This window comes from Anopheles funestus, unplaced genomic scaffold (genome assembly GCF_943734845.2).
Source record: "Anopheles funestus unplaced genomic scaffold, idAnoFuneDA-416_04 scaffold_10_ctg1, whole genome shotgun sequence".
Lineage (NCBI taxonomy): Eukaryota > Metazoa > Arthropoda > Insecta > Diptera > Culicidae > Anopheles > Anopheles funestus.
The window spans coordinates 197,282-334,171 of NW_026045351.1; the positions used below are offsets into that span (position 1 = coordinate 197,282).

The following is a 136,890-nucleotide window of genomic DNA, read 5'->3' on the forward strand; positions in this document are numbered from 1 at the left end:
GCCAAGACACCTTAGCCAAGACACATTAGCCAAGACACCTTAGCCAAGACACATTAGCCAAGACACATCAGCCAAGACACCTTAGCCAAGACACATTAGCCAAGACACCTTAGCCAAGACACATTAGCCAAGACACCTTAACCAAGACACCTTAGCCAAGACACCTTAGCCAAGACACCTTAGCCAAGACACATTAGCGAAGACACCTTAGCCAAGACACTTTAGCCGAGACACATTAGCCAAGACACCTTAGCCAAGACACCTTAGCCAAGACACCTTAGCCAAGACACCTTAGCCGAGACACATTAGCCAAGACACCTTAGCCAAGACACCTTAGCCAAGACACCTTAGCCAAGACACCTTAGCCAAGACACCTTAGCCAAGACACCTTAGCCAAGACACCTTAGCCAAGACACTTTAGCCAAGACACATTAGCCAAGACACCTTAGCCGAGACACCTTAGCCAAGACACTTTCGCCAAGACACATTAGCCAAGACACTTTAGCCAAGACACATTAGCCAAGACACCTTAGCCAAGACACCTTAGCCAAGACACCTTAGCCAAGACACATTAGCCAAGACACCTTAGCCGAGACACATTAGCCAAGACACCTTAGCCAAGACACTTTAGCCAAGACACCTTAGCCAAGACACCTTAGCCAAGACACATTAGCCAAGACACATTAGCCAAGACACATTAGCCAAGACACCTTAGCCAAGACACCTTAGCCAAGACACCTTAGCCAAGACACCTTAGCCAAGACACCTTAGCCAAGACACCTTAGCCGAGACACCTTAGCCAAGACACATTAGCCAAGACACCTTAGCCAAGACACCTTAGCCAAGACACTTTAGCCGAGACACATTAGCCAAGACACCTTAGCCAAGACACCTTAGCCAAGACACCTTAGCCAAGACACATTAGCCAAGACACCTTAGCCGAGACACATTAGCCAAGACACCTTAGCCAAGGCACTTTAGCCAAGACACCTTAGCCAAGACACCTTAGCCAAGACACATTAGCCAAGACACCTTAGCCAAGACACATTAGCCAAGACACCTTAGCCAAGACACCTTAGCCAAGACACATTAGCCAAGACACCTTAGCCGAGACACATTAGCCAAGACACCTTAGCCAAGACACTTTAGCCAAGACACCTTAGCCAAGACACCTTAGCCAAGACACTTTAGCCGAGACACATTAGCCAAGACACCTTAGCCAAGACACCTTAGCCAAGACACCTTAGCCAAGACACATTAGCCAAGACACCTTAGCCGAGACACATTAGCCAAGACACCTTAGCCAAGACACTTTAGCCAAGACACCTTAGCCAAGACACCTTAGCCAAGACACATTAGCCAAGACACCTTAGCCAAGACACATTAGCCAAGACACATCAGCCAAGACACCTTAGCCAAGACACTTTAGCCAAGACACCTTAGCCAAGACACATTAGCCAAGACACCTTAACCAAGACACCTTAGCCAAGACACCTTACCCAAGACACCTTAGCCAAGACACATTAGCCAAGACACCTTAGCCGAGACACCTTAGCCAAGACACATTAGCCAAGACACCTTAGCCAAGACACCTTAGCCAAGACAATTTAGCCAAGACACCTTAGCCGAGACACCTTAGCCAAGACACATTAGCCAAGACACCTTAGCCAAGACACCTTAGCCAAGACAATTTAGCCGAGACACATTAGCCAAGACACCTTAGCCAAGACACCTTAGCCAAGACACCTTAGCCAAGACACATTAGCCTAGACACCTTAGCCGAGACACATTAGCCAAGACACATTAGCCAAGACACCTTAGCCGAGACACATTAGCCAAGACACCTTAGCCAAGACACTTTAGCCAAGACACCTTAGCCAAGACACTTTAGCCAAGACACATTAGCCAAGACACCTTAGCCAAGACACCTTAGCCAAGACACATTAGCCAAGACACATTAGCCAAGACACATTAGCCAAGACACCTTAGCCAAGACACCTTAGCCAAGACACCTTAGCCAAGACACCTTAGCCAAGACACCTTAGCCGAGACACCTTAGCCAAGACACTTTAGCCGAGACACATTAGCCAAGACACCTTAGCCAAGACACCTTAGCCAAGACACCTTAGCCAAGACACATTAGCCAAGACACCTTAGCCGAGACACATTAGCCAAGACACCTTAGCCAAGACACTTTAGCCAAGACACCTTAGCCAAGACACCTTAGCCAAGACACATTAGCCAAGACACCTTAGCCAAGACACATTAGCCAAGACACATCAGCCAAGACACCTTAGCCAAGACACATTAGCCAAGACACCTTAGCCAAGACACATTAGCCAAGACACCTTAACCAAGACACCTTAGCCAAGACACCTTAGCCAAGACACCTTAGCCAAGACACATTAGCCAAGACACCTTAGCCAAGACACTTTAGCCGAGACACATTAGCCAAGACACCTTAGCCAAGACACCTTAGCCAAAACACCTTAGCCAAGACACCTTAGCCGAGACACATTAGCCAAGACACCTTAGCCAAGACACCTTAGCCAAGACACCTTAGCCAAGACACCTTAGCCAAGACACCTTAGCCAAGACACCTTAGCCAAGACACCTTAGCCAAGACACTTTAGCCAAGACACATTAGCCAAGACACCTTAGCCGAGACACATTAGCCAAGACACCTTAGCCAAGACACTTTAGCCAAGACACCTTAGCCAAGACACTTTAGCCAAGACACATTAGCCAAGACACCTTAGCCAAGACACCTTAGCCAAGACACATTAGCCAAGACACATTAGCCAAGACACATTAGCCAAGACACCTTAGCCAAGACACCTTAGCCAAGACACCTTAGCCAAGACACCTTAGCCAAGACACCTTAGCCAAGACACCTTAGCCGAGACACCTTAGCCAAGACACATTAGCCAAGACACCTTAGCCAAGACACCTTAGCCAAGACACTTTAGCCGAGACACATTAGCCAAGACACCTTAGCCAAGACACCTTAGCCAAGACACCTTAGCCAAGACACCTTAGCCAAGACACCTTAGCCGAGACACATTAGCCAAGACACCTTAGCCAAGACACTTTAGCCAAGACACCTTAGCCAAGACACCTTAGCCAAGACACATTAGCCAAGACACCTTAGCCAAGACACATTAGCCAAGACACCTTAGCCAAGACACCTTAGCCAAGACACATTAGCCAAGACACCTTAGCCGAGACACATTAGCCAAGACACCTTAGCCAAGACACTTTAGCCAAGACACCTTAGCCAAGACACCTTAGCCAAGACACTTTAGCCGAGACACATTAGCCAAGACACCTTAGCCAAGACACCTTAGCCAAGACACCTTAGCCAAGACACATTAGCCAAGACACCTTAGCCGAGACACATTAGCCAAGACACCTTAGCCAAGACACTTTAGCCAAGACACCTTAGCCAAGACACCTTAGCCAAGACACATTAGCCAATACACCTTAGCCAAGACACATTAGCCAAGACACATCAGCCAAGACACCTTAGCCAAGACACATTAGCCAAGACACCTTAGCCAAGACACATTAGCCAAGACACCTTAACCAAGACACCTTAGCCAAGACACCTTAGCCAAGACACCTTAGCCAAGACACATTAGCCAAGACACCTTAGCCAAGACACTTTAGCCGAGACACATTAGCCAAGACACCTTAGCCAAGACACCTTAGCCAAGACACCTTAGCCAAGACACCTTAGCCGAGACACATTAGCCAAGACACCTTAGCCAAGACACCTTAGCCAAGACACCTTAGCCAAGACACCTTAGCCAAGACACATTAGCCAAGACACCTTAGCCAAGACACCTTAGCCAAGACACCTTAGCCAAGACACCTTAGCCAAGACACTTTAGCCGAGACACATTAGCCAAGACACCTTAGCCAAGACACATTAGCCAAGACACCTTAGCCAAGACACCTTAGCCAAGACACCTTAGCCGAGACACATTAGCCAAGACACCTTAGCCAAGACACCTTAGCCAAGACACCTTAGCCAAGAAACCTAAGCCAAGACACCTTAGCTAAGACACCTTAGCCAAGACACCTTAGCCAAGACACCTTAGCCAAGACAACTTAGCTTAGACACCTTAGCCAAGACACCTTAGCCAAGACACCTTAGCCAAGACACCTTAGCCAAGACACCTTAGCTAAGACACCTTAGCCAAGACACCTTAGCCAAGACACCTTAGCCAAGACACATTAGCCAAGACACCTTAGCCAAGACACCTTAGCCAAGACACATTAGCCAAGACACATTAGCCAAGACACCTTAGCCAAGACACCTTAGCCAAGACACATTAGCCAACACACCTTAGCCAAGACACCTTAGCCAAGACACCTTAGCCAAGACACCTTAGCCAAGACACCTTAGCCAAGACACATTAGCCAAGACACCTTAGCCAAGACACCTTAGCCAAGACACCTTAGCCAAGACACATTAGCCAAGACACCTTAGCCAAGACACCTTAGCCAAGACACCTTAGCCAAGACACCTTAGCCAAGACACCTTAGCCAAGACACCTTAGCCAAGACACCTTAGCCAAGACACCTTAGCCAAGACACCTTAGCCAAGACACCTTAGCCAAGACACCTTAGCCAAGACACCTTAGCCAAGACACCTTAGCCAAGACACCTTAGCCAAGACACCTTAGCCAAGACACCTTAGCCGAGACACATTAGCCAAGACACCTTAGCCAAGACACCTTAGCCAAGACACCTTAGCCAAGAAACCTAAGCCAAGACACCTTAGCTAAGACACCTTAGCCAAGACACCTTAGCCAAGACACCTTAGCCAAGACACCTTAGCCAAGACACATTAGCCAAGACACCTTAGCCAAGACACCTTAGCCAAGACACCTTAGCCAAGACACCTTAGCCAAGACACCTTAGCCAAGACACCTTAGCCAAGACACCTTAGCCAAGACACATTAGCCAAGACACCTTAGCCAAGACACCTTAGCCAAGACACCTTAGCCAAGACACCTTAGCCAAGACACCTTAGCCAAGACACCTTAGCCAAGACACCTTAGCCAAGACACCTTAGCCAAGACACCTTAGCCAAGACACCTTAGCCAAGACACATTAGCCAAGACACCTTAGCCAAGACACCTTAGCCAAGACACCTTAGCCAAGACACCTTAGCCAAGACACCTTAGCCAAGACACCTTAGCCAAGACACCTTAGCCAAGACACCTTAGCCAAGACACCTTAGCCAAGACACCTTAGCTAAGACACCTTAGCCAAGACACCTTAGCCAAGACACCTTAGCCAAGACACATTAGCCAAGACACCTTAGCCAAGACACCTTAGCCAAGACACATTAGCCAAGACACATTAGCCAAGACACCTTAGCCAAGACACCTTAGCCAAGACACATTAGCCAACACACCTTAGCCAAGACACCTTAGCCAAGACACCTTAGCCAAGACACCTTAGCCAAGACACCTTAGCCAAGACACATTAGCCAAGACACCTTAGCCAAGACACCTTAGCCAAGACACCTTAGCCAAGACACATTAGCCAAGACACCTTAGCCAAGACACCTTAGCCAAGACACCTTAGCCAAGACACCTTAGCCAAGACACCTTAGCCAAGACACCTTAGCCAAGACACCTTAGCCAAGACACCTTAGCCAAGACACCTTAGCCAAGACACCTTAGCCAAGACACCTTAGCCAAGACACCTTAGCCAAGACACCTTAGCCAAGACACCTTGGCCAAGACACCTTAGCCAAGACACCTTAGCCGAGACACATTAGCCAAGACACCTTAGCCAAGACACCTTAGCCAAGACACCTTAGCCAAGAAACCTAAGCCAAGACACCTTAGCTAAGACACCTTAGCCAAGACACCTTAGCCAAGACACCTTAGCCAAGACACCTTAGCCAAGACACATTAGCCAAGACACCTTAGCCAAGACACCTTAGCCAAGACACCTTAGCCAAGACACCTTAGCCAAGACACCTTAGCCAAGACACCTTAGCCAAGACACCTTAGCCAAGACACATTAGCCAAGACACCTTAGCCAAGACACCTTAGCCAAGACACATTAGCCAAGACACATTAGCCAAGACACCTTAGCCAAGACACCTTAGCCAAGACACATTAGCCAACACACCTTAGCCAAGACACCTTAGCCAAGACACCTTAGCCAAGACACCTTAGCCAAGACACCTTAGCCAAGACACCTTAGCCAAGACACATTAGCCAAGACACCTTAGCCAAGACACCTTAGCCAAGACACATTAGCCAAGACACCTTAGCCAAGACACCTTAGCCAAGACACCTTAGCCAAGACACCTTAGCCAAGACACCTTAGCCAAGACACCTTAGCCAAGACACCTTAGCCAAGACACCTTAGCCAAGACACCTTAGCCAAGACACATTAGCCAAGACACCTTAGCCAAGACACCTTAGCCAAGACACCTTAGCCAAGACACATTAGCCAAGACACCTTAGCCAAGACACCTTAGCCAAGACACCTTAACCAAGACACCTTAGCCAAGACACCTTAGCCAAGACACCTTAGCCAAGACACATTAGCCAAGACACATTAGCCAAGACACATCAGCCAAGACACCTTAGCCAAGACACATTAGCCAAGACACCTTAGCCAAGACACATTAGCCAAGACACCTTAGCCGAGACACATTAGCCAAGACACCTTAGCCAAGACACTTTAGCCAAGACACCTTAGCCAAGACACCTTAGCCAAGACACTTTAGCCGAGACACATTAGCCAAGACACCTTAGCCAAGACACCTTAGCCAAGACACCTTAGCCAAGACACATTAGCCAAGACACCTTAGCCGAGACACATTAGCCAAGACACCTTAGCCAAGACACTTTAGCCAAGACACCTTAGCCAAGACACCTTAGCCAAGACACATTAGCCAAGACACCTTAGCCAAGACACATTAGCCAAGACACATCAGCCAAGACACCTTAGCCAAGACACATTAGCCAAGACACCTTAGCCAAGACACATTAGCCAAGACACCTTAACCAAGACACCTTAGCCAAGACACCTTAGCCAAGACACCTTAGCCAAGACACATTAGCCAAGACACCTTAGCCAAGACACTTTAGCCGAGACACATTAGCCAAGACACCTTAGCCAAGACACCTTAGCCAAGACACCTTAGCCAAGACACCTTAGCCGAGACACATTAGCCAAGACACCTTAGCCAAGACACCTTAGCCAAGACACCTTAGCCAAGACACCTTAGCCAAGACACATTAGCCAAGACACCTTAGCCAAGACACCTTAGCCAAGACACCTTAGCCAAGACACCTTAGCCAAGACACTTTAGCCGAGACACATTAGCCAAGACACCTTAGCCAAGACACATTAGCCAAGACACCTTAGCCAAGACACCTTAGCCAAGACACCTTAGCCGAGACACATTAGCCAAGACACCTTAGCCAAGACACCTTAGCCAAGACACCTTAGCCAAGAAACCTAAGCCAAGACACCTTAGCTAAGACACCTTAGCCAAGACACCTTAGCCAAGACACCTTAGCCAAGACAACTTAGCTTAGACACCTTAGCCAAGACACCTTAGCCAAGACACCTTAGCCAAGACACCTTAGCCAAGACACCTTAGCTAAGACACCTTAGCCAAGACACCTTAGCCAAGACACCTTAGCCAAGACACATTAGCCAAGACACCTTAGCCAAGACACCTTAGCCAAGACACATTAGCCAAGACACATTAGCCAAGACACCTTAGCCAAGACACCTTAGCCAAGACACATTAGCCAACACACCTTAGCCAAGACACCTTAGCCAAGACACCTTAGCCAAGACACCTTAGCCAAGACACCTTAGCCAAGACACCTTAGCCAAGACACATTAGCCAAGACACCTTAGCCAAGACACCTTAGCCAAGACACCTTAGCCAAGACACATTAGCCAAGACACCTTAGCCAAGACACCTTAGCCAAGACACCTTAGCCAAGACACCTTAGCCAAGACACCTTAGCCAAGACACCTTAGCCAAGACACCTTAGCCAAGACACCTTAGCCAAGACACCTTAGCCAAGACACCTTAGCCAAGACACCTTAGCCAAGACACCTTAGCCAAGACACCTTAGCCAAGACACCTTAGCCAAGACACCTTAGCCGAGACACATTAGCCAAGACACCTTAGCCAAGACACCTTAGCCAAGACACCTTAGCCAAGAAACCTAAGCCAAGACACCTTAGCTAAGACACCTTAGCCAAGACACCTTAGCCAAGACACCTTAGCCAAGACACTTTAGCCAAGACACATTAGCCAAGACACATTAGCCAAGACACCTTAGCCAAGACACCTTAGCCAAGACACATTAGCCAAGACACCTTAGCCAAGACACCTTAGCCAAGACACCTTAGCCAAGACACCTTAGCCAAGACACCTTAGCCAAGACACCTTAGCCAAGACACCTTAGCCAAGACACATTAGCCAAGACACCTTAGCCAAGACACCTTAGCCAAGACACATTAGCCAAGACACATTAGCCAAGACACCTTAGCCAAGACACCTTAGCCAAGACACATTAGCCAACACACCTTAGCCAAGACACCTTAGCCAAGACACCTTAGCCAAGACACCTTAGCCAAGACACCTTAGCCAAGACACCTTAGCCAAGACACATTAGCCAAGACACCTTAGCCAAGACACCTTAGCCAAGACACATTAGCCAAGACACCTTAGCCAAGACACCTTAGCCAAGACACCTTAGCCAAGACACCTTAGCCAAGACACCTTAGCCAAGACACCTTAGCCAAGACACCTTAGCCAAGACACCTTAGCCAAGACACCTTAGCCAAGACACCTTAGCCAAGACACATTAGCCAAGACACCTTAGCCAAGACACCTTAGCCAAGACACCTTAGCCAAGACACATTAGCCAAGACACCTTAGCCAAGACACCTTAGCCAAGACACCTTAGCCAAGACACCTTAGCCAAGACACATTAGCCAAGACACCTTAGCCAAGACACCTTAGCCAAGACACCTTAGCCAAGACACCTTAGCCAAGACACCTTAGCCAAGACACATTAGCCAAGACACATTAGCCAAGACACCTTAGCCAAGACACCTTAGCCAAGACACATTAGCCAAGACACCTTAGCCAAGACACCTTAGCCAAGACACCTTAGCCAAGACACCTTAGCCAAGACACCTTAGCCAAGACACCTTAGCCAAGACACCTTAGCCAAGACACCTTAGCCAAGACACTTTAGCCGAGACACATTAGCCAAGACACCTTAGCCAAGACACCTTAGCCAAGACACCTTAGCCAAGACACCTTAGCCAAGACACATTAGCCAAGACACCTTAGCCAAGACACCTTAGCCAAGACACCTTAGCCAAGACACCTTAGCCAAGACACCTTAGCCAAGACACATTAGCCAAGACACCTTAGCCAAGACACCTTAGCCAAGACACCTTAGCCAAGACACCTTAGCCAAGACACATTAGCCAAGACACATTAGCCAAGACACATTAGCCAAGACACCTTAGCCAAGACACCTTAGCCAAGACACATTAGCCAAGACACCTTAGCCAAGACACCTTAGCCAAGACACCTTAGCCAAGACACATTAGCCAAGACACCTTAGCCAAGACACCTTAGCCAAGACACCTTAGCCAAGACACCTTAGCCAAGACACATTAGCCAAGACACCTTAGCCAAGACACCTTAGCCAAGACACCTTAGCCAAGACACATTAGCCAAGACACCTTAGCCAAGACACCTTAGCCAAGACACATTAGCCAAGACACCTTAGCCAAGACACATTAGCCAAGACACATTAGCCAAGACACATTAGCCAAGACACCTTAGCCAAGACACCTTAGCCAAGACACCTTAGCCAAGACACCTTAGCCAAGACACATTAGCCAAGACACCTTAGCCAAAACACCTTAGCCAAGACACCTTAGCCAAGACACATTAGCCAAGACACCTTAGCCAAGACACCTTAGCCAAGACACCTTAGCCAAGACACATTAGCCAAGACACATTACCCAAGACACCTTAGCCAAGACACCTTAGCCAAGACACCTTAGCCAAGACACATTAGCCAAGACACATTAGCCAAGACACATTAGCCAAGACACATTAGCCAAGACACCTTAGCCAAGACACATTAGCCAAGACACCTTAGCCAAGACACATTAGCCAGAACACATTAGCCAAGACACATTAGCCAAGACACCTTAGCCAAGACACCTTAGCCAAGACACATTAGCCAAGACACCTTAGCCAAGACACATTAGCCAAGACACATTAGCCAAGACACCTTAGCCAAGACACCTTAGCCAAGACACATTAGCCAAGACACCTTAGTCAAGACACCTTAGCCAAGACACCTTAGCCAAGACACCTTAGCCAAGACACCTTAGCCAAGACACCTTAGCCAAGACACCTTAGCCAAGACACCTTAGCCAAGACACCTTAGCCAAGACACCTTAGCCAAGACACCTTAGCCAAGACACATTAGCCAAGACACCTTAGCCAAGACACCTTAGCCAAGACACCTTAGCCAAGACACATTAGCCAAGACACCTTAGCCAAGACACCTTAGCCAAGACACCTTAGCCAAGACACCTTAGCCAAGACACATTAGCCAAGACACCTTGGCCAAGACACATTAGCCAAGACACCTTAGCCAAGACACCTTAGCCAAGACACCTTAGCCAAGACACCTTAGCCAAGACACATTAGCCAAGACACATTAGCCAAGACACCTTAGCCAAGACACCTTAGCCAAGACACCTTAGCCAAGACACCTTAGCCAAGACACCTTAGCAAAGACACATTAGCCAAGACACCTTAGCCAAGACACCTTAGCCAAGACACCTTAGCCAAGACACCTTAGCCAAGACACATTAGCCAAGACACCTTAGCCAAGACACATTAGCCAAGACACATTAGCCAAGACATCTTATCCAAGACACTTTAGCCAAGACACCTTAGAAAAGACACCTTAGCCAAGACACCTTAGCCAAGACACCTTAGCCAAGACACATTAGCCAAGACACATTAGCCAAGACACCTTAGCCAAGACACCTTAGCCAAGACACATTAGCCAATACACATTAGCCAAGACACCTTAGCCAAGACACATTAGCCAAGACACATTAACCAAGACACCTTAGCCAAGACACATTAGCCAAGACACCTTAGAAAAGACACCTTAGCCAAGACACCTTAGCCAAGACACCTTAGCCAAGACACCTTAGCCAAGACACATTAGCCAAGACACCTTAGCCAAGACACATTAGCCAAGACACATTAGCCAAGACACCTTAGCCAAGACACCTTAGCCAAGACACCTTAGCCAAGACACCTTAGCCAAGACATATTAGCCAAGACACATTAGCCAAGACACCTTAGCCAAGACACCTTAGCCAAGACACCTTAGCCAAGACACATTAGCCAAGACACCTTAGCCAAGACACCTTAGCCAAGACACATTAGCCAAGACACATTAGCCAAGACACCTTAGCCAAGACACGTTAGCCAAGACACCTTAGCCAAGACACCTTAGCCAAGACACCTTAGCCAAGACACATTAGCCAAGACACCTTAGCCAAGACACCTTAGCCAAGACACCTTAGCCAAGACACCTTAGCCAAGACACCTTAGCCAAGACACATTAGCCAAGACACCTTAGCCAAAACACATTAGCCAAGACACCTTAGCTAAGACACATTAGCCAAGACACATTAGCCGAGACACCTTAGCCAAGACACCTTAGCCAAGACACCTTAGCCAAGACACATTAGCCAAGACACCTTAGCCAAGACACTTTAGCCGAGACACATTAGCCCAAGACACTTTAGCCAAGACACCTTAGCCGAGACACATTAGCCAAGACACCTTAGCCAAGACACCTTAGCAAAGACACATTAGCCAAGACACCTTAGCCAAGACACATTAGCCAAGACACCTTAGCCAAGACACCTTAGCCAAGACACCTTAGCTAAGACACCTTAGCCAAGACACATTAGCCGAGACACCTTAGCCAAGACACCTTAGCCAAGACACCTTAGCCAAGACACATTAGCCAAGACACCTTAGCCAAGACACTTTAGCCGAGACACATTAGCCAAGACACTTTAGCCAAGACACCTTAGCCGAGACACCTTAGCCAAGACACTTTAGCCGAGACACATTAGCCAAGACACTTTAGCCAAGACACCTTAGCCGAGACACATTAGCCAAGACACCTTAGCCAAGACACCTTAGCAAAGACACCTTAGCCAAGACACCTTAGCCAAGACACCTTAGCCAAGACACATTAGCCAAGACACCTTAGCCAAGACACCTTAGCCAAGACACCTTAGCCAAGACACCTTAGCCAAGACACCTTAGCCAAGACACCTTAGCCAAGACACCTTAGCCAAGACACCTTAGCCAAGACACATTGGCCAAGACACATTAGCCAAGACACTTTAGCCAAGACACATTAGCCAAGACACCTTAGCCAGGACACCTTAGCCGAGACACATTAGCCAAGACACCTAAGCCAAGACACTTTAGCCAAGACACATTAGCCAAGACACCTTAGCCAAGACACCTTAGCCAAGACACATTAGCCAAGACACCTTAGCCAAGACACCTTAGCCGAGACACATTAGCCAAGACACCTTAGCCAAGACACATTAGCCAAGACACCTTAGCCAAGACACCTTAGCCAAGACACCTTAGCCAAAACACCGTAGCCAAGACACCTTAGCCAAGAAACTTTAGCCGAGACACCTTAGCCAAGACACCTTAGCCAAGACACTTTAGCCAAGACACATTAGCCAAGACACCTTAGCCAAGACACATTAGCCGAGACACATTAGCCAAGACACATTAGCCAAGACACCTTAGCCAAGACACCTTAGCCGAGACACATTAGCCAAGACACCTTAGCCAAGACACTTTAGCCAAGACACATTAGCCAAGACACCTTAGCCAAGACACTTTAGCCAAGACACATTAGCCAAGACACCTTAGCCAAGACACCTTAGCCGAGACACATTAGCCAAGACACCTTAGCCAAGACACTTTAGCCAAGACACCTTAGCCAAGACACCTTAGCCAAGACACATTAGCCAAGACACCTTAGCCAAGACACATTAGCCAAGACACATTAGCCAAGACATCTTATCCAAGACACTTTAGCCAAGACACCTTAGAAAAGACACCTTAGCCAAGACACCTTAGCCAAGACACCTTAGCCAAGACACATTAGCCAAGACACCTTAGCCAAGACACATTAGCCAAGACACCTTAGCCAAGACACCTTAGCCAAGACACCTTAGCTAAGACACCTTAGCCAAGACACATTAGCCGAGACACCTTAGCCAAGACACCTTAGCCAAGACACCTTAGCCAAGACACATTAGCCAAGACACCTTAGCAAAGACACATTAGCCGAGACACATTAGCCAAGACACCTTAGCCAAGACACATTAGCCAAGACACCTTAGCCAAGACACTTTAGCCGAGACACATTAGCCAAGACACTTTAGCCAAGACACCTTAGCCGAGACACATTAGCCAAGACACCTTAGCCAAGACACCTTAGCAAAGACACCTTAGCCAAGACACCTTAGCCAAGACACCTTAGCCAAGACACATTAGCCAAGACACCTTAGCCAAGACACCTTAGCCAAGACACCTTAGCCAAGACACCTTAGCCAAGACACCTTAGCCAAGACACCTTAGCCAAGACACATTAGCCAAGACACCTTAGCCAAGACACATTAGCCAAGACACATTAGCCAAGACACCTTAGCCAAGACACCTTAGCCAAGACACCTTAGCCAAGACACCTTAGCCAAGACATATTAGCCAAGACACATTAGCCAAGACACCTTAGCCAAGACACCTTAGCCAAGACACCTTAGCCAAGACACCTTAGCCAAGACACATTAGCCAAGACACCTTAGCCAAGACACCTTAGCCAAGACACATTAGCCAAGACACATTAGCCAAGACACCTTAGCCAAGACACGTTAGCCAAGACACCTTAGCCAAGACACCTTAGCCAAGACACCTTAGCCAAGACACATTAGCCAAGACACCTTAGCCAAGACACCTTAGCCAAGACACCTTAGCCAAGACACCTTAGCCAAGACACCTTAGCCAAGACACATTAGCCAAGACACCTTAGCCAAAACACATTAGCCAAGACACCTTAGCTAAGACACCTTAGCCAAGACACATTAGCCGAGACACCTTAGCCAAGACACCTTAGCCAAGACACCTTAGCCAAGACACATTAGCCAAGACACCTTAGCCAAGACACTTTAGCCGAGACACATTAGCCAAGACACTTTAGCCAAGACACCTTAGCCGAGACACATTAGCCAAGACACCTTAGCCAAGACACCTTAGCAAAGACACATTAGCCAAGACACCTTAGCCAAGACACATTAGCCAAGACACCTTAGCCAAGACACCTTAGCCAAGACACCTTAGCTAAGACACCTTAGCCAAGACACATTAGCCGAGACACCTTAGCCAAGACACCTTAGCCAAGACACCTTAGCCAAGACACATTAGCCAAGACACCTTAGCCAAGACACTTTAGCCAAGACACATTAGCCAAGACACCTTAGCCAAGACACCTTAGCCGAGACACATTAGCCAAGACACCTTAGCCAAGACACCTTAGCCAAGACACCTTAGCCAAGACACATTAGCCAAGACACCTTAGCCAAGACACCTTAGCCAAGACACATTAGCCAAGACACCTTAGCCAAGACACCTTAGCCAAGACACTTTAGCCAAGACACATTAGCCGAGACACCTTAGCAAAGACACCTTAGCCGAGACACATTAGCCAAGACACCTTAGCCGAGACACATTAGCCAAGACACCTAAGCCAAGACACATTAGCCAAGACACATTAGCCAAGACACTTTAGCCAAGACACCTTAGCCGAGACACCTTAGCCAAGACACCTTAGCCAAGACACATTAGCCAAGACACCTTAGCCAAAACACATTAGCCAAGACACCTTAGCTAAGACACCTTAGCCAAGACACATTAGCCGAGACACCTTAGCCAAGACACCTTAGCCAAGACACCTTAGCCAAGACACATTAGCCAAGACACCTTAGCCAAGACACTTTAGCCGAGACACATTAGCCAAGACACTTTAGCCAAGACACCTTAGCCGAGACACATTAGCCAAGACACCTTAGCCAAGACACCTTAGCAAAGACACATTAGCCAAGACACCTTAGCCAAGACACCTTAGCCAAGACACCTTAGCCAAGACACATTAGCCAAGACACCTTAGCCAAGACACCTTAGCAAAGACACATTAGCCAAGACACCTTAGCCAAGACACATTAGCCAAGACACCTTAGCCAAGACACCTTAGCCAAGACACCTTAGCCAAGACACATTAGCCAAGACACCTTAGCCAAGACACCTTAGCCAAGACACCTTAGCCAAGACACCTTAGCCAAGACACATTAGCCAAGACACCTTAGCCAAAACACATTAGCCAAGACACCTTAGCTAAGACACCTTAGCCAAGACACATTAGCCGAGACACCTTAGCCAAGACACCTTAGCCAAGACACCTTAGCCAAGACACATTAGCCAAGACACCTTAGCCAAGACACTTTAGCCGAGACACATTAGCCAAGACACTTTAGCCAAGACACCTTAGCCGAGACACATTAGCCAAGACACCTTAGCCAAGACACCTTAGCAAAGACACATTAGCCAAGACACCTTAGCCAAGACACATTAGCCAAGACACCTTAGCCAAGACACCTTAGCCAAGACACCTTAGCTAAGACACCTTAGCCAAGACACATTAGCCGAGACACCTTAGCCAAGACACCTTAGCCAAGACACCTTAGCCGAGACACATTAGCCAAGACACCTTAGCTAAGACACTTTAGCCAAGACACATTAGCCAAGACACCTTAGCCAAGACACCTTAGCCGAGACACATTAGCTTAGACACCTTAGCCAAGACACATTAGCCAAGACACCTTAGCCAAGACACCTTAGCCAAGACACCTTAGCCAAGACACCTTAGCCAAGACACCTTAGCCAAGACACCTTAGCCAAGACACATTGGCCAAGACACATTAGCCAAGACACTTTAGCCAAGACACATTAGCCAAGACACCTTAGCCAGGACACCTTAGCCGAGACACATTAGCCAAGACACCTAAGCCAAGACACTTTAGCCAAGACACATTAGCCAAGACACCTTAGCCAAGACACCTTAGCCAAGACACATTAGCCAAGACACCTTAGCCAAGACACCTTAGCCGAGACACATTAGCCAAGACACCTTAGCCAAGACACATTAGCCAAGACACCTTAGCCAAGACACCTTAGCCAAGACACCTAAGCCAAGACACATTAGCCGAGACACATTAGCCAAGACACTTTAGCCAAGACACATTAACCAAGACACCTTAGCCAAGACACATTAGCCAAGACACCTTAGCCAAGACACCTTAGCCGAGACACATTAGCCAAGACACCTTAGCCAAGACACCTTAGCCAAGACACCTTAGCCAAGACACCTTAGCCAAGACACCTTAGCCAAGACACCTTAGCCAAAACACCGTAGCCAAGACACCTTAGCCAAGAAACTTTAGCCGAGACACCTTAGCCAAGACACCTTAGCCAAGACACTTTAGCCAAGACACATTAGCCAAGACACCTTAGCCAAGACACATTAGCCGAGACACATTAGCCAAGACACATTAGCCAAGACACCTTAGCCAAGACACCTTAGCCGAGACACATTAGCCAAGACACCTTAGCCAAGACACTTTAGCCAAGACACATTAGCCAAGACACCTTAGCCAAGACACTTTAGCCAAGACACATTAGCCAAGACACCTTAGCCAAGACACCTTAGCCGAGACACATTAGCCAAGACACCTTAGCCAAGACACATTAGCCAAGACACCTTAGCCAAGACACCTTAGCCAAGACACCTTAGCCAAGACACCTTAGCCAAGACACCTTAGCCAAGACACCTTAGCCAAGACACCTTAGCCAAGACACCTTAGCCAAAACACCGTAGCCAAGACACCTTAGCCAAGAAACTTTAGCCGAGACACCTTAGCCAAGACACCTTAGCCAAGACACTTTAGCCAAGACACATTAGCCAAGACACCTTAGCCAAGACACATTAGCCGAGACACATTAGCCAAGACACATTAGCCAAGACACCTTAGCCAAGACACCTTAGCCGAGACACATTAGCCAAGACACCTTAGCCAAGACACTTTAGCCAAGACACATTAGCCAAGACACCTTAGCCAAGACACTTTAGCCAAGACACATTAGCCAAGACACCTTAGCCAAGACACCTTAGCCAATACACCTTAGCCAAGACACCTTAGCCAAGACACCTTAGCCAAGACACCTTAGCCAAGACACCTTAGCCAAGACACCTTAGCCAAGACACCTTAGCCAAGACACATTAGCCAAGACACATTAGCCAAGACACATTAGCCAAGACACCTTAGCCAAGACACCTTAGCCAAGACATATTAGCCAAGACACATTAGCCAAGACACCTTAGCCAAGACACCTTAGCCAAGACACCTTAGCCAAGACACATTAGCCAAGACACCTTAGCCAAGACACCTTAGCCAAGACACCTTAGCCAAGACACCTTAGCCAAGACACCTTAGCCAAGACACTTTAGCCAAGACACATTAGCCAAGACACCTTAGCCAAGACACATTAGCCGAGACACATTAGCCAAGACACATTAGCCAAGACACCTTAGCCAAGACACCTTAGCCGAGACACATTAGCCAAGACACCTTAGCCAAGACACCTTAGCCAAGACACATTAGCCAAGACACCTTAGCCAAGACACCTTAGCCAAGACACCTTAGCCAAGACACCTTAGCCAAGACACCTTAGCCAAGACACATTAGCCAAGACACCTTAGCCAAAACACATTAGCCAAGACACCTTAGCCAAGACACCTTAGCCAAGACATATTAGCCAAGACACATTACCCAAGACACCTTAGCCAAGACACCTTAGCCAAGACACATTAGCCAAGACACATTAGCCAAGACACCTTAGCCAAGACACATTACCCAAGACACCTTAGCCAAGACACCTTAGCCAAGACACATTAGCCAAGACACATTAACCAAGACACCTTAGCCAAGACACATTAGCCAAGACACCTTAGCCAAGACACCTTAGCCAAGACACCTTAGCCAAGACACTTTAGCCAAGACACCTTAGCCAAGACACCTTAGCCAAGACACATTAGCCAAGACACCTTAGCCAAGACACATTAGCCAAGACACATTAGCCAAGACATCTTATCCAAGACACTTTAGCCAAGACACCTTAGAAAAGACACCTTAGCCAAGACACCTTAGCCAAGACACCTTAGCCAAGACACATTAGCCAAGACACATTAGCCAAGACACCTTAGCCAAGACACCTTAGCCAAGACACATTAGCCAATACACATTAGCCAAGACACCTTAGCCAAGACACATTAGCCAAGACACATTAACCAAGACACCTTAGCCAAGACACATTAGCCAAGACACCTTAGAAAAGACACCTTAGCCAAGACACCTTAGCCAAGACACCTTAGCCAAGACACCTTAGCCAAGACACATTAGCCAAGACACCTTAGCCAAGACACATTAGCCAAGACACATTAGCCAAGACACCTTAGCCAAGACACCTTAGCCAAGACACCTTAGCCAAGACACCTTAGCCAAGACATATTAGCCAAGACACATTAGCCAAGACACCTTAGCCAAGACACCTTAGCCAAGACACATTAGCCAAGACACCTTAGCCAAGACACCTTAGCAAAGACACATTAGCCGAGACACATTAGCCAAGACACATTAGCCGAGACACATTAGCCAAGACACCTTAGCCGAGACACATTAGCCAAGACACCTAAGCCAAGACACATTAGCCAAGACACATTAGCCAAGACACTTTAGCCAAGACACCTTAGCCGAGACACCTTAGCCAAGACACCTTAGCCAAGACACATTAGCCAAGACACCTTAGCCAAAACACATTAGCCAAGACACCTTAGCTAAGACACCTTAGCCAAGACACATTAGCCGAGACACCTTAGCCAAGACACCTTAGCCAAGACACCTTAGCCAAGACACATTAGCCAAGACACCTTAGCCAAGACACTTTAGCCGAGACACATTAGCCAAGACACTTTAGCCAAGACACCTTAGCCGAGACACATTAGCCAAGACACCTTAGCCAAGACACCTTAGCAAAGACACATTAGCCAAGACACCTTAGCCAAGACACCTTAGCCAAGACACCTTAGCCAAGACACCTTAGCAAAGACACATTAGCCAAGACACCTTAGCCAAGACACATTAGCCAAGACACCTTAGCCAAGACACCTTAGCCAAGACACCTTAGCCAAGACACATTAGCCAAGACACCTTAGCCAAGACACCTTAGCCAAGACACCTTAGCCAAGACACCTTAGCCAAGACACCTTAGCCAAGACACATTAGCCAAGACACCTTAGCCAAAACACATTAGCCAAGACACCTTAGCTAAGACACCTTAGCCAAGACACATTAGCCGAGACACCTTAGCCAAGACACCTTAGCCAAGACACCTTAGCCAAGACACATTAGCCAAGACACCTTAGCCAAGACACTTTAGCCAAGACACATTAGCCAAGACACCTTAGCCAAGACACATTAGCCAAGACACATTAACCAAGACACCTTAGCCAAGACACATTAGCCAAGACACCTTAGCCAAGACACCTTAGCCAAGACACCTTAGCCAAGACACCTTAGCCAAGACACCTTAGCCAAGACACATTAGCCAAGACACCTTAGCCAAGACACATTAGCCAAGACACATTAACCAAGACACCTTAGCCAAGACACATTAGCCAAGACACCTTAGCCAAGACACCTTAGCCAAGACACCTTAGCCAAGACACTTTAGCCAAGACACCTTAGCCAAGACACCTTAGCCAAGACACATTAGCCAAGACACCTTAGCCAAGACACATTAGCCAAGACACATTAGCCAAGACATCTTATCCAAGACACTTTAGCCAAGACACCTTAGAAAAGACACCTTAGCCAAGACACCTTAGCCAAGACACCTTAGCCAAGACACATTAGCCAAGACACATTAGCCAAGACACCTTAGCCAAGACACCTTAGCCAAGACACATTAGCCAATACACATTAGCCAAGACACCTTAGCCAAGACACATTAGCCAAGACACATTAACCAAGACACCTTAGCCAAGACACATTAGCCAAGACACCTTAGAAAAGACACCTTAGCCAAGACACCTTAGCCAAGACACCTTAGCCAAGACACCTTAGCCAAGACACATTAGCCAAGACACCTTAGCCAAGACACATTAGCCAAGACACATTAGCCAAGACACCTTAGCCAAGACACCTTAGCCAAGACACCTTAGCCAAGACACCTTAGCCAAGACATATTAGCCAAGACACATTAGCCAAGACACCTTAGCCAAGACACCTTAGCCAAGACACCTTAGCCAAGACACCTTAGCCAAGACACATTAGCCAAGACACCTTAGCCAAGACACCTTAGCCAAGACACATTAGCCAAGACACATTAGCCAAGACACCTTAGCCAAGACACGTTAGCCAAGACACCTTAGCCAAGACACCTTAGCCAAGACACCTTAGCCAAGACACATTAGCCAAGACACCTTAGCCAAGACACCTTAGCCAAGACACCTTAGCCAAGACACCTTAGCCAAGACACCTTAGCCAAGACACATTAGCCAAGACACCTTAGCCAAAACACATTAGCCAAGACACCTTAGCTAAGACACCTTAGCCAAGACACATTAGCCGAGACACCTTAGCCAAGACACCTTAGCCAAGACACCTTAGCCAAGACACATTAGCCAAGACACCTTAGCCAAGACACTTTAGCCGAGACACATTAGCCAAGACACTTTAGCCAAGACACCTTAGCCGAGACACATTAGCCAAGACACCTTAGCCAAGACACCTTAGCAAAGACACATTAGCCAAGACACCTTAGCCAAGACACATTAGCCAAGACACCTTAGCCAAGACACCTTAGCCAAGACACCTTAGCTAAGACACCTTAGCCAAGACACATTAGCCGAGACACCTTAGCCAAGACACCTTAGCCAAGACACCTTAGCCGAGACACATTAGCCAAGACACCTTAGCTAAGACACTTTAGCCAAGACACATTAGCCAAGACACCTTAGCCAAGACACCTTAGCCGAGACACATTAGCTTAGACACCTTAGCCAAGACACATTAGCCAAGACACCTTAGCCAAGACACCTTAGCCAAGACACATTAGCCAAGACACCTTAGCCAAGACACATTAGCCAAGACACCTTAGCCAAGACACATTAGCCGAGACACATTAGCCAAGACACATTAGCCAAGACACCTTAGCCAAGACACCTTAGCCGAGACACATTAGCCAAGACACCTTAGCCAAGACACTTTAGCCAAGACACATTAGCCAAGACACCTTAGCCAAGACACCTTAGCCAAGACACATTAGCTAAGACACCTTAGCCAAGACACATTAGCCAAGACACCTAAGCCAAGACACATTAGCCAAGACACATTAGCCAAGACACTTTAGCCAAGACACCTTAGCCGAGACACCTTAGCCAAGACACCTTAGCCAAGACACATTAGCCAAGACACCTTAGCCAAAACACATTAGCCAAGACACCTTAGCTAAGACACCTTAGCCAAGACACATTAGCCGAGACACCTTAGCCAAGACACCTTAGCCAAGACACCTTAGCCAAGACACATTAGCCAAGACACCTTAGCCAAGACACTTTAGCCGAGACACATTAGCCAAGACACCTTAGCCAAGACACATTAGCCAAGACACCTTAGCCAAGACACCTTAGCCAAGACACATTAGCCAAGACACATTAGCCAAGACACCTTAGCCAAGACACCTTAGCCAAGACACATTAGCCAATACACATTAGCCAAGACACCTTAGCCAAGACACATTAGCCAAGACACATTAACCAAGACACCTTAGCCAAGACACATTAGCCAAGACACCTTAGAAAAGACACCTTAGCCAAGACACCTTAGCCAAGACACCTTAGCCAAGACACCTTAGCCAAGACACATTAGCCAAGACACCTTAGCCAAGACACATTAGCCAAGACACATTAGCCAAGACACCTTAGCCAAGACACCTTAGCCAAGACACCTTAGCCAAGACACCTTAGCCAAGACATATTAGCCAAGACACATTAGCCAAGACACCTTAGCCAAGACACCTTAGCCAAGACACCTTAGCCAAGACACCTTAGCCAAGACACATTAGCCAAGACACCTTAGCCAAGACACCTTAGCCAAGACACATTAGCCAAGACACATTAGCCAAGACACCTTAGCCAAGACACGTTAGCCAAGACACCTTAGCCAAGACACCTTAGCCAAGACACCTTAGCCAAGACACATTAGCCAAGACACCTTAGCCAAGACACCTTAGCCAAGACACCTTAGCCAAGACACCTTAGCCAAGACACCTTAGCCAAGACACATTAGCCAAGACACCTTAGCCAAAACACATTAGCCAAGACACCTTAGCTAAGACACCTTAGCCAAGACACATTAGCCGAGACACCTTAGCCAAGACACCTTAGCCAAGACACCTTAGCCAAGACACATTAGCCAAGACACCTTAGCCAAGACACTTTAGCCGAGACACATTAGCCAAGACACTTTAGCCAAGACACCTTAGCCGAGACACATTAGCCAAGACACCTTAGCCAAGACACCTTAGCAAAGACACATTAGCCAAGACACCTTAGCCAAGACACATTAGCCAAGACACCTTAGCCAAGACACCTTAGCCAAGACACCTTAGCTAAGACACCTTAGCCAAGACACATTAGCCGAGACACCTTAGCCAAGACACCTTAGCCAAGACACCTTAGCCGAGACACATTAGCCAAGACACCTTAGCTAAGACACTTTAGCCAAGACACATTAGCCAAGACACCTTAGCCAAGACACCTTAGCCGAGACACATTAGCTTAGACACCTTAGCCAAGACACATTAGCCAAGACACCTTAGCCAAGACACCTTAGCCAAGACACATTAGCCAAGACACCTTAGCCAAGACACATTAGCCAAGACACCTTAGCCAAGACACATTAGCCGAGACACATTAGCCAAGACACATTAGCCAAGACACCTTAGCCAAGACACCTTAGCCGAGACACATTAGCCAAGACACCTTAGCCAAGACACTTTAGCCAAGACACATTAGCCAAGACACCTTAGCCAAGACACCTTAGCCAAGACACATTAGCTAAGACACCTTAGCCAAGACACATTAGCCAAGACACCTAAGCCAAGACACATTAGCCAAGACACATTAGCCAAGACACTTTAGCCAAGACACCTTAGCCGAGACACCTTAGCCAAGACACCTTAGCCAAGACACATTAGCCAAGACACCTTAGCCAAAACACATTAGCCAAGACACCTTAGCTAAGACACCTTAGCCAAGACACATTAGCCGAGACACCTTAGCCAAGACACCTTAGCCAAGACACCTTAGCCAAGACACATTAGCCAAGACACCTTAGCCAAGACACTTTAGCCGAGACACATTAGCCAAGACACCTTAGCCAAGACACATTAGCCAAGACACCTTAGCCAAGACACCTTAGCCAAGACACCTTAGCCAAGACACATTAGCCAAGACACATTAGCCAAGACACATTAGCCAAGACACCTTAGCCAAGACACTTTAGCCGAGACACATTAGCCAAGACACCTTAGCCAAGACACTTTAGCCAAGACACATTAGCCAAGACACCTTAGCCAAGACACCTTAGCCGAGACACATTAGCCAAGACACCTTAGCCGAGACACATTAGCCAAGACACCTAAGCCAAGACACATTAGCCAAGACACATTAGCCAAGACACTTTAGCCAAGACACCTTAGCCGAGACACCTTAGCCAAGACACCTTAGCCAAGACACATTAGCCAAGACACCTTAGCCAAAACACATTAGCCAAGACACCTTAGCTAAGACACCTTAGCCAAGACACATTAGCCGAGACACCTTAGCCAAGACACCTTAGCCAAGACACCTTAGCCAAGACACATTAGCCAAGACACCTTAGCCAAGACACTTTAGCCGAGACACATTAGCCAAGACACTTTAGCCAAGACACCTTAGCCGAGACACATTAGCCAAGACACCTTAGCCAAGACACCTTAGCAAAGACACATTAGCCAAGACACCTTAGCCAAGACACCTTAGCCAAGACACCTTAGCCAAGACACATTAGCCAAGACACCTTAGCCAAGACACCTTAGCAAAGACACATTAGCCAAGACACCTTAGCCAAGACACATTAGCCAAGACACCTTAGCCAAGACACCTTAGCCAAGACACCTTAGCCAAGACACATTAGCCAAGACACCTTAGCCAAGACACCTTAGCCAAGACACCTTAGCCAAGACACCTTAGCCAAGACACCTTAGCCAAGACACATTAGCCAAGACACCTTAGCCAAAACACATTAGCCAAGACACCTTAGCTAAGACACCTTAGCCAAGACACATTAGCCGAGACACCTTAGCCAAGACACCTTAGCCAAGACACCTTAGCCAAGACACATTAGCCAAGACACCTTAGCCAAGACACTTTAGCCGAGACACATTAGCCAAGACACTTTAGCCAAGACACCTTAGCCGAGACACATTAGCCAAGACACCTTAGCCAAGACACCTTAGCAAAGACACATTAGCCAAGACACCTTAGCCAAGACACATTAGCCAAGACACCTTAGCCAAGACACCTTAGCCAAGACACCTTAGCTAAGACACCTTAGCCAAGACACATTAGCCGAGACACCTTAGCCAAGACACCTTAGCCAAGACACCTTAGCCGAGACACATTAGCCAAGACACCTTAGCTAAGACACCTTAGCCAAGACACATTAGCCAAGACACCTTAGCCAAGACACCTTAGCCGAGACACATTAGCTTAGACACCTTAGCCAAGACACATTAGCCAAGACACCTTAGCCAAGACACCTTAGCCAAGACACCTTAGCCAAGACACCTTAGCCAAGACACCTTAGCCAAGACACCTTAGCCAAGACACATTGGCCAAGACACATTAGCCAAGACACTTTAGCCAAGACACATTAGCCAAGACACCTTAGCCAGGACACCTTAGCCGAGACACATTAGCCAAGACACCTAAGCCAAGACACTTTAGCCAAGACACATTAGCCAAGACACCTTAGCCAAGACACCTTAGCCAAGACACATTAGCCAAGACACCTTAGCCAAGACACCTTAGCCGAGACACATTAGCCAAGACACCTTAGCCAAGACACATTAGCCAAGACACCTTAGCCAAGACACCTTAGCCAAGACACCTAAGCCAAGACACATTAGCCGAGACACATTAGCCAAGACACTTTAGCCAAGACACATTAACCAAGACACCTTAGCCAAGACACATTAGCCAAGACACCTTAGCCAAGACACCTTAGCCGAGACACATTAGCCAAGACACCTTAGCCAAGACACCTTAGCCAAGACACCTTAGCCAAGACACCTTAGCCAAGACACCTTAGCCAAGACACCTTAGCCAAGACACCTTAGCCAAAACACCGTAGCCAAGACACCTTAGAAAAGAAACTTTAGCCGAGACACCTTAGCCAAGACACCTTAGCCAAGACACTTTAGCCAAGACACATTAGCCAAGACACCTTAGCCAAGACACATTAGCCGAGACACATTAGCCAAGACACATTAGCCAAGACACCTTAGCCAAGACACCTTAGCCGAGACACATTAGCCAAGACACCTTAGCCAAGACACTTTAGCCAAGACACATTAGCCAAGACACCTTAGCCAAGACACTTTAGCCAAGACACATTAGCCAAGACACCTTAGCCAAGACACCTTAGCCGAGACACATTAGCCAAGACACCTTAGCCAAGACACATTAGCCAAGACACCTTAGCCAAGACACCTTAGCCAAGACACCTTAGCCAAGACACCTTAGCCAAGACACCTTAGCCAAGACACCTTAGCCAAGACACCTTAGCCAAGACACCTTAGCCAAAACACCGTAGCCAAGACACCTTAGCCAAGAAACTTTAGCCGAGACACCTTAGCCAAGACACCTTAGCCAAGACACTTTAGCCAAGACACATTAGCCAAGACACCTTAGCCAAGACACATTAGCCGAGACACATTAGCCAAGACACATTAGCCAAGACACCTTAGCCAAGACACCTTAGCCGAGACACATTAGCCAAGACACCTTAGCCAAGACACTTTAGCCAAGACACATTAGCCAAGACACCTTAGCCAAGACACTTTAGCCAAGACACATTAGCCAAGACACCTTAGCCAAGACACCTTAGCCGAGACACATTAGCCAAGACACCTTAGCCAAGACACATTAGCCAAGACACCTTAGCCAAGACACCTTAGCCAAGACACCTTAGCCAAGACACCTTAGCCAAGACACCTTAGCCAAGACACCTTAGCCAAGACACATTAGCCAAGACACCTTAGCCGAGACACATAAGCCAAGACACTTAAGCCAAGACACCTTAGCCAAGACACATTAGCCAAGACACCTTAGCCAAGACACCTTAGCCAAGACACCTTAGCCAAGACACCTTAGCCAAGACACCTTAGCCAAGACACCTTAGCCAAGACACCTTAGCCAAGACACCTTAGCCAAAACACCGTAGCCAAGACACCTTAGCCAAGAAACTTTAGCCGAGACACCTTAGCCAAGACACCTTAGCCAAGACACTTTAGCCAAGACACATTAGCCAAGACACCTTAGCCAAGACACCTTAGCCAAGACACCTTATCCAAGACACCTTAGCCAAGACACATTAGCCAGGACACCTTAGCCAAGACACATTAGCCAAGACACATTAGCCAAGACACCTTAGCCAAGACACCTTAGCCAAGACACCTTAGCCAAGACACCTTAGCCAAGACACATTAGCCAAGACACATTAGCCAAGACACCTTAGCCAAGACACATTAGCCAAGACACATTAGCCAAGACACCTTAGCCAAGACACCTTAGCCAAGACACCTTAGCCAAGACACCTTAGCCAAGACACCTTAGCCAAGACACCTTAGCCAAGACACATTAGCCAAGACACCTTAGCCGAGACACATAAGCCAAGACACTTAAGCCAAGACACCTTAGCCAAGACACATTAGCCAAGACACCTTAGCCAAGACACCTTAGCCAAGACACCTTAGCCAAGACACCTTAGCCAAGACACCTTAGCCAAGACACCTTAGCCAAGACACATTAGCCAAGACACATTAACCAAGACACCTTAGCCAAGACACATTAGCCAAGACACCTTAGCCAAGACACCTTAGCCAAGACACCTTAGCCAAGACACATTAGCCAAGACACCTTAGCCAAGACACATTAGCCAAGACACCTTAGCCAAGACACATTAGCCAAGACACCTTAGCCAAGACACCTTAGCCAAGACACCTTAGCCAAGACACCTTAGCCAAGACACATTAGCCAAGACACATTAGCCAAGACACCTTAGCCAAGACACCTTAGCCAAGACACCTTAGCCAAGACACCTTAGCCAAGACACCTTAGCCAAGACACCTTAGCCAAGACACATTAGCCAAGACACATTACCCAAGACACCTTAGCCAAGACACCTTAGCCAAGACACATTAGCCAAGACACATTAGCCAAGACACCTTAGCCAAGACACATTACCCAAGACACCTTAGCCAAGACACCTTAGCCAAGACACATTAGCCAAGACACATTAACCAAGACACCTTAGCCAAGACACATTAGCCAAGACACCTTAGCCAAGACACCTTAGCCAAGACACCTTAGCCAAGACACTTTAGCCAAGACACCTTAGCCAAGACACCTTAGCCAAGACACATTAGCCAAGACACCTTAGCCAAGACACATTAGCCAAGACACATTAGCCAAGACATCTTATCCAAGACACTTTAGCCAAGACACCTTAGAAAAGACACCTTAGCCAAGACACCTTAGCCAAGACACCTTAGCCAAGACACATTAGCCAAGACACATTAGCCAAGACACCTTAGCCAAGACACCTTAGCCAAGACACATTAGCCAATACACATTAGCCAAGACACCTTAGCCAAGACACATTAGCCAAGACACATTAACCAAGACACCTTAGCCAAGACACATTAGCCAAGACACCTTAGAAAAGACACCTTAGCCAAGACACCTTAGCCAAGACACCTTAGCCAAGACACCTTAGCCAAGACACATTAGCCAAGACACCTTAGCCAAGACACATTAGCCAAGACACATTAGCCAAGACACCTTAGCCAAGACACCTTATCCAAGACACCTTAGCCAAGACACCTTAGCCAAGACATATTAGCCAAGACACATTAGCCAAGACACCTTAGCCAAGACACCTTAGCCGAGACACATAAGCCAAGACACTTAAGCCAAGACACCTTAGCCAAGACACATTAGCCAAGACACCTTAGCCAAGACACCTTAGCCAAGACACCTTAGCCAAGACACCTTAGCCAAGACACCTTAGCCAAGACACCTTAGCCAAGACACATTAGCCAAGACACATTAACCAAGACACCTTAGCCAAGACACTTTAGCCAAGACACCTTAGCCGAGACACATTAGCCAAGACACCTTAGCCAAGACACATTAGCCAAGACACCTTAGCCAAGACACCTTAGCCAAGACACCTTAGCCAAGACACCTTAGCCAAGACACCTTAGCCAAGACACCTTAGCCAAGACACATTAGCCAAGACACCTTAGCCGAGACACATAAGCCAAGACACTTAAGCCAAGACACCTTAGCCAAGACACATTAGCCAAGACACCTTAGCCAAGACACCTTAGCCAAGACACCTTAGCCAAGACACCTTAGCCAAGACACCTTAGCCAAGACACCTTAGCCAAGACACATTAGCCAAGACACATTAACCAAGACACCTTAGCCAAGACACATTAGCCAAGACACCTTAGCCAAGACACCTTAGCCAAGACACCTTAGCCAAGACACATTAGCCAAGACACCTTAGCCAAGACACATTAGCCAAGACACCTTAGCCAAGACACATTAGCCAAGACACCTTAGCCAAGACACCTTAGCCAAGACACCTTAGCCAAGACACCTTAGCCAAGACACCTTAGCCAAGACACCTTAGCCAAGACACCTTAGCCAAGACACATTAGCCAAGACACCTTAGCCGAGACACATAAGCCAAGACACTTAAGCCAAGACACCTTAGCCAAGACACATTAGCCAAGACACCTTAGCCAAGACACCTTAGCCAAGACACCTTAGCCAAGACACCTTAGCCAAGACACCTTAGCCAAGACACCTTAGCCAAGACACATTAGCCAAGACACATTAACCAAGACACCTTAGCCAAGACACATTAGCCAAGACACCTTAGCCAAGACACCTTAGCCAAGACACCTTAGCCAAGACACATTAGCCAAGACACCTTAGCCAAGACACATTAGCCAAGACACCTTAGCCAAGACACATTAGCCAAGACACCTTAGCCAAGACACCTTAGCCAAGACACCTTAGCCAAGACACATTAGCCAAGACACATTAGCCAAGACACCTTAGCCAAGACACCTTAGCCAAGACACCTTAGCCAAGACACCTTAGCCAAGACACCTTAGCCAAGACACCTTAGCCAAGACATATTAGCCAAGACACATTACCCAAGACACCTTAGCCAAGACACCTTAGCCAAGACACATTAGCCAAGACACATTAGCCAAGACACCTTAGCCAAGACACATTACCCAAGACACCTTAGCCAAGACACCTTAGCCAAGACACATTAGCCAAGACACATTAACCAAGACACCTTAGCCAAGACACATTAGCCAAGACACCTTAGCCAAGACACCTTAGCCAAGACACCTTAGCCAAGACATTTTAGCCAAGACACCTTAGCCAAGACACCTTAGCCAAGACACATTAGCCAAGACACCTTAGCCAAGACACATTAGCCAAGACACATTAGCCAAGACATCTTATCCAAGACACTTTAGCCAAGACACCTTAGAAAAGACACCTTAGCCAAGACACCTTAGCCAAGACACCTTAGCCAAGACACATTAGCCAAGACACATTAGCCAAGACACCTTAGCCAAGACACCTTAGCCAAGACACATTAGCCAATACACATTAGCCAAGACACCTTAGCCAAGACACATTAGCCAAGACACATTAACCAAGACACCTTAGCCAAGACACATTAGCCAAGACACCTTAGAAAAGACACCTTAGCCAAGACACCTTAGCCAAGACACCTTAGCCAAGACACCTTAGCCAAGACACATTAGCCAATACACCTTAGCCAAGACACATTAGCCAAGACACATTAGCCAAGACACCTTAGCCAAGACACCTTAGCCAAGACACCTTAGCCAAGACATATTAGCCAAGACACATTAGCCAAGACACCTAAGCCAAGACACCTTAGCCAAGACACCTTAGCCAAGACACCTTAGCCAAGACACATTAGCCAAGACACCTTAGCCAAGACACCTTAGCCAAGACACATTAGCCAAGACACATTAGCCAAGACACCTTAGCCAAGACACCTTAGCCAAGACACGTTAGCCAAGACACCTTAGCCAAGACACCTTAGCCAAGACACATTAGCCAAGACACCTTAGCCAAGACACCTTAGCCAAGACACATTAGCCAAGACACCTTAGCCAAGACACCTTAGCAAAGACACATTAGCCAAGACACCTTAGCCAAGACACCTTAGCCAAGACACCTTAGCCAAGACACATTAGCCAAGACACCTTAGCCAAGACACCTTAGCCAAGACACCTTAGCCAAGACACCTTAGCCAAGACACATTAGCCAAGACACCTTATCCAAGACACCTTAGCCAAGACACATTAGCCAAGACACCTTAGCCAAGACACCTTAGCCAAGACACCTTAGCCAAGACACCTTAGCCAAGACACATTAGCCAAGACACCTTAGCCAAGACACCTTAGCCAAGACACATTAGCCAAGACACCTTAGCCAAGACACCTTAGCCGAGACACATTAGCCAAGACACCTTAGCCAAGACACCTTAGCCAAGACACCTTAGCCAAGACACCTTAGCCAAGACACATTAGCCAAGAAACATTAGCCAAGACACATTAGCCGAGACACATTAGCCAAGACACCTTAGCCAAGACACCTTAGCCAAGACACATTAGCCAAGACACCTTAGCCAAGACACATTAGCCAAGACACATTAGCCGAAACACATTAGCCGAGACACATTAGCCAAGACACATTAGCCAAGACACATTAGCCAAGACACCTTAGCCAAGACACCTTAGCCAAGACACATTAGCCGAGACACATTAGCCAAGACACCTTAGCCAAGAAACCTTAGCCAAGACACATTAGCCGAGACACATTAGCCAAGACACCTTAGCCAAGACACCTTAGCCAAGACACATTAGCCAAGACACCTTAGCCAAGACACTTTAGCCGAGGCACATTAGCCAAGACACTTTAGCCAAGACACCTTAGCCGAGACACATTAGCCAAGACACCTTAGCCAAGACACATTAGCAAAGACACATTAGCCAAGACACCTTAGCCAAGACACATTAGCCAAGACACCTTAGCCAAGACACCTTAGCCAAGACACCTTAGCCAAGACACCTTAGCCAAGACACATTAGCCAAGACACCTTAGCCAAGACACCTTAGCCAAGACACTTTAGCCGAGACACATTAGCCAAGACACTTTAGCCAAGACACCTTAGCCGAGACATATTAGCCAAGACACCTTAGCCAAGACACCTTAGCCAAGACACCTTAGCCGAGACACATTAGCCAAGACACCTTAGCCAAGACACCTTAGCCGAGACACCTTAGCCAAGACACCTTAGCCAAGACACATTAGCCAAGACACCTTAGCCAAGACACTTTAGCCGAGACACATTAGCCAAGACACTTTAGCCAAGACACCTTAGCCGAGACACATTAGCCAAGACACCTTAGCCAAGACACCTTAGCAAAGACACATTAGCCAAGACACCTTAGCCAAGACACATTAGCCAAGACACCTTAGCCAAGAAACTTTAGCCGAGACACCTTAGCCAAGACACCTTAGCCAAGACACTTTAGCCAAGACACATTAGCCAAGACACCTTAGCCAAGACACATTAGCCGAGACACATTAGCCAAGACACATTAGCCAAGACACCTTAGCCAAGACACCTTAGCCGAGACACATTAGCCAAGACACCTTAGCCAAGACACTTTAGCCAAGACACATTAGCCAAGACACCTTAGCCAAGACACCTTAGCCAAGACACATTAGCTAAGACACCTTAGCCAAGACACATTAGCCAAGACACCTAAGCCAAGACACATTAGCCAAGACACATTAGCCAAGACACTTTAGCCAAGACACCTTAGCCGAGACACCTTAGCCAAGACACCTTAGCCAAGACACATTAGCCAAGACACCTTAGCCAAAACACATTAGCCAAGACACCTTAGCTAAGACACCTTAGCCAAGACACATTAGCCGAGACACCTTAGCCAAGACACCTTAGCCAAGACACCTTAGCCAAGACACATTAGCCAAGACACCTTAGCCAAGACACTTTAGCCGAGACACATTAGCCAAGACACCTTAGCCAAGACACATTAGCCAAGACACCTTAGCCAAGACACCTTAGCCGAGACACCTTAGCCAAGACACCTTAGCCAAGACACCTTAGCCAAGACACATTAGCCAAGACACATTAGCCAAGACACATTAGCCAAGACACCTTAGCCAAGACACTTTAGCCGAGACACATTAGCCAAGACACCTTAGCCAAGACACTTTAGCCAAGACACATTAGCCAAGACACCTTAGCCAAGACACCTTAGCCGAGACACATTAGCCAAGACACCTTAGCCGAGACACATTAGCCAAGACACCTAAGCCAAGACACATTAGCCAAGACACATTAGCCAAGACACCTTAGCCAAGACACCTTAGCCGAGACACCTTAGCCAAGACACCTTAGCCAAGACACATTAGCCAAGACACCTTAGCCAAAACACATTAGCCAAGACACCTTAGCTAAGACACCTTAGCCAAGACACATTAGCCGAGACACCTTAGCCAAGACACCTTAGCCAAGACACCTTAGCCAAGACACATTAGCCAAGACACCTTAGCCAAGACACTTTAGCCGAGACACATTAGCCAAGACACTTTAGCCAAGACACCTTAGCCGAGACACATTAGCCAAGACACCTTAGCCAAGACACCTTAGCAAAGACACATTAGCCAAGACACCTTAGCCAAGACACCTTAGCCAAGACACCTTAGCCAAGACACATTAGCCAAGACACCTTAGCCAAGACACCTTAGCAAAGACACATTAGCCAAGACACCTTAGCCAAGACACATTAGCCAAGACACCTTAGCCAAGACACCTTAGCCAAGACACCTTAGCCAAGACACATTAGCCAAGACACCTTAGCCAAGACACCTTAGCCAAGACACCTTAGCCAAGACACCTTAGCCAAGACACATTAGCCAAGACACCTTAGCCAAGAAACTTTAGCCGAGACACCTTAGCCAATACACCTTAGCCAAGACACTTTAGCCAAGACACATTAGCCAAGACACCTTAGCCAAGACACATTAGCCGAGACACATTAGCCAAGACACATTAGCAAAGACACCTTAGCCAAGACACCTTAGCCGAGACACATTAGCCAAGACACCTTAGCCAAGACACTTTAGCCAAGACACATTAGCCAAGACACCTTAGCCAAGACACCTTAGCCAAGACACATTAGCTAAGACACCTTAGCCAAGACACATTAGCCAAGACACCTAAGCCAAGACACATTAGCCAAGACACATTAGCCAAGACACTTTAGCCAAGACACCTTAGCCGAGACACCTTAGCCAAGACACCTTAGCCAAGACACATTAGCCAAGACACCTTAGCCAAAACACATTAGCCAAGACACCTTAGCTAAGACACCTTAGCCAAGACACATTAGCCGAGACACCTTAGCCAAGACACCTTAGCCAAGACACCTTAGCCAAGACACATTAGCCAAGACACCTTAGCCAAGACACTTTAGCCGAGACACATTAGCCAAGACACCTTAGCCAAGACACATTAGCCAAGACACCTTAGCCAAGACACCTTAGCCGAGACACCTTAGCCAAGACACCTTAGCCAAGACACCTTAGCCAAGACACATTAGCCAAGACACATTAGCCAAGACACATTAGCCAAGACACCTTAGCCAAGACACTTTAGCCGAGACACATTAGCCAAGACACTTTAGCCAAGACACATTAGCCAAGACACCTTAGCCAAGACACCTTAGCCGAGACACATTAGCCAAGACACCTTAGCCGAGACACATTAGCCAAGACACCTAAGCCAAGACACATTAGCCAAGACACATTAGCCAAGACACTTTAGCCAAGACACCTTAGCCGAGACACCTTAGCCAAGACACCTTAGCCAAGACACATTAGCCAAGACACCTTAGCCAAAACACATTAGCCAAGACACCTTAGCTAAGACACCTTAGCCAAGACACATTAGCCGAGACACCTTAGCCAAGACACCTTAGCCAAGACACCTTAGCCAAGACACATTAGCCAAGACACCTTAGCCAAGACACTTTAGCCGAGACACATTAGCCAAGACACTTTAGCCAAGACACCTTAGCCGAGACACATTAGCCAAGACACCTTAGCCAAGACACCTTAGCAAAGACACATTAGCCAAGACACCTTAGCCAAGACACCTTAGCCAAGACACCTTAGCCAAGACACATTAGCCAAGACACCTTAGCCAAGACACCTTAGCAAAGACACATTAGCCAAGACACCTTAGCCAAGACACATTAGCCAAGACACCTTAGCCAAGACACCTTAGCCAAGACACCTTAGCCAAGACACATTAGCCAAGACACCTTAGCCAAGACACCTTAGCCAAGACACCTTAGCCAAGACACCTTAGCCAAGACACCTTAGCCAAGACACATTAGCCAAGACACCTTAGCCAAAACACATTAGCCAAGACACCTTAGCCAAGACACCTTAGCCAAGACACATTAGCCAAGACACCTTAGCCAAGACACATTAGCCAAGACACATTAGCCGAAACACATTAGCCGAGACACATTAGCCAAGACACATTAGCCAAGACACATTAGCCAAGACACCTTAGCCAAGACACCTTAGCCAAGACACATTAGCCGAGACACATTAGCCAAGACACCTTAGCCAAGAAACCTTAGCCAAGACACATTAGCCGAGACACATTAGCCAAGACACCTTAGCCAAGACACCTTAGCCAAGACACATTAGCCAAGACACCTTAGCCAAGACACTTTAGCCGAGGCACATTAGCCAAGACACTTTAGCCAAGACACCTTAGCCGAGACACATTAGCCAAGACACCTTAGCCAAGACACATTAGCAAAGACACATTAGCCAAGACACCTTAGCCAAGACACATTAGCCAAGACACCTTAGCCAAGACACCTTAGCCAAGACACCTTAGCCAAGACACCTTAGCCAAGACACATTAGCCAAGACACCTTAGCCAAGACACCTTAGCCAAGACACTTTAGCCGAGACACATTAGCCAAGACACTTTAGCCAAGACACCTTAGCCGAGACATATTAGCCAAGACACCTTAGCCAAGACACCTTAGCCAAGACACCTTAGCCGAGACACATTAGCCAAGACACCTTAGCCAAGACACCTTAGCCGAGACACATTAGCCAAGACACCTTAGCCAAGACACATTAGCCAAGACACCTTAGCCAAGACACTTTAGCCGAGACACATTAGCCAAGACACCTTAGCCAAGACACCTTAGCAAAGACACATTAGCCAAGACACCTTAGCCAAGACACATTAGCCAAGACACCTTAGCCAAGAAACTTTAGCCGAGACACCTTAGCCAAGACACCTTAGCCAAGACACTTTAGCCAAGACACATTAGCCAAGACACCTTAGCCAAGACACATTAGCCGAGACACATTAGCCAAGACACATTAGCCAAGACACCTTAGCCAAGACACCTTAGCCGAGACACATTAGCCAAGACACCTTAGCCAAGACACTTTAGCCAAGACACATTAGCCAAGACACCTTAGCCAAGACACCTTAGCCAAGACACATTAGCTAAGACACCTTAGCCAAGACACATTAGCCAAGACACCTAAGCCAAGACACATTAGCCAAGACACATTAGCCAAGACACTTTAGCCAAGACACCTTAGCCGAGACACCTTAGCCAAGACACCTTAGCCAAGACACATTAGCCAAGACACCTTAGCCAAAACACATTAGCCAAGACACCTTAGCTAAGACACCTTAGCCAAGACACATTAGCCGAGACACCTTAGCCAAGACACCTTAGCCAAGACACCTTAGCCAAGACACATTAGCCAAGACACCTTAGCCAAGACACTTTAGCCGAGACACATTAGCCAAGACACCTTAGCCAAGACACATTAGCCAAGACACCTTAGCCAAGACACCTTAGCCGAGACACCTTAGCCAAGACATCTTAGCCAAGACACCTTAGCCAAGACACATTAGCCAAGACACATTAGCCAAGACACATTAGCCAAGACACCTTAGCCAAGACACTTTAGCCGAGACACATTAGCCAAGACACCTTAGCCAAGACACTTTAGCCAAGACACATTAGCCAAGACACCTTAGCCAAGACACCTTAGCCGAGACACATTAGCCAAGACACCTTAGCCGAGACACATTAGCCAAGACACCTAAGCCAAGACACATTAGCCAAGACACATTAGCCAAGACACTTTAGCCAAGACACCTTAGCCGAGACACCTTAGCCAAGACACCTTAGCCAAGACACATTAGCCAAGACACCTTAGCCAAAACACATTAGCCAAGACACCTTAGCTAAGACACATTAGCCAAGACACATTAGCCGAGACACCTTAGCCAAGACACCTTAGCCAAGACACCTTAGCCAAGACACATTAGCCAAGACACCTTAGCCAAGACACTTTAGCCGAGACACATTAGCCAAGACACTTTAGCCAAGACACCTTAGCCGAGACACATTAGCCAAGACACCTTAGCCAAGACACCTTAGCAAAGACACATTAGCCAAGACACCTTAGCCAAGACACCTTAGCCAAGACACCTTAGCCAAGACACATTAGCCAAGACACCTTAGCCAAGACACCTTAGCAAAGACACATTAGCCAAGACACCTTAGCCAAGACACATTAGCCAAGACACCTTAGCCAAGACACCTTAGCCAAGACACCTTAGCCAAGACACATTAGCCAAGACACCTTAGCCAAGACACCTTACCCAAGACACCTTAGCCAAGACACCTTAGCCAAGACACCTTAGCCAAGACACATTAGCCAAGACACCTTAGCCAAAACACATTAGCCAAGACACCTTAGCTAAGACACCTTAGCCAAGACACATTAACCGAGACACCTTAGCCAAGACACCTTAGCCAAGACACCTTAGCCAAGACACATTAGCCAAGACACCTTAGCCAAGACACTTTAGCCGAGACACATTAGCCAAGACACTTTAGCCAAGACACCTTAGCCGAGACACATTAGCCAAGACACCTTAGCCAAGACACCTTAGCAAAGACACATTAGCCAAGACACCTTAGCCAAGACACATTAGCCAAGACACCTTAGCCAAGACACCTTAGCCAAGACACCTTAGCTAAGACACCTTAGCCAAGACACATTAGCCGAGACACCTTAGCCAAGACACCTTAGCCAAGACACCTTAGCCGAGACACATTAGCCAAGACACCTTAGCTAAGACACTTTAGCCAAGACACATTAGCCAAGACACCTTAGCCAAGACACCTTAGCCGAGACACATTAGCTTAGACACCTTAGCCAAGACACATTAGCCAAGACACCTTAGCCAAGACACCTTAGCCAAGACACCTTAGCCAAGACACCTTAGCCAAGACACCTTAGCCAAGACACCTTAGCCAAGACACATTGGCCAAGACACATTAGCCAAGACACTTTAGCCAAGACACATTAGCCAAGACACCTTAGCCGAGACACCTTAGCCGAGACACATTAGCCAAGACACCTAAGCCAAGACACTTTAGCCAAGACACATTAGCCAAGACACCTTAGCCAAGACACCTTAGCCAAGACACATTAGCCAAGACACCTTAGCCAAGACACCTTAGCCGAGACACATTAGCCAAGACACCTTAGCCAAGACACATTAGCCAAGACACCTTAGCCAAGACACCTTAGCCAAGACACCTAAGCCAAGACACATTAGCCGAGACACATTAGCCAAGACACTTTAGCCAAGACACATTAACCAAGACACCTTAGCCAAGACACATTAGCCAAGACACCTTAGCCAAGACACCTTAGCCGAGACACATTAGCCAAGACACCTTAGCCAAGACACCTTAGCCAAGACACCTTAGCCAAGACACCTTAGCCAAGACACCTTAGCCAAGACACCTTAGCCAAAACACCGTAGCCAAGACACCTTAGCCAAGAAACTTTAGCCGAGACACCTTAGCCAAGACACCTTAGCCAAGACACTTTAGCCAAGACACATTAGCCAAGACACCTTAGCCAAGACACATTAGCCGAGACACATTAGCCAAGACACATTAGCCAAGACACCTTAGCCAAGACACCTTAGCCGAGACACATTAGCCAAGACACCTTAGCCAAGACACTTTAGCCAAGACACATTAGCCAAGACACCTTAGCCAAGACACTTTAGCCAAGACACATTAGCCAAGACACCTTAGCCAAGACACCTTAGCCGAGACACATTAGCCAAGACACCTTAGCCAAGACACATTAGCCAAGACACCTTAGCCAAGACACCTTAGCCAAGACACCTTAGCCAAGACACCTTAGCCAAGACACCTTAGCCAAGACACCTTAGCCAAGACACCTTAGCCAAAACACCGTAGCCAAGACACCTTAGCCAAGAAACTTTAGCCGAGACACCTTAGCCAAGACACCTTAGCCAAGACACTTTAGCCAAGACACATTAGCCAAGACACCTTAGCCAAGACACATTAGCCGAGACACATTAGCCAAGACACATTAGCCAAGACACCTTAGCCAAGACACCTTAGCCGAGACACATTAGCCAAGACACCTTAGCCAAGACACTTTAGCCAAGACACATTAGCCAAGACACCTTAGCCAAGACACTTTAGCCAAGACACATTAGCCAAGACACCTTAGCCAAGACACCTTAGCCGAGACACATTAGCCAAGACACCTTAGCCAAGACACATTAGCCAAGACACCTTAGCCAAGACACCTTAGCCAAGACACCTTAGCCAAGACACCTTAGCCAAGACACCTTAGCCAAGACACCTTAGCCAAGACACATTAGCCAAGACACCTTAGCCGAGACACATAAGCCAAGACACTTAAGCCAAGACACCTTAGCCAAGACACATTAGCCAAGACACCTTAGCCAAGACACCTTAGCCAAGACACCTTAGCCAAGACACCTTAGCCAAGACACCTTAGCCAAGACACCTTAGCCAAGACACATTAGCCAAGACACATTAACCAAGACACCTTAGCCAAGACACATTAGCCAAGACACCTTAGCCAAGACACCTTAGCCAAGACACCTTAGCCAAGACACATTAGCCAAGACACCTTAGCCAAGACACATTAGCCAAGACACCTTAGCCAAGACACATTAGCCAAGACACCTTAGCCAAGACACCTTAGCCAAGACACCTTAGCCAAGACACCTTAGCCAAGACACATTAGCCAAGACACATTAGCCAAGACACATTAGCCAAGACACCTTAGCCAAGACACTTTAGTCAAGACACATTAGCCAAGACACCTTAGCCAAGACACCTTAGCCGAGACACATTAGCCAAGACACCTTAGCCAAGACACATTAGCCAAGACACCTTAGCCAAGACACCTTAGCCAAGACACCTTAGCCAAGACACCTTAGCCAAGACACCTTAGCCAAGACACCTTAGCCAAGACACCTTAGCCAAGACACCTTAGCCAAAACACCGTAGCCAAGACACCTTAGCCAAGAAACTTTAGCCAAGACACCTTAGCCAAGACACCTTAGCCAAGACACTTTAGCCAAGACACATTAGCCAAGACACCTTAGCCAAGACACATTAGCCGAGACACATTAGCCAAGACACATTAGCCAAGACACCTTAGCCAAGACACCTTAGCCGAGACACATTAGCCAAGACACCTTAGCCAAGACACTTTAGCCAAGACACATTAGCCAAGACACCTTAGCCAAGACACTTTAGCCAAGACACATTAGCCAAGACACCTTAGCCAAGACACCTTAGCCGAGACACATTAGCCAAGACACCTTAGCCAAGACACATTAGCCAAGACACCTTAGCCAAGACACCTTAGCCAAGACACCTTAGCCAAGACACCTTAGCCAAGACACCTTAGCCAAGACACCTTAGCCAAGACACATTAGCCAAGACACCTTAGCCGAGACACATAAGCCAAGACACTTAAGCCAAGACACCTTAGCCGAGACACATTAGCCAAGACACCTTAGCCAAGACACCTTAGCCAAGACACCTTAGCCAAGACACCGTAGCCAAGACACCTTAGCCAAGACACTTTAGCCGAGACACATTAGCCAAGACACCTTAGCCAAGACACTTTAGCCAAGACACATTAGCCAAGACACCTTAGCCAGGACACCTTAGCCGAGACACACTAGCCAAGACACCTAAGCCAAGACACTTTAGCCAAGACACATTAGCCAAGACACCTTAGCCGAGACACATTAGCCAAGACACTTTAGCCAAGACACCTTAGCCAAGACACCTTAGCCAAGACACATTAGCCAAGACACCTTAGCCAAGACATTTTAGCCGAGACACATTAGCCAAGACACCTTAGCCAAGACACATTAGCCAAGACACCTTAGCCAAGTTACCTTAGCCAGGACACCTTAGCCAAGACACATTAGCCAAGACACCTTAGCCAAGACACCTTAGCCAAGACACATTAGCCGAGACACATAAGCCAAGACACATTAGCCAAGACACCTTAGCCAAGACACCTTAGCCAAGACACCTTAGCCGAGACACATTAGCCAAGACACCTTAGCCAAGACACTTTAGCCAAGACACATTAGCCAAGACACCTTAGCCAAGACACCTTAGCCGAGACACATTAGCCAAGACACCTTAGCCAAGACACCTTAGCCAAGACACCTTAGCCAAGACACCTTAGCCAAGACACCTTAGCCAAGACACATTAGCCAAGACACATTAGCCAAGACACATTAGCCGAGACACATTAGCCAAGACACCTTAGCCAAGACACCTTAGCCGAGACACATTAGCCAAGACACCTTAGCCAAGACACATTAGCCAAGACACCTTAGCCAAGACACCTTAGCCAAGACACCTTAGCCAAGACACATTAGCCAAGACACCTTAGCCGAGACACATTAGCCAAGACACATTAGCCAAGACACCTTAGCCAAGACACCTTAGCCGAGACACATTAGCCAAGACACCTTAGCCAAGACACTTTAGCCAAGACACATTAGCCAAGACACCTTAGCCAAGACACCTTAGCCGAGACACATTAGCCAAGACACCTAAGCCAAGACACCTAAGCCAAGACACCTTAGCCAAGACACATTAGCCAAGACACCTTAGCCAAGACACATTAGCCGAGACACATTAGCCAAGACACATTAGCCAAGACACCTTAGCCAAGACACCTTAGCCGGGACACATTAGCCAAGACACCTTAGCCAAGACACTTTAGCCAAGACACATTAGCCAAGACACCTTAGCCAAGACACTTTAGCCAAGACACATTAGCCAAGACACCTTAACCAAGACACCTTAGCCGAGACACATTAGCCAAGACACCTTAGCCAAGACACATTAGCCAAGACACCTTAGCCAAGACACCTTAGCCAAGACACCTTAGCCAAGACACCTTAGCCAAGACACCTTAGCCAAGACACATTAGCCAAGACACCTTAGCCGAGACACATTAGCCAAGACACTTTAGCCAAGACACCTTAGCCGAGACACATTAGCCAAGACACCTTAGCCAAGACACCTTAGGCAAGACACCTTAGCCAAGACACCTTAGCCGAGACACCTTAGCCAAGACACTTTAGCCGAGACACATTAGCCAAGACACCTTAGCCAAGACACTTTAGCCAAGACACATTAGCCAAGACACCTTAGCCAGGACACCTTAGCCGAGACACATTAGCCAAGACACCTAAGCCAAGACACTTTAGCCAAGACACATTAGCCAAGACACCTTAGCCAAGACACCTTAGCCAAGACACATTAGCCAAGACACCTTAGCCAAGACACCTTAGCCGAGACACATTAGCCAAGACACCTTAGCCAAGACACATTAGCCAAGACACCTTAGCCAAGACACCTTAGCCAAGACACCTTAGCCAAGACACATTAGCCAAGACACCTTAGCCGAGACACATTAGCCAAGACACTTTAGCCAAGACACATTAGCCAAGACACCTTAGCCAAGACACATTAGCCAAGACACCTTAGCCAAGACACCTTAGCCGAGACACATTAGCCAAGACACCTTAGCCAAGACACATTAGCCAAGACACCTTAGCTAAGACACTTTAGCCAAGACACATTAGCCAAGACACCTTAGCCAAGACACCTTAGCCAAGACACCTTAGCCAAGACACCTTAGCCAAGACACCTTAGCCAAGACACATTAGCCAAGACACCTTAGCCAAAACACATTAGCCAAGACACCTTAGCTAAGACACCTTAGCCAAGACACATTAGCCGAGACACCTTAGCCAAGACACCTTAGCCAAGACACCTTAGCCGAGACACATTAGCCAAGACACCTTAGCCAAGACACTTTAGCCAAGATACATTACCCAAGACACCTTAGCCAAGACACCTTAGCCGAGACACATTAGCCAAGACACCTTAGCCAAGACACATAAGCCAAGACACCTTAGCCAAGACACCTTAGCCAAGACACCTTAGCCAAGACACCTTAGCCAAGACACATTAGCCAAGACACCTTAGCCGAGACACATTAGCCAAGACACATTAGCCAAGACACCTTAGCCGAGACACATTAGCCAAGACACCTTAGCCAAGACACCTTAGCCAAGACACCTTAGCCAAGACACCTTAGCCAAGACACCTTAGCCAAGACACTTTAGCCGAGACACATTAGCCAAGACACCTTAGCCAAGACACTTTAGCCAAGACACATTAGCCAAGACACCTTAGCCAGGACACCTTAGCCGAGACACATTAGCCAAGACACCTAAGCCAAGACACTTTAGCCAAGACACATTAGCCAAGACACCTTAGCCAAGACACCTTAGCCAAGACACATTAGCCAAGACACTTTAGCCAAGACACATTAGCCAAGACACCTTAGCCAAGACACCTTAGCCAAGACACATTAGCCAAGACACATTAGCCAAGACACATTAGCCGAGACACATTAGCCAAGACACCTTAGCCAAGACACCTTAGCCAAGACACATTAGCCGAGACACATTAGCCAAGACACCTTAGCCAAGACACCTTAGCCAAGACACCTTAGCCAAGACACATTAGCCAAGACACCTTAGCCAAGACACCTTAGCCAAGACACCTTAGCCAAGACACATTAGCCAAGACACCTTAGCCAAGACACCTTAGCCGAGACACCTTAGCCAAGACACCTTAGCCAAGACACCTTAGCCAAGACACATTAGCCAAGACACATTAGCCAAGACACATTAGCCAAGACACATTAGCCAAGACACTTTAGCCAAGACACATTAGCCAAGACACCTTAGCCAAGACACCTTAGCCAAGACACATTAGCCAAGACACCTTAGCCAAGACACATTAGCCAAGACACCTTAGCCAAGACACCTTAGCCAAGACACCTTAGCCAAGACACCTTAGCCAAGACACCTTAGCCAAGACACCTTAGCCAAGACACCTTAGCCAAGACACATTAGCCAAGACACCTTAGCCAAGACACTTTAGCCAAGACACATTAGCCAAGACACCTTAGCCAGGACACCTTAGCCGAGACACATTAGCCAAGACACCTAAGCCGAGACACTTTAGCCAAGACACATTAGCCAAGACACCTTAGCCAAGGCACCTTAGCCAAGACACATTAGCCAAGACACCTTAGCCAAGACACCTTAGCCGAGACACATTAGCCAAGACACCTTAGCCAAGACACATTAGCCAAGACACCTTAGCCAAGACACATTAGCCAAGACACCTTAGCCAAGACACATTAGCCAAGACACCTTAGCCAAGACACCTTAGCCAAGACACCTTAGCCAAGACACCTTAGCCAAGACACATTAGCCAAGACACATTAGCCAAGACACATTAGCCAAGACACCTTAGCCAAGACACTTTAGTCAAGACACATTAGCCAAGACACCTTAGCCAAGACACCTTAGCCGAGACACATTAGCCAAGACACCTTAGCCAAGACACATTAGCCAAGACACCTTAGCCAAGACACCTTAGCCAAGACACCTTAGCCAAGACACCTTAGCCAAGACACCTTAGCCAAGACACCTTAGCCAAGACACCTTAGCCAAGACACCTTAGCCAAAACACCGTAGCCAAGACACCTTAGCCAAGAAACTTTAGCCGAGACACCTTAGCCAAGACACCTTAGCCAAGACACTTTAGCCAAGACACATTAGCCAAGACACCTTAGCCAAGACACATTAGCCGAGACACATTAGCCAAGACACATTAGCCAAGACACCTTAGCCAAGACACCTTAGCCGAGACACATTAGCCAAGACACCTTAGCCAAGACACTTTAGCCAAGACACATTAGCCAAGACACCTTAGCCAAGACACTTTAGCCAAGACACATTAGCCAAGACACCTTAGCCAAGACACCTTAGCCGAGACACATTAGCCAAGACACCTTAGCCAAGACACATTAGCCAAGACACCTTAGCCAAGACACCTTAGCCAAGACACCTTAGCCAAGACACCTTAGCCAAGACACCTTAGCCAAGACACCTTAGCCAAGACACATTAGCCAAGACACCTTAGCCAAGACACTTTAGCCAAGACACATTAGCCAAGACACCTTAGCCAAGACACCTTAGCCGAGACACATTAGCCAAGACACCTTAGCCAAGACACATTAGCCAAGACACCTTAGCCAAGACACCTTAGCCAAGACACCTTAGCCAAGACACCTTAGCCAAGACACCTTAGCCAAGACACCTTAGCCAAGACACATTAGCCAAGACACCTTAGCCGAGACACATAAGCCAAGACACTTAAGCCAAGACACCTTAGCCAAGACACATTAGCCAAGACACCTTAGCCAAGACACCTTAGCCAAGACACCTTAGCCAAGACACCTTAGCCAAGACACCTTAGCCAAGACACCTTAGCCAAGACACATTAGCCAAGACACATTAACCAAGACACCTTAGCCAAGACACATTAGCCAAGACACCTTAGCCAAGACACCTTAGCCAAGACACCTTAGCCAAGACACATTAGCCAAGACACCTTAGCCAAGACACATTAGCCAAGACACCTTAGCCAAGACACATTAGCCAAGACACCTTAGCCAAGACACCTTAGCCAAGACACCTTAGCCAAGACACCTTAGCCAAGACACATTAGCCAAGACACATTAGCCAAGACACATTAGCCAAGACACCTTAGCCAAGACACTTTAGTCAAGACACATTAGCCAAGACACCTTAGCCAAGACACCTTAGCCGAGACACATTAGCCAAGACACCTTAGCCAAGACACATTAGCCAAGACACCTTAGCCAAGACACCTTAGCCAAGACACCTTAGCCAAGACACCTTAGCCAAGACACCTTAGCCAAGACACCTTAGCCAAGACACCTTAGCCAAGACACCTTAGCCAAAACACCGTAGCCAAGACACCTTAGCCAAGAAACTTTAGCCGAGACACCTTAGCCAAGACACCTTAGCCAAGACACTTTAGCCAAGACACATTAGCCAAGACACCTTAGCCAAGACACATTAGCCGAGACACATTAGCCAAGACACATTAGCCAAGACACCTTAGCCAAGACACCTTAGCCGAGACACATTAGCCAAGACACCTTAGCCAAGACACTTTAGCCAAGACACATTAGCCAAGACACCTTAGCCAAGACACTTTAGCCAAGACACATTAGCCAAGACACCTTAGCCAAGACACCTTAGCCGAGACACATTAGCCAAGACACCTTAGCCAAGACACATTAGCCAAGACACCTTAGCCAAGACACCTTAGCCAAGACACCTTAGCCAAGACACCTTAGCCAAGACACCTTAGCCAAGACACCTTAGCCAAGACACATTAGCCAAGACACCTTAGCCGAGACACATAAGCCAAGACACTTAAGCCAAGACACCTTAGCCGAGACACATTAGCCAAGACACCTTAGCCAAGACACCTTAGCCAAGACACCTTAGCCAAGACACCGTAGCCAAGACACCTTAGCCAAGACACTTTAGCCGAGACACATTAGCCAAGACACCTTAGCCAAGACACTTTAGCCAAGACACATTAGCCAAGACACCTTAGCCAGGACACCTTAGCCGAGACACACTAGCCAAGACACCTAAGCCAAGACACTTTAGCCAAGACACATTAGCCAAGACACCTTAGCCGAGACACATTAGCCAAGACACTTTAGCCAAGACACCTTAGCCAAGACACCTTAGCCAAGACACATTAGCCAAGACACCTTAGCCAAGACATTTTAGCCGAGACACATTAGCCAAGACACCTTAGCCAAGACACATTAGCCAAGACACCTTAGCCAAGTTACCTTAGCCAGGACACCTTAGCCAAGACACATTAGCCAAGACACCTTAGCCAAGACACCTTAGCCAAGACACATTAGCCGAGACACATAAGCCAAGACACATTAGCCAAGACACCTTAGCCAAGACACCTTAGCCAAGACACCTTAGCCGAGACACATTAGCCAAGACACCTTAGCCAAGACACTTTAGCCAAGACACATTAGCCAAGACACCTTAGCCAAGACACCTTAGCCGAGACACATTAGCCAAGACACCTTAGCCAAGACACCTTAGCCAAGACACCTTAGCCAAGACACCTTAGCCAAGACACCTTAGCCAAGACACATTAGCCAAGACACATTAGCCAAGACACATTAGCCAAGACACATTAGCCAAGACACCTTAGCCGAGACACATTAGCCAAGACACTTTAGCCAAGACACCTTAGCCAAGACACCTTAGCCAAGACACATTAGCCAAGACACCTTAGCCAAGACACCTTAGCCAAGACACCTTAGCCAAGACACATTAGCCAAGACACCTTAGCCAGGACACCTTAGCCGAGACACACTAGCCAAGACACCTAAGCCAAGACACTTTAGCCAAGACACATTAGCCAAGACACCTTAGCCGAGACACATTAGCCAAGACACTTTAGCCAAGACACCTTAGCCAAGACACCTTAGCCAAGACACATTAGCCAAGACACCTTAGCCAAGACACCTTAGCCAAGACACCTTAGCCGAGACACATTAGCCAAGACACCTTAGCCAAGACACTTTAGCCAAGACACATTAGCCAAGACACCTTAGCCAAGACACTTTAGCCAAGACACATTAGCCAAGACACCTTAGCCAAGACACCTTAGCCGAGACACATTAGCCAAGACACCTTAGCCAAGACACATTAGCCAAGACACCTTAGCCAAGACACCTTAGCCAAGACACCTTAGCCAAGACACCTTAGCCAAGACACCTTAGCCAAGACACCTTAGCCAAGACACATTAGCCAAGACACCTTAGCCGAGACACATAAGCCAAGACACTTAAGCCAAGACACCTTAGCCAAGACACATTAGCCAAGACACCTTAGCCAAGACACCTTAGCCAAGACACCTTAGCCAAGACACCTTAGCCAAGACACCTTAGCCAAGACACCTTAGCCAAGACACATTAGCCAAGACACATTAACCAAGACACCTTAGCCAAGACACATTAGCCAAGACACCTTAGCCAAGACACCTTAGCCAAGACACCTTAGCCAAGACACATTAGCCAAGACACCTTAGCCAAGACACATTAGCCAAGACACCTTAGCCAAGACACATTAGCCAAGACACCTTAGCCAAGACACCTTAGCCAAGACACCTTAGCCAAGACACCTTAGCCAAGACACATTAGCCAAGACACATTAGCCAAGACACATTAGCCAAGACACCTTAGCCAAGACACTTTAGTCAAGACACATTAGCCAAGACACCTTAGCCAAGACACCTTAGCCGAGACACATTAGCCAAGACACCTTAGCCAAGACACATTAGCCAAGACACCTTAGCCAAGACACCTTAGCCAAGACACCTTAGCCAAGACACCTTAGCCAAGACACCTTAGCCAAGACACCTTAGCCAAGACACCTTAGCCAAGACACCTTAGCCAAAACACCGTAGCCAAGACACCTTAGCCAAGAAACTTTAGCCGAGACACCTTAGCCAAGACACCTTAGCCAAGACACTTTAGCCAAGACACATTAGCCAAGACACCTTAGCCAAGACACATTAGCCGAGACACATTAGCCAAGACACATTAGCCAAGACACCTTAGCCAAGACACCTTAGCCGAGACACATTAGCCAAGACACCTTAGCCAAGACACTTTAGCCAAGACACATTAGCCAAGACACCTTAGCCAAGACACTTTAGCCAAGACACATTAGCCAAGACACCTTAGCCAAGACACCTTAGCCGAGACACATTAGCCAAGACACCTTAGCCAAGACACATTAGCCAAGACACCTTAGCCAAGACACCTTAGCCAAGACACCTTAGCCAAGACACCTTAGCCAAGACACCTTAGCCAAGACACCTTAGCCAAGACACATTAGCCAAGACACCTTAGCCGAGACACATAAGCCAAGACACTTAAGCCAAGACACCTTAGCCGAGACACATTAGCCAAGACACCTTAGCCAAGACACCTTAGCCAAGACACCTTAGCCAAGACACCGTAGCCAAGACACCTTAGCCAAGACACTTTAGCCGAGACACATTAGCCAAGACACCTTAGCCAAGACACTTTAGCCAAGACACATTAGCCAAGACACCTTAGCCAGGACACCTTAGCCGAGACACACTAGCCAAGACACCTAAGCCAAGACACTTTAGCCAAGACACATTAGCCAAGACACCTTAGCCGAGACACATTAGCCAAGACACTTTAGCCAAGACACCTTAGCCAAGACACCTTAGCCAAGACACATTAGCCAAGACACCTTAGCCAAGACATTTTAGCCGAGACACATTAGCCAAGACACCTTAGCCAAGACACATTAGCCAAGACACCTTAGCCAAGTTACCTTAGCCAAGACACCTTAGCCAAGACACATTAGCCAAGACACCTTAGCCAAGACACCTTAGCCAAGACACATTAGCCGAGACACATAAGCCAAGACACATTAGCCAAGACACCTTAGCCAAGACACCTTAGCCAAGACACCTTAGCCGAGACACATTAGCCAAGACACCTTAGCCAAGACACTTTAGCCAAGACACATTAGCCAAGACACCTTAGCCAAGACACCTTAGCCGAGACACATTAGCCAAGACACCTTAGCCAAGACACCTTAGCCAAGACACCTTAGCCAAGACACCTTAGCCAAGACACCTTAGCCAAGACACATTAGCCAAGACACATTAGCCAAGACACATTAGCCGAGACACATTAGCCAAGACACCTTAGCCAAGACACCTTAGCCGAGACACATTAGCCAAGACACCTTAGCCAAGACACATTAGCCAAGACACCTTAGCCAAGACACCTTAGCCAAGACACCTTAGCCAAGACACATTAGCCAAGACACCTTAGCCGAGACACATTAGCCAAGACACATTAGCCAAGACACCTTAGCCAAGACACCTTAGCCGAGACACATTAGCCAAGACACCTTAGCCAAGACACTTTAGCCAAGACACATTAGCCAAGACACCTTAGCCAAGACACCTTAGCCGAGACACATTAGCCAAGACACCTAAGCCAAGACACCTAAGCCAAGACACCTTAGCCAAGACACATTAGCCAAGACACCTTAGCCAAGACACATTAGCCGAGACACATTAGCCAAGACACATTAGCCAAGACACCTTAGCCAAGACACCTTAGCCGGGACACATTAGCCAAGACACCTTAGCCAAGACACTTTAGCCAAGACACATTAGCCAAGACACCTTAGCCAAGACACTTTAGCCAAGACACATTAGCCAAGACACCTTAACCAAGACACCTTAGCCGAGACACATTAGCCAAGACACCTTAGCCAAGACACATTAGCCAAGACACCTTAGCCAAGACACCTTAGCCAAGACACCTTAGCCAAGACACCTTAGCCAAGACACCTTAGCCAAGACACATTAGCCAAGACACCTTAGCCGAGACACATTAGCCAAGACACTTTAGCCAAGACACCTTAGCCGAGACACATTAGCCAAGACACCTTAGCCAAGACACCTTAGGCAAGACACCTTAGCCAAGACACCTTAGCCGAGACACCTTAGCCAAGACACTTTAGCCGAGACACATTAGCCAAGACACCTTAGCCAAGACACTTTAGCCAAGACACATTAGCCAAGACACCTTAGCCAGGACACCTTAGCCGAGACACATTAGCCAAGACACCTAAGCCAAGACACTTTAGCCAAGACACATTAGCCAAGACACCTTAGCCAAGACACCTTAGCCAAGACACATTAGCCAAGACACCTTAGCCAAGACACCTTAGCCGAGACACATTAGCCAAGACACCTTAGCCAAGACACATTAGCCAAGACACCTTAGCCAAGACACCTTAGCCAAGACACCTTAGCCAAGACACATTAGCCAAGACACCTTAGCCGAGACACATTAGCCAAGACACTTTAGCCAAGACACATTAGCCAAGACACCTTAGCCAAGACACATTAGCCAAGACACCTTAGCCAAGACACCTTAGCCGAGACACATTAGCCAAGACACCTTAGCCAAGACACATTAGCCAAGACACCTTAGCTAAGACACTTTAGCCAAGACACATTAGCCAAGACACCTTAGCCAAGACACCTTAGCCAAGACACCTTAGCCAAGACACCTTAGCCAAGACACCTTAGCCAAGACACATTAGCCAAGACACCTTAGCCAAAACACATTAGCCAAGACACCTTAGCTAAGACACCTTAGCCAAGACACATTAGCCGAGACACCTTAGCCAAGACACCTTAGCCAAGACACCTTAGCCGAGACACATTAGCCAAGACACCTTAGCCAAGACACTTTAGCCAAGATACATTACCCAAGACACCTTAGCCAAGACACCTTAGCCAAGACACATTAGCCAAGACACCTTAGCCAAGACACATAAGCCAAGACACCTTAGCCAAGACACCTTAGCCAAGACACCTTAGCCAAGACACCTTAGCCAAGACACATTAGCCAAGACACCTTAGCCGAGACACATTAGCCAAGACACATTAGCCAAGACACCTTAGCCGAGACACATTAGCCAAGACACCTTAGCCAAGACACCTTAGCCAAGACACCTTAGCCAAGACACCTTAGCCAAGACACCTTAGCCAAGACACTTTAGCCGAGACACATTAGCCAAGACACCTTAGCCAAGACACTTTAGCCAAGACACATTAGCCAAGACACCTTAGCCAGGACACCTTAGCCGAGACACATTAGCCAAGACACCTAAGCCAAGACACTTTAGCCAAGACACATTAGCCAAGACACCTTAGCCAAGACACCTTAGCCAAGACACATTAGCCAAGACACTTTAGCCAAGACACATTAGCCAAGACACCTTAGCCAAGACACCTTAGCCAAGACACATTAGCCAAGACACATTAGCCAAGACACATTAGCCGAGACACATTAGCCAAGACACCTTAGCCAAGACACCTTAGCCAAGACACATTAGCCGAGACACATTAGCCAAGACACCTTAGCCAAGACACCTTAGCCAAGACACCTTAGCCAAGACACATTAGCCAAGACACCTTAGCCAAGACACCTTAGCCAAGACACCTTAGCCAAGACACATTAGCCAAGACACCTTAGCCAAGACACCTTAGCCGAGACACCTTAGCCAAGACACCTTAGCCAAGACACCTTAGCCAAGACACATTAGCCAAGACACATTAGCCAAGACACATTAGCCAAGACACATTAGCCAAGACACTTTAGCCAAGACACATTAGCCAAGACACCTTAGCCAAGACACCTTAGCCAAGACACATTAGCCAAGACACCTTAGCCAAGACACATTAGCCAAGACACCTTAGCCAAGACACCTTAGCCAAGACACCTTAGCCAAGACACCTTAGCCAAGACACCTTAGCCAAGACACCTTAGCCAAGACACCTTAGCCAAGACACATTAGCCAAGACACCTTAGCCAAGACACTTTAGCCAAGACACATTAGCCAAGACACCTTAGCCAGGACACCTTAGCCGAGACACATTAGCCAAGACACCTAAGCCGAGACACTTTAGCCAAGACACATTAGCCAAGACACCTTAGCCAAGGCACCTTAGCCAAGACACATTAGCCAAGACACCTTAGCCAAGACACCTTAGCCGAGACACATTAGCCAAGACACCTTAGCCAAGACACATTAGCCAAGACACCTTAGCCAAGACACCTTAGCCAAGACACCTTAGCCAAGACACATTAGCCAAGACACCTTAGCCGAGACACATTAGCCAAGACACTTTAGCCAAGACACATTAGCCAAGACACCTTAGCCAAGACACATTAGCCAAGACACCTTAGCCAAGACACCTTAGCCGAGACACATTAGCCAAGACACCTTAGCCAAGACACATTAGCCAAGACACCTTAGCCAAGACACCTTAGCCAAGACACATTAGCCAAGACACCTTAGCCAAGACACCTTAGCCAAGACACATTAGCCGAGACACATTAGCCAAGACACATTAGCCAAGACACCTTAGCCAAGACACCTTAGCCGAGACACATTAGCCAAGACACCTTAGCCAAGACACTTTAGCCAAGACACATTAGCCAAGACACCTTAGCCAAGACACTTTAGCCAAGACACATTAGCCAAGACACCTTAGCCAAGACACCTTAGTCGAGACACATTAGCCAAGACACCTTAGCCAAGACACATTAGCCAAGACACCTTAGCCAAGACACCTTAGCTAAGACACCTTAGCCAAGACACCTTAGCCAAGACACCTTAGCCAAGACACCTTAGCCAAGACACATTAGCCAAGACACCTTAGCCAAGACACCTTAGACGAGACACATTAGCCAAGACACCTTAGCCAAGAAACTTTAGCCAAGACACCTTGACCGAGACACATTAGCCAAGACACCTTAGCCAAGACACCTTAGCCAAGACACCTTAGCCAAGACACCTTAGCCAAGACACTTTAGCCGAGACACATTAGCCAAGACACCTTAGCCAAGACACTTTAGCCAAGACACATTAGCCAAGACACCTTAGCCAGGACACCTTAGCCGAGACACATTAGCCAAGACACCTAAGCCAAGACACTTTAGCCAAGACACATTAGCCAAGACACCTTAGCCAAGACACCTTAGCCAAGACACATTAGCCAAGACACCTTAGCCAAGACACCTTAGACGAGACACATTAGCCAAGACACCTTAGCCAAGACACATTAGCCAAGACACCTTAGCCAAGACACCTTAGCCAAGACACCTTAGCCAAGACACATTAGCCAAGACACCTTAGCCGAGACACATTAGCCAAGTCACTTTAGCCAAGACACATTAGCCAAGACACCTTAGCCAAGACACATTAGCCAAGACACCTTAGCCAAGACACCTTAGCCAAGACACTTTAGCCGAGACACATTAGCCAAGACACCTTAGCCAAGACACCTTAGCCAAGACACCTTAGCCAAGACACCTTAGCCGAGACACCTTAGCCAAGACACATTAGCCAAGACACATTCGCCAAGACACCTTAGCCAAGACACATTAGCCAAGACACATTAGCCAAGACACCTTAGCCAAGACACCTTAGCCGAGACACATTAGCCAAGACACCTTAGCCAAGACACTTTAGCCAAGACACATTAGCCAAGACACCTTAGCCAAGACACATTAGCCGAGACACATTAGCCAAGACACCTTAGCCAAGACACATTAGCCAAGACACCTTAGCCAAGACACCTTAGCCAAGACACCTTAGCCAAGACACATTAGCCAAGACACCTTAGCCGAGACACATTAGCCAAGACACATTAGCCAAGACACTTTAGCCAAGACACCTTAGCCGAGACACATTAGCCAAGACACCTTAGCCAAGACACTTTAGCCAAGACACATTAGCCAAGACACCTTAGCCAAGACACATTAGCCGAGACACATTAGCCGAGACACATTAGCCAAGACACCTTAGCCAAGACACATTAGCCAAGACACCTTAGCCAAGACACCTTAGCCAAGACACCTTAGCCAAGACACATTAGCCAAGACACCTTAGCCAAGACACATTAGCCAAGACACCTTAGCCAAGACACCTTAGCCAAGACACCTTAGCCAAGACACATTAGCCAAGACACCTTAGCCGAGACACATTAGCCAAGACACATTAGCCAAGACACCTTAGCCAAGACACCTTAGCCGAGACACATTAGCCAAGACACCTTAGCCAAGACACTTTAGCCAAGACACATTAGCCAAGACACCTTAGCCAAGACACCTTAGCCGAGACACATTAGCCAAGACACCTAAGCCAAGACACCTAAGCCAAGACACCTTAGCCAAGACACATTAGCCAAGACACCTTAGCCAAGACACATTAGCCAAGACACCTTAGCCAAGACACCTAAGCCAAGACACCTTAGCCAAGACACCTTAGCCAAGACACATTAGCCAAGACACCTTAGCCGAGACACATTAGCCAAGACACATTAGCCAAGACACCTTAGCCAAGACACCTTAGCCGAGACACATTAGCCAAGACACCTTAGCCAAGACACTTTAGCCAAGACACATTAGCCAAGACACCTTAGCCAAGACACCTTAGCCGAGACACATTAGCCAAGACACATTAGCCAAGACACCTTAGCCAAGACACCTTAGCCAAGACACCTTAGCCAAGACACATTAGCCAAGACACCTTAGCCGAGACACATTAGCCAAGACACATTAGCCAAGACATCTTAGCCAAGACACCTTAGCCGAGACACATTAGCCAAGACACCTTAGCCAAGACACTTAAGCCAAGACACATTAGCCAAGACACCTTAGCCAAGACACCTTAGCCGAGACACATTAGCCAAGACACCTAAGCCAAGACACCTAAGCCAAGACACCTTAGCCAAGACACATTAGCCAAGACACCTTAGCCAAGACACATTAGCCAAGACACCTAAGCCAAGACACTTTAGCCAAGACACATTAGCCAAGACACATTAGCCAAGACACCTTAGCCAAGACACATTAGCCAAGACACCTTAGCCAAGACACATTAGCCGAGACACATTAGCCGAGACACATTAGCCAAGACACCTTAGCCAAGACACATTAGCCAAGACACCTTAGCCAAGACACCTTAGCCAAGACACCTTAGCCAAGACACATTAGCCAAGACACCTTAGCCGAGACACATTAGCCAAGACACATTAGCCAAGACACCTTAGCCAAGACACCTTAGCCGAGACACATTAGCCAAGACACCTTAGCCAAGACACTTTAGCCAAGACACATTAGCCAAGACACCTTAGCCAAGACACATTAGCCGAGACACATTAGCCGAGACACATTAGCCAAGACACCTTAGCCAAGACACATTAGCCAAGACACCTTAGCCAAGACACCTTAGCCAAGACACCTTAGCCAAGACACATTAGCCAAGACACCTTAGCCAAGACACATTAGCCAAGACACCTTAGCCAAGACACCTTAGCCAAGACACCTTAGCCAAGACACATTAGCCAAGACACCTTAGCCGAGACACATTAGCCAAGACACATTAGCCAAGACACCTTAGCCAAGACACCTTAGCCGAGACACATTAGCCAAGACACCTTAGCCAAGACACTTTAGCCAAGACACATTAGCCAAGACACCTTAGCCAAGACACATTAGCCGAGACACATAAGCCAAGACACCTAAGCCAAGACACCTAAGCCAAGACACCTTAGCCAAGACACATTAGCCAAGACACCTTAGCCAAGACACATTAGCCAAGACACCTTAGCCAAGACACCTAAGCCAAGACAACTTAGCCAAGACACCTTAGCCAAGACACATTAGCCAAGACACCTTAGCCAAACCACATTAGCCAAGACACCTTAGCTAAGACACCTTAGCCAAGACACATTAGCCGAGACACCTTAGCCAAGACACCTTAGCCGAGACACATTAGCCAAGACACCTTAGCCAAGACACCTTAGCCAAGACACCTTAGCCAAGACACATTAGCCAAGACACCTTAGCCAAGACACATTAGCCAAGACACCTTAGCCAAGACACCTAAGCCAAGACACCTTAGCCAAGACACCTTAGCCAAGACACATTAGCCAGGACACCTTAGCCAAACCACATTAGCCAAGACACCTTAGCTAAGACACCTTAGCCAAGACACATTAGCCGAGACACCTTAGCCAAGACACATTAGCCGAGACACATTAGCCAAGACACCTTAGCCGAGACACATTAGCCGAGACACATTAGCCAAGACACCTTAGCCAAGACACATTAGCCGAGACACATTAGCCGAGACACATTAGCCAAGACACCTTAGCCAAGACACATTAGCCAAGACACCTTAGCCAAGACACCTTAGCCAAGACACCTTAGCCAAGACACATTAGCCAAGACACCTTAGCCGAGACACATTAGCCAAGACACATTAGCCAAGACACTTTAGCCAAGACACATTAGCCAAGACACATTAGCCAAGACACCTTAGCCAAGACACATTAGCCAAGACACCTTAGCCAAGACACCTTAGCCAAGACACCTTAGCCAAGACACCTTAGCCAAGACACATTAGCCAAGACACCTTAGCCAAGACACCTTAGCCGAGACACATTAGCCAAGACACATTAGCCAAGACACCTTAGCCAAGACACCTTAGCCAAGACACCTTAGCCAAGACACAATAGCCAAGACACCTTAGCCGAGACACATTAGCCAAGACACCTTAGCCAAGACACCTTAGCCAAGACACCTCAGCCAAGACACCTTAGCCAAGACACCTTAGTCAAGACACCTTAGCCAAGACACCTTAGCCAAGACACCTTAGCCAAGACACATTAGCCAAGACACATTAGCCGAGACACATTAGCCGAGACACCTTAGCCAAGACACATTAGCCAAGACACCTTAGCCAAGACACCTTAGCCAAGACACCTTAGCCAAGACACCTTAGCCAAGACACATTAGCCAAGAAACCTTAGCCAAAACACATTAGCCAAGACACCTTAGCTAAGACACATTAGCCAAGACACATTAGCCGAGACACCTTAGCCAAGACACCTTAGCCAAGACACCTTAGCCAAGACACCTTAGCCAAGACACCTTAGCCAAGACACCTTAGCCAAGACACTTTAGCCGAGACACATTAGCCAATACACCTTAGCCAAGACACATTAGCCGAGACACATTAGCCAAGACACCTTAGCCAAGACACCTTAGCCGAGACACCTTAGCCGAGACACATTAGCCGAGACACATTAGCCAAGACACCTTAGCCAAGACACATTAGCCGAGACACCTTAGCCGAGACACATTAGCCAAGACACCTTAGCCGAGACACCTTAGCCAAGACACCTTAGCCAAGACACCTTAGCCAAGACACATTAGCCGAGACACATTAGCCGAGACACATTAGCCAAGACACCTTAGCCAAGACACATTAGCCAAGACACCTTAGCCAAGACACCTTAGCCAAGACACCTTAGCCAAGACACATTAGCCAAGACACTTTAGCCAAGACACATTAGCCAAGACACATTAGCCAAGACACCTTAGCCAAGACACATTAGCCGAGACACCTTAGCCAAGACACATTAGCCGAGACACATTAGCCGAGACACATTAGCCGAGACACCTTAGCCAAGACACATTAGCCAAGACACCTTAGCCAAGACACCTTAGCCAAGACACCTTAGCCAAGACACCTTAGCCAAGACACATTAGCCAAGAAACCTTAGCCAAAACACATTAGCCAAGACACCTTAGCTAAGACACATTAGCCAAGACACATTAGCCGAGACACCTTAGCCAAGACACCTTAGCCAAGACACCTTAGCCAAGACACATTAGCCAAGACACCTTAGCCAAGACACCTTAGCCAAGACACCTTAGCCAAGACACATTAGCCAAGACACCTTAGTCAAGACACCTTAGCCAAGACACCTTAGCCAAGACACCTTAGTCAAGACACCTTAGCCGAGACACCTTAGCCGAGACACATTAGCCGAGACACATTAGCCAAGACACCTTAGCCAAGACACATTAGCCGAGACACCTTAGCCGAGACACATTAGCCAAGACACCTTAGCCGAGACACCTTAGCCAAGACACCTTAGCCAAGACACCTTAGCCAAGACACATTAGCCGAGACACATTAGCCGAGACACATTAGCCAAGACACCTTAGCCAAGACACATTAGCCAAGACACCTTAGCCAAGACACCTTAGCCAAGACACCTTAGCCAAGACACATTAGCCGAGACACATTAGCCAAGACACCTTAGCCAAGACACATTAGCCGAGACACCTTAGCCAAGACACATTAGCCGAGACACATTAGCCAAGACACCTTAGCCGAGACACATTAGCCGAGACACCTTAGCCAAGACACATTAGCCAAGACACCTTAGCCGAGACACATTAGCCAAGACACATTAGCCAAGACACCTTAGCCAAGACACCTTAGCCGAGACACATTAGCCAAGACACCTTAGCCAAGACACTTTAGCCAAGACACATTAGCCAAGACACCTTAGCCAAGACACATTAGCCGAGACACATTAGCCGAGACACATTAGCCAAGACACCTTAGCCAAGACACATTAGCCAAGACACCTTAGCCAAGACACCTTAGCCAAGACACCTTAGCCAAGACACATTAGCCAAGACACCTTAGCCAAGACACATTAGCCAAGACACCTTAGCCAAGACACCTTAGCCAAGACACCTTAGCCAAGACACATTAGCCAAGACACCTTAGCCGAGACACATTAGCCAAGACACATTAGCCAAGACACCTTAGCCAAGACACCTTAGCCGAGACACATTAGCCAAGACACCTTAGCCAAGACACATTAGCCGAGACACCTTAGCCGAGACACATTAGCCAAGACACCTTAGCCGAGACACCTTAGCCAAGACACCTTAGCCAAGACACCTTAGCCAAGACACATTAGCCGAGACACATTAGCCGAGACACATTAGCCAAGACACCTTAGCCAAGACACATTAGCCAAGACACCTTAGCCAAGACACCTTAGCCAAGACACTTTAGCCAAGACACATTAGCCAAGACACATTAGCCAAGACACCTTAGCCAAGACACATTAGCCGAGACACCTTAGCCAAGACACATTAGCCGAGACACATTAGCCAAGACACCTTAGCCGAGACACATTAGCCGAGACACCTTAGCCAAGACACATTAGCCAAGACACCTTAGCCGAGACACATTAGCCAAGACACATTAGCCAAGACACCTTAGCCAAGACACCTTAGCCGAGACACATTAGCCAAGACACCTTAGCCAAGACACTTTAGCCAAGACACATTAGCCAAGACACCTTAGCCAAGACACATTAGCCGAGACACATTAGCCGAGACACATTAGCCAAGACACCTTAGCCAAGACACATTAGCCAAGACACCTTAGCCAAGACACCTTAGCCAAGACACCTTAGCCAAGACACATTAGCCAAGACACCTTAGCCAAGACACATTAGCCAAGACACCTTAGCCAAGACACCTTAGCCAAGACACCTTAGCCAAGACACATTAGCCAAGACACCTTAGCCGAGACACATTAGCCAAGACACATTAGCCAAGACACCTTAGCCAAGACACCTTAGCCGAGACACATTAGCCAAGACACCTTAGCCAAGACACTTTAGCCAAGACACATTAGCCAAGACACCTTAGCCAAGACACCTTAGCCGAGACACATTAGCCAAGACACCTAAGCCAAGACACCTAAGCCAAGACACCTTAGCCAAGACACATTAGCCAAGACACCTTAGCCAAGACACATTAGCCAAGACACCTTAGCCAAGACACCTAAGCCAAGACAACTTAGCCAAGACACCTTAGCCAAGACACATTAGCCAAGACACCTTAGCCAAACCACGTTAGCCAAGACACCTTAGCTAAGACACCTTAGCCAAGACACATTAGCCGAGACACCTTAGCCAAGACACCTTAGCCGAGACACATTAGCCAAGACACCTTAGCCAAGACACCTTAGCCAAGACACCTTAGCCAAGACACATTAGCCAAGACACCTTAGCCAAGACACATTAGCCAAGACACCTTAGCCAAGACACCTAAGCCAAGACACCTTAGCCAAGACACCTTAGCCAAGACACATTAGCCAAGACACCTTAGCCAAACCACATTAGCCAAGACACCTTAGCTAAGACACCTTAGCCAAGACACATTAGCCGAGACACCTTAGCCAAGACACATTAGCCGAGACACATTAGCCAAGACACCTTAGCCGAGACACATTAGCCGAGACACATTAGCCAAGACACCTTAGCCAAGACACATTAGCCGAGACACATTAGCCGAGACACATTAGCCAAGACACCTTAGCCAAGACACATTAGCCAAGACACCTTAGCCAAGACACCTTAGCCAAGACACCTTAGCCAAGACACATTAGCCAAGACACCTTAGCCGAGACACATTAGCCAAGACACATTAGCCAAGACACCTTAGCCAAGACACCTTAGCCGAGACACATTAGCCAAGACACCTTAGCCAAGACACTTTAGCCAAGACACATTAGCCAAGACACCTTAGCCAAGACACCTTAGCCGAGACACATTAGCCAAGACACCTAAGCCAAGACACCTAAGCCAAGACACCTTAGCCAAGACACATTAGCCAAGACACCTTAGCCAAGACACATTAGCCAAGACACCTTAGCCAAGACACCTAAGCCAAGACACCTTAGCCAAGACACCTTAGCCAAGACACATTAGCCAAGACACCTTAGCCAAACCACATTAGCCAAGACACCTTAGCTAAGACACCTTAGCCAAGACACATTAGCCGAGACACCTTAGCCAAGACACCTTAGCCAAGACACTTTAGCCAAGACACCTTAGCCGAGACACATTAGCCAAGACACCTTAGCCAAGACACATTAGCCAAGACACCTTAGCCAAGACACATTAGCCAAGACACCTTAGCCAAGACACCTTAGCCAAGACACCTTAGCCAAGACACCTTAGCCAAGACACATTAGCCAAGAAACCTTAGCCAAAACACATTAGCCAAGACACCTTAGCTAAGACACATTAGCCAAGACACATTAGCCGAGACACCTTAGCCAAGACACCTTAGCCAAGACACCTTAGCCAAGACACCTTAGCCAAGACACCTTAGCCAAGACACCTTAGCCAAGACACTTTAGCCGAGACACATTAGCCAAGACACCTTAGCCAAGACACATTAGCCGAGACACATTAGCCAAGACACCTTAGCCAAGACACCTTAGCCAAGACACTTTAGCCAAGACACCTTAGCCAAGACACCTAAGCCAAGACACCTTAGCCAAGACACATTAGCCAAGACACCTTAGCCATGACACCTTAGCCAAGACACCTTAGCCGAGACACATTAGCCAAGACACCTTAGCCAAGACACTTTAGCCAAGACACATTAGCCAAGACACCTTAGCCAAGACACATTAGCCGAGACACATTAGCCAAGACACCTTAGCCAAGACACCTTAGCCAAGACACTTTAGCCAAGACACATTAGCCAAGACACCTTAGCCAAGACACATTAGCCAAGACACATTAGCCAAGACACCTTAGCCAAGACACCTAAGCCAAGACACCTTAGCCAAGACACATTAGCCAAGACACATTAGCCAAGACACCTTAGCCAAGACACCTTAGCCGAGACACATTAGCCAAGACACCTTAGCCAAGACACTTTAGCCAAGACACATTAGCCAAGACACCTTAGCCAAGACACTTTAGCCAAGACACATTAGCCAAGACACCTTAGCCAAGACACCTTAGCCAAGACACATTAGCCAAGACACATTAGCCAAGACGCATTAGCCAAGACACCTTAGCCAAGACACCTTAGCCAAGACACCTTAGCCAAGACACCTTAGCCAAGACACCTTAGCCAAGACACATTAGCCAAGACACATTAGCCAAGACACGTTAGCCAAGACACCTTAGCCAAGACACCTTAGCCAAGACACCTTAGCCAAGACACAATAGCCAAGACACATTAGCCAAGACACCTTAGCCAAGACACTTTAGCCAAGACACATTAGCCAAGACACCTTAGCCAAGACACATTAGCCGAGACACATTAGCCAAGACACCTTAGCCAAGACACCTTAGCCAAGACACTTTAGCCAAGACACATTAGCCAAGACACCTTAGCCAAGACACATTAGCCAAGACACATTAGCCAAGACACCTTAGCCAAGACACCTAAGCCAAGACACCTTAGCCAAGACACATTAGCCTAGACACATTAGCCAAGACACCTTAGCCAAGACACCTTAGCCGAGACACATTAGCCAAGACACCTTAGCCAAGACACTTTAGCCAAGACACATTAGCCAAGACACCTTAGCCAAGACACTTTAGCCAAGACACATTAGCCAAGACACCTGAGCCAAGACACATTAGCCAAGACACATTAGCCAAGACGCATTAGCCAAGACACCTTAGCCAAGACACCTTAGCCAAGACACCTTAGCCAAGACACATTAGCCAAGACACCTTAGCCAAGACACATTAGCCAAGACACATTAGCCAAGACACGTTAGCCAAGACACCTTAGCCAAGACACCTTAGCCAAGACACCTTAGCCAAGACACAATAGCCAAGACACCTTAGTCAAGACACCTTAGCCAAGACACCTTAGCCAAGACACATTAGCCAAGACACATTAGCCAAGACACCTTAGCCAAGACACCTTAGCCAAGACACCTTAGCCAAGACACATTAGCCGAGACGCATTAGCCAAGACACCTTAGCTAAGACACCTTAGCCAAGACACCTTAGCCAAGACACCTTAGCCAAGACACATTAGCCAAGACACATTAGCCGAGACACATTAGCCAAGACACCTTAGCCAAGACACTTTAGCCAAGACACCTTAGCCAAGACACCTTAGCCAAGACACCTTAGCCAAGACACATTAGCCGAGACATTCTGGCCAAGACACATTAGCCAAGACACCTTAGCCAAGACACCTTAGCCAAGACACCTTAGCCAAGACACATTAGCCAAGACACCTTAGCCGAGACACCTTAGCCAAGACACATTAGCCAAGACACCTTAGCCAAGACACCTTAGTCAAGACACCTTAGCCAAGACACCTTAGCCAAGACACATTAGCCGAGACATTCTGGCCAAGACACATTAGCCAAGACACCTTAGCCAAGACACCTTAGCCAAGACACCTTAGCCAAGACACATTAGCCAAGACACCTTAGCCGAGACACCTTGACCAAGACACATTAGCCAAGACACCTTAGCCAAGACACCTTAGCCAAGACACCTTAGCCAAGACACCTTAGCCAAGACACCTTAGCCAAGACACTTTAGCCGAGACACATTAGCCAAGACACCTTAGCCAAGACACTTTAGCCAAGACACATTAGCCAAGACACCTTAGCCAAGACACCTTAGCCGAGACACATTAGCCAAGACACCTTAGCCAAGACACATTAGCCAAGACACCTTAGCCAAGACACATTAGCCAAGACACCTTAGCCGAGACACATTAGCCAAGACACTTTAGCCAAGACACCTTAGCCGAGACACATTAGCCAAGACACTTTAGCCAAGACACATTAGCCAAGACACCTTAGCCAAGACACATTAGCCAAGACACCTTAGCCAAGACACCTTAGCCAAGACACATTAGCCAAGACACCTTAGCCAAGACACCTTAGCCGAGACACATTAGCCAAGACACCTTAGCCAAGACACATTAGCCAAGACACCTTAGCCAAGACACCTTAGCCAAGACACCTTAGCCAAGACACATTAGCCAAGACACCTTAGCCGAGACACATTAGCCAAGACACTTTAGCCAAGACACCTTAGCCGAGACACATTAGCCAAGACACTTTAGCCAAGACACATTAGCCAAGACACCTTAGCCAAGACACATTAGCCAAGACACCTTAGCCAAGACACATTAGCCGAGACACATTAGCCAAGACACCTTAGCCAAGACACTTTAGCCAAGACACCTTAGCCAAGACACCTTAGCCAAGACACCTTAGCCAAGACACCTTAGCCAAGACACATTAGCCGAGACACATTAGCCAAGACACATTAGCCGAGACACATTAGCCAAGACACATTAGCCGAGACACCGTAGCCAAGACACCTTAGCCGAGACACATTAGCCAAGACACCTTAGCCAAGACACTTTAGCCAAGACACCTTAGCCGAGACACATTAGCCAAGACACCTTAGCCAAGACACCTTAGCTAAGACACCTTAGCCAAGACACCTTAGCCAAGACACTTTAGCCGAGACACATTAGCCAAGACACTTTAGCCAAGACACCTTAGCCACGACACCTTAGCCAAGACACTTTAGCCAAGACACATTAGCCAAGACACCTTAGCCAAGACACCTTAGCCGAGACACATTAGCCAAGACACCTTAGCCAAGACACTTTAGCCAAGACACATTAGCCAAGACACCTTAGCCAAGACACCTTAGCCGAGACACATTAGCCAAGACACCTTAGCCAAGACACCTTTGCCAAGACACCTTAGCCAAGACACATTAGCCAAGACACCTTAGCCAAGACACATTAGCCAAGACACATTAGCCAAGACACCTTAGCCAAGACACCTTAGCCAAGACACCTTAGCCAAGACACCTTAGCCAAGACACATTAGCCAAGACACCTTAGCCAAGACACCTTAGCCAAGACACTTTAGCCGAGACACCTTAGCCAAGACACTTTAGCCAAGACACCTTAGCCGAGACACATTAGCCAAGACACCTTAGCCGAGACACATTAGCCAAGACACCTTAGCCAAGACTTATTAGCCGAGACACATTAGCCAAGACACATTAGCCAAGACACATTAGCCAAGACACCTTAGCCAACACACATTAGCCGAGACACATTAGCCAAGACACCTTAGCCAAGACACATTAGCCGAGACACATTAGCCAAGACACCTTAGCCAAGACACCTTAGCCAAGACACTTTAGCCGAGACACCTTAGCCAAGACACTTTAGCCAAGACACCTTAGCCGAGACACATTAGCCAAGACACCTTAGCCGAGACACATTAGCCAAGACACCTTAGCCAAGACACATTAGCCGAGACACATTAGCCAAGACACATTAGCCAAGACACATTAGCCAAGACTCCTTAGCCAAGACACATTAGCCGAGACACATTAGCCAAGACACCTTAGCCAAGACACATTAGCCGAGACACATTAGCCAAGACACCTTAGCCAAGACACATTAGCCAAGACACCTTAGCCAAGACACCTTAGCCAAGACACATTAGCCGAGACACATTAGCCAAGAAACCTTAGCCAAGACACATTAGCCGAGACACATTAGCCAAGACACCTTAGCCAAGACACCTTAGCCAAGACACCTTAGCCAAGACACCTTAGCCAAGACACCTTAGCCAAGACACTTTAGCCGAGACACATTAGCCAAGACACTTTAGCCAAGACACATTAGCCAAGACACCTTAGCCAAGACACCTTAGCCAAGACACATTAGCCAAGACACCTTTGTCAAGACACCTTAGCCAAGACACATTAGCCGAGACACATTTGCCAGGACACCTTAGCCAAGACACCTTAGCCAAGACACCTTAGCCAAGACACATTAGCCAAGACACCTTAGCCAAGACACATTAGCCAAGACACCTTAGCCAAGACACCTTAGCCGAGACACATTAGCCAAGACACCTAAGCCAAGACACTTTAGCCAAGACACATTAGCCAAGACACCTTAGCCAAGACACCTTAGCCAAGACACCTTAGCCAAGACACCTTAGCCTAGACACATTAGCCAAGACACCTTAGCCAAGACACCTTAGCCAAAACACATTAGCCAAGACACCTTAGCTAAGACACCTTAGCCAAGACACATTAGCCGAGACACCTTAGCCAAGACACCTTAGCCAAGACACCTTAGCCGAGACACATTAGCCAAGACACCTTAGCCAAGACACCTTAGCCAAGACACCTTAGCCAAGACACATTAGCCGAGACACATTAGCCAAGACACCTTAGCCAAGACACCTTAGCCAAGACACCTTAGCCAAGACACCTTAGCCAAGACACATTAGCCAAGACACCTTAGCCAAGACACCTTAGCCAAGACACCTTAGCCGAGACACATTAGCCAAGACACCTTAGCCAAGACACATTAGCCAAGACACCTTAGCCAAGACACCTTAGCCAAGACACCTTAGCCGAGACACATTAGCCAAGACACCTTAGCCAAGACACATTAGCCAAGATACCTTAGCCAAGACACCTTAGCCAAGACACATTAGCCAAGACACATTAGCCAAGACACCTTAGCCAAGACACCTTAGCCAAGACACCTTAGCCAAGACACCTTAGCCAAGACACCTTAGCCAAGACACCTTAGCAAAGACACCTTAGCCAAGACACATTAGCCAAGACACCTTAGCCAAGACACATTAGCCAAGACACATTAGCCAAGACACCTTAGCCGAGACACCTTAGCCAAGACACCTTAGCCAAGACACATTAGCCAAGACACATTAGCCAAGACACCTTAGCCAAGACACTTTAGCCGAGACACATTAGCCAAGACACCTTAGCCAAGACACCTTAGCCAAGACACATTAGCCAAGACACATTAGCCAAGACACCTTAGCCAAGACACCTTAGCCAAGACACCTTAGCCAAGACACCTTAGCCAAGACACCTTAGCCAAGACACCTTAGCCAAGACACATTAGCCAAGACACCTTAGCCAAGACACATTAGCCAAGACACATTAGCCAAGACACCTTAGCCGAGACACCTTAGCCAAGACACCTTAGCCAAGACACATTAGCCAAGACACATTAGCCAAGACACCTTAGCCAAGACACCTTAGCCAAGACACCTTAGCCAAGACACATTAGCCAAGACACCTTAGCCAAGACACATTAGCCAAGACACATTAGCCAAGACACCTTAGCCGAGACACCTTAGCCAAGACACCTTAGCCAAGACACCTTAGCCAAGACACATTAGCCAAGACACTTTAGCCAAGACACCTTAGTCAAGACACCTTAGCCAAGACACATTAGCCAATACACCTTAGCCAAGACACCTTAGCCGAGACACTTTAGCCAAGACACATTAGCCGAGACACATTAGCCAAGACACATTAGCCAAGACACCTTAGCCAAGACACCTTAGCCGAGACACATTAGCCAAGACACATTAGCCAAGACACATTAGCCAAGACACATTAGCCAAGACACCTTAGCCAAGACACCTTAGCCGCGACACATTAGCCAAGACACCTTAGCCAAGACACCTTAGCCAAGACACCTTAGCCAAGACACATTAGCCAAGACACATTAGCCAAGACACCTTAGCCAAGACACCTTAGCCAAGACACTTTAGCCAAGACACATTAGCCGAGACACATTAGCCAAGACACCTTAGCCAAGACACCTTAGCCAAGACACTTTAGCCAAGACACATTAGCCGAGACACATTAGCCAATACACCTTAGCGAAGACACATTAGCCAAGACACCTTAGCCAAGACACATTAGCCAAGACACCTTAGCTAAAACACATTAGCCAAGACACCTTAGCTAAGACACCTTAGCCAAGACACATTAGCCGAGACACCTTAGCCAAGACACCTTAGCCAAGACACCTTAGCCGAGACACATTAGCCAAGACACCTTAGCCAAGACACTTTAGCCAAGACACATTAGCCAAGACACCTTAGCCAAGACACCTTAGCCGAGACACATTAGCCAAGACACCTTAGCCAAGACACATTAGCCAAGACACCTTAGCCAAGACACCTTAGCCAAGACACCTTAGCCAAGACACCTTAGCCAAGACACCTTAGCCAAGACACCTTAGCCAAGACACCTTAGCCAAGACACCTTAGCCGAGACACATTAGCCAAGACACCTTAGCCAAGACACCTTAGCCAAGACACTTTAGCCAAGACACCTTAGCCAAGACACCTTAGCCGAGACACCTTAGCCAAAACACCTTAGCCGAGACACATTAGCCAAGAAACCTTAGCCAAGACACATTAGCCAAGACACTTTAGCCAAAACACCTTAGCCAAGACACATTAGCCAAGACACATTAGCCAAGACACCTTAGCCAAGACACCTTAGCCAAGACACCTTAGCCAAGACACATTAGCCAAGACACCTTAGCCAAGACACATTAGCCAAGACACATTAGCCAAGACACCTTAGCCGAGACACCTTAGCCAAGACACCTTAGCAAAGACACCTTAGCCAAGACACATTAGCCAAGACACTTTAGCCAAGACACCTTAGCCGAGACACATTAGCCAAGACACCTTAGCCGAGACACATTAGCCAAGACACCTTAGCCAAGACACCTTAGCCAAGACACCTTAGCCGAGACACCTTAGCCAAGACACTTAAGCCAAGACACCTTAGCCAAGACACCTTAGCCAAGACACCTTAGCCAAGACACCTTAGCCAAGACACCTTAGCCAAGACACCTTAGCCGAGACACATTAGCCAAGACACCTAAGCCAAGACACTTTAGCCAAGACACATTAGCCAAGACACCTTAGCCAAGACACCTTAGCCAAGACACCTTAGCCAAGACACATTAGCCAAGACACCTTAGCCAAGACACCTTAGCCAAGACACCTTAGCCAAGACACCTTAGCCAAGACACATTAGCCAAGACACCTTAGCCAAGACACATTAGCCAAGACACATTAGCCAAGACACCTTAGCCAAGACACCTTAGCCAAGACACCTTAGCCAAGACACCTTAGCCAAGACACCTTAGCCAAGACACTTTAGCCAAGACACATTAGCCAAGACACATTAGCCAAGACACATTAGCCAAGACACATTAGCCAAGACACCTTAGCCAAGACACCTTAGCCAAGACACCTTAGCCAAGACACATTAGCCAAGACACCTTAGCCAAGACACATTAGCCAAGACACCTTAGCCAAGACACCTTAGCCAAGACACCTTAGCCAAGACACCTTAGCCAAGACACCTTAGCCAAGACACCTTAGCCAAGACACCTTAGCCAAGACACCTTAGCCGAGACACATTAGCCAAGACACCTTAGCCAAGACACCTTAGCCAAGACACCTTAGCCGAGACACCTTAGCCAAGACACCTTAGCCAAGACACCTTAGCCAAGACACTTTAGCCAAGACACATTAGAAAAGACACATTAGCCGAGACACCTTAGCCAAGACACCTTAGCCAAGACACCTTAGCCGAGACACATTAGCCAAGACACCTTAGCCGAGACACATTAGCCAAGACACCTTAGCCAAGACACCTTAGCCAAGACACCTTAGCCGAGACACCTTAGCCAAGACACCTTAGCCAAGACACCTTAGCCAAGACACTTTAGCCAAGACACATTAGAAAAGACACATTAGCCGAGACACCTTAGCCAAGACACCTTAGCCAAGACACCTTAGCCAAGACACCTTAGCCAAGACACCTTAGCCAAGACACATTAGCCAAGACACCTTAGCCAAGACACCTTAGCCAAGACACCTTAGCCGAGACACCTTAGCCAAGACACCTTAGCCAAGACACCTTAGCCAAGACACATTAGCCAAGACACTTTAGCCAAGACACCTTAGCCGAGACACATTAGCCAAGACACCTTAGCCGAGACACATTAGCCAAGACACCTTAGCCAAGACACCTTAGCCAAGACACCTTAGCCAAGACACCTTAGCCAAGACACTTTAGCCGAGACACCTTAGCCAAGACACCTTAGCCAAGACACCTTAGCCAAGACACCTTAGCCGAGACACATTAGCCAAGACACCTAAGCCAAGACACTTTAGCCAAGATACATTAGCCAAGACACCTTAGCCAAGACACCTTAGCCAAGACACATTAGCCAAGACACATTAGCCAAGACACATTAGCCAAGACACCTTAGCCAAGACACCTTAGCCAAGACACCTTAGCCAAGACACATTAGCCAAGACACCTTAGCCAAGACACATTAGCCAAGACACATTAGCCAAGACACCTTAGCCAAGACACCTTAGCCAAGACACCTTAGCCAAGACACCTTAGCCAAGACACATTAGCCAAGACACCTTAGCCAAGACACATTAGCCAAGACACCTTAGCCAAGACACATTAGCCAAGACACATTAGCCAAGACACCTTAGCCGAGACACATTAGCCAAGACACCTTAGCCAAGACACATTAGCCAAGACACATTAGCCAAGACACCTTAGCCAAGACACCTTAGCCAAGACACCTTAGCCAAGACACCTTATCCAAGACACCTTAGCCAAGACACATTAGCCAAGACACATTAGCCAAGACACCTTAGCCGAGACACCTTAGCCAAGACACCTTAGCCAAGACACCTTAGCCAAGACACATTAGCCAAGACACTTAAGCCAAGACACCTTAGTCAAGACACCTTAGCCAAGACACATTAGCCAAGACACCTTAGCCAAGACACCTTAGCCGAGACACATTAGCCAAGACACATTAGCCGAGACACATTAGCCAAGACACATTAGCCAAGACACCTTAGTTAAGACACCTTAGCCAAGACACATTAGCCAAGACACATTAGCCAAGACACCTTAGCCAAGACACCTTAGCCGAGACACATTAGCCAAGACACCTTAGCCAAGACACCTTAGCCAAGACACTTTAGCCAAGACACCTTAGCCAAGACACCTTAGCCAAGACACCTTAGCCGAGACACCTTAGCCAAAACACCTTAGCCGAGACACATTAGCCTAGACACCTTAGCCAAGACACATTAGCCAAGACACATTAGCCAAGACACCTTAGCCAAGACACCTTAGCCGCGACACCTTAGCCAAGACACCTTAGCCAAGACACCTTAGTTAAGACACCTTAGCCAAGACACATTAGCCAAGACACATTAGCCAAGACACCTTAGCCAAGACACCTTAGCCAAGACACTTTAGCCAAGACACATTAGCCGAGACACATTAGCCAAGACACCTTAGCCAAGACACCTTAGCCAAGACACTTTAGCCAAGACACATTAGCCGAGACACATTAGCCAATACACCTTAGCGAAGACACATTAGCCAAGACACCTTAGCCAAGACACATTAGCCAAGACACCTTAGCTAAAACACATTAGCCAAGACACCTTAGCTAAGACACCTTAGCCAAGACACATTAGCCGAGACACCTTAGCCAAGACACCTTAGCCAAGACACCTTAGCCGAGACACATTAGCCAAGACACCTTAGCCAAGACACTTTAGCCAAGACACATTAGCCAAGACACCTTAGCCAAGACACCTTAGCCGAGACACATTAGCCAAGACACCTTAGCCAAGACACATTAGCCAAGACACCTTAGCCAAGACACCTTAGCCAAGACACCTTAGCCAAGACACCTTAGCCAAGACACCTTAGCCAAGACACCTTAGCCAAGACACCTTAGCCAAGACACCTTAGCCAAGACACCTTAGCCGAGACACATTAGCCAAGACACCTTAGCCAAGACACCTTAGCCAAGACACTTTAGCCAAGACACCTTAGCCAAGACACCTTAGCCAAGACACCTTAGCCGAGACACCTTAGCCAAAACACCTTAGCCGAGACACATTAGCCTAGACACCTTAGCCAAGACACATTAGCCAAGACACTTTAGCCAAAACACCTTAGCCAAGACACATTAGCCAAGACACATTAGCCAAGATACCTTAGCCAAGACACCTTAGCCAAGACACCTTAGCCAAGACACATTAGCCAAGACACCTTAGCCAAGACACATTAGCCAAGACACATTAGCCAAGACACCTAAGCCGAGACACCTTAGCCAAGACACCTTAGCCAAGACACATTAGCCAAGACACTTTAGCCATGACACCTTAGCCGAGACACATTAGCCAAGACACCTTAGCCGAGACACATTAGCCAAGACACCTTAGCCAAGACACCTTAGCCAAGACACCTTAGCCAAGACACATTAGCCGAGACACCTTAGCCAAGACACATTAGCCAAGACACATTAGCCAAGACACATTAGCCAAGACACCTTAGCCAAGACACCTTAGCCAAGACACCTTAGCCAAGACACCTTAGCCAAGACACCTTAGCCGAGACACCTTAGCCAAGACACATTAGCCAAGACACATTAGCCAAGACACATTAGCCAAGACACCTTAGCCAAGACACCTTAGCCAAGACACATTAGCCAAGACACATTAGCCAAGACACCTTAGCCGAGACACATTAGCCAAGACACCTTAGCCAAGACACCTTAGCCGAGACACATTAGCCAAGACACATTAGCCAAGACACATTAGCCAAGACACCTTAGCCAAGACACATTAGCCAAGACACCTTAGCCAAGACATCTTAGCCAAGACACCTTAGAAACGACACATTAGCCAAGACACATTAGCCAAGACACATTAGCCAAGACACATTAGCCAAGACACATTAGCCAAGACACATTAGCTAAGACACCTTAGCCAAGACACCTTAGCCAAGACACCTTAGCCAAGACATCTTAGCCAAGACACCTTAGAAACGACACATTAGCCTAGACACATTAGCCAAGACACATTAGCCAAGACACATTAGCCAAGACACATTAGCCAAGACACCTTAGCCAAGACACCTTAGCCAAGACACATTAGCCAAGACACCTTAGCCAAGACACCTTAGCCAAGACACATTAGCCAAGACACCTTAGCCAAGACACCTTAGCCGAGACACATTAGCCAAGACACATTAGCCAAGACACATTAGCCAAGACACCTTAGCCAAGACACATTAGCCAAGACACATTAGCCAAGACACCTTAGCCAAGACACCTTAGCCAAGACACATTAGCCAAGACACATTAGCCAAGACACATTAGCCAAGACACATTAGCCAAGACACATTAGCCAAGACACCTTAGCCAAGACACATTAGCCAAGACACATTAGCCAAGACACATTAGCCAAGACACATTAGCCAAGACACATTAGCCAAGACACCTTAGCCAAGACACATTAGCCAAGACACATTAGCCAAGACACATTAGCCAAGACACATTAGCCAAGACACATTAGCCAAGACACATTAGCTAAGACACCTTAGCCAAGACACCTTAGCAAAGACACCTTAGCCAAGACATCTTAGCCAAGACACCTTAGCCACGACACATTAGCCAAGACACATTAGCCAAGACACCTTAGGCAAGACACCTTAGAAAAGACACATTAGCCAAGACACATTAGCCAAGACACCTTAGCCAAGACACATTAGTCAAGACACATTAGCCAAGACACATAAGCCAAGACACCTTAGCCAAGACACCTTAGCCAAGACACATTAGCCAAGACACCTTAGCCAAGACACATTAGCCAAGACACATTAGCCAAGACACCTTAACCAAGACACCTTAGCCGAGACACATTAGCCAAGACACCTTAGCCAAGACACCTTAGCCAAGACACATTAGCCAAGACACATTAGCCAAGACACATTAGCCAAGACACATTAGCCAAGACACATTAGCCAAGACACATTAGCCAAGACACCTTAGCCAAGACACATTAGCCAAGACACATTAGCCAAGACACATTAGCCAAGACACATTAGCCAAGACACATTAGCCAAGACACATTAGCCAAGACACATTAGCTAAGACACCTTAGCCAAGACACCTTAGCCAAGACACCTTAGCCAAGACATCTTAGCCAAGACACCTTAGAAACGACACATTAGCCTAGACACATTAGCCAAGACACATTAGCCAAGACACATTAGCCAAGACACCTTAGCCAAGACACCTTAGCCGAGACACATTAGCCAAGACACCTTAGCCAAGACACCTTAGCCAAGACACATTAGCCAAGACACATTAGCCAAGACACATTAGCCAAGACACATTAGCCAAGACACATTAGCCAAGACACCTTAGCCAAGACACATTAGTCAAGACACATTAGCCAAGACACATAAGCCAAGACACCTTAGCCAAGACACATTAGCCAAGACACCTTAGCCAAGACACATTAGCCAAGACACATTAGCCAAGACACCTTAGCCAAGACACATTAGCCAAGACACCTTAGCCAAGACACATTAGCCAAGACACATTAGCCAAGACACCTTAACCAAGACACCTTAGCCGAGACACATTAGCCAAGACACCTTAGCCAAGACACCTTAGCCAAGACACATTAGCCAAGACACATTAGCCAAGACACATTAGCCAAGACACATTAGCCAAGACACATTAGCCAAGACACATTAGCCAAGACACCTTAGCCAAGACACATTAGCCAAGACACATTAGCCAAGACACATTAGCCAAGACACATTAGCCAAGACACATTAGCAAAGACACATTAGCCAAGACACATTAGCTAAGACACCTTAGCCAAGACACCTTAGCCAAGACACCTTAGCCAAGACATCTTAGCCAAGACACCTTAGAAACGACACATTAGCCTAGACACATTAGCCAAGACACATTAGCCAAGACACATTAGCCAAGACACATTAGCCAAGACACCTTAGCCAAGACACCTTAGCCAAGACACATTAGCCAAGACACATTAGCCAAGACACCTTAGCCAAGACACCTTAGCCGAGACACATTAGCCAAGACACCTTAGCCAAGACACCTTAGCCAAGACACATTAACCAAGACACATCAGCCAAGACACATTAGCCAAGACACATTAGCCAAGACACATTAGCCAAGACACATTAGCCAAGACACATTAGCTAAGACACCTTAGCCAAGACACCTTAGCCAAGACACCTTAGCCAAGACATCTTAGCCAAGACACCTTAGCCACGACACATTAGCCAAGACACCTTAGCCAAGACACATTAGCCAAGACACATTAGCCAAGACACCTTAGCCAAGACACCTTAGCCAAGACACATTAGCCAAGACACATTAGCCAAGACACCTTAGCCAAGACACCTTAGCCGAGACACCTTTGCCAAGACACCTTAGCCAAGACACCTTAGCCAAGACACATTAGCCAAGACACATTAGCCAAGACACATTAGCCAAGACACATTAGCCAAGACACATTAGCCAAGACACCTTAGCCAAGACACATTAGCCAAGACACATTAGCCAAGACACATTAGCCAAGACACATTAGCTAAGACACCTTAGCCAAGACACCTTAGCCAAGACATCTTAGCCAAGACACCTTAGCCACGACACATTAGCCAAGACACATTAGCCAAGACACATTAGCCAAGACACATTAGCCAAGACACATTAGCCAAGACACCTTAGCCAAGACACCTTAGCCAAGACACATTAGCCAAGACACATTAGCCAAGACACCTTAGCCGAGACACATTAGCCAAGACACCTTAGCCAAGACACCTTAGCCAAGACACCTTAGCCAAGACACATTAGCCAAGACACATTAGCCAAGACACATTAGCCAAGACACATTAGCCAAGACACCTTAGCCAAGACACATTAGCCAAGACACATTAGCCAAGACACATTAGCCAAGACACATTAGCCAAGACACATTAGCCAAGACACATTAGCTAAGACACCTTAGCCAAGACACCTTAGCCAAGACACCTTAGCCAAGACATCTTAGCCAAGACACCTTAGCCACGACACATTAGCCAAGACACCTTAGCCTAGACACATTAGCCAAGACACATTAGCCAAGACACATTAGCCAAGACACATTAGCCAAGACACCTTAGCCAAGACACCTTAGCCAAGACACATTAGCCAAGACACATTAGCCAAGACACATTAGCCGAGACACCTTAGCCGAGACACATTAGCCAAGACACCTTAGCCAAGACACCTTAGCCAAGACACATTAGCCAAGACACATTAGCCAAGACACATTAGCCAAGACACATTAGCCAAGACACATTAGCCAAGACACATTAGCCAAGACACATTAGCTAAGACACCTTAGCCAAGACACCTTAGCCAAGACACCTTAGCCAAGACATCTTAGCCAAGACACCTTAGCCATGACACATTAGCCAAGACACCTTAGCCAAGACACATTAGCCAAGACACATTAGCCAAGACACCTTAGCCAAGACACCTTAGCCAAGACACATTAGCCAAGACACATTAGCCAAGACACCTTAGCCAAGACACCTTAGCCAAGACACCTTAGCCAAGACACCTTAGCCAAGACACCTTAGCCAAGACACATTAGCCAAGACACATTAGCCAAGACACATTAGCCAAGACACATTAGCCAAGACACCTTAGCCAAGACACCTTAGCCAAGACACCTTAGCCATGACACCTTAGCCAAGACACCTTAGCCAAGACACCTTAGCCAAGACACCTTAGCCAAGACACCTTAGCCAAGACACATTAGCCAAGACACATTAGCCAAGACACCTTAGCCAAGACACATTAGCCAAGACACCTTAGCCAAGACACATTAGCCAAGACACCTTAGCCAAGACACCTTAGCCAAGACACATTAGCCAAGACACATTAGCCAAGACACATTAGCCAAGACACATTAGCCAAGACACATTAGCTAAGACACCTTAGCCAAGACACCTTAGCCAAGACACCTTAGCCAAGACATCTTAGCCAAGACACCTTAGCCACGACACATTAGCCAAGACACCTTAGCCAAGACACCTTAGCCAAGACACATTAGCCAAGACACATTAGCCAAGACACATTAGCCAAGACACCTTAGCCAAGACACCTTAGCCAAGACACATTAGCCAAGACACATTAGCCAAGACACCTTAGCCAAGACACCTTAGCCGAGACACATTAGCCAAGACACCTTAGCCAAGACACCTTAGCCAAGACACATTAGCCAAGACACATTAGCCAAGACACATTAGCCAAGACACATTAGCCAAGACACATTAGCCAAGACACCTTAGCCAAGACACCTTAGCCAAGACACCTTAGCCATGACACCTTAGCCAAGACACCTTAGCCAAGACACCTTAGCCAAGACACCTTATCCAAGACACCTTAGCCAAGACACATTAGCCAAGACACATTAGCCACGACACCTTAGCCAAGACACCTTAGCCAAGACACATTAGCCAAGACACCTTAGCCAAGACACATTAGCCAAGACACCTTAGCCAAGACACCTTAGCCGAGACACATTAGCCAAGACACATTAGCCAAGACACATTAGCCAAGACACATTAGCCAAGACACATTAGCCAAGACACCTTAGCCAAGACACCTTAGCCAAGACACATTAGCCAAGACACATTAGCCGAGACATTTTAGCCAAGACACCTTAGCCAAGACACATTAGCCAAGACACCTTAGCCAAGACACATTAGCCAAGACACATTAGCCAAGACACATTAGCCAAGACACATTAGCCAAGACACATTAGCCAAGACACATTAGCCAAGACACATTAGCTAAGACACCTTAGCCAAGACACCTTAGCCAAGACACCTTAGCCAAGACATCTTAGCCAAGACACCTTAGCCACGACACATTAGCCAAGACACCTTAGCCAAGACACATTAGCCAAGACACATTAGCCAAGACACATTAGCCAAGACACATTAGCCAAGACACCTTAGCCAAGACACCTTAGCCAAGACACATTAGCCAAGACACATTAGCCAAGACACCTTAGCCAAGACACATTAGCCGAGACACATTAGCCAAGACACATTAGCCAAGACACCTTAGCCACGACACCTTAGCCATGACACATTAGCCAAGACACCTTAGCCAAGACACATTAGCCAAGACACCTTAGCCAAGACACATTAGCCAAGACACATTAGCCAAGACACATTAGCCAAGACACCTTAGCCAAGACACCTTAGCCAAGACACAATAGCCAAGACACATTAGCCAAGACACATTAGCCAAGACACCTTAGCCAAGACACATTAGCCAAGACACCTTAGCCAAGACACATTAGCCAAGACACATTAGCCAAGACACCTTAGCCAAGACACCTTAGCCAAGACACAATAGCCAAGCCACATTAGCCAAGACACATTAGCCAAGACACCTTAGCCAAGACACATTAGCCAAGACACCTTAGCCAAGACACATTAGCCAAGACACATTAGTCAAGACACATTAGCCAAGACACATTAGCCAAGACAAATTAGCCAAGACACTTTAGCCAAGACACATTAGCCAAGACACCTTAGCCAAGACACCTTAGCCAAGACACCTTAGCCAAGACACAATAGCCAAGACACCTTAGGCAAGACACCTTAGCCAAGACACATTAGCCAAGACACCTTAGCCAAGACACATTAGCCAAGACACCTTAGCCAAGACACCTTAGCCAAGACACCTTAGCCAAGACACCTTAGCCAAGACACATTAGCCAAGACACATTTGCCAAGACACCTTAGCCAAGACACATTAGCCAAGACACATTAGCCAAGACACCTTAGCCAAGACACCTTAGCCAAGACACAATAGCCAAGACACATTAGCCAAGACACATTAGCCAAGACACCTTAGCCAAGACACATTAGCCAAGACACCTTAGCCAAGACACATTAGCCAAGACACATTAGCCAAGACACATTAGCCAAGACACATTAGCCAAGACACTTTAGCCAAGACACATTAGCCAAGACACCTTAGCCAAGACACCTTAACCAAGACACCTTAGCCAAGACACAATAGCCAAGACACCTTAGCCAAGACACCTTAGCCAAGACACATTAGCCAAGACACCTTAGCCAAGACACATTAGCCAAGACACCTTAGCCAAGACACCTTAGCCAAGACACCTTAGCGAAGACAACTAAGCCAAGACACATTAGCCAAGACACATTAGCCAAGACACCTTAGCCAAGACACATTAGCCAAGACACCTTAGCCAAGACACATTAGCCAAGACACATTAGCCAAGACACATTAGCCAAGACACATTAGCCAAGACACCTTAGCCAAGACACATTAGCCAAGACACCTTAGCCAAGACACATTAGCCAAGACACATTAGCCAAGACACATTAGCCAAGACCCAGTCATGCAAAAGCGAGTTCATGCGGTCGAGTTTCTTTTGTTCTCATGGTCCCTAACGGGTCTGTTCGGAATCCACCGCGGAGTCCCGGAGGAAGACATTTAGCGACCACACGCACACACTCAAACCGGGTTGGTATATAAACCCCCGCATAGCCACGCCCGCTTCAGTCGCCCGCGAGCGTTCGTAGCGTGTGGATCTACGCCGGATTTTAGCAAAAAAATAAATGAATTTCAGAAAATAAAATCGCCAGGGGGGTTCCTCAAATTCACTCTCTCGTGAGAGCGTGAGAGAATCTTTTTTCCCCATACAACTTCCTTGGAGCTTTTGCTGAAATGATAGAGAACATTGGATTAGAAATTGGTGTAGAAGAAAGTCATGCTTACATTTGCGCCATCCGACCAGTCGTCGAGGGGGTACGTTGTTTACCGTATATAAATGAAGCTGAATGGGAATGGATTTCACTGCACGTATGATGCAAAAAATAATTCTTTCGTGCTTTTAGATATTTTTGGGGGAAAATATTGCATGACAGGTTTGTTTCCTACCATACCAATTTGTTCCGCTAAAAAATATTAGACGCTGTTTGGACCTTTTTAACTACCCTTAAGGTGTGGTTTTATGGAAAATTTCTTTAAACACACAGAAATACGAGGTAGCTGCTACACGTGCTAATTTTTTCCCATGAGCATTCACACAGACGACAGGTACCTAGCACTGTTCGTTGTCGCTACGCGCCTATGCATGCGGAAGGTGTTACTGGTTCTTGTAGGCAGGTAATGAACACAGGATGCTATGTAGGTGCGACTAGGGGAAACCGAATAACTCTGACAAGAATTGAGTCATACCACAAACCATTGCTTGGCCAAGAAATGGTTACCGGCTAAACACCGACTCGCGTACCAGTTATGCGTTCGGGTACATAGGTAAAGAATATGAATGTAACAGGATGCGTCGATTAGGTGTCGAACGATGGGACTACAGGCAGTGAACGATCAATTTAAAAGCTGTTCAGAAGTCCAAAATTTTTCATAACAGTTGTTCATAAGTAGGTCAACACTGTCCTTTACACTTTTATCCAAATCGTATGTTTGAATGAATTTAAAAATTAAATTTGTGACGCTGAAGCAATCCCCGATATATTTTATCAAAATAACATGGTTAATCATTTGTATAAAAATCTATAAATATCTTTGAAAGATGCAAAATGTTATTCTTTACAACTTTGTAGAACATCATTTTTGTCTAGCTCTTCAACTTTTTTAGTTATTCGCTAAAAACCAAAGCCGTTACGGACGGCCGCGAGGAAATAGCTAAAGCAAGGCATAGAATTGTAGCGAAAATACCTCGTTTTTGTCATTGAAATATAATACTATTTTATTTAAATATCTCACGGGAAAATCTTGCAACTATTAGCCCAAAGTGTGGCCAACATATTGTAATCGGTGGTTTGTAAATAAATAATAATTTTAATACAAATAAATGAAGAAAACTGAACGCGCTTGTGCACGCTGCGCTACGACCATCGCGACCAAAACACCGTCCACTGCGAGCGGTCTTGCAGCTTTCCACATGGACTCATTCACCGGCATTAAACATTCACCCACAAGGATCGTGCAAGCGCCCGTACACTGCGAGGGCTAGCGTTGCTTTCCACATGGACGCCGTGAGGATCCCACATGGATTCCGACAGGATTCCACATGGACTCGAAAGCTTCCATATTCATCCGCCAGGATCGTGCATGCGCCCGTACGCTGCGAGCAGTCCCGATGCGTTCCACATGGATTCCACATCGACCCGCGTCACGCCCCTAGGATCGTGCAGGCGCTCGTACGCTGTGTACACACATGGTGTCTTTGAATGTGTTAGTGTGTATCGATGCGCGATCCCAACACGCATTCTCGCTTTAGCAGGATGATCCTTAGTTAGGTAGAGGGAGAAAGGGCTAATTGGGATCGACAGCGTACCGTGTATATGCGTATGTGCACGTTTTTTATCTCACTTCGCCTGTAGGCCAGAACATAGCGGCAATAGTATTTATTAGCAGGCGTGGTTGAATTGCTAATTGGGGACACCTTAGTAAAGACACATTAGCCAAGACACATTAGCCAAGACACATTAGCCAAGACACTTTAGCCAAGACACATTAGCCAAGACACCTTAGCCAAGACACATTAGCCAAGACACCTTAGCCAAGACACATTAGCCAAGACACATTAGCCAAGACACATTAGCCAAGACACATTAGCCAAGACACATTAGCCAAGACACCTTAGCCAAGACACAATAGACAAGACACATTAGCCAAGACACCTTAGCCAAGACACATTAGCCAAGACACATTAGCCAAGACACATTAGCCAAGACACCTTATCGAAGACACCTTAGCCAAGACACATTAGCCAAGACACCTAAGCCAAGACACTTTAGCCAAGACACATTAGCCAAGACACCTTAGCCAAGACACCTTAGCCAAGACACCTTAGCCAAGACACCTTAGCCAAGACACCTTAGCCAAGACACAATAGCCAAGACACCTTAGCCAAGACACCTTAGCCAAGACACATTTGCCAAGACACCTTAGCCAAGACACATTAGCCAAGACACATTAGCCAAGACACCTTAGCCAAGACACCTTAGCCAAGACACAATAGCCAAGACACATTAGCCAAGACACATTAGCCAAGACACCTTAGCCAAGACACATTAGCCAAGACACCTTAGCCAAGACACCTTAGCCAAGACACATTAGCCAAGACACATTAGCCAAGACACCTTAGCCAAGACACATTTGCCAAGACACCTTAGCCAAGACACATTAGCCAAGACACATTAGCCAAGACACCTTAGCCAAGACACATTAGCCAAGACACATTAGCCAAGACACATTAGCCAAGACACATTAGCCAAGACACCTTAGCCAAGACACCTTAGCCAAGACACCTTAGCCAAGACACATTAGCCAAGACACCTTATCCAAGACACCTTAGCCAAGACACATTAGCCAAGACACAATAGCCAAGACACATTAGCCAAGACACCTTAGCCAAGACACCTTAGCCAAGACACATTAGCCAAGACACCTTAGCCAAGACACCTTAGCCAAGACACCTTAGCCAAGACACCTTAGCCAAGACACCTTAGCCAAGACACATTAGCCAAGACACTTTAGCCAAGACACCTTAGCCGAGACACATTAGCCAAGACACCTTAGCCAAGACACCTTAGCCAAGACACCTTAGCCAAGACACCTTAGCCAAGACACCTTAGCCAAGACACTTTAGCCGAGACACATTAGCCAAGACACCTTAGCCAAGACACCTTAGCCACGACACCTTAGCCAGGACACCTTAGCCAAGACACCTTAGCCAAGACACCTTAGCCAAGACACCTTAGCCGAGACACATTAGCCGAGACACATTAGCCAAGACACCTTAGCCAAGACACCTTAGCCAAGACACCTTAGCCAAGACACATTAGCCGAGACACCTTAGCCAAGACACCTTAGCCAAGACACATTAGTCCAGACACATTAGCCAAGACACCTTAGCCAAGACACATTAGCCAAGACACATTAGCCAAGACACCTTAGCCAAGACACATTAGCCAAGACACATTAGCCAAGACACATTAGCCAAGACACCTTAGCCAAGACACCTTAGCCAAGACACATTAGCCAAGACACCTTAGCCAAGACACCTTAGCCAAGACACATTAGCCAAGACACCTTAGCCAAGACACCTTAGCCAAGACACTTTAGCCGAGACACATTAGCCAAGACACTTTAGCCAAGACACATTAGCCAAGACACCATAGCCAAGACAGCTTAGCCAAGACACCTTAGCCAAGACACCTTAGCCGAGACACATTAGCCAAGACACCTTAGCCAAGACACCTTAGCCAAGACACCTTAGCCAAGACACCTTAGCCAAGACACCTTAGCCAAGACACCTTAGCCAAGACACCTTAGCCAAGACACATTAGCCAAGACACTTTAGCCAAGACACCTTAGCCGAGACACATTAGCCAAGACACCTTAGCCAAGACACTTTAGCCAAGACACATTAGCCAAGACACTTTAGCCAAGACACATTAGCCAAGACACCTTAGCCAAGACAGCTTAGCCAAGACACCTTAGCCAAGACACCTTAGCCGAGACACATTAGCCAAGACACCTTAGCCAAGACACCTTAGCCAAGACACCTTAGCCAAGACACCTTAGCCAAGACACCTTAGCCAAGACACCTTAGCCAAGACACCTTAGCCAAGACACCTTAGCCAAGACACATTAGCCAAGACACTTTAGCCAAGACACCTTAGCCGAGACACAATAGCCAAGACACCTTAGCCAAGACACTTTAGCCAAGACACATTAGCCAAGACACCTTAGCCAAGACACATTTGCCAAGACACATTAGCCAAGACACCTTAGCCAAGACACCTTAGCCAAGACACATTAGCCGAGACACATTAGCCAAGACACCTTAGCCAAGACACATTAGCCAAGACACCTTAGCCGAGACACATTAGCCAAGACACCTAAGCCAAGACACTTTAGCCAAGACACATTAGCCAAGACACCTTAGCCAAGACACCTTAGCCAAGACACATTAGCCAAGACACATTAGCCAAGACACATTAGCCAAGACACCTTAGCCAAGACACCTTAGCCAAGACACCTTAGCCAAGACACCTTAGCCAAGACACATTAGCCAAGACACATTAGCCAAGACACATTAGCCAAGACACCTTAGCCAAGACACCTTAGCCAAGACACCTTAGCACTTTAGCCGAGACACCGACACTTTAGCCGAGACACATTAGCCAAGACACCTTAGAAAAGACACCTTAGCCAAGACACATTAGCCAAGACACATTAGCCAAGACACCTTAGCCAAGACACATTAGCCAAGACACTTTAGCCGAGACACATTAGCCAAGACACCTTAGCCAAGACACCTTAGCCAAGACACCTTAGCCAAGACACAATAGCCAAGACACCTTAGCCGAGACACATTAGCCAAGACACCTTAGCCAAGACACATCAGCCAAGACACCTTAGCAAAGACACCTTAGCCAAGACACCTTAGCCAAGACACATTAGCCAAGACACCTTAGCCAAGACACATTAGCCAAGACACCTTAGCCAAGACACCTTAGCCAAGACACATTAGCCAAGACACATTAGCCAAGACACTTTAGCCAAGACACCTTAGCCAAGACACATTAGCCAAGACACTTTAGCCGAGACACATTAGCCAAGACACCTTAGCCAAGACACCTTAGCCAAGACACCTTAGCCAAGACACCTTAGCCAAGACACCTTAGCCGAGACACATTAGCCAAGACACCTTAGCCAAGACACCTTAGCCAAGACACCTTAGCCAAGACACCTTAGCCAAGACACCTCAGCCAAGACACCTTAGCCAAGACACCTTAGCCAAGACACCTTAGCCAAGACACATTAGCCAAGACACCTTAGCCAAGACACCTTAGCCAAGACACATTAGCCAAGACACATTAGCCAAGACACCTTAGCCAAGACACCTTAGCCAAGACACATTGGCCAAGACACCTTAGCCAAGACACATTAGCCAAGACACCTTAGCCAAGACACCTTAGCCGAGACACATTAGCCAAGACACATTAGCCAAGACACATTAGCCAAGACACATTAGCCAAGACACCTTAGCCGAGACACACTAGCCAAGACACCTTAGCCAAGACACCTTAGCCAAGACACCTTAGCCAAGACTTTTTAGCCAAGACACATTAGCCAAGACACCTTAGCCAAGACACCTTAGCCAAGACACCTTAGCCGAGACACATTAGCCAAGACACCTTAGCCAAGACACCTTAGCCAAGACACATAAGCCAAGACACCTTAGCCAAGACACCTTAGCCAAGACACATTAGCCAAGACACATTAGCCAAGACACTTTAGCCGAGACACTTTAGCCAAGACACCTTAGCCAAGACACCTTAGCCAAGACACCTTAGCCAAGACACATTAGCCAAGACACATTAGCCAAGACACCTTAGCCAAGACACCTTAGCCAAGACACCTTAGCCAAGACACCTTAGCCAAGACACCTTAGCCAAGACACCTTAGCCAAGACACCTTAGCCAAGACACAATAGCCAAGACACCTTAGCCAAGACACATTAGCCAAGACACCTTAGCCAAGACACCTTAGACGAGACACCTTAGACGAGACACATTAGCCAAGACACATTAGCCAAGACACCTTAGCCAAGACACCTTAGCCAAGACACCTTAGCCAAGACACATTAGCCAAGACACCTTAGCCAAGACACCTTAGCCAAGACACCTTAGCCAAGACACCTTAGCCAAGACACATTAGCCAAGACACCTTAGCCGAGACACATTAGCCAAGACACATTAGCCTAGACACCTTAGCCAAGACACCTTAGCCAAGACACCTTAGCCAAGACACATTAGCCAAGACACATTAGCCAAGACACCTTAGCCAAGACACATTAGCCAAGACACCTTAGCCGAGACACCTTAGCCAAGACACCTTAGCCAAGACACATTAGCCAAGACACATTAGCCAAGACACCTTAGCCAAGACACCTTAGCCAAGACACCTTAGCCAAGACACACATTAGCCAAGACACCTTAGCCAAGACACCTTAGCCAAGACACATTAGCCAAGACACATTAGCCAAGACACCTTAGCCAAGACACATTAGCCAAGACACCTTAGCCAAGACACATTAGCCAAGACACATTAGCCAAGACACCTTAGCCAAGACACCTTAGCCGAGACACCTTAGCCAAGACACCTTAGCCAAGACACTTTAGCCGAGACACATAAGCCGAGACACATTAGCCAAGACACCTTAGCCAAGACACCTTAGCCAAGACACATTAGCCAAGACACATTAGCCAAGACATCTTAGCCAAGACACCTTAGCCAAGACACTTTAGCCGAGACACATTAGCCAAGACACCTTAGCCAAGACACCTTAGCCAAGACACATTAGCCAAGACACCTTAGCCAAGACACATTAGCCAAGACACATTAGCCAAGACACCTTAGCCAAGACACATTAGCCAAGACACCTTAGCCAAGACACATTAGCCAAGACACACCTTAGCCGAGACACCTTAGCCAAGACACATTAGCCAAGACACCTTAGCCAAAACACATTAGCCAAGACACCTTAGCTAAGACACCTTAGCCAAGACACATTAGCCGAGGCACCTTAGCCAAGACACCTTAGCCAAGACACCTTAGCCGAGACACATTAGCCAAGACACCTTAGCCAAGACACCTTAGCCGAGACACATTAGCCAAGACACCTTAGCCAAGACACATTAGCCAAGACACCTTAGCCAAGACACCTTAGCCAAGACACCTTAGCCAAGACACCTTAGCCAAAACACATTAGCCAAGACACCTTAGCTAAGACACCTTAGCCAAGACACATTAGCCGAGACACCTTAGCCAAGACACATTAGCCAAGACACCTTAGCCAAGACACCTTAGCCAAGACACCTTAGCCAAGACACCTTAGCCAAGACACCTTAGCCAAGACACCTTAGCCGAGACACATTAGCCAAGACACCTTAGCCAAGACACATTAGCCAAGACACCTTAGCCAAGACACCTTAGCCAAGACACCTTAGCCAAGACACCTTAGCCAAGACACCTTAGCCAAGACACATTAGCCAAGACACATTAGCCAAGACACCTTAGCCGAGACACATTAGCCAAGACACCTTAGCCAAGACACCTTAGCCAAGACACCTTAGCCAAGACACCTTAGCCAAGACACTTTAGCCGAGACACATTAGCCAAGACACCTTAGCCAAGACACTTTAGCCAAGACACATTAGCCAAGACACCTTAGCCAAGACACATTAGCCAAGACACCTTAGCCGAGACACATTAGCCAAGACACCTTAGCCAAGACACCTTAGCCAAGACACCTTAGCCAAGACACATAAGCCAAGACACCTTAGCCAAAACACATTAGCCAAGACACCTTAGCTAAGACACCTTAGCCAAGACACATTAGCCAAGACACCTTAGCCAAGACACATTAGCCAAGACACCTTAGCCAAGAGACCTTAGCCAAGACACTTTAGCCAAGACACATTAGCCGAGACACATTAGCCGAGACACCTTAGCCAAGACACCTTAGCCAAGACACCTTAGCCGAGACACATTAGCCAAGACACCTTAGCCAAGACACATTAGCCGAGACACATTAGCCAAGACACATTAGCCAAGACACCTTAGCCACGACACCTTAGCCATGACACCTTAGCCAAGACACCTTAGCCAAGACACAATAGCCAAGACACATTAGCCAAGACACATTAGCCAAGACACCTTAGCCAAGACACATTAGCCAAGACACCTTAGCCAAGACACATTAGCCAAGACACATTAGCCAAGACACATTAGCCAAGACACATTAGCCAAGACACCTTAGCCAAGACACATTAGCCAAGACACCTTAGCCAAGACACATTAGCCAAGACACACCTTAGCCGAGACACCTTAGCCAAGACACCTTAGCTAAGACACCTTAGCCAAGACACATTAGCCGAGACACCTTAGCCAAGACACATTAGCCAAGACACCTTAGCCAAGACACATTAGCCAAGACACATTAGCCAAGACACATTAGCCAAGACACCTTAGCCAAGACACCTTAGCCAAGACACAATAGCCAAGACACATTAGCCAAGACACATTAGCCAAGACACCTTAGCCAAGACACATTAGCCAAGACACCTTAGCCAAGACACATTAGCCAAGACACATTAGCCAAGACACCTTAGCCAAGACACCTTAGCCAAGACACAATAGCCAAGACACATTAGCCAAGACACATTAGCCAAGACACCTTAGCCAAGACACATTAGCCAAGACACCTTAGCCAAGACACATTAGCCAAGACACATTAGTCAAGACACATTAGCCAAGACACATTAGCCAAGACAAATTAGCCAAGACACTTTAGCCAAGACACATTAGCCAAGACACCTTAGCCAAGACACCTTAGCCAAGACACCTTAGCCAAGACACAATAGCCAAGACACCTTAGGCAAGACACCTTAGCCAAGACACATTAGCCAAGACACCTTAGCCAAGACACATTAGCCAAGACACCTTAGCCAAGACACCTTAGCCAAGACACCTTAGCCAAGACACCTTAGCCAAGACACATTAGCCAAGACACATTTGCCAAGACACCTTAGCCAAGACACATTAGCCAAGACACATTAGCCAAGACACCTTAGCCGAGACACATTAGCCAAGACACCTTAGCCAAGACACCTTAGCCAAGACACATTAGCCAAGACACATTAGCCAAGACACCTTAGCCAAGACACATTAGCCGAGACACCTTAGCCAAGACACCTTAGCCAAGACACCTTAGCCAAGACACATTAGCCGAGACACATTAGCCAAGACACATTAGCCAAGACACATTAGCCAAGACACCTTAGCCAAGACACATTAGCCAAGACACCTTAGCCAAGACACATTAGCCAAGACACCTTAGCCAAGACACCTTAGCCAAGACACATAAGCCAAGACACCTTAGCCAAAACACATTAGCCAAGACACCTTAGCTAAGACACCTTAGCCAAGACACATTAGCCAAGACACCTTAGCCAAGACACATTAGCCAAGACACCTTAGCCAAGAGACCTTAGCCAAGACACTTTAGCCAAGACACATTAGCCGAGACACATTAGCCGAGACACCTTAGCCAAGACACCTTAGCCAAGACACCTTAGCCGAGACACATTAGCCAAGACACCTTAGCCAAGACACATTAGCCGAGACACATTAGCCAAGACACATTAGCCAAGACACCTTAGCCACGACACCTTAGCCATGACACCTTAGCCAAGACACCTTAGCCAAGACACAATAGCCAAGACACATTAGCCAAGACACATTAGCCAAGACACCTTAGCCAAGACACATTAGCCAAGACACCTTAGCCAAGACACATTAGCCAAGACACATTAGCCAAGACACATTAGCCAAGACACATTAGCCAAGACACCTTAGCCAAGACACATTAGCCAAGACACCTTAGCCAAGACACATTAGCCAAGACACACCTTAGCCGAGACACCTTAGCCAAGACACCTTAGCTAAGACACCTTAGCCAAGACACATTAGCCGAGACACCTTAGCCAAGACACATTAGCCAAGACACCTTAGCCAAGACACATTAGCCAAGACACATTAGCCAAGACACATTAGCCAAGACACCTTAGCCAAGACACCTTAGCCAAGACACAATAGCCAAGACACATTAGCCAAGACACATTAGCCAAGACACCTTAGCCAAGACACATTAGCCAAGACACCTTAGCCAAGACACATTAGCCAAGACACATTAGCCAAGACACCTTAGCCAAGACACATTAGCCAAGACACAATAGCCAAGACACATTAGCCAAGACACATTAGCCAAGACACCTTAGCCAAGACACATTAGCCAAGACACCTTAGCCAAGACACATTAGCCAAGACACATTAGTCAAGACACATTAGCCAAGACACATTAGCCAAGACAAATTAGCCAAGACACTTTAGCCAAGACACATTAGCCAAGACACCTTAGCCAAGACACCTTAGCCAAGACACCTTAGCCAAGACACAATAGCCAAGACACCTTAGGCAAGACACCTTAGCCAAGACACATTAGCCAAGACACCTTAGCCAAGACACATTAGCCAAGACACCTTAGCCAAGACACCTTAGCCAAGACACCTTAGCCAAGACACCTTAGCCAAGACACATTAGCCAAGACACATTTGCCAAGACACCTTAGCCAAGACACATTAGCCAAGACACATTAGCCAAGACACCTTAGCCAAGACACCTTAGCCAAGACACAATAGCCAAGACACATTAGCCAAGACACATTAGCCAAGACACCTTAGCCAAGACACATTAGCCAAGACACCTTAGCCAAGACACATTAGCCAAGACACATTAGCCAAGACACATTAGCCAAGACACATTAGCCAAGACACTTTAGCCAAGACACATTAGCCAAGACACCTTAGCCAAGACACCTTAACCAAGACACCTTAGCCAAGACACAATAGCCAAGACACCTTAGCCAAGACACCTTAGCCAAGACACATTAGCCAAGACACCTTAGCCAAGACACATTAGCCAAGACACCTTAGCCAAGACACCTTAGCCAAGACACCTTAGCGAAGACAACTAAGCCAAGACACATTAGCCAAGACACATTAGCCAAGACACCTTAGCCAAGACACATTAGCCAAGACACCTTAGCCAAGACACATTAGCCAAGACACATTAGCCAAGACACATTAGCCAAGACACATTAGCCAAGACACCTTAGCCAAGACACATTAGCCAAGACACCTTAGCCAAGACACATTAGCCAAGACACATTAGCCAAGACACATTAGCCAAGACCCAGTCATGCAAAAGCGAGTTCATGCGGTCGAGTTTCTTTTGTTCTCATGGTCCCTAACGGGTCTGTTCGGAATCCACCGCGGAGTCCCGGAGGAAGACATTTAGCGACCACACGCACACACTCAAACCGGGTTGGTATATAAACCCCCGCATAGCCACGCCCGCTTCAGTCGCCCGCGAGCGTTCGTAGCGTGTGGATCTACGCCGGATTTTAGCAAAAAAATAAATGAATTTCAGAAAATAAAATCGCCAGGGGGGTTCCTCAAATTCACTCTCTCGTGAGAGCGTGAGAGAATCTTTTTTCCCCATACAACTTCCTTGGAGCTTTTGCTGAAATGATAGAGAACATTGGATTAGAAATTGGTGTAGAAGAAAGTCATGCTTACATTTGCGCCATCCGACCAGTCGTCGAGGGGGTACGTTGTTTACCGTATATAAATGAAGCTGAATGGGAATGGATTTCACTGCACGTATGATGCAAAAAATAATTCTTTCGTGCTTTTAGATATTTTTGGGGGAAAATATTGCATGACAGGTTTGTTTCCTACCATACCAATTTGTTCCGCTAAAAAATATTAGACGCTGTTTGGACCTTTTTAACTACCCTTAAGGTGTGGTTTTATGGAAAATTTCTTTAAACACACAGAAATACGAGGTAGCTGCTACACGTGCTAATTTTTTCCCATGAGCATTCACACAGACGACAGGTACCTAGCACTGTTCGTTGTCGCTACGCGCCTATGCATGCGGAAGGTGTTACTGGTTCTTGTAGGCAGGTAATGAACACAGGATGCTATGTAGGTGCGACTAGGGGAAACCGAATAACTCTGACAAGAATTGAGTCATACCACAAACCATTGCTTGGCCAAGAAATGGTTACCGGCTAAACACCGACTCGCGTACCAGTTATGCGTTCGGGTACATAGGTAAAGAATATGAATGTAACAGGATGCGTCGATTAGGTGTCGAACGATGGGACTACAGGCAGTGAACGATCAATTTAAAAGCTGTTCAGAAGTCCAAAATTTTTCATAACAGTTGTTCATAAGTAGGTCAACACTGTCCTTTACACTTTTATCCAAATCGTATGTTTGAATGAATTTAAAAATTAAATTTGTGACGCTGAAGCAATCCCCGATATATTTTATCAAAATAACATGGTTAATCATTTGTATAAAAATCTATAAATATCTTTGAAAGATGCAAAATGTTATTCTTTACAACTTTGTAGAACATCATTTTTGTCTAGCTCTTCAACTTTTTTAGTTATTCGCTAAAAACCAAAGCCGTTACGGACGGCCGCGAGGAAATAGCTAAAGCAAGGCATAGAATTGTAGCGAAAATACCTCGTTTTTGTCATTGAAATATAATACTATTTTATTTAAATATCTCACGGGAAAATCTTGCAACTATTAGCCCAAAGTGTGGCCAACATATTGTAATCGGTGGTTTGTAAATAAATAATAATTTTAATACAAATAAATGAAGAAAACTGAACGCGCTTGTGCACGCTGCGCTACGACCATCGCGACCAAAACACCGTCCACTGCGAGCGGTCTTGCAGCTTTCCACATGGACTCATTCACCGGCATTAAACATTCACCCACAAGGATCGTGCAAGCGCCCGTACACTGCGAGGGCTAGCGTTGCTTTCCACATGGACGCCGTGAGGATCCCACATGGATTCCGACAGGATTCCACATGGACTCGAAAGCTTCCATATTCATCCGCCAGGATCGTGCATGCGCCCGTACGCTGCGAGCAGTCCCGATGCGTTCCACATGGATTCCACATCGACCCGCGTCACGCCCCTAGGATCGTGCAGGCGCTCGTACGCTGTGTACACACATGGTGTCTTTGAATGTGTTAGTGTGTATCGATGCGCGATCCCAACACGCATTCTCGCTTTAGCAGGATGATCCTTAGTTAGGTAGAGGGAGAAAGGGCTAATTGGGATCGACAGCGTACCGTGTATATGCGTATGTGCACGTTTTTTATCTCACTTCGCCTGTAGGCCAGAACATAGCGGCAATAGTATTTATTAGCAGGCGTGGTTGAATTGCTAATTGGGGACACCTTAGCCAAGACACATTAGCCAAGACACATTAGCCAAGACACATTAGCCAAGACACTTTAGCCAAGACACATTAGCCAAGACACCTTAGCCAAGACACATTAGCCAAGACACCTTAGCCAAGACACATTAGCCAAGACACATTAGCCAAGACACATTAGCCAAGACACATTAGCCAAGACACATTAGCCAAGACACATTAGCCAAGACACCTTAGCCAAGACACAATAGACAAGACACATTAGCCAAGACACCTTAGCCAAGACACATTAGCCAAGACACATTAGCCAAGACACATTAGCCAAGACACCTTATCGAAGACACCTTAGCCAAGACACATTAGCCAAGACACCTAAGCCAAGACACTTTAGCCAAGACACATTAGCCAAGACACCTTAGCCAAGACACCTTAGCCAAGACACCTTAGCCAAGACACCTTAGCCAAGACACCTTAGCCAAGACACAATAGCCAAGACACCTTAGCCAAGACACCTTAGCCAAGACACATTTGCCAAGACACCTTAGCCAAGACACATTAGCCAAGACACATTAGCCAAGACACCTTAGCCAAGACACCTTAGCCAAGACACAATAGCCAAGACACATTAGCCAAGACACATTAGCCAAGACACCTTAGCCAAGACACATTAGCCAAGACACCTTAGCCAAGACACCTTAGCCAAGACACCTTAGCCAAGACACCTTAGCCAAGACACATTAGCCAAGACACCTTAGCCAAGACACATTAGCCAAGACACCTTAGCCAAGACACCTTAGCCAAGACATCTTAGCCAAGACACCTTAGCCAAGACACCTTAGCCAAGACACCTTAGCCAAGACATCTTAGCCAAGACACCTTAGCCAAGACACATTAGCCAAGACACCTTAGCCAAGAAACTTTAGCCAAGACACATTAGCCAAGACACCTTATCCAAGACACCTTAGCCAAGACACATTAGCCAAGACACAATAGCCAAGACACATTAGCCAAGACACCTTAGCCAAGACACCTTAGCCAAGACACATTAACCAAGACACCTTAGCCAAGACACCTTAGCCAAGACACATTAACCAAGACACCTTAGCCAAGACACATTAGCCAAGACACCTTAGCCAAGACACATTAGCCAAGACACCTTAGCCAAGACACATTAGCCAAGACACATTAGCCAAGACACATTAGCCAAGACACATTAGCCAAGACACATTAGCCAAGACACCTTAGCCAAGACACATTAGTCAAGACACATTAGCCAAGACACATTAGCCAAGACACCTTAGCCAAGACACCTTAGCCAAGACACATTTGCCAAGACACCTTAGCCAAGACACATTAGCCAAGACACATTAGCCAAGACACCTTAGCCAAGACACCTTAGCCAAGACACATTAGCCAAGACACATTAGCCAAGACACCTTAGCCAAGACACATTAGCCAAGACACCTTAGCCAAGACACCTTAGCCAAGACACATTAGCCAAGACACCTTAGCCAAGACACATTAGCCAAGACACCTTAGCCAAGACACATTAGCCAAGACACATTAGCCAAGACACATTAGCCAAGACACATTAGCCAAGACACATTAGCCAAGACACATTAGTCAAGACACCTTAGCCAAGACACAATAGCCAAGACACATTAGCCAAGACACCTTAGCCAAGACACATTAGTCAAGACACATTAGCCAAGACACATTAGCCAAGACACCTTAGCCAAGACACCTTAGCCAAGACACATTTGCCAAGACACCTTAGCCAAGACACATTAGCCAAGACACATTAGCCAAGACACCTTAGCCAAGACACCTTAGCCAAGACACATTAGCCAAGACACATTAGCCAAGACACCTTAGCCAAGACACATTAGCCAAGACACCTTAGCCAAGACACCTTAGCCAAGACACCTTAGCCAAGACACCTTAGCCATGACACCTTAGCCAAGACACCTTAGCCAAGACACCTTAACCAAGACACCTTAGCCAAGACACATTAGCCAAGACACATTAGCCAAGACACATTAGCCAAGACACATTAGCCAAGACACATTAGTCAAGACACCTTAGCCAAGACACAATAGCCAAGACACATTAGCCAAGACACCTTAGCCAAGACACCTTAGCCAAGACACATTAGCCAAGACACATTAGTCAAGACACATTAGCCAAGACACAATAGCCAAGACACATTAGCCAAGACACCTTAGCCAAGACACATTAGTCAAGACACATTAGCCAAGACACATTAGCCAAGACACCTTAGCCAAGACACCTTAGCCAAGACACATTTGCCAAGACACCTTAGCCAAGACACATTAGCCAAGACACATTAGCCAAGACACCTTAGCCAAGACACCTTAGCCAAGACACATTAGCCAAGACACATTAGCCAAGACACATTAGCCAAGACACATTAGCCAAGACACATTAGCCAAGACACCTTAGCCAAGACACATTAGCCAAGACACCTTAGCCAAGACACCTTAGCCAAGACACATTAGCCAAGACACCTTAGCCAAGACACATTAGCCAAGACACCTTAGCCAAGACACATTAGCCAAGACACATTAGCCAAGACACATTAGCCAAGACACATTAGCCAAGACACATTAGCCAAGACACATTAGCCAAGACACATTAGCCAAGACACCTTAGCCAAGACACATTAGTCAAGACACATTAGCCAAGACACATTAGCCAAGACACCTTAGCCAAGACACCTTAGCCAAGACACATTTGCCAAGACACCTTAGCCAAGACACATTAGCCAAGACACATTAGCCAAGACACCTTAGCCAAGACACCTTAGCCAAGACACATTAGCCAAGACACATTAGCCAAGACACCTTAGCCAAGACACATTAGCCAAGACACCTTAGCCAAGACACCTTAGCCAAGACACATTAGCCAAGACACCTTAGCCAAGACACATTAGCCAAGACACCTTAGCCAAGACACATTAGCCAAGACACATTAGCCAAGACACATTAGCCAAGACACATTAGCCAAGACACATTAGCCAAGACACATTAGTCAAGACACCTTAGCCAAGACACAATAGCCAAGACACATTAGCCAAGACACCTTAGCCAAGACACCTTAGCCAAGACACATTAGCCAAGACACATTAGCCAAGACACATTAGCCAAGACCCAGTCATGCAAAAGCGAGTTCATGCGGTCGAGTTTCTTTTGTTCTCATGGTCCCTAACGGGTCTGTTCGGAATCCACCGCGGAGTCCCGGAGGAAGACATTTAGCGACCACACGCACACACTCAAACCGGGTTGGTATATAAACCCCCGCATAGCCACGCCCGCTTCAGTCGCCCGCGAGCGTTCGTAGCGTGTGGATCTACGCCGGATTTTAGCAAAAAAATAAATGAATTTCAGAAAATAAAATCGCCAGGGGGGTTCCTCAAATTCACTCTCTCGTGAGAGCGTGAGAGAATCTTTTTTCCCCATACAACTTCCTTGGAGCTTTTGCTGAAATGATAGAGAACATTGGATTAGAAATTGGTGTAGAAGAAAGTCATGCTTACATTTGCGCCATCCGACCAGTCGTCGAGGGGGTACGTTGTTTACCGTATATAAATGAAGCTGAATGGGAATGGATTTCACTGCACGTATGATGCAAAAAATAATTCTTTCGTGCTTTTAGATATTTTTGGGGGAAAATATTGCATGACAGGTTTGTTTCCTACCATACCAATTTGTTCCGCTAAAAAATATTAGACGCTGTTTGGACCTTTTTAACTACCCTTAAGGTGTGGTTTTATGGAAAATTTCTTTAAACACACAGAAATACGAGGTAGCTGCTACACGTGCTAATTTTTTCCCATGAGCATTCACACAGACGACAGGTACCTAGCACTGTTCGTTGTCGCTACGCGCCTATGCATGCGGAAGGTGTTACTGGTTCTTGTAGGCAGGTAATGAACACAGGATGCTATGTAGGTGCGACTAGGGGAAACCGAATAACTCTGACAAGAATTGAGTCATACCACAAACCATTGCTTGGCCAAGAAATGGTTACCGGCTAAACACCGACTCGCGTACCAGTTATGCGTTCGGGTACATAGGTAAAGAATATGAATGTAACAGGATGCGTCGATTAGGTGTCGAACGATGGGACTACAGGCAGTGAACGATCAATTTAAAAGCTGTTCAGAAGTCCAAAATTTTTCATAACAGTTGTTCATAAGTAGGTCAACACTGTCCTTTACACTTTTATCCAAATCGTATGTTTGAATGAATTTAAAAATTAAATTTGTGACGCTGAAGCAATCCCCGATATATTTTATCAAAATAACATGGTTAATCATTTGTATAAAAATCTATAAATATCTTTGAAAGATGCAAAATGTTATTCTTTACAACTTTGTAGAACATCATTTTTGTCTAGCTCTTCAACTTTTTTAGTTATTCGCTAAAAACCAAAGCCGTTACGGACGGCCGCGAGGAAATAGCTAAAGCAAGGCATAGAATTGTAGCGAAAATACCTCGTTTTTGTCATTGAAATATAATACTATTTTATTTAAATATCTCACGGGAAAATCTTGCAACTATTAGCCCAAAGTGTGGCCAACATATTGTAATCGGTGGTTTGTAAATAAATAATAATTTTAATACAAATAAATGAAGAAAACTGAACGCGCTTGTGCACGCTGCGCTACGACCATCGCGACCAAAACACCGTCCACTGCGAGCGGTCTTGCAGCTTTCCACATGGACTCATTCACCGGCATTAAACATTCACCCACAAGGATCGTGCAAGCGCCCGTACACTGCGAGGGCTAGCGTTGCTTTCCACATGGACGCCGTGAGGATCCCACATGGATTCCGACAGGATTCCACATGGACTCGAAAGCTTCCATATTCATCCGCCAGGATCGTGCATGCGCCCGTACGCTGCGAGCAGTCCCGATGCGTTCCACATGGATTCCACATCGACCCGCGTCACGCCCCTAGGATCGTGCAGGCGCTCGTACGCTGTGTACACACATGGTGTCTTTGAATGTGTTAGTGTGTATCGATGCGCGATCCCAACACGCATTCTCGCTTTAGCAGGATGATCCTTAGTTAGGTAGAGGGAGAAAGGGCTAATTGGGATCGACAGCGTACCGTGTATATGCGTATGTGCACGTTTTTTATCTCACTTCGCCTGTAGGCCAGAACATAGCGGCAATAGTATTTATTAGCAGGCGTGGTTGAATTGCTAATTGGGGACACCTTAGCCAAGACACATTAGCCAAGACACATTAGCCAAGACACATTAGCCAAGACACTTTAGCCAAGACACATTAGCCAAGACACCTTAGCCAAGACACATTAGCCAAGACACCTTAGCCAAGACACATTAGCCAAGACACATTAGCCAAGACACATTAGCCAAGACACATTAGCCAAGACACATTAGCCAAGACACATTAGCCAAGACACCTTAGCCAAGACACAATAGCCAAGACACATTAGCCAAGACACATTAGCCAAGACACCTTAGCCAAGACACATTAGCCAAGACACATTAGCCAAGACACCTTAGCCAAGACACCTTAGCCAAGACACCTTAGCCAAGACACATTAGCCAAGACACCTTAGCCAAGACACATTAGCCAAGACACCTTAGCCAAGACACCTTAGCCAAGACATCTTAGCCAAGACACCTTAGCCAAGACACCTTAGCCAAGACACCTTAGCCAAGACATCTTAGCCAAGACACCTTAGCCAAGACACATTAGCCAAGACACCTTAGCCAAGAAACTTTAGCCAAGACACATTAGCCAAGACACCTTATCCAAGACACCTTAGCCAAGACACATTAGCCAAGACACAATAGCCAAGACACATTAGCCAAGACACCTTAGCCAAGACACCTTAGCCAAGACACATTAGCCAAGACACCTTAGCCAAGACACCTTAGCCAAGACACATTAACCAAGACACCTTAGCCAAGACACATTAGCCAAGACACCTTAGCCAAGACACATTAGCCAAGACACCTTAGCCAAGACACATTAGCCAAGACACATTAGCCAAGACACATTAGCCAAGACACATTAGCCAAGACACATTAGCCAAGACACCTTAGCCAAGACACATTAGTCAAGACACATTAGCCAAGACACATTAGCCAAGACACCTTAGCCAAGACACCTTAGCCAAGACACATTTGCCAAGACACCTTAGCCAAGACACATTAGCCAAGACACATTAGCCAAGACACCTTAGCCAAGACACCTTAGCCAAGACACATTAGCCAAGACACATTAGCCAAGACACCTTAGCCAAGACACATTAGCCAAGACACCTTAGCCAAGACACCTTAGCCAAGACACATTAGCCAAGACACCTTAGCCAAGACACATTAGCCAAGACACCTTAGCCAAGACACATTAGCCAAGACACATTAGCCAAGACACATTAGCCAAGACACATTAGCCAAGACACATTAGCCAAGACACATTAGTCAAGACACCTTAGCCAAGACACATAAGCCAAGACACCTTAGCCAAGACACATTAGCCAAGACACCTTAGCCAAGACACATTAGCCAAGACACATTAGCCAAGACACATTAGCCAAGACACATTAGCCAAGACACCTTAGCCGAGACACATTAGCCAAGACACCTTAGCCAAGACACCTTAGCCAAGACACATTAGCCAAGACACATTAGCCAAGACACCTTAGCCAAGACACATTAGCCAAGACACCTTAGCCAAGACACCTTAGCCAAGACACATTAGCCAAGACACCTTAGCCAAGACACATTAGCCAAGACACCTTAGCCAAGACACATTAGCCAAGACACATTAGCCAAGACACATTAGCCAAGACACATTAGCCAAGACACCTTAGCCAAGACACATTAGCCAAGACACCTTAGCCAAGACACATTAGCCAAGACACCTTAGCCAAGACACCTTAGCCAAGACACATTAGCCAAGACACCTTAGCCAAGACACATTAGCCAAGACACCTTAGCCAAGACACATTAGCCAAGACACATTAGCCAAGACACCTTAGCCAAGACACATTAGCCAAGACACCTTAGCCAAGACACATTAGCCAAGACACCTTAGCCAAGACACATTAGCCAAGACACATTAGCCAAGACACATTAGCCAAGACACCTTAGCCAAGACACATTAGCCAAGACACATTAGCCAAGACACCTTAGCCAAGACACATTAGCCAAGACACCTTAGCCAAGACACCTTAGCCAAGACACATTAGCCAAGACACCTTAGCCAAGACACATTAGCCAAGACACCTTAGCCAAGACACATTAGCCAAGACACATTAGCCAAGACACATTAGCCAAGACACATTAGCCAAGACACCTTAGCCAAGACACCTTAGCCAAGACACATTAGCCAAGACACATTAGCCAAGACACCTTAGCCAAGACACCTTAGCCGAGACACATTAGCCAAGACACCTTAGCCAAGACACCTTAGCCAAGACACATTAGCCAAGACACATTAGCCAAGACACATTAGCCAAGACACATTAGCCAAGACACATTAGCCAAGACACCTTAGCCAAGACACATTAGTCAAGACACATTAGCCAAGACACATTAGCCAAGACACCTTAGCCAAGACACCTTAGCCAAGACACCTTAGCCATGACACCTTAGCCAAGACACCTTAGCCAAGACACCTTAACCAAGACACCTTAGCCAAGACACATTAGCCAAGACACCTTAGCCAAGACACATTAGCCAAGACACATTAGCCACGACACCTTAGCCAAGACACATTAGCCAAGACACATTAGCCAAGACACCTTAGCCAAGACACATTAGCCAAGACACCTAAGCCAAGACACCTTAGCCAAGACACATTAGCCAAGACACATTAGCCAATACACATTAGCCAAGACACATTAGCCAAGACACATTAGCCAAGACACATTAGCCAAGACACCTTAGCCAAGACACCTTAGCCAAAACACATTAGCCAAGACACATTAGCCGAGACATTTTAGCCAAGACACATTAGCCAAGACACATTAGCTAAGACACCTTAGCCAAGACACCTTAGCCAAGACACCTTAGCCAAGACATCTTAGCCAAGACACCTTAGCCAAGACACATTAGCCAAGACACCTTAGCCAAGACACATTAGCCAAGACACCTTAGCCAAGAAACTTTAGCCAAGACACATTAGCCAAGACACCTTATCCAAGACACCTTAGCCAAGACACTTTAGCCAAGACACAATAGCCAAGACACATTAGCCAAGACACCTTAGCCAAGACACCTTAGCCAAGACACATTAGCCAAGACACATTAGCCACGACACCTTAGCCAAGACACATTAGCCAAGACACATTAGCCAAGACACCTTAGCCATGACACCTTAGCCAAGACACCTTAGCCAAGACACCTTAGCCAAGACACCTTAGCCAAGACACCTTAGCCAAGACACATTAGCCAAGACACTTTAGCCAAGACACAATAGCCAAGACACATTAGCCAAGACACCTTAGCCAAGACACCTTAGCCAAGACACATTAGCCAAGACACATTAGCCACGACACTTTAGCCAAGACACATTACCCAAGACACATTAGCCAAGACACCTTAGCCATGACACCTTAGCCAAGACACCTTAGCCAAGACACCTTAGCCAAGACACCTTAGCCAAGACACATTAGCCAAGACACATTAGCCAAGACACCTTAGCCAAGACACATTAGCCAAGACACCTTAGCCAAGAAACTTTAGCCAAGACACATTAGCCAAGACACCTTATCCAAGACATCTTAGCCAAGACACCTTAGCCACGACACATTAGCCAAGACACCTTAGCCAAGACACATTAGCCAAGACACCTTAGCCAAGAAACTTTAGCCAAGACACATTAGCCAAGACACCTTATCCAAGACACCTTAGCCAAGACACTTTAGCCAAGACACAATAGCCAAGACACATTAGCCAAGACACCTTAGCCAAGACACCTTAGCCAAGACACATTAGCCAAGACACATTAGCCACGACACCTTAGCCAAGACACATTAGCCAAGACACATTAGCCAAGACACCTTAGCCATGACACCTTAGCCAAGACACCTTAGCCAAGACACCTTAGCCAAGACACCTTAGCCAAGACACCTTAGCCAAGACACATTAGCCAAGACACATTAGCCAAGACACCTTAGCCAAGACACCTTAGCCATGACACCTTAGCCAAGACACCTTAGCCAAGACACCTTAGCCAAGACAGCTTAGCCAAGACACATTAGCCAAGACACCTTAGCCAAGACACATTAGCCAAGACACATTAGCCACGACACCTTAGCCAAGACACATTAGCCAAGACACATTAGCCAAGACACCTTAGCCAAGACACATTAGCCAAGACACCTAAGCCAAGACACCTTAGCCAAGACACATTAGCCAAGACACATTAGCCAAGACACATTAGCCAAGACACATTAGCCAAGACACATTAGCCAAGACACATTAGCCAAGACACCTTAGCCAAGACACCTTAGCCAAGACACATTAGCCAAGACACATTAGCCGAGACATTTTAGCCAAGACACATTAGCCAAGACACATTAGCTAAGACACATTAGCCAAGACACATTAGCTAAGACACCTTAGCCAAGACACCTTAGCCAAGACACCTTAGCCAAGACATCTTAGCCAAGACACCTTAGCCAAGACACATTAGCCAAGACACCTTAGCCAAGAAACTTTAGCCAAGACACATTAGCCAAGACACCTTATCCAAGACATCTTAGCCAAGACACTTTAGCCAAGACAAAATAGCCAAGACACATTAGCCAAGACACCTTAGCCAAGACACCTTAGCCAAGACACCTTAGCCAAGACACCTTAGCCAAGACACATTAGCCAAGACACCTTAGCCAAGACACCTTAGCCAAGACACATTAGCCAAGACACCTTAGCCAAGACACATTAGCCAAGACACCTTAGCCAAGACACATTAGCCAAGACACATTAGCCAAGACACCTTAGCCAAGACACCTTAGCCAAGACACATTAGCCAAGACACCTTAGCCAAGACACATTAGCCAAGACACCTTAGCCAAGACACAATAGACAAGTCACATTAGCCAAGACACCTTAGCCAAGACACCTTAGCCAAGACACCTTAGCCAAGACACATTAGCCAAGACACCTTAGCCAAGACACATTAGCCAAGACACCTTAGCCAAGACACATTAGCCAAGACACATTAGCCAAGACACATTAGCCAAGACACATTAGCCAAGACACCTTAGCCAAGACACATTAGTCAAGACACATTAGCCAAGACACATTAGCCAAGACACCTTAGCCAAGACACCTTAGCCAAGACACATTTGCCAAGACACCTTAGCCAAGACACCTTAGCCAAGACACAATAGCCAAGACACATTAGCCAAGACACATTAGCCAAGACACCTTAGCCAAGACACATTAGCCAAGACACCTTAGCCAAGACACCTTAGCCAAGACACTTTAGCCAAGACACATTAGCCAAGACACCTTAGCCAAGACACCTTAGCCAAGACACATTAGCCAAGACACCTTAGCCAAGACACCTTAGCCAAGACACATTAGCCAAGACACCTTAGCCAAGACACCTTAGCCAAGACACCTTAGCCAAGACACCTTAGCCAAGACACATTAGCCAAGACACCTTAGCCAAGACACCTTAGCCAAGACACATTAGCAAAGACACCTTAGCCAAGACACATTAGCCAAGACACCTTAGCCAAGACACCTTAGCCAAGACACATTAGCCAAGACACATTAGCCAAGACACATTAGCCAAGACACATTAGCCAAGACACCTTAGCCAAGACACATTAGACAAGACACATTAGCCAAGACACATTTGCCAAGACACCTTAGCCAAGACACATTAGCCAAGACACATTAGCCAAGACACCTTAGCCAAGACACCTTAGCCAAGACACAATAGCCAAGACACCTTAGCCAAGACACATTAGCCAAGACACCTTAGCCAAGACACATTAGCCAAGACACCTTAGCCAAGACACCTTAGCCAAGACACCTTAGCCAAGACACCTTAGCCAAGACACATTAGCCAAGACACCTTAGCCAAGACACATTAGCCAAGACACCTTAGCCAAGACACCTTAGCCAAGACACCTTAGCCAAGACACATTAGCCAAGACACCTTAGCCAAGACACCTTAGCCAAGACACATTAGCCAAGACACCTTAGCCAAGACACATTAGCCAAGACACCTTAGCCAAGACACCTTAGCCAAGACACCTTAGCCAAGACACCTTAGCCAAGACACATTAGCCAAGACACCTTAGCCAAGACACATTAGCCAAGACACCTTAGCCAAGACACATTAGCCAAGACACCTTAGCCAAGACACATTAGCCAAGACACATTAGCCAAGACACATTAGCCAAGACACATTAGCCAAGACACATTAGCCAAGACACTTTAGCCAAGACACATTAGCCAAGACACCTTAGCCAAGACACATTAGCCAAGACACCTTAGCCAAGACACATTAGCCAAGACACATTAGCCAAGACACATTAGCCAAGACACCTTAGCCAAGACACAATAGACAAGACACATTAGCCAAGACACCTTAGCCAAGACACATTAGCCAAGACACATTAGCCAAGACACATTAGCCAAGACACCTAAGCCAAGACACATTAGCCAAGACACCTTAGCCAAGACACATTAGTCAAGACACATTAGCCAAGACACATTAGCCAAGACACCTTAGCCAAGACACCTTAGCCAAGACACCTTAGCCAAGACACATTAGCCAAGACACCTTAGCCAAGACACATTAGCCAAGACACATTAGCCAAGACACATTAGCCAAGACACCTTAGCCAAGACACATTAGCCAAGACACCTTAGCCAAGACACATTAGCCAAGACACATTAGCCAAGACACATTAGCCAAGACACCTTAGCCAAGACACATTAGCCAAGACACCTTAGCCAAGACACATTAGCCAAGACACCTTAGCCGAGACACATTAGCCGAGACACATTAGCCAAGACACATTAGCCAAGACACCTTAGCCAAGACACATTAGCCAAGACACATTAGCCGAGACACATTAGCCAAGACACCTTAGCCAAGACACATTAGCCAAGACACCTTAGCCAAGACACCTTAACCAAGACACCTAAGCCAAGACACATTAGCCAAGACACATTAGCCACGACACATTAGCCAAGACACCTTAGCCAAGACACCTTAGCCAAGACACCTTAGCCAAGACACATTAGCCAAGACACCTAAGCCAAGACACTTTAGCCAAGACACCTTAGCCGAGACACATTAGCCAAGACACCTTAGCCAAGACACATTAGCCAAGACACCTTAGCCAAGACACCTTAGCCAAGACACCTAAGCCAAGACACCTTAGCCAAGACACATTAGCCGAGACACATTAGCCAAGACACATTAGCCAAGACACCTTAGCCAAGACACATTAGCCAAGACACCTTAGCCAAGACACATTAGCCGAGACACATTAGCCAAGACACCTAAGCCAAGACACATTAGCCAAGACACCTTAGCCAAGACACATTAGCCAAGACACCTTAGCCAAGACACCTTAGCCAAGACACTTTAGCCGAGACACATTAGCCAAGACACCTAAGCCAAGACACATTAGCCAAGACACCTTAGCCAAGACACCTTAACCAAGACACCTAAGCCAAAACACATTAGCCAAGACACATTAGCCACGACACATTAGCCAAAACACCTTAGCCAAGACACCTTAGCCAAGACACCTTAGCCAAGACACATTAGCCAAGACACCTAAGCCAAGACACTTTAGCCAAGACACTTTAGCCGAGACACATTAGCCAAGACACCTTAGCCAAGACATCTTAGCCAAGACACCTTAGCCAAGACACATTAGCCAAGACACCTTAGCCAAGAAACTTTAGCCAAGACACATTAGCCAAGACACCTTATCCAAGACACCTTAGCCAAGACACATTAGCCAAGACACAATAGCCAAGACACATTAGCCAAGACACCTTAGCCAAGACACCTTAGCCAAGACACATTAGCCAAGACACATTAGCCAAGACACATTAGCCAAGACACCTTAGCCAAGACACCTTAGCCAAGACACATTTGCCAAGACACCTTAGCCAAGACACATTAGCCAAGACACATTAGCCAAGACACCTTAGCCAAGACACCTTAGCCAAGACACATTAGCCAAGACACATTAGCCAAGACACCTTAGCCAAGACACATTAGCCAAGACACCTTAGCCAAGACACCTTAGCCAAGACACATTAGCCAAGACACCTTAGCCAAGACACCTTAGCCAAGACACCTTAGCCAAGACACATTAGCCAAGACACCTTAGCCAAGACACCTTAGCCAAGACACATTAGCCGAGACACATTAGCCAAGACACCTTAGCCAAGACACCTTAGCCAAGACACATTAGCCGAGACACATTAGTCAAGACACCTTAGCCAAGACACCTTAGCCAAGACACCTTAGCCAAGACACCTTAGCCAAGACACCTTAGCCAAGACACCTTAGCCAAGACACCTTAGCCAAGACACCTTAGCCAAGACACTTTAGCCGAGACACATTAGCCAAGACACCTAAGCCAAGACACATTAGCCAAGACACCTTAGCCAAGACACATTAGCCAAGACACTAAAGCCAAGACACATTAGCCAAGACACATTAGCCGAGACACATTAGCCAAGACACCTAAGCCAAGACACATTAGCCAAGACACCTTAGCCAAGACACCTTAGCCAAGACACCTTAGCCAAGACACCTTAGCCAAGACACCTTAGCCAAGACACCTTAGCCAAGACACCTTAGCCAAGACACTTTAGCCGAGACACATTAGCCAAGACACCTAAACCAAGACACATTAGCCAAGACACCTTAGCCAAGACACCTTAGCCAAGACACATTAGCCGAGACACATTAGCCAAGACACATTAGCCAAGACACCTTAGCCAAGACACCTTAGCCGAGACACATTAGCCAAGACACCTTAGCCAAGACACTTTAGCCAAGACACCTTAGCCAAGACACCTTAGCCAAGACACTTTAGCCAAGACACATTAGCCGAGACACATTAGCCAAGACACCTTAGCCAAGACACCTTAGCCAAGACACCTTAGCCAAGACACATTAGCCAAGACACCTTAGCCAAGACACCTTAGCCAAGACACATTAGCCAAGACACCTTAGCCAAGACACCTTAGCCAAGACACCTTAGCCAAGACACCTTAGCCAAGACACCTTAGCCAAGACACCTTAGCCAAGACACCTTAGCCAAGACACTTTAGCCAAGACACTTTAGCCGAGACACATTAGCCAAGACACATTAGCCAAGACACCTTAGCCAAGACACCTTAGCCAAGACACCTTAGCCAAGACACATTAGCCAAGACACATAAGCCGAGACACATTAGCCAAGACACATTAGCCAAGACACCTTAGCCAAGACACATTAGCCGAGACACATTAGCCAAGACACATTAGCCAAGACACCTTAGCCAAGACACCTTAGCCAAGACACCTTAGCCAAGACACATTAGCCAAGACACCTTAGCCAAGACACCTTAGCCAAGACACATTAGCCGAGACACATTAGCCAAGACACCTAAGCCAACACACATTAGCCAAGACACCTTAGCCAAGACACATTAGCCAAGACACCTTAGCCAAGACACCTTAGCCAAGACACATTAGCCAAGACACCTTAGCCAAGACACCTTAGCCAAGACACATTAGCCGAGACACATTAGCCAAGACACCTTAGCCAAGACACCTTAGCCAAGACACCTTAGCCAAGACACATTAGCCAAGACACCTTAGCCAAGACACCTTAGCCAAGACACATTAGCCAAGAGACCTTAGCCAAGACACCTTAGCCAAGACACATTAGCCAAGACACCTTAGCCAAGACACCTTAGCCAAGACACATTAGCCGAGACACATTAGCCAAGACACCTTAGCCAAGACACCTTAGCCAAGACACATTAGCCGAGACACATTAGCCAAGACACCTTAGCCAAGACACTTTAGCCGAGACACATTAGCCAAGACACCTAAGCCAAGACACATTAGCCAAGACACCTTAGCCAAGACACCTTAGCCAAGACACCTAAGCCAAGACACATTAGCCAAGACACATTAGCCACGACACATTAGCCAAGACACCTAAGCCAAGACACATTAGCCAAGACACCTTAGCCAAGACACATTAGCCAAGACACCTTAGCCAAGACACCTTAGCCAAGAACCATTAGCCGAGACACATTAGCCAAGACACCTTAGCCAAGACACCTTAGCCAAGACACATTAGCCGAGACACATTAGCCAAGACACCTTAGCCAAGACACCTTAGCCAAGACACCTTAGCCAAGACACCTTAGCCAAGACACCTTAGCCAAGACACCTTAGCCAAGACACTTTAGCCGAGACACATTAGCCAAGACACATTAGCCAAGACACCTTAGCCAAGACACCTTAGCCGAGACACATTAGCCAAGACACCTTAGCCAAGACACTTTAGCCAAGACACCTTAGCCAAGACACCTTAGCCAAGACACTTTAGCCAAGACACATTAGCCGAGACACATTAGCCAAGACACCTTAGCCAAGACACCTTAGCCAAGACACCTTAGCCAAGACACATTAGCCAAGACACCTTAGCCAAGACACCTTAGCCAAGACACATTAGCCAAGACACCTTAGCCAAGACACCTTAGCCAAGACACCTTAGCCAAGACACTTTAGCCGAGACACATTAGCCAAGACACCTTAGCCAAGACACATTAGCCAAGACACATTAGCCAAGACACCTTAGCCAAGACACCTTAGCCAAGACACCTTAGCCAAGACACATTAGCCAAGACACCTTAGCCAAGACACCTTAGCCAAGACACATTAGCCGAGACACATTAGCCAAGACACATTAGCCAAGACACCTTAGCCAAGACACCTTAGCCGAGACACATTAGCCAAGACACCTTAGCCAAGACACTTTAGCCAAGACACCTTAGCCAAGACACCTTAGCCAAGACACTTTAGCCAAGACACATTAGCCGAGACACATTAGCCAAGACACCTTAGCCAAGACACCTTAGCCAAGACACCTTAGCCAAGACACATTAGCCAAGACACCTTAGCCAAGACACCTTAGCCAAGACACATTAGCCAAGACACCTTAGCCAAGACACCTTAGCCAAGACACCTTAGCCAAGACACCTTAGCCAAGACACCTTAGCCAAGACACCTTAGCCAAGACACCTTAGCCAAGACACCTTAGCCAAGACACTTTAGCCAAGACACTTTAGCCGAGACACATTAGCCAAGACACCTTAGCCAAGACACATTAGCCAAGACACCTTAGCCAAGACACCTTAGCCAAGACACATTAGCCAAGACACATTAGCCAAGACACCTTAGCCAAGACACCTTAGCCAAGACACCTTAGCCAAGACACCTCAGCCAAGACACTTTAGCCGAGACACATTAGCCAAGACACATTAGCCAAGACACCTTAGCCAAGACACCTTAGCCGAGACACATTAGCCAAGACACCTTAGCCAAGACACTTTAGCCAAGACACCTTAGCCAAGACACCTTAGCCAAGACACTTTAGCCAAGACACATTAGCCGAGACACATTAGCCAAGACACCTTAGCCAAGACACCTTAGCCAAGACACCTTAGCCAAGACACATTAGCCAAGACACCTTAGCCAAGACACCTTAGCCAAGACACATTAGCCAAGACACCTTAGCCAAGACACCTTAGCCAAGACACCTTAGCCAAGACACTTTAGCCGAGACACATTAGCCAAGACACCTTAGCCAAGACACATTAGCCGAGACACATTAGCCAAGACACCTTAGCCAAGACACCTTAGCCAAGACACCTTAGCCAAGACACATTAGCCAAGACACCTTAGCCAAGACACCTTAGCCAAGACACATTAGCCGAGACACATTAGCCAAGACACATTAGCCAAGACACCTTAGCCAAGACACCTTAGCCGAGACACATTAGCCAAGACACCTTAGCCAAGACACTTTAGCCAAGACACCTTAGCCAAGACACCTTAGCCAAGACACTTTAGCCAAGACACATTAGCCGAGACACATTAGCCAAGACACCTTAGCCAAGACACCTTAGCCAAGACACCTTAGCCAAGACACATTAGCCAAGACACCTTAGCCAAGACACCTTAGCCAAGACACATTAGCCAAGACACCTTAGCCAAGACACCTTAGCCAAGACACCTTAGCCAAGACACCTTAGCCAAGACACCTTAGCCAAGACACCTTAGCCAAGACACCTTAGCCAAGACACCTTAGCCAAGACACTTTAGCCAAGACACTTTAGCCGAGACACATTAGCCAAGACACCTTAGCCAAGACACATTAGCCAAGACACCTTAGCCAAGACACCTTAGCCAAGACACCTAAGCCAAGACACCTTAGCCAAGACACATTAGCCGAGACACATTAGCCAAGACACATTAGCCAAGACACCTTAGCCAAGACACCTTAGCCAAGACACTTTAGCCGAGACACATTAGCCAAGACACCTAAGCCAAGACACATTAGCCAAGACACCTTAGCCAAGACACCTTAGCCAAGACACATTTGCCGAGACACATTAGCCAAGACACATTAGCCAAGACACCTTAGCCAAGACACCTTAGCCGAGACACATTAGCCAAGACACCTTAGCCAAGACACATTAGCCAAGACACCTTAGCCAAGACACCTTAGCCAAGACACCTAAGCCAAGACACCTTAGCCAAGACACATTAGCCGAGACACATTAGCCGAGACACATTAGCCAAGACACCTTAGCCAAGACACCTTAGCCAAGACACATTAGCCGAGACACATTAGCCAAGACACCTTAGCCAAGACACATTAGCCAAGACACCTTAGCCAAGACACCTTAGCCAAGACACATTAGCCGAGACGCATTAGCCAAGACACCTTAGCCAAGACACCTTAGCCAAGACACCTTAGCCAAGACACCTTAGCCAAGACACCTTAGCCAAGACACCTTAGCCAAGACACATTAGCCGAGACACATTATCCAAGACACCTAAGCCAAGACACATTAGCCAAGACACCTTAGCCAAGACACATTAGCCAAGACACCTTAGCCAAGACACCTTAGCCAAGACACATTAGCCGAGACACATTAGCCAAGACACATTAGCCACGACACATTAGCCAAGACACCTTAGCCAAGACACCTTAGCCAAGACACCTTAGCCAAGACACATTAGCCAAGACACCTTAGCCAAGACACCTTAGCCAAGACACTTTAGCCGAGACACATTAGCCAAGACACCTAAGCCAAGACACATTAGCCAAGACACCTTAGCCAAGACACCTTAGCCAAGACACCTAAGCCAAGACACATTAGCCAAGACACATTAGCCACGACACATTAGCCAAGACACATTAGCCAAGACACCTTAGCCAAGACACATTAGCCAAGACACCTTAGCCAAGACACTTTAGCCGAGACACATTAGCCAAGACACCTAAGCCAAGACACATTAGCCAAGACACCTAAGCCAAGACACATTAGCCAAGACACCTTAGCCAAGACACCTAAGCCAAGACACATTAGCCGAGACACATTAGCCAAGACACCTTAGCCAAGACACCTTAGCCAAGACACATTAGCCGAGAGACATTAGCCAAGACACCTTAGCCAAGACACCTTAGCCGAGACACATTAGCCAAGACACCTAAGCCAAGACACATTAGCCGAGACACATTAGCCAAGACACATTAGCCAAGACACCTTAGCCAAGACACCTTAGCCAAGACACTTTCGCCGAGACACATTAGCCAAGACACCTAAGCCAAGACACATTAGCCAAGACACCTTAGCCAAGACACCTTAGCCAAGACACATTAGCCGAGACACATTAGCCAAGACACCTTAGCCAAGACACCTTAGCCAAGACACTTTAGCCGAGACACATTAGCCAAGACACCTTAGCCAAGACACATTAGCCAAGACACCTTAGCCAAGACACTTTAGCCAAGACACATTAGCCAAGACACATAAGCCGAGACACATTAGCCAAGACACATTAGCCAAGACACCTTAGCCAAGACACATTAGCCGAGACACATTAGCCAAGACACCTTAGCCAAGACACCTTAGCCAAGACACCTTAGCCAAGACACCTTAGCCAAGACACCTTAGCCAAGACACCTTAGCCAAGACACTTTAGCCAAGACACTTTAGCCGAGACACATTAGCCAAGACACCTTAGCCAAGACACCTTAGCCAAGACACCTTAGCCAAGACACATTAGCCAAGACACCTTAGCCAAGACACCTTAGCCAAGACACCTTAGCCAAGACACCTTAGCCAAGACACCTTAGCCAAAACACATTAGCCAAGACACCTTAGCTAAGACACCTTAGCCAAGACACATTAGCCGAGACACCTTAGCCAAGACACCTAAGCCAAGACACATTAGCCAAGACACCTTAGCCAAGACACATTAGCCAAGACACCTTAGCCAAGACACCTTAGCCAAGACACTTTAGCCGAGACACATAAGCCAAGACACCTAAGCCAAGACACATTAGCCAAGACACCTTAGCCAAGACACCTTAGCCAAGACACCTAAGCCAAGACACCTTAGCCAAGACACCTAAGCCAAGACACCTAAGCCAAGACACATTAGCCAAGACACCTAAGCCAAGACACATTAGCCAAGACACCTTAGCCAAGACACCTTAGCCAAGACACCTTAGCCAAGACACCTTAGCCAAGACACCTTAGCCAAGACACCTTAGCCAAGACACTTTAGCCGAGACACATTAGCCAAGACACCTAAGCCAAGACACATTAGCTAAGACACCTTAGCCAAGACACCTTAGCCAAGACACATTAGCCGAGACACATTAGCCAAGACACATTAGCCAAGACACCTTAGCCAAGACACCTTAGCCAAGACACCTTAGCCAAGACACCTAAGCCAAGACACATTAGCCAAGACACCTTAGCCAAGACACCTAAGCCAAGACACATTAGCCGAGACACATTAGCCAAGACACCTAAGCCAAGACACATTAGCCAAGACACCTTAGCCAAGACACATTAGCCAAGACACCTTAGCCAAGACACCTTAGCCAAGACACTTTAGCCGAGACACATTAGCCAAGACACCTAAGCCAAGACACATTAGCCAAGACACCTTAGCCAAGACACCTTAGCCAAGACACCTAAGCCAAGACACCTTAGCCAAGACACCTAAGCCAAGACACCTAAGCCAAGACACATTAGCCAAGACACCTAAGCCAAGACACATTAGCCAAGACACCTTAGCCAAGACACCTTAGCCAAGACACCTTAGCCAAGACACTTTAGCCGAGACACATTATCCAAGACACCTAAGCCAAGACACATTAGCCAAGACACCTTAGCCAAGACACCTTAGCCAAGACACCTAAGCCAAGACACCTTAGCCAAGACACCTAAGCCAAGACACCTAAGCCAAGACACATTAGCCAAGACACCTAAGCCAAGACACATTAGCCAAGACACCTTAGCCAAGACACCTTAGCCAAGACACCTTAGCCAAGACACCTTAGCCAAGACACCTTAGCCAAGACACTTTAGCCGAGACACATTAGCCAAGACACCTAAGCCAAGACACATTAGCCAAGACACCTTAGCCAAGACACCTTAGCCAAGACACATTAGCCGAGACACATTAGCCAAGACACATTAGCCAAGACACCTTAGCCAAGACACCTTAGCCAAGACACCTTAGCCAAGACACATTAGCCAAGACACCTTAGCCAAGACACCTTAGCCAAGACACATTAGCCGAGACACATTAGCCAAGACACCTAAGCCAAGACACATTAGCCAAGACACCTTAGCCAAGACACATTAGCCAAGACACCTTAGCCAAGACACCTTAGCCAAGACACATTAGCCAAGACACCTTAGCCAAGACACCTTAGCCAAGACACATTAGCCGAGACACATTAGCCAAGACACCTTAGCCAAGACACCTTAGCCAAGACACCTTAGCCAAGACACATTAGCCAAGACACCTTAGCCAAGACACCTTAGCCAAGACACATTAGCCAAGACACCTTAGCCAAGACACATTAGCCAAGACACCTTAGCCAAGACACATTAGCCGAGACACATTAGCCAAGACACCTTAGCCAAGACACCTTAGCCAAGACACATTAGCCGAGACACATTAGCCAAGACACCTTAGCCAAGACACCTTAGCCAAGACACATTAGCCGAGACACATTAGCCAAGACACCTTAGCCAAGACACCTTAGCCAAGACACCTTAGCCAAGACACATTAGCCAAGACACCTTAGCCAAGACACATTAGCCAAGACACCTTAGCCAAGACACCTTAGCCAAGACACATTAGCCAAGACACCTTAGCCAAGACACATTAGCCGAGACACATTAGCCAAGACACCTTAGCCAAGACACCTTAGCCAAGACACATTAGCCGAGACACATTAGCCAAGACACCTTAGCCAAGACACCTTAGCCAAGACACCTTAGCCAAGACACCTTAGCCAAGACACCTTAGCCAAGACACCTTAGCCAAGACACTTTAGCCGAGACACATTAGCCAAGACACCTAAGCCAAGACACATTAGCCAAGACACCTAAGCCAAGACACATTAGCCAAGACACATTAGCCACGACACATTAGCCAAGACACCTTAGCCAAGACACCTTAGCCAAGACACCTTAGCCAAGACACATTAGCCAAGACACCTTAGCCAAGACACATTAGCCGAGACACATTAGCCAAGACACCTTAGCCAAGACACCTTAGCCAAGACACCTTAGCCAAGACACCTTAGCCAAGACACCTTAGCCAAGACACTTTAGCCGAGACACATTAGCCAAGACACCTTAGCCAAGACACATTAGCCAAGACACCTTAGCCAAGACACCTTAGCCAAGACACATTAGCCGAGACACATTAGCCAAGACACATTAGCCAAGACACCTTAGCCAAGACACCTTAGCCGAGACACATTAGCCAAGACACCTTAGCCAAGACACTTTAGCCAAGACACCTTAGCCAAGACACCTTAGCCAAGACACCTAAGCCAAGACACATTAGCCGAGACACATTAGCCAAGACACCTTAGCCAAGACACCTTAGCCAAGACACCTAAGCCAAGACACCTTAGCCAAGACACCTTAGCCAAGACACATTAGCCGAGACACATTAGCCAAGACACCTAAGCCAAGACACATTAGCCAAGACACCTTAGCCAAGACACATTAGCCAAGACACCTTAGCCAAGACACCTTAGCCAAGACACTTTAGCCGAGACACATTAGCCAAGACACCTAAGCCAAGACATATTAGCCAAGACACCTTAGCCAAGACACCTTAGCCAAGACACCTAAGCCAAGACACCTTAGCCAAGACACCTTAGCCAAGACACCTAAGCCAAGACACTTTAGCCGAGACACATTAGCCAAGACACCTTAGCCAAGACACCTTAGAAAAGACACATTAGCCGAGACACATTAGCCAAGACACCTTAGCCAAGACACCTTAGCCAAGACACCTTAGCCAAAACACCTTAGCCAAGACACCTTAGCCAAGACACCTTAGCCAAGACACCTTAGCCAAGACACCTTAGCCAAGACACTTTAGCCGAGACACATTAGCCAAGACACCTAAGCCAAGACACATTAGCCAAGACACCTTAGCCAAGACACCTTAGCCAAGACACATTAGCCGAGACACATTAGCCAAGACACCTTAGCCAAGACACCTTAGCCAAGACACTTTAGCCGAGACACATTAGCCAAGACACCTAAGCCAAGACACATTAGCCAAGACACCTTAGCCAAGACACCTTAGCCAAGACACATTAGCCGAGACACATTAGCCAAGACACCTTAGCCAAGACACCTTAGCCAAGACACTTTAGCCGAGACACATTAGCCAAGACACCTTAGCCAAGACACATTAGCCAAGACACCTTAGCCAAGACACTTTAGCCAAGACACATTAGCCAAGACACATAAGCCGAGACACATTAGCCAAGACACATTAGCCAAGACACCTTAGCCAAGACACTTTAGCCGAGACACATTAGCCAAGACACCTTAGCCAAGACACATTAGCCAAGACACCTTAGCCAAGACACTTTAGCCAAGACACATTAGCCAAGACACATAAGCCGAAACACATTAGCCAAGACACATTAGCCAAGACACCTTAGCCAAGACACATTAGCCGAGACACATTAGCCAAGACACCTTAGCCAAGACACCTTAGCCAAGACACATTAGCCAAGACACCTTAGCCAAGACACCTTAGCCAAGACACCTAAGCCAAGACACCTTAGCCAAGACACCTAAGCCAAGACACCTAAGCCAAGACACTTTAGCCGAGACACATTAGCCAAGACACCTTAGCCAAGACACCTTAGCCAAGACACATTAGCCGAGACACATTAGCCAAGACACCTTAGCCAAGACACCTTAGCCAAGACACCTTAGCCAAAACACCTTAGCCAAGACACCTTAGCCAAGACACCTTAGCCAAGACACCTTAGCCAAGACACTTTAGCCGAGACACATTAGCCAAGACACCTAAGCCAAGACACATTAGCCAAGACACCTTAGCCAAGACACCTTAGCCAAGACACATTAGCCGAGACACATTAGCCAAGACACCTTAGCCAAGACACCTTAGCCAAGACACTTTAGCCGAGACACATTAGCCAAGACACCTTAGCCAAGACACATTAGCCAAGACACCTTAGCCAAGACACTTTAGCCAAGACACATTAGCCAAGACACATAAGCCGAGACACATTAGCCAAGACACATTAGCCAAGACACCTTAGCCAAGACACATTAGCCGAGACACATTAGCCAAGACACCTTAGCCAAGACACCTTAGCCAAGACACCTTAGCCAAGACACATTAGCCAAGACACCTAAGCCAAGACACCTAAGCCAAGACACCTAAGCCAAGACACCTAAGCCAAGACACTTTAGCCGAGACACATTAGCCAAGACACCTTAGCCAAGACACCTTAGCCAAGACACATTAGCCGAGACACATTAGCCAAGACACCTTAGCCAAGACACCTTAGCCAAGACACCTTAGCCAAAACACCTTAGCCAAGACACCTTAGCCAAGACACCTTAGCCAAGACACCTTAGCCAAGACACTTTAGCCGAGACACATTAGCCAAGACACCTAAGCCAAGACACATTAGCCAAGACACCTTAGCCAAGACACCTTAGCCAAGACACATTAGCCGAGACACATTAGCCAAGACACCTTAGCCAAGACACCTTAGCCAAGACACTTTAGCCGAGACACATTAGCCAAGACACCTTAGCCAAGACACATTAGCCAAGACACCTTAGCCAAGACACTTTAGCCAAGACACATTAGCCAAGACACATAAGCCGAGACACATTAGCCAAGACACATTAGCCAAGACACCTTAGCCAAGACACATTAGCCGAGACACATTAGCCAAGACACCTTAGCCAAGACACCTAAGCCAAGACACCTTAGCCAAGACACCTTAGCCAAGACACCTTAGCCAAGACACCTTAGCCAAGACACTTTAGCCAAGACACTTTAGCCGAGACACCTTAGCCAAGACACATTAGCCAAGACACCTTAGTAAAGACACATTAGCCAAGACACATTAGCCAAGACACATTAGCCAAGACACATTAGCCAAGACACCTTAGCCAAGACACCTTAGCCAAGACACCTTAGCCAAAACACATTAGCCAAGACACCTTAGCTAAGACACCTTAGCCAAGACACATTAGCCGAGACACCTTAGCCAAGACACCTAAGCCAAGACACATTAGCCAAGACACCTTAGCCAAGACACATTAGCCAAGACACCTTAGCCAAGACACCTTAGCCAAGACACTTTAGCCGAGACACATTAGCCAAGACACCTAAGCCAAGACACATTAGCCAAGACACCTTAGCCAAGACACCTTAGCCAAGACACATTAGCCGAGACACATTAGCCAAGACACCTAAGCCAAGACACATTAGCCAAGACACCTTAGCCAAGACACATTAGCCAAGACACCTTAGCCAAGACACCTTAGCCAAGACACTTTAGCCGAGACACATTAGCCAAGACACCTAAGCCAAGACACACTAGCCAAGACACCTTAGCCAAGACACCTTAGCCAAGACACCTAAGCCAAGACACCTTAGCCAAGACACCTAAGCCAAGACACCTAAGCCAAGACACTTTAGCCGAGACACATTAGCCAAGACACCTTAGCCAAGACACCTTAGCCAAGACACATTAGCCGAGACACATTAGCCAAGACACCTTAGCCAAGACACCTTAGCCAAGACACCTTAGCCAAAACACCTTAGCCAAGACACCTTAGCCAAGACACCTTAGCCAAGACACCTTAGCCAAGACACTTTAGCCAAGACACATTAGCCAAGACACCTAAGCCAAGACACATTAGCCAAGACACCTTAGCCAAGACACCTTAGCCAAGACACATTAGCCGAGACACATTAGCCAAGACACCTTAGCCAAGACACCTTAGCCAAGACACATTAGCCGAGACACATTAGCCAAGACACCTTAGCCAAGACACCTTAGCCAAGACACATTAGCCGAGACACATTAGCCAAGACACCTTAGCCAAGACACCTTAGCCAAGACACCTTAGCCAAGACACCTTAGCCAAGACACCTTAGCCAAGACACCTTAGCCAAGACACCTAAGCCAAGACACCTTAGCCAAGACACCTAAGCCAAGACACCTAAGCCGAGACACATTAGCCAAGACACCTAAGCCAAGACACATTAGCCAAGACACCTTAGCCAAGACACCTTAGCCAAGACACCTTAGCCAAGACACTTTAGCCGAGACACATTAGCCAAGACACCTAAGCCAAGACACATTAGCCAAGACACCTTAGCCAAGACACCTTAGCCAAGACACCTAAGCCAAGACACCTTAGCCAAGACACCTAAGCCAAGACACCTAAGCCAAGACACATTAGCCAAGACACCTAAGCCAAGACACATTAGCCAAGACACCTTAGCCAAGACACCTTAGCCAAGACACCTTAGCCAAGACACCTTAGCCAAGACACCTTAGCCAAGACACTTTAGCCGAGACACATTAGCCAAGACACCTAAGCCAAGACACATTAGCCAAGACACCTTAGCCAAGACACCTTAGCCAAGACACATTAGCCGAGACACATTAGCCAAGACACCTTAGCCAAGACACCTTAGCCAAGACACCTTAGCCAAGACACTTTAGCCGAGACACATTAGCCAAGACACCTTAGTCAAGACACCTTAGCCAAGACACATTAGCCGAGACACATTAGCCAAGACACATTAGCCAAGACACCTTAGCCAAGACACCTTAGCCGAGACACATTAGCCAAGACACCTTAGCCAAGACACATTAGCCAAGACACCTTAGCCAAGACACCTTAGCCAAGACACCTAAGCCAAGACACCTTAGCCAAGACACATTAGCCGAGACACATTAGCCGAGACACATTAGCCAAGACACCTTAGCCAAGACACCTTAGCCAAGACACATTAGCCGAGACACATTAGCCAAGACACCTTAGCCAAGACACCTTAGCCAAGACACCTTAGCCAAAACACCTTAGCCAAGACACCTTAGCCAAGACACCTTAGCCAAGACACCTTAGCCAAGACACTTTAGCCGAGACACATTAGCCAAGACACCTAAGCCAAGACACATTAGCCAAGACACCTTAGCCAAGACACCTTAGCCAAGACACATTAGCCGAGACACATTAGCCAAGACACCTAAGCCAAGACACATTAGCCAAGACACCTTAGCCAAGACACATTAGCCAAGACACCTTAGCCAAGACACCTTAGCCAAGACACTTTAGCCGAGACACATTAGCCAAGACACCTAAGCCAAGACACATTAGCCAAGACACCTTAGCCAAGACACCTTAGCCAAGACACCTAAGCCAAGACACCTAAGCCAAGACACTTTAGCCGAGACACATTAGCCAAGACACCTTAGCCAAGACACCTTAGCCAAGACACCTTAGCCGAGACACATTAGCCAAGACACCTTAGCCAAGACACCTTAGCCAAGACACCTTAGCCAAAACACCTTAGCCAAGACACCTTAGCCAAGACACCTTAGCCAAGACACCTTAGCCAAGACACTTTAGCCGAGACACATTAGCCAAGACACCTAAGCCAAGACACATTAGCCAAGACACCTTAGCCAAGACACCTTAGCCAAGACACATTAGCCGAGACACATTAGCCAAGACACCTTAGCCAAGACACCTTAGCCAAGACACTTTAGCCGAGACACATTAGCCAAGACACCTTAGCCAAGACACATTAGCCAAGACACCTTAGCCAAGACACTTTAGCCAAGACACATTAGCCAAGACACATAAGCCGAGACACATTAGCCAAGACACATTAGCCAAGACACCTTAGCCAAGACACTTTAGCCGAGACACATTAGCCAAGACACCTTAGCCAAGACACATTAGCCAAGACACCTTAGCCAAGACACTTTAGCCAAGACACATTAGCCAAGACACATAAGCCGAGACACATTAGCCAAGACACATTAGCCAAGACACCTTAGCCAAGACACATTAGCCGAGACACATTAGCCAAGACACCTTAGCCAAGACACCTTAGCCAAGACACATTAGCCAAGACACCTAAGCCAAGACACCTAAGCCAAGACACCTAAGCCAAGACACCTAAGTTAAGACACTTTAGCCGAGACACATTAGCCAAGACACCTTAGCCAAGACACCTTAGCCAAGACACATTAGCCGAGACACATTAGCCAAGACACCTTAGCCAAGACACCTTAGCCAAGACACCTTAGCCGAGACACATTAGCCAAGACACCTTAGCCAAGACACCTTAGCCAAGACACCTTAGCCAAGACACCTTAGCCAAGACACCTTAGCCAAGACACCTTAGCCAAGACACTTTAGCCGAGACACATTAGCCAAGACACCTTAGCCAAGACACCTTAGCCAAGACACATTAGCCGAGACACATTAGCCAAGACACCTTAGCCAAGACACCTTAGCCAAGACACTTTAGCCGAGACACATTAGCCAAGACACCTAAGCCAAGACACATTAGCCAAGACACCTTAGCCAAGACACCTTAGCCAAGACACCTTAGCCAAGACACATTAGCCGAGACACATTAGCCAAGACACCTTAGCCAAGACACCTTAGCCAAGACACATTAGCCGAGACACATTAGCCAAGACACCTTAGCCAAGACACCTTAGCCAAGACACCTTAGCCAAGACACCTTAGCCAAGACACCTTAGCCAAGACACCTTAGCCAAGACACCTAAGCCAAGACACCTTAGCCAAGACACCTAAGCCAAGACACCTAAGCCAAGACACATTAGCCAAGACACCTAAGCCAAGACACATTAGCCAAGACACCTTAGCCAAGACACCTTAGCCAAGACACCTTAGCCAAGACACTTTAGCCGAGACACATTAGCCAAGACACCTAAGCCAAGACACATTAGCCAAGACACCTTAGCCAAGACACCTTAGCCAAGACACCTAAGCCAAGACACCTTAGCCAAGACACCTAAGCCAAGACACCTAAGCCAAGACACATTAGCCAAGACACCTAAGCCAAGACACATTAGCCAAGACACCTTAGCCAAGACACCTTAGCCAAGACACCTTAGCCAAGACACCTTAGCCAAGACACCTTAGCCAAGACACTTTAGCCGAGACACATTAGCCAAGACACCTAAGCCAAGACACATTAGCCAAGACACCTTAGCCAAGACACCTTAGCCAAGACACATTAGCCGAGACACATTAGCCAAGACACCTTAGCCAAGACACCTTAGCCAAGACACCTTAGCCAAGACACTTTAGCCGAGACACATTAGCCAAGACACCTTAGTCAAGACACCTTAGCCAAGACACATTAGCCGAGACACATTAGCCAAGACACATTAGCCAAGACACCTTAGCCAAGACACCTTAGCCGAGACACATTAGCCAAGACACCTTAGCCAAGACACATTAGCCAAGACACCTTAGCCAAGACACCTTAGCCAAGACACCTAAGCCAAGACACCTTAGCCAAGACACATTAGCCGAGACACATTAGCCGAGACACATTAGCCAAGACACCTTAGCCAAGACACCTTAGCCAAGACACATTAGCCGAGACACATTAGCCAAGACACCTTAGCCAAGACACCTTAGCCAAGACACCTTAGCCAAAACACCTTAGCCAAGACACCTTAGCCAAGACACCTTAGCCAAGACACCTTAGCCAAGACACTTTAGCCGAGACACATTAGCCAAGACACCTAAGCCAAGACACATTAGCCAAGACACCTTAGCCAAGACACCTTAGCCAAGACACATTAGCCGAGACACATTAGTCAAGACACCTAAGCCAAGACACATTAGCCAAGACACCTTAGCCAAGACACATTAGCCAAGACACCTTAGCCAAGACACCTTAGCCAAGACACTTTAGCCGAGACACATTAGCCAAGACACCTAAGCCAAGACACATTAGCCAAGACACCTTAGCCAAGACACCTTAGCCAAGACACCTAAGCCAAGACACCTTAGCCAAGACACCTAAGCCAAGACACCTAAGCCAAGACACTTTAGCCGAGACACATTAGCCAAGACACCTTAGCCAAGACACCTTAGCCAAGACACATTAGCCGAGACACATTAGCCAAGACACCTTAGCCAAGACACCTTAGCCAAGACACCTTAGCCAAAACACCTTAGCCAAGACACCTTAGCCAAGACACCTTAGCCAAGACACCTTAGCCAAGACACTTTAGCCGAGACACATTAGCCAAGACACCTAAGCCAAGACACATTAGCCAAGACACCTTAGCCAAGACACCTTAGCCAAGACACATTAGCCGAGACACATTAGCCAAGACACCTTAGCCAAGACACCTTAGCCAAGACACTTTAGCCGAGACACATTAGCCAAGACACCTTAGCCAAGACACATTAGCCAAGACACCTTAGCCAAGACACTTTAGCCAAGACACATTAGCCAAGACACATAAGCCGAGACACATTAGCCAAGACACATTAGCCAAGACACCTTAGCCAAGACACTTTAGCCGAGACACATTAGCCAAGACACCTTAGCCAAGACACATTAGCCAAGACACCTTAGCCAAGACACCTTAGCCAAGACACCTTAGCCAAGACACCTTAGCCAAGACACATTAGCCAAGACACCTAAGCCAAGACACCTAAGCCAAGACACCTAAGCCAAGACACCTAAGCCAAGACACTTTAGCCGAGACACATTAGCCAAGACACCTTAGCCAAGACACCTTAGCCAAGACACATTAGCCGAGACACATTAGCCAAGACACCTTAGCCAAGACACCTTAGCCGAGACACATTAGCCAAGACACATTAGCCAAGACACCTTAGCCAAGACACCTTAGCCAAGACACATTAGCCAAGACACCTTAGCCAAGACACTTTAGCCAAGACACCTTAGCCAAGACACCTTAGCCAAGACACTTTAGCCAAGACACATTAGCCGAGACACATTAGCCAAGACACCTTAGCGAAGACACCTTAGCCAAGACACATTAGCCAAGACACCTTAGCCAAGACACATTAGCCAAGACACCTTAGCCAAGACACTTTAGCCAAGACACATTAGCCAAGACACATAAGCCGAGACACATTAGCCAAGACACATTAGCCAAGACACCTTAGCCAAGACACATTAGCCAAGACACCTTAGCCAAGACACTTTAGCCGAGACACATTAGCCAAGACACCTCAGCCGAGACACATTAGCCAAGACACCTTAGCAAAGACACCTTAGCCAAGACACCTTAGCCAAGACACCTTAGCCAAGACACTTTAGCCGAGACACATTAGCCAAGACACCTTAGCCAAGACACATTAGCCAAGACACCTTAGCCGAGACACATTAGCCAAGACACCTTAGCCAAGACACTTTAGCCGAGACACATTAGCCAAGACACCTTAGCAAAGACACCTTAGCCAAGACACCTTAGCCAAGACACCTTAGCCAAGACACCTTAGCCGAGACACATTAGCCAAGACACCTTAGCCAAGACACATTAGCCAAGACACCTTAGCCAAGACACCTTAGCCAAGACTCATTAGCCGAGACACATTAGCCAAGACACCTTAGCCAAGACACCTTAGCCAAGACTCATTAGCCGAGACACATTAGCCACGACACCTTAGCAAAGACACCTTAGCCAAGACACCTTAGCCAAGACACTTTAGCCAAGACACCTTAGCCAAGACACCTTAGCCAAGACACCTTAGCCAAGACACCTTAGCCAAGACACTTAAGCCGAGACACATTAGCCAAGACACCTTAGCCAAGACACATTAGCCAAGACACCTTAGCCAAGACACCTTAGCCAAGACACATTAGCCAAGACACCTTAGCCAAGACACCTTAGCCAAGACACCTTAGCCAAGACACCTTAGCCAAGACACTTTAGCCGAGACACATTAGCCAAGACACCTAAGCCAAGACACATTAGCCAAGACACCTTAGCCAAGACACCTTAGCCAAGACACATTAGCCGAGACACATTAGCCAAGACACCTAAGCCAAGACACATTAGCCAAGACACCTTAGCCAAGACACATTAGCCAAGACACCTTAGCCAAGACACCTTAGCCAAGACACTTTAGCCGAGACACATTAGCCAAGACACCTAAGCCAAGACACATTAGCCAAGACACCTTAGCCAAGACACCTTAGCCAAGACACCTAAGCCAAGACACCTTAGCCAAGACACCTAAGCCAAGACACCTAAGCCAAGACACATTAGCCAAGACACCTAAGCCAAGACACATTAGCCAAGACACCTTAGCCAAGACACCTTAGCCAAGACACCTTAGCCAAGACACCTTAGCCAAGACACCTTAGCCAAGACACCTTAGCCAAGACACTTTAGCCGAGACACATTAGCCAAGACACCTAAGCCAAGACACATTAGCCAAGACACCTTAGCCAAGACACCTTAGCCAAGACACATTAGCCGAGACACATTAGCCAAGACACATTAGCCAAGACACCTTAGCCAAGACACCTTAGCCAAGACACCTTAGCCAAGACACCTTAGCCAAGACACCTAAGCCAAGACACCTTAGCCAAGACACATTAGCCGAGACACATTAGCCGAGACACATTAGCCAAGACACCTTAGCCAAGACACCTTAGCCAAGACACATTAGCCGAGACACATTAGCCACGACACATTAGCCAAGACACCTTAGCCAAGACACCTTAGCCAAGACACCTTAGCCAAGACACCTTAGCCAAGACACCTTAGCCAAGACACCTTAGCCAAGACACTTTAGCCGAGACACATTAGCCAAGACACCTAAGCCAAGGCACATTAGCCAAGACACCTTAGCCAAGACACCTTAGCCAAGACACATTAGCCGAGACACATTAGCCAAGACACCTAAGCCAAGACACATTAGCCAAGACACCTTAGCCAAGACACATTAGCCAAGACACCTTAGCCAAGACACGTTAGCCAAGACACTTTAGCCGAGACACATTAGCCAAGACACCTAAGCCAAGACACATTAGCCAAGACACCTTAGCCAAGACACCTTAGCCGAGACACATTAGCCAAGACACCTTAGCCAAGACACATTAGCCAAGACACCTTAGCCAAGACACCTTAGCCAAGACACCTAAGCCAAGACACCTTAGCCAAGACACATTAGCCGAGACACATTAGCCGAGACACATTAGCCAAGACACCTTAGCCAAGACACCTTAGCCAAGACACATTAGCCGAGACACATTAGCCAAGACACCTTAGCCAAGACACCTTAGCCAAGACACCTTAGCCAAGACACCTTAGCCAAGACACCTTAGCCAAGACACCTTAGCCAAGACACTTTAGCCGAGACACATTAGCCAAGACACCTAAGCCAAGACACATTAGCCAAGACACCTTAGCCAAGACACCTTAGCCAAGACACATTAGCCGAGACACATTAGCCAAGACACCTAAGCCAAGACACATTAGCCAAGACACCTTAGCCAAGACACATTAGCCAAGACACCTTAGCCAAGACACCTTAGCCAAGACACTTTAGCCGAGACACATTAGCCAAGACACCTAAGCCAAGACACATTAGCCAAGACACCTTAGCCAAGACACCTTAGCCAAGACACCTAAGCCAAGACACCTTAGCCAAGACACCTAAGCCAAGACACCTAAGCCAAGACACATTAGCCAAGACACCTAAGCCAAGACACATTAGCCAAGACACCTTAGCCAAGACACCTTAGCCAAGACACCTTAGCCAAGACACCTTAGCCAAGACACATTAGCCAAGACACTTTAGCCGAGACACATTAGCCAAGACACCTAAGCCAAGACACATTAGCCAAGACACCTTAGCCAAGACACCTTAGCCAAGACACATTAGCCGAGACACATTAGCCAAGACACATTAGCCAAGACACCTTAGCCAAGACACCTTAGCCAAGACACCTTAGCCAAGACACCTTAGCCAAGACACCTTAGCCAAGACACCTTAGCCAAGACACCTTAGCCAAGACACATTAGCCGAGACACATTAGCCAAGACACTTTAGCCGAGACACATTAGCCAAGACACCTTAGCCAAGACACATTAGCCAAGACACCTTAGCCAAGACACCTTAGCCAAGACACCTAAGCCAAGACACCTTAGCCAAGACACATTAGCCGAGACACATTAGCCAAGACACATTAGCCAAGACACCTTAGCCAAGACACCTTAGCCAAGACACTTTAGCCGAGACACATTAGCCAAGACACCTAAGCCAAGACACATTAGCCAAGACACCTTAGCCAAGACACCTTAGCCAAGACACATTAGCCGAGACACATTAGCCAAGACACATTAGCCAAGACACCTTAGCCAAGACACCTTAGCCGAGACACATTAGCCAAGACACCTTAGCCAAGACACATTAGCCAAGACACCTTAGCCAAGACACCTTAGCCAAGACACCTAAGCCAAGACACCTTAGCCAAGACACATTAGCCGAGACACATTAGCCGAGACACCTTAGCCAAGACACATTAGCCAAGACACTTTAGCCGAGACACATTAGCCAAGACACCTTAGCCAAGACACATTAGCCAAGACACCTTAGCCAAGACACTTTAGCCGAGACACATTAGCCAAGACACCTTAGCCAAGACACATTAGCCAAGACACCTTAGCCAAGACACCTTAGCCAAGACACCTTAGCCAAGACACTTTAGCCAAGACACATTAGCCGAGACACATTAGCCAAGACACCTTAGCGAAGACACCTTAGCCAAGACACATTAGCCAAGACACCTTAGCCAAGACACATTAGCCAAGACACCTTAGCCAAGACACTTTAGCCAAGACACATTAGCCAAGACACATAAGCCGAGACACATTAGCCAAGACACATTAGCCAAGACACCTTAGCCAAGACACATTAGCCGAGACACCTTAGCCAAGACACATTAGCCAAAACACATTAGCCAAGACACATAAGCCAAGACACATTAGCCAAGACACATAAGCCGAGACACATTAGCCAAGACACCTTAGCCAAGACACTTTAGCCAAGACACATTAGCCGAGACACCTTAGCCAAGACACCTTAGCGAAGACACCTTAGCCAAGACATCTTAGCCAAGACACTTTAGCCAAGACACATTAGCCGAGACACATTAGCCAAGACACCTTAGCGAAGACACCTTAGCCAAGACACATTAGCCAAGACACCTTAGCCAAGACACATTAGCCAAGACACCTTAGCCAAGACACTTTAGCCAAGACACATTAGCCAAGACACATAAGCCGAGACACATTAGCCGAGACACATTAGCCAAGACACATTAGCCAAGACACCTTAGCCAAGACACCTTAGCCAAGACACCTTAGCCAAGACACTATAGCCAAGACACATTAGCCGAGACACATTAGCCAAGACACCTTAGCGAAGACACCTTAGCCAAGACACATTAGCCAAGACACCTTAGCCAAGACACATTAGCCAAGACACCTTAGCCAAGACACTTTAGCCAAGACACATTAGCCAAGACACATAAGCCGAGACACATTAGCCAAGACACATTAGCCAAGACACCTTAGCCAAGACACATTAGCCGAGACACCTTAGCCAAGACATCTTAGCCAAGACACTTTAGCCAAGACACATTAGCCAAGACACTTTAGCCGAGACACATTAGCCAAGACACCTAAGCCAAGACACCTTAGCCAAGACACCTTAGCCAAGACACCTTAGCCAAGACACATTAGCCAAGACACCTTAGCCAAGACACCTTAGCCAAGACACCTTAGCCAAGACACCTTAGCCAAGACACCTTAGCCAAGACACCTTAGCCAAGACACCTTAGCCGAGACACATTAGCCAAGACACATTAGCCAAGACACATTAGCCAAGACACCTTAGCCAAGACACATTAGCCAGGACACCTTAGCCGAGACACATTAGCCAAGACACATTAGCCAAGACACATTAGCCAAGACACCTTAGCCAAGACACATTAGCCGAGACACATTAGCCAAGACACCTTAGCCAAGACACCTTAGCCGAGACACATTAGCCAAGACACCTTAGCCAAGACACATTAGCCAAGACACCTTAGCCAAGACACCTTAGCCAAGACTCATTAGCCGAGACACATTAGCCAAGACACCTTAGCCAAGACACCTTAGCCAAGACTCATTAGCCGAGACACATTAGCCACGACACCTTAGCAAAGACACCTTAGCCAAGACACCTTAGCCAAGACACTTTAGCCAAGACACCTTAGCCAAGACACCTTAGCCAAGACACCTTAGCCAAGACACCTTAGCCAAGACACTTAAGCCGAGACACATTAGCCAAGACACCTTAGCCAAGACACATTAGCCAAGACACCTTAGCCAAGACACCTTAGCCAAGACACATTAGCCGAGACACATTAGCCAAGACACATTAGCCAAGACACCTTAGCCAAGACACCTTAGCCAAGACACATTAGCCAAGACACCTTAGCCAAGACACTTTAGCCAAGACACCTTAGCCAAGACACCTTAGCCAAGACACTTTAGCCAAGACACATTAGCCGAGACACATTAGCCAAGACACCTTAGCGAAGACACCTTAGCCAAGACACATTAGCCAAGACACCTTAGCCAAGACACATTAGCCAAGACACCTTAGCCAAGACACTTTAGCCAAGACACATTAGCCAAGACACATAAGCCGAGACACATTAGCCAAGACACATTAGCCAAGACACCTTAGCCAAGACACATTAGCCAAGACACCTTAGCCAAGACACTTTAGCCGAGACACATTAGCCAAGACACATTAGCCAAGACACTTTAGCCGAGACACATTAGCCAAGACACCTTAGCCAAGACACCTTAGCCAAGACACCTTAGCCAAGACACTTTAGCCGAGACACATTAGCCAAGACACCTTAGCCAAGACACCTTAGCCAAGACACCTTAGCCAAGACACCTTAGCCAAGACACCTTAGCCGAGACACATTAGCCAAGACACATTAGCCACGACACATTAGCCAAGACACCTTAGCCAAGACACCTTAGCCAAGACACATTAGCCGAGACACATTAGCCAAGACACCTTAGCCAAGACACATTAGCCGAGACACATTAGCCAAGACACCTTAGCCAAGACACCTTAGCCAAGACACCTTAGCCAAGACACCTTAGCCAAGACACCTTAGCCAAGACACCTTAGCCAAGACACTTTAGCCGAGACACATTAGCCAAGACACCTTAGCCAAGACACCTTAGCCAAGACACCTTAGCCAAGACACCTTAGCCAAGACACATTAGCCGAGACACATTAGCCAAGACACATTAGCCAAGACACCTTAGCCAAGACACCTTAGCCGAGACACATTAGCCAAGACACCTTAGCCAAGACACTTTAGCCAAGACACCTTAGCCAAGACACCTTAGCCAAGACACTTTAGCCAAGACACATTAGCCGAGACACCTTAGCCAAGACACCTTAGCCAAGACACCTTAGCCAAGACACATTAGCCAAGACACCTTAGCCAAGACACCTTAGCCAAGACACATTAGCCAAGACACCTTAGCCAAGACACCTTAGCCAAGACACCTCAGCCAAGACACCTAAGCCAAGACACTTTAGCCAAGACACCTTAGCCGAGACACATTAGCCAAGACACCTTAGCCAAGACACCTTAGCCAAGACACCTTAGCCGAGACACATTAGCCAAGACACCTTAGCCAAGACACTTTAGCCAAGACACATTAGCCAAGACACCTTAGCCAAGACACCTTAGCCGAGACACATTAGCCAAGACACCTTAGCCAAGACACCTTAGCCAAGACACCTTAGCCAAGACACTTTAGCCAAGACACATTAGCCAAGACACCTTAGCCAAGACACCTTAGCCAAGACACTTTAGCCGAGACACATTAGCCAAGACACCTTAGCCAAGACACCTTAGCCAAGACACCTTAGCCAAGACACCTTAGCCAAGACACCTTAGCCAAGACACCTTAGCCGAGACACATTAGCCAAGACACATTAGCCACGACACATTAGCCAAGACACCTTAGCCAAGGCACCTTAGCCAAGACACCTTAGCCGAGACACATTAGCCAAGACACCTTAGCCAAGACACTTTAGCCAAGACACCTTAGCCAAGACACCTTAGCCGAGACACATTAGCCAAGACACCTTAGCCAAGACACCTTAGCCAAGACACCTTAGCCAAGACACATTAGCCAAGACACCTTAGCCAAGACACCTTAGCCGAGACACATTAGCCAAGACACATTAGCCACGACACATTAGCCAAGACACCTTAGCCAAGACACCTTAGCCAAGACACCTTAGCCGAGACACATTAGCCAAGACACTTTAGCCAAGACACATTAGCCAAGACACCTTAGCCAAGACACCTTAGCCGAGACACATTAGCCAAGACACCTTAGCCAAGACACCTTAGCCAAGACACCTTAGCCAAGACACATTAGCCAAGACACCTTAGCCAAGACACATTAGCCAAGACACCTTAGCCAAGACACCTTAGCCAAGACACCTTAGCCAAGACACCTTAGCCAAGACACCTTAGCCAAGACACCTTAGCCAAGACACATTAGCCAAGACACCTTAGCCGAGACACATTAGCCAAGACACTTTAGCCAAGACACCTTAGCCAAGACACATTAGCCAAGACACCTTAGCAAAGACACCTTAGCGAAGACACCTTAGCCAAGACACTTTAGCCGAGACACATTAGCCAAGACACCTTAGCCAAGACACTTTAGCCAAGACACATTAGCCAAGACACTTTAGCCGAGACACATTAGCCAAGACACATTAGCCAGGACACCTAAGCCAAGACACCTTAGCCAAGACACATTAGCCGAGACACATTAGCCAAGACACATTAGCCAAGACACCTTAGCCAAGACACCTTAGCCGAGACACATTAGCCAAGACACCTTAGCCAAGACACTTTAGCCAAGACACATTAGCCAAGACACCTTAGCCAAGACACCTTAGCCAAGACACCTTAGCCAAGACACATTAGCCAAGACACCTTAGCCAAGACACATTGGCCTAGACACATTAGCCAAGACACCTTAGCCGAGACACATTACCCAAGACACTTTAGCCAAGACACCTTAGCCGAGACACATTAGCCAAGACACCTTAGCCAAGACACCTTAGCCGAGACACATTAGTCAAGACACCTTAGCCAAGACACCTTAGCCAAGACACCTTAGCCAAGACACCTTAGCCAAGACACCTTAGCCGAGACACATTAGCCAAGACACATTAGCCAAGACACCTTAGCCAAGACACATTAGCCAAGACACCTTAGCCAAGACACCTTAGCCAAGACACTTTAGCCGAGACACATTAGCCAAGACACCTTAGCCAAGACACTTTAGCCGAGACACATTAGCCAAGACACCTTAGCCGAGACACATTAGCCAAGACACTTTAGCCAAGACACCTCAGCCGAGACACATTAGCCAAGACACCTTAGCAAAGACACCTTAGCCAAGACACCTTAGCCAAGACACCTTAGCCAAGACACTTTAGCCGAGACACATTAGCCAAGACACCTTAGCCAAGACACATTAGCCAAGACACCTTAGCCGAGACACATTAGCCAAGACACTTTAGCCAAGACTCCTCAGCCGAGACACATTAGCCAAGACACCTTAGCAAAGACACCTTAGCCAAGACACCTTAGCCAAGACACCTTAGCCAAGACACTTTAGCCGAGACACATTAGCCAAGACACCTTAGCCAAGACACTTTAGCCAAGACACATTAGCCAAGACACCTTAGCCAAGACACCTTAGCCAAGACACCTTAGCCAAGACACATTAGCCGAGACACATTAGCCAAGACACCTTAGCCAAGACACCTTAGCCGAGACACATTAGCCAAGACACCTAAGCCAAGACACTTTAGCCAAGACACATTAGCCAAGACACCTTAGCCAAGACACTTTAGCCAAGACACCTTAGCCAAGACACCTTAGCCAAGACACTTTAGCCAAGACACATTAGCCGAGACACATTAGCCAAGACACCTTAGCCAAGACACTTTAGCCAAGACACATTAGCCAAGACACATAAGCCGAGACACATTAGCCAAGACACATTAGCCAAGACACCTTAGCCAAGACACCTTAGCCAAGACTCCTTAGCCAAGACACCTTAGCCAAGACACCTTAGCCAAGACACCTTAGCCAAGACACCTTAGCCAAGACACATTAGCCAAGACACCTTAGCCGAGACACATTAGCCAAGACACTTTAGCCAAGACACCTTAGCCAAGACACCTTAGCCAAGACACATTAGCCAAGACACTTTAGCCAAGACACCTTAGCCGAGACACATTAGCCAAGACACCTTAGCCAAGACACCTTAGCCAAGACACCTTAGCCAAGACACATTAGCCAAGACACCTTAGCCAAGACACTTTAGCCAAGACACCTTAGCCAAGACACCTTAGCCAAGACACTTTAGCCAAGACACATTAGCCGAGACACATTACCCAAGACACCTTAGCGAAGACACCTTAGCCAAGACACATTAGCCAAGACACCTTAGCCAAGACACATTAGCCAAGACACCTTAGCCAAGACACTTTAGCCAAGACACATTAGCCAAGACACATAAGCCGAGACACATTAGCCAAGACACATTAGCCAAGACACCTTAGCCAAGACACATTAGCCAAGACACCTTAGCCAAGACACTTTAGCCGAGACACATTAGCCAAGACACATTAGCCAAGACACTTTAGCCGAGACACATTAGCCAAGACACCTTAGCCAAGACACCTTAGCCAAGACACCTTAGCCAAGACACTTTAGCCGAGACACATTAGCCAAGACACCTTAGCCAAGACACCTTAGCCGAGACACATTAGCCAAGACACCTAAGCCAAGACACTTTAGCCAAGACACATTAGCCAAGACACCTTAGCCAAGACACTTTAGCCAAGACACCTTAGCCAAGACACCTTAGCCAAGACACTTTAGCCAAGACACATTAGCCGAGACACGTTAGCCAAGACACCTTAGCCAAGACACTTTAGCCAAGACACATTAGCCAAGACACATAAGCCGAGACACATTAGCCAAGACACATTAGCCAAGACACCTTAGCCAAGACACCTTAGCCAAGACTCCTTAGCCAAGACACCTTAGCCAAGACACCTTAGCCAAGACACCTTAGCCAAGACACCTTAGCAAAGACACCTTAGCCAAGACACATTAGCCAAGACACCTTAGCCAAGACACTTTAGCCGAGACACATTAGCCAAGACACCTTAGCCGAGACACATTAGCCAAGACACTTTAGCCAAGACACCTCAGCCGAGACACATTAGCCAAGACACCTTAGCAAAGACACCTTAGCCAAGACACCTTAGCCAAGACACCTTAGCCAAGACACTTTAGCCGAGACACATTAGCCAAGACACCTTAGCCAAGACACATTAGCCAAGACACCTTAGCCGAGACACATTAGCCAAGACACTTTAGCCAAGACTCCTCAGCCGAGACACATTAGCCAAGACACCTTAGCAAAGACACCTTAGCCAAGACACCTTAGCCAAGACACCTTAGCCAAGACACTTTAGCCGAGACACATTAGCCAAGACACCTTAGCCAAGACACTTTAGCCAAGACACATTAGCCAAGACACCTTAGCCAAGACACCTTAGCCAAGACACCTTAGCTAAGACACATTAGCCGAGACACATTAGCCAAGACACCTTAGCCAAGACACCTTAGCCGAGACACATTAGCCAAGACACCTAAGCCAAGACACTTTAGCCAAGACACATTAGCCAAGACACCTTAGCCAAGACACTTTAGCCAAGACACCTTAGCCAAGACACCTTAGCCAAGACACTTTAGCCAAGACACATTAGCCGAGACACATTAGCCAAGACACCTTAGCCAAGACACTTTAGCCAAGACACATTAGCCAAGACACATAAGCCGAGACACATTAGCCAAGACACATTAGCCAAGACACCTTAGCCAAGACACCTTAGCCAAGACTCCTTAGCCAAGACACCTTAGCCAAGACACCTTAGCCAAGACACCTTAGCCAAGACACCTTAGCTAAGACACCTTAGCCAAGACACCTTAGCCAAGACACTTAAGCCGAGACACATTAGCCAAGACACCTTAGCCAAGACACATTAGCCAAGACACCTTAGCCAAGACACCTTAGCCAAGACACATTAGCCGAGACACATTAGCCAAGACACATTAGCCAAGACACCTTAGCCAAGACACCTTAGCCAAGACACATTAGCCAAGACACCTTAGCCAAGACACTTTAGCCAAGACACCTTAGCCAAGACACCTTAGCCAAGACACTTTAGCCAAGACACATTAGCCGAGACACATTAGCCAAGACACCTTAGCGAAGACACCTTAGCCAAGACACATTAGCCAAGACACCTTAGCCAAGACACATTAGCCAAGACACCTTAGCCAAGACACTTTAGCCAAGACACATTAGCCAAGACACATAAGCCGAGACACATTAGCCAAGACACATTAGCCAAGACACCTTAGCCAAGACACATTAGCCAAGACACCTTAGCCAAGACACTTTAGCCGAGACACATTAGCCAAGACACATTAGCCAAGACACTTTAGCCGAGACACATTAGCCAAGACACCTTAGCCAAGACACCTTAGCCAAGACACCTTAGCCAAGACACTTTAGCCGAGACACATTAGCCAAGACACCTTAGCCAAGACACCTTAGCCAAGACACCTTAGCCAAGACACCTTAGCCAAGACACCTTAGCCAAGACACCTTAGCCGAGACACATTAGCCAAGACACATTAGCCACGACACATTAGCCAAGACACCTTAGCCAAGACACCTTAGCCAAGACACATTAGCCGAGACACATTAGCCAAGACACCTTAGCGAAGACACATTAGCCGAGACACATTAGCCAAGACACCTTAGCCAAGACACCTTAGCCAAGACACCTTAGCCAAGACACCTTAGCCAAGACACCTTAGCCAAGACACCTTAGCCAAGACACTTTAGCCGAGACACATTAGCCAAGACACCTTAGCCAAGACACCTTAGCCAAGACACCTTAGCCAAGACACCTTAGCCAAGACACATTAGCCGAGACACATTAGCCAAGACACATTAGCCAAGACACCTTAGCCAAGACACCTTAGCCGAGACACATTAGCCAAGACACCTTAGCCAAGACACTTTAGCCAAGACACCTTAGCCAAGACACCTTAGCCAAGACACTTTAGCCAAGACACATTAGCCGAGACACCTTAGCCAAGACACCTTAGCCAAGACACCTTAGCCAAGACACATTAGCCAAGACACCTTAGCCAAGACACCTTAGCCAAGACACATTAGCCAAGACACCTTAGCCAAGACACCTTAGCCAAGACACCTCAGCCAAGACACCTAAGCCAAGACACTTTAGCCAAGACACCTTAGCCGAGACACATTAGCCAAGACACCTTAGCCAAGACACCTTAGCCAAGACACCTTAGCCGAGACACATTAGCCAAGACACCTTAGCCAAGACACTTTAGCCAAGACACATTAGCCAAGACACCTTAGCCAAGACACCTTAGCCGAGACACATTAGCCAAGACACCTTAGCCAAGACACCTTAGCCAAGACACCTTAGCCAAGACACATTAGCCAAGACACATTAGCCAAGACACCTTAGCCAAGACACCTTAGCCAAGACACTTTAGCCGAGACACATTAGCCAAGACACCTTAGCCAAGACACCTTAGCCAAGACACCTTAGCCAAGCCACCTTAGCCAAGACACCTTAGCCAAGAAACCTTAGCCAAGACACATTAGCCACGACACATAAGCCAAGACACCTTAGCCAAGGCACCTTAGCCAAGACACCTTAGCCGAGACACCTTAGCCGAGACACATTAGCCAAGACACCTTAGCCAAGACACTTTAGCCAAGACACATTAGCCAAGACACCTTAGCCAAGACACCTTAGCCGAGACACATTAGCCAAGACACCTTAGCCAAGACACC

General features: G+C 47.2%; 2 long non-coding RNA genes across 2 annotated transcripts; both read right to left on the bottom strand.

The window, feature by feature from the left end:
• Window positions 1-39,582: 39,582 nt before the first annotated feature.
• On the bottom strand, window positions 39,583-47,853 carry LOC125774478 (uncharacterized). Its single transcript, XR_007420942.1, has 3 exons — window positions 47,528-47,853; window positions 42,642-43,439; window positions 39,583-40,023 (listed from the first exon to the last, which is right to left on the bottom strand). It is a non-coding gene; the product is annotated as an uncharacterized LOC125774478 (long non-coding RNA).
• Window positions 47,854-52,311: 4,458 nt separating this feature from the next.
• Window positions 52,312-116,781, bottom strand: LOC125774470 (uncharacterized). The gene is made up of 9 exons (XR_007420935.1): window positions 116,450-116,781; window positions 111,732-112,305; window positions 111,620-111,661; window positions 110,584-111,283; window positions 105,922-106,033; window positions 104,102-105,389; window positions 88,864-89,129; window positions 56,306-56,347; window positions 52,312-52,441 (listed from the first exon to the last, which is right to left on the bottom strand). It is a non-coding gene; the product is annotated as an uncharacterized LOC125774470 (long non-coding RNA).
• Window positions 116,782-136,890: the final 20,109 nt, after the last annotated feature.